The sequence below is a fragment of the Notolepis coatsorum genome (genome assembly GCF_963971535.1).
Source record: "Notolepis coatsorum genome assembly, chromosome: 5".
NCBI classification, from domain to species: domain Eukaryota; kingdom Metazoa; phylum Chordata; class Actinopteri; order Aulopiformes; family Paralepididae; genus Notolepis; species Notolepis coatsorum.
The window spans coordinates 113,665,335-113,809,513 of NC_140169.1; the positions used below are offsets into that span (position 1 = coordinate 113,665,335).

A 144,179-nucleotide genomic window follows, 5' to 3' on the forward strand; every position below is an offset into this window, starting at 1 on the left:
ATCTGTAAGGGGAGGGGGAAGGGGGGGGGGGTAGACATTAAACATTATCACTTTCACTGTCACTTTTTCCATGGAAAGATATGGCTTCTAAATCTAATTCACAGAGTTGGACTGAACGAGCGAAACCCCCTCACACCAGCAAAGTATGGAACACAGAGGCGTAGGCGTCGCTAGAGGTTGTTTGGGGCGTGCCACCCTCTGAGACACCTTTCAACAATACAGCCTCAAAATGCTTCTCTCCCATGAGTTTTGAGATAAGAATATAGACACATTTTGGAGGAGAAAACCTTTTCACAGGAGGTGGTTGTAGGGGTAGGGAGGGATCCTTTGGGGGGGTCTACTGTAGATTTAGGTCAAGAGTAGATGCAACATATAAGTTCTAAAGCGGTTTAGAACACTTCAATGTTGTCAAATCAAATCATCAAATCATATGTGTCAATCATTTTTTTTTTTTTGTATTGATATTTTCCCCCCTCCATTTTCCTCCGATTTTCTCTCATCCCAATGTTAGTCGTATGCCAATTCCCAGTCCCCTTCCTGGTCGCTGCGCACTTACCCCCCACAGTCAGATCATCTGGGAGAGTGGAGGCTATCACGTGCTTCCTCCGACACACGTAGAGCCAATCAACCGCTTCTTTTCACCTGGCAGCGCGGATCCTCCCTGAGAGGGCGTAGCGTGTGGAAGGATCACACTATCCCACTCAGGTCCTATCCGCGCTTAGCAGGCGCCCCGACCGAACAGTAGGAGTCGCTGTTTACAACGACCCAGACCCACCCCTCCAGCTTCTCCCACCCTCTAATACAGCCAATTGTATTAGTGTGAACGGCCAGCCAAGCTGGTGACAACCCCGGAGCTGTGAGCTGGATTCGAACAGGCGAATCCAGCCCACAGCTCCGGGGTTGGTGACGAACGCAATCTCCGCTACGCCACCTAACCGCTGTGTCAATCATTTCTATTCATATATATATATGTAACGGTTGTCATATCGTCACCTTAAACTTCGATGCCCCGAGGGAGTTTCGAACCTGTGGTCTGCCGCACCGCGGGCTACAGCACAGACCTCTATGTCAAGATGTGAACCCACTGCTGTGTAACGTGTCTATGTGTCTTTTAAGGGTGAGAGTGAGTTTAACCCATAGCACCGCTACTCGCCACAGTCACTTCACAACATATGAAGTCCATCGTGACTGCACCTCACGGTACCATCCATTACACTCGCCCCCCTTAAACTCACTCCACCTAAGGCATCCGGGTCACGGCACCAATGTAACGGTTGTCATATCGTCACCTTAAACTTCGATGCCCCGAGGGAGTTTCGACCAAATTATACCAAAATATTGAGTTTTAGAGTTTGTTGTATGTTCCACGTGTCAGGAGCACAGAAGCTAAGAGCAGACTTCCCAAGATCAGTACAGACTCCAGATGCTTTGCGCGTAAGCCAATCATTGGATCGCATATATATTGACCAATCAAGAACCATTTTTGACCAAGAAACAAATGTCAAATGTCACGTCCCAAAGACCACCTCAAGATCTTGAAGACAACCTGGGGAAAGTCCATACTGTTATTTCCTATCAATAGCGTTTGACATCTGGAGATTCCAGCAAGAATAGGCTATTTTGACGATTGGATGGTGAGAATAAACTTTTTGGGAGAATTTTGTAAAGTTTCAGGCTGTCTATCCTAGAGGTCACTAGAAGTCAATATCTCATTTTACATAGTGAGGTTACGTTTTAAAACATGTCAAATCACCAAATTGAAAGGGCTACTATAACAACTCACATCGACACACCTGAATGCTCTTTGGCTCTTTGAATCCACAAGATTCTCAGCTTTATAGATATACCTAATCATTGCAACAACAATACTATTTAGGGACAATAGCATACAGAAATAGACTATTATAAAAATATAATACAAAATAAATAAATGTGGAACTCTTTTAGTTCCAATGAGCCCAAATACATGTAGACATGTTGAAGTGAGACCCCATTGTAAATGGCCACACTAGCTTTGCTTTCATCAAAATTATCCTTGAATTTGCAACAGTTTTCCATCTTGAACTAGCCTGAAATGACTGGAATCAACAGATTTCCCAGAATATTTAGTTTCGGATGATATCTTGTTCTTCGTTCTAGCATCAGAATTGAGCGAGAATTACATTTTCTTATCCTCCATGTGTAACTCCATTACCTCTTACAGCCACAAGGTGCCAATCTTACATGGTGCAAGTTAGGTTCATTGTTACTGTACACATCAAAAAGACAATCCTGTCTTTAGACTGGGAGAGAATTCTTCATGCTTTTGTTCCTTCACGCCTGGTCTACTTCAATGTCTTGCTCACCCGCTTTAACAATTCAGCAGCAGTGGCCCGGGTCCAGCTGGTTCAGAACACTGCTATGAGGATTCTTACTAAGTCCAGTCACAGGACCCACACCGCACCCATTCTGGACTCCTTGCATTGGCTACTGGTCAAGGTTAAGATTGATTTTAAAGTTCCTTTGAATATACACGGTCAAGTGCAACTGTATATTATTGAGCTGCTGTGTCCTTATGGTCCTGAAAGGTCGATTTGTCAATTATTTGTGAATATCCCTATTTATTTGAAAACCTTTTGAGGGACAAAAATAATTCTGTAAATGGCCACATTTGGTCCACAGGCCCTACTTTGGGCAGCCCTGGACATTACATCCTGGTTAGATCCTGTTTTTTTCTAATTATGGCTCAGGACTTCCACTGGGTCTTGCTGGTGGTGAGTACCTCATGATAGAGCATGTAATATGTTTTTAATGACCTTGGGTGTCCAGGGAGAAGAAATTACATTTCTAATTTGGTTTTAGGTAAAACATTTTATGAATCCTTTTATGTTACAGTTGAGTTGATCAACTAGCCTCCAAAGCCCTCTAACTCACCTCTCTTATTAGGAAATGGTGGTGGTAATAACCTTACCACTGAGCAAGAGGCAATCAAGACCATGTCTGGGACACCGACTAGATTTATTGTAGGGAAAAATAACTGAGAGGGCATACATACCCTCATCTCGCACCTTGTTGCCCATATGCGCATGTCCAGAGTTAATTATATTGTATATTGTTTACACTGCCTTTTTATTCTATTTAAAATTTGACTTCTCCACTGTACTAAAATTCCGTGACACCTGTCTTCTACTACCTGTACCTCCCCCTCCCCCATGCTGCTATGATACCGAATTTCCCCAAGGGGATCAATAAAGGAATATCTTATCTTTTTTTTATCCACTTTTTCTCCCATTTTCTATTTTTCTCCCATCCCAATTTTCATATCGTCCAATTCAACCCTTCCCTGTCTTCGAACGTTGTTTCTTGCCTCCCACAAGCCGGCTGCAATGTGGACTAAGTCATACATAGCACGAGTCCCCTCCGATACTCGAGGTAACAGCCGTCGCATCTTTTCACCTGCGCGGCTCGATCTTTCAGCGTCGGGGGTCTGGGCTGGGCTTTTTCCAGTGCGCAGGCGCACCAACCGACCTGTAGGAGTCGCTGTCCACAACGCCCGATCCCCACCCTTCAGTTTCCCTCCCCGTAATACGGCCAATGTGTATTACAGTGGACGACCAGCTAAACTGAAAGCAATGTGGAGAGCGGGGCTTGAACAGGAGGCATCTATGGAACAAACTACCCCAAAACATCAGGGAAGCCAACTCGCTAGACATCTTTAAAAGACAGCTTAAAACCTATCTCTTTGCTCAGGCATTTCACTGATAGATATCTGCTACCACCTAGTGGCAAGAGGAAACATCAGGGATATCCTGACACAACTTGTATTTACCTGCACTATTCTTACCCTGCCTACTCTTATACACTGCCTATCAAATTCATGTGTCGGTTAATGCACTTTTTACTTCTTACTGATGACTATTTTTAAACTGAATAATTTTAAACTATTTTTATTATTTGCTAGATCCAAATGTGAAACACTGATTATTTGTTCATGCAATAGGTCCCACTATTTAGTATGGGTTCGAGTCCCTGTGATCTAATATCACTAAAGTTACAGTGTGGGTTCGAGTCCCTGTGATCTAGTATCACTAAAGTTACAGTGTGGGTTCGAGTCCCTGTGATCTAGTATCACTAAAGTTACAGTGTTACAGTGTGGGTTCGAGTCCTTGTGATCTAGTATCACTAAAGTTACAGTGTGGTTTCGTGTCCCTGTGATCTAATATCACTAAAGTTACAGTGTGGGTTCGAGTCCCTGTGATCTAGTATCACTAAAGTTACAGTGTGGGTTCGTGTCCCTGTGATCTAATATCACTAAAGTTACAGCAATATGTACTGGGAAGTATGTTGGGAATAACAGGAGTATTACTGAATAGAGAGCCTATTAGGATGCTAGATCCTAATGTGAAACACTGTGATTTGCCATATCTTGCTATGCTCGCTCATGCCTGTATTTTTTATGTCCGTTCTATTTTATAATTTTTTTTTACTATTTTTAAACTGAATAATTTTAAACTATTTATACTATTTGTGTTACTGAAAACTGTAAGCGGAGAGCCTATTGGGATGCTAGATCCTAATATGAAACACTGTGATTCTACCTGTCTATCTTTTTATGCTCGCTTATGCCTGTATTTTTTACTGTTGTGAAGCACTTTGAACTGCAACCTCTGTATGAAAAAGTGCTATACAAATAAAGTTATTATTATTATTATTATCCTGTTCGTGCCTAGTCTCCAGCATTCGTTGCGAGCGCCTTGCCCACTGCGCCACGTAGCCGCCCAGGAATATCTTATCTTAGATGACTGTACTAAACTTATTGCTGAACCAAAGCCTATCCACCTGAGTCCAACTTGTCGACTAGCTATTCTTATCAAACATAACAACACAAATAACATTATCAGTGATGGAATTATAAATGAGGGGTGCTACGTAATCTAGCAAAATCTAAGCAATCACTGTTGACTTCATATCCTCTCAGCCATGATGCCTTTTGTTGCCAGAATTGAACAGATAAGAGATTTCTGTGGTCATGCAGCATAGACTCCAAGATCCTGCTGATTCAATCAAGACCCTCAAAGGGTGAGAGTGATGCAGGCAGACACACACGCTAAACCTCAGACACGCAGAGCCAAACATGAAACTATGGTGACCAGTTGACTCAAACAGAAACCGTAGAGCCCTAGTGAGACAGTTTGAGTCAAACATGCAGACAACTCATTGCAGTCAAAGAGAAAGAAAGCTCTCCTCAGTTGGCCTTCCGATATACATGACAGGAACTGATGAAGGACTTAATGGGCACAGTATTTCCCACAGCAGGGCTTGGTGGGGAAAAGCACAGATGCAACATTCTAATCAGAGTTGAAAGCACTCCTCACACGTTCGGAACGATAGCCCATCGTGAAAAGAGAACCCAGTTTGACATTTCACCTCTGTGGGCACAAGGTGCCAAAATCAATAAATCGCGAGCCAATCACAGGCGTGTCGTTTCGACGGGAATTAAGTGATATTAGAATTGAGTGAGAGGAATGATTTGTAAGCCCCGGCATGTTTTTCCAATCAATGTTATTGAGGTCATTCAACAGCTGGTGCTACTGTCCCCCGCAGATCAACCACAGTGGGCTGTCAGAAGGCTTCAGCGGGGCGTCAACAAACACAGACAAAGACAAGACGCTGTACGTGGCGCTGAATAATACCATGAGAGACCCTCATGGGGGCGACGAGGTGTTGGGGAGGCTCCTCAGACCGTGTGGCCCTTCCTCCGTCACACCGCACTTCCTCCTCATCCTCTCTGGAGCACATTACTCACTCGCACCTCCCCCCTCATCCTCCTCCTCCCTCCTCCTCCTCCTCCTCCTGTCAGATAGAGCCATGTTCTCCCTCCTTGTGAGCGGTGGGTGAGTCTGATCCACTGGCTGGTGCCGTTAAGATTCCATCTCCTCTGTTCCAGTTATGTCACACGCAGACACGGGGAAGAACCACACACACACACAACCTCTTGCTTCTCTCTCTCTGTCTCTCTCCGTCTCTGTCTCTCTCTCTCTCTCTGTCTCCCTCTCTCTTCAGCCTCCAGAACACACACACAACCTCTCCTCTTGTGCTTCTCTCTCTCTCTCTCTCTCTGTCTCTCTCCGTCTCTGTCTCTCTCTGTCTCCCTCTCTCTTCAGCCTCCAGAACACACACACAACCTCTCCTCTTGTGCTTCTCTCTCTCTCTCTCTCTCTCTCTCTCTCTGTCTCTCTTCAGCCTCCAGAACACACACAACCTCTCCTCTTGTGCTTCTCTCTCTCTCTCTCTCTGTCTCTCTCTCTCTTCAGCCTCCAGAGTAGGTTAATAGTGTGTGTAGCGTGGTTAATGTTTGGAGGATGTTTTGTTCTGGTCTTCGTTCCTCGGTCCTTGATCCTGTCACGTTCTCTCGGTGGTCGCCTGACAACACAAGGCTGGGTGATATTCATGACAGCACTTAAAGCCTCCTTCAGGTCAGATTGTGTGTGTGTGTGTGTTAGTGTGGGGGTGGGGTGGAGGTTGTTAGTGCTTAAAAACTCAGTAGCAGTCCCCCCATTCAGCCTAAATTATGTGTGTGTGTGTGTGTGTGTTCACATGCACATTCATGTGTGTGGAGTACAATGATAATCCCTCAGACTGAGCCTCTTTGGCACGAGCGACCCCACCCCCACACAGATAAGCCCTGTGTGTGTGTGTGTGTGCGTGAAGGGGGGGGGGGGGGGGGGGGGGGTGAAAGAGAGAAATAATAATAATTGGAGAAATATGATTGAAACCCAAAGTGGTAACGTCTGCGTGTGACGAGGTGGACTTCTCCTCGCCTTGTTCTCCAGTAAGCAGTTTGTACAGAACAGATCACAGATCAGTAGAGCTGACAGTACAGAGCTGTTAAGGGACACCGGTGGCTTCACAAGCTGAATGCCGAGACATACCTTATTGTCACACTGGATGCTAAACTCGCCCTGATTACAGCCCGGGACCCATTATTCTTTATTATTATTACTGCCTGTAATACACACAAGACACATTCAGAGTTCCATGGAGACCTAAATCAAACTATTACAGTCTAATCAGTTGAAATGACAATATAAAATAATTTGTGGTGGAAGGGTAAAGCATATTTCCCCCACAATTTCCCCATGAGGAGATATTAGAGTAATGGAATGGATATTTTATTATGTCCATTCCGTCTCGTCTGCCCAGACTGACCCCCTGCCTGTATGCTGTGGACGACTAGTTCCGTCATGTGCGGCCAAGCGTGTAGCCAGGAGCGGCATAATCTGCTCTGTGGGGGACGTTTTGAGATCTACACCGTCTCACCTCCTGTCTCGGGCCGTGATGACATCATCCCTGGGATTAGAATAGCTCATAATCCCATGTGCTGTAAAAGGGAATTATCAGACACCCAAAGCTCAAAACTAACTCAACCTTTCAAAGAACACAGGATCCACTGACACGTAAACACACACCCACACAGCGCAAGCGGCATACACTCTCACCCACACACTCTCACCCACACACACACACTCTCACCCACACACACACACACACACGCACGCACACACACACAGGCACGTGCACACATTCACATACTGACATACACACACTCAGATATATATTATACTTTTTCGTCTTTTAAGTTAAAACTGCAGCACCGCAAGGAGAATGTTCTAATCCTCCATCCTCTGATGGCACAGATGGCGTTTCCTGAACGTTGGGACAGCATCTGTCCGGTCATATCAGCACCCTGCAACACTGGCACACGCAGCCCACGTGCACACAGGCAATCCCACTGATTGTTTGAGTTAAAAGTATAAAATTAAAATAATTCTAGCATATTTCTAGGTGTGCCACAGAAGCAGGCCTAATTTCTTTCACATGTGGGAGCATGAGATTTTTATTTAATTTTAATTATATTTTTCCTACACATAGGCCTACCTGTCTAGCTATTCTTGTCTCATGAGTTTACATGAGTTCACCCTCACTCAACTCTCTTCGTTTAGTCCTTTGTGTCATCAGTCTTTCACTCTGAATCAGTCGTTTACATTATCGTGAAGCTATGTGGTTTTATATGGTGCTTCACTGGTGAAAGTGTTTTATTCCTCTTTAACCTAATTCGATTAGAATGTTCTCTCTTTAATCTGTTGGTACAGAACTGGTGAGATTAATGTTGAAAAACGCCAACACATAGAATTACCAAGGGGTGTGGTAAAAGGTCATGGGCACTGATCCAATTGGCTTGCCCACCTATTCCACGTAAAGTCTATTCTAAATGACACGCAGTCATTCTTTTTCCTCCAGTTTGGTTGTTGGAAACAGGCTGCCTTCCCATGTGTGGAACCAATATGTTAAAAAGGTGTCTTATTTCAACCGCTATTGCCCTCGTAAACAGATACTGACCGATTCCCATAGAGTCAGTGCACACTACACACGTGTGTCTACTTTTTATGTTCTTCACATGCTGATTTGAATCGTACCTGATATTAAAGCCCCAATCTGTAATCCAAACAAATAGGTAGCCGCTCATCAGCAGAAATAAAACGTTTTAATTCTCTCTAGTTGATCGACTGGCTTCTTGACACAAGGACTAACAGTAGATAACAGGTAAATGTGAGTTCTTAATTATATTAAGAATATTTCAGATGTTTCATATATATCAATAGAAATGATTGACACATAGAAGTTGCATCTGAAATGAATCTTCAGGGTCCCAGGTGAGGGGTCCTAGAAGTCAACATTGAAGTGGTCTAAACCACTTTAGAACTTATATGTTGCATCTACTCTTGACCTAAATCTACACCCCCCAAAAGATCCCCACCCCCTACAACAACCTCCTGTGAAAAGGGTTTCTCCTCCTATTTTGTGACATTTATATTCTGATTTACAACAGGTTAAGAAAGTTTCAAAAAAGTACAAATCAAATTCTTCAGGGACAATAAACTACAACTACAGTGATTTGTTAGAATTTTTTACAAGTAGGATGGTGACTTTTCTTTTGATAACTTTGAATGCTTTTACTTAAATTCTATAGTTAATAAACTTGACATGATTTGCACAAAATAAACCATACACTGTGTTGTCTAAACTCAATAGATAATACAGGTAAACCACAGGCACCACACCCTATCTCCACATGTACACTCCACATTATCTGGAAAAAGGTGTTGTCATCAAGTAGTGAAACAGGTACACCCGCAGTGACGAAAGGTAAAATGCTGCACCTCTTTGTAACAGAGAGGTCAGGTCTGTACTGACCTGTCATGAAGTCAGTGTCGGGGGCCAGCAGGGCGTCACTGTGGTACCCCTCCCTGGGAGAGGGCCCTCTCATCAGTAGGCCGCGCACAGTCTCGTCCATCCCCAGACCGTGGTCCTCCATCTCCTCCATCTGGGAGTCCCCCTCCGCCCTCACCCCGGCTGCCATGCCCTGGGCGTTGGTCCCGGGTGTGTGCGTGTGTGATCCTACGTAAGTCTGCTTCGCTCCTCCTCCTCCCTCTGACTGCCAGGCTGAATGACCTCTTCCCTAAACCACCACCGGTTTCTATCTTCTCCCCCCTCCCTCCCTCTATCACTCACTATTTCATCCCCCGTCCCATAGAGGAGGGGTAGTGTGCAGGGGAGCGGTGCAGGACGGGACAGGGAGCGGATGATGTCATTAAGGATAGATTAAGGCCCTGGTAAGCCTTCTGAAGACTTTAGCCAAGAGGGCAAGACGGGGGGAAGGGGGTAAAGGAGTTTAGGATTGTGTGTTTGTTTGTGTTAAAATAAATAAAACTGTCCCCACAAGAATCGAAATGCCATAAATCTAGTCACTTATGACAACACAAATTACACTTACAAATTGTGTATAATAAAGCCAGCAAGGGGTACACTTCTGGTGGTCAAGGTTAAGTGGTGTTCAGTGCCAAGCCTGAGTGCTTCACTTGGAGCATAGTAGTGGCATATCCAATAGGAACTTTTTATTGATTGATTTATTTTTCCAGATAATTGAATAAGCGTGTTTTCAGTCAGCGGCAGAACATTGAGCGGGTGTCAGCTGTTAAGTTTACACATGCTGATGTGAGGTTAAGGGAATTTAATGCGAGTCAACAGAATGTCATAAAAGGATGCGTGTGTATATGTACCTGTGTGTCTGCAGACCAGGGTCCCGGTGGTCTGCAACATGCCAGCACCACATCTTTCACTCTAAACGCCTACAATAGATTCCTGAAAGGTAAGTTGCTTAACTACTCTCTCTCTCTCTCTCTCCCTGAGCACACTGCCTCCACCAGCAGCACTATCAAACAACCTCAGGGGAGGACGCCTGTGTGAGGTACAATTACTCAACTATGTGCTGAGAAAACACTCACTCCCCTTGGTCCAAACTCTGTGAGTAAAAACTCAACTGCTGATGTATGCAAAGCTAAGACACACACACACACACACCAAAAGAGCTTGCATCAGAGCCATCCGGTGTGCCCATGCAGGCCTGAGTGTACATTCAGGTTGATGAGATCCAGAGATTAGGAGAGGAGAGAGGAGGGGTGGGGGGGGCGCAAGACGTTGATTAATTACAGCCATCAAGGGGACAGTAAGCTTGGCTGGTAATTAGCCCAACAGAGAGGACAATAAGGAGAGCAGATGAAAAGCCAGTTATTCCATTGTGTCACTGGGTCCTTCCCTTCCTTTCCGTAAGCTGTTTTTATGTCCATCTCGCACCGGCCGGATTGGTCATCTGCCAGACGCTTCTGGTCTTATGTTCCAAGACGTCTAAGTTTCTTGTTTCAAGCTCCCAGTCTTGTCGGGACAGCTCCCAGTCCTGTCGGGACAGCTCCCAGGCCTGTTGGGACAGCTCCCAGTCCAGCTCCCAGTCCTGTCGGGACAGCTCCCAGTCCTGTCGGGACAGCTCCCAGTCCAGCTCCCAGTCCTGTTGGGACAGCTCCCAGTCCTGTTGGGACAGCTCCCAGTCTTGTCGGGACAGCTCCCAGTCCAGCTCCCAGTCCTGTTGGGACAGCTCCCAGTCCTGTCGGGACAGCTCCCAGTCTTGTTGGGACAGCTCCCAGTCCAGCTCCCAGTCTCATTGGGACAGCTCCCAGTCCTGTCGGGACAGCTCCCAGTCCAGCTCCCAGTCTCATTGGGACAGCTCCCAGTCCTGTCGGGACAGCTCCCAGTCTTGTTGGGACAGCTCCCAGTCCTGTTGGGACAGCTCCCAGTCCTGTCGGAACAGCTCCCAGTCCAGCTCCCAGTCCTGTTGGGACAGCTCCCAGTCCTGTTGGGACAGCTCCCAGTCTTGTCGGGACAGCTCCCAGTCCAGCTCCCAGTCCTGTTGGGACAGCTCCCAGTCCTGTCGGGACAGCTCCCAGTCCTGTTGGGACAGCTCCCAGTCCTGTTGGGACAGCTCCCAGTCCTGTTGGGACAGCTCCCAGTCTTGTCGGGACAGCTCCCAGTCCTGTTGGGACAGCTCCCAGTCCTGTTGGGACAGCTCCCAGTCCTGTCGGGACAGCTCCCAGTCCTGTTGGGACAGCTCCCAGTCCTGTTGGGACAGCTCCCAGTCCTGTCGGGACAGCTCCCAGTCCTGTCGGAACAGCTCCCAGTCTCATTGGGACAGCTCCCAGTCTCATTGGGACAGCTCCCAGTCTTGTCGGAACAGCTCCCAGTCTCATTGGGACAGCTCCCAGTCTTGTCGGAACAGCTCCCAGTCTTGTCGGAACAGCTCCCAGTCTCATTGGGACAGCTCCCAGTCTTGGGAAGTGTGCCTTTTGGTGTCGCTGTCAATTTGTATATATATTTTAATGCCTGAAGCCAAAGAACTCTCTCTCTTTCTCGAATGAGGTCTCAATGCAATTTATTTCCAATTACTGACCACTAAATGTTCCCTAATGTCCTGCTGAGTGAGTCCTTGAGGGGACTTACAATGTCGAAGACAGAGAGGCTACTCAGCCCATGGTGATCCTCCAGCAAGTCTCTGCGATGGACACTGGAAACCGCGTTGGCGTCTGTCCCTGTGGCCCATGTCTCATGTCTCCGTGTGGACTGGATAGTCATAATGCTCCGAGGCCAGAGGGGAGAAAGGTCAAAAAGAGACTGTCTGGAGAGGACAGAGGGACCATGACCACAGAGGAGGCCGGAGAAGATGCCATGAGAACAGAGGAATTACACTTTATTTGCCCTGTTCTACTGGCATTAACACCTGGCCATGTAGGGCTTGTTGCGGGGCTGTTGCAGAGAGGTCAAAGAGTCTCTGTGCCCAACCTGTACTTGCTGTCTCACTACTGACCACCTGTGGACGCCGAGCGCTACTGCAGGATGAAACTTCAGTGAACTTGTCTGGATGTAGACTGAGCCAGCGCTTTCTCTGCAGGAGCACATTGTCTCGCAAGACTTGGCAGATATGTCAACACAAGATTATGCCGGCTGGGGCCTCCAGAGAGACACTTATTACACATCTATTTATATCAAACAGGCATCTTAGGAAAGACTAAGGAGTGAATCGTGATGTTATGTCTACAGTCGAGCGGTGGAGTGATCTTTTCCAAACAGTATAGCGTAACAATCAAAACTGACAATAACTCTCTCCGGCTCTTCCAGTCAAGTACCACACACACACACCACCACCACCACTGTGCTATACTTTCATACTCATTCTACCCGAAGAAATCATATTAATATGGTTTCAAAATAAAAACGAGCACACAGGACTTTCACAAAGGACTTAAACTTTATAAATATTCTTTCAATGGAACATTAAAATCAGCAGGGATGTTGTAGAAGAGCTTTTCAGAGAGCATGACAAGGTGACGATAATCTGATACACACATTGTTTCTCTACTCCAAAAATATCTAGACTTTTTTTTTCCTTTTTCTTATCCCCCCGTTTTTCCAAATATATCAAAATATATGTCAACATTAAGCATCAATACAGAACACAGAAAGCAGAATTGCATGGATTGGTTGGTTCGGTGCTTTTGTTTTGATTCGTGGAGTGAAAACACTTCCTGGGTAGCATCAGTTAAGGTCAGAGTTCACCAAGCGTTCATCACCGTGGAAACCGCGTGTACACAGAAACAGTCTACTCCCGAGGGGTAGTCTGTCCAAGCCTTTTGGTAATGAAGAATACAACTCTGTTCATGCAAAGCTGCTAGGAAATTAGGTCATGTATACAATATTTAAAAAAGAAATCCCCTCAGTACTTGAATCAGGCCTGGGCAGCCCTCGAGAACAAGACTCATGGCCACTTCCCAATCGCTCTCTACAATACTTCTCATCTCCACACTGCATTCTCTCCAACTCAGAAGGAATATAAGTTTGACATATGTATCCTACACCTCTCTCAGTAGCCATGCGGTTAAGGAGATGGGGTGAGTGGCGATGGAGGGGAAGCTGTGAAAGAGCCTTGGGACGGGGCCACTGACAGTTCTGCGAACATGGGTTTCCTGCTTCTAATAGTGCCCTCTAGGGGCCCAGTACTGTAAATGCACATCTGGGAGAAAGCAATGGTGGTCAACTGATTTGGATGCCATTCAGCAAATCCTCAAATGTATTAAACTTATAAATCATAATAAAAAAAAACATGGTTTGATATTCCATTTAAATATAGGCAACATTTTTAATAGTGAAATTATTTGAATAATAAGTGACGATTGGAGTCACAGAGAGGACACTACACCTCTGGCTCGTGGAAGACAATGCCTGATCTAAGGTCAATTTTGAGTACTCCCTCTATGAATTTCTAGAGGGTGAACCTGGTCTTAGATCAGCGCCTGGGGGCAGCATCTACCTGGAGCCGAGAAGACGTCCTGTCTCAGGTGTAGAGTGTCTCTCTCCTCGATTGGACAGATCAATGAAGGCTCAGGTGACCCTGTTCCCATAGCAATCTCCCAGACGTCAAACCTAAGGTCAGTCAGGATGGCAGGCGAACTAAAAGTCCTCTCTTACCACAGGTCTAGGATCAGATTAGTCAGTATCTGATTCTGGCTTAACAACATGAGGGAAATGGATCAGATCTGATCCTGGGTCTGTGGTTAAGTGGCAGTGCCAGGGTGTACTTTGGTCTGGTCTTCACCCCTGATACCGTGTCACATCGCTTAATTATACAAACTACTAACATCACATTTCGGTCAACCGCCACTCGCATCATTTCATTTCATTTCATCTCAAAACTCATAAGTTACAAATAAAAAACAGAACTTGGTTGTAATTCTCGACCACAAAAGTCTAAAACAATGATTTTCTTTTTTAAATCAATTAAAAACACAATAATTCCAAATAAGTTAAATTGAAATCTTACTTAATATATTGTATCGTTTACTCCATTTAAATAGTTATTTTTTTCATCTTTAAATATAATCATCATTACAGATCTTGCAAAAATACTACACTGTGCATTGGCTGTCTGCTTGAGTGCCCGGTGCTTCCTGGGATTAGATTCAGATATGTACACTTCATTAGAGAGCTGGGAGGAGGTTCTAGGATGTTCTAGATCCTAAATCCACAATCTTTTATTGGTCGTGAGGCGATTGTGGAGCTCTCACCAAAATATCTTCTCTTTCTCTTATTTGGTCAAATCTCAATTTCATGTCTCATGACCCCCCCCCCCCACCCCTCCCAAAAAAGGAAATCTTAAAATAAAATAAAAAAATGAATACATATATTTTTTTCTTTCAATTCGTTTTAAGTTCACTTTTCAAAAATAGTTAACTCTAAAAATATATTGCATATGCCATCTTAGGAAATTGACATAATAAAATATTTTTAATAAAGGAGAAATTGGTAAAGTAGGAGAATATATATTAGTTTTCTGAAGGACCTGGGCATTAGAAATAAATTACCCAACGATCAATTTTGATTTGAAACCATAAAGATTTCTCAGATACAAGCCTGTTTAGCTATTTTTTGGGGGTTTGTGATTCACACTGTTTAGAATGGAGAGAAGGTTAAAGATGGCTTTAGACTCTTCAAAACTTTACAGATTAGGCCGTGTCCCGGGAATAGGACGTTTGTGCCGCATGATAAAGCAATCGGGTACTCTTTCTGCTTTTTAAAAATGTACACACACACGCACGCACGCACACACACACACACACACATACGCACACACACACATGCACACACACTCCAGCACTACTGGTTTTTCTGACTGAATGTGACAGTAAAACACTTGCAGGTTAAAAGGCAATGCTGAATGATTGTGGCTAGAAATCCACATCTCAGAAACGTATCAAAAGAACCCCCCCACCCCACTGTAACATGGTGGTAACGTTCGTAGTGAGTCAGGCCTACACCCAGAAGCCTATTCAAACCTGGATCAGGTTACCAGTGAGGATATATCTATATATACACACATATATATATATATTAGGGATGTTCGATATTGGCTTTTTTACCGATATACCGATATTGTCCAACTCTTAATTTCCGATACCAATATCAACCGATACCGATATATGCGGGGTTTCCCCCCAACATTTTTTATAATTTCAGGTAATTAACATTACATATCGCTTGTCGTGGAATTAACACAACATTATGCATACTTTTGACAATAAATAAAATAAGAATTTGTTCTTAAACCCGTTACCGATCATTTCTGATATTACATTTTAATGCCAATATCGGCCGATAATATCGGACATCCCTAATATATATATATAACAGTTGATCCTAAGTCAAAAGGAATGATTCTCTTTGTACATATTCCATGGGATAGACAGATACATCAGGTTATGCATAAGGTAACACTACTAATACGATGGCCAACTCTCTTCTACCAGTGAAATAATAATAATAATAATAATAATAATAATAATAATAATAATAATAATAATAATAATAATAATAATAATAATAATAATAATAATAATATAAATGTATGCACTGACAGAGTCGCCATGACAGCCTCACTGTTTCCATTTTCTACTAAGCACACAGACATGAATAATACACAGTATTGTCCCCCATTAGTTATTAGTAGCTGGAAAGAAGAAGAGAAAAAACAAAAAAACAGTCTGAACACAATCATTGACGTTGTAATTAAGGAATGGATTAGTGCAATCTAACAAGGGAAGAGGGGAGCGGGGGAGAGGGAGGGGAGCGGAGGAGAGGGAGGGGAGCGGAGGAGACAGGAGCTCTGGTGCGATATCCTTTGGTTTCTCTTGGGGAGGGAGGATGGAGCTTCAAAGGGGGTGGGGCGAGGGCGGGTGGGGGTTGGTGGCATAGATTTGTAATGGGTAAAAAGGACATTCCCATACCACATGCCAGGAGACAGAGTAGGTGAGGCTAGCAGCTAGAGCTAACGGTTTAGCAACATTACAGTATAGCATCTAAGGAAGCGTGTGATACAGAGAAAGAGCGGTGAGGGGGAAAAAATTGTTTGGCATTTTTATGAATGGTCTGTGTGTGGTCAAATGTGTCTCTCCAGTGATCACATGATTAGCTTCATCAGTCGGTCAGTCTGTCCGGCAGCGATGAGTTGATCTTTTTCTCTCTCTTTTTTTTTAAACAACAACATGCCCGTTCTACCGCGTCCTAGTTCTATGTGTTGGGATTAGCTGCCTAAAGCTTCTACCTGCAGGTCATAAGGCGAGTCATAGGGAACAGCAGAGGAGGGCCATGGAAGAGCCCCTTGACAAGCCCAAAGCAGGGCCTCTTAGCCCCCTCGGTAACGGGACTCCCCACAACGGGGATGACTGGGGAAGCTCTCTCTCTACGAGTTATGGAAAATAAGGAGAGACAGAGAGAGAGAGAGAGAGAGAGAGAGAGAGAGAGAGAGAGAGAGAGAGAGAGAGAGAGAGAGAGAGAGAGAGAGAGAGAGAGAGAGAGAGAGAGAGAGAGAGAGAGAGAGAGAGAGGGGGAGAAGATCTTTCTGATGAGTCACAGTGTGGGGGCTGAGCAGGAGCGTCGCTGTGAGAAGGAGCCCATGGCTGTGATGTGACACACAGGAGAGAGAGGGGGTAGAAGGTGACACTTCCACTTCCCCTGAACCTGCCCGTGTGGTTTGTGTGCCCGACAGCCGTCCTGAATACCTACCCATCATGCACACACACACTACACTGACCCACGTTTATCCCACATGCTCACACACACACACACACACACACACACACACACACACACACACACACACACACACACACACACACACACACACACACACACACACACACACACACACACACACACACACACACACACACACACACACACGCACACACACACACACACCATACACTGACCCATGTTTATCCCACATGGTCACACACACACACACACACACACACAGGCCCACGTTTATACCACATTCTCTCTCACACACACACACACACACACACACACACACACACACACACACACACACACACACACACGCACACACACACACACACACACACGCACACCATACACTGACCCACATTTAGCCCACAAACTCTCTCGCTCTTTCCCACACAAAGCAAACACACAGACATACACCACAAATGTGGGGTCAAAGCCCCCCACTACGATTGGCCGTATTTAGGTTTGTTACACGTACCGTCACTTCTACCAAACGTTTGTCTTGAGAGATGAACTCAAACTCAGAAAATGACCTGTTATTACCTCCCTGGTTAGTTCTACTAGTGCTACTAGTGTTACTAGTTACTGGTGCTCCATCAACAGGGTGGGGCTACCAGCACAGTGCCTCATTTCCTCAGAACCATCACTGTGTCGCTGGGTTCACAAATGGAACAAACAAAATTGTTGCACTAAGATGATCTTGGGGGAGGCAGGAGGGGGCATGCCCAGAATCATTAAGCCCAGTTCAGCCCCTGTGGCCTGCATATTTTGGCTGGTAGTGGCGGGACACGCGCTTAGTAACGTAACAATTAGAGCCCTAAGTGCTGTGAGCTGACAAATCCACAAGTTGAGCTCATCTCTGGTGAAGACAGATGAGGAAGAAGGAAAAAAAACACCCCTCTTCCCATCCTCCCTCCTCCCTCCTCCTCGGAACCGGGGCATAAGTTGCTGCTCCAACTTGAGACATGGATAATTTTTGTAATCCCCCTTTTCCGTCTCTGCCTCTTGGGATCTGTGCTTTATGACACGAGTCAAGCAGACGCCCCCTTTTCCACTTCGTGGGGTCATTGCCAAACCCTCAGTCAGCCCCCATCACCCCCCTCTCACCCTCCCTTCCGTCATGTGAAGTCCCGCAGCAGGAAAAGACACCCTCAGAGAGAGAGAGGGGGGGGGGGTAGTCTGTGTCCTTCTGTGCCCCCCCCCCTCCCAGGTGTGAGGGGCAGCTATAGGGTGCTTTTACGGGGACGTAGCGCCTGCCTACTGCAGGTTCTTGAGGACGCGTCCGAAGCGGAAGTCGTAGACGTGTCGGCAGAGGTACACCAGCTCGGGGTCGACGTCTGTGGGCACACAGCGGTGGGCGGGGGGGGCGAAGTCAGAGCGGCATGGCACCACACTGGCACTGCCAGCGGGAGCGCCTTCCACGCGCCGCTTCACCAAGGCACAAAATCTATCAGGTGAGAGAAAGAGATAATTTCAATGATTTAGTTTGAGTCCAGTCCACATGCACGCACGCACCCTGCCCCCCCCCCCTTTTTTTTATCCAATCACAACTGTTAGGCAAGCAAGTGTCGTGATCATAGGAATGAGGCCGCACAGACACACATGTACATGTACACAGACACACAGATACAAGACACGTATCAGGAATGATCAGACATGATACTGGTGATCTCTGCTTTCAGGTCTGTGGTGTTTTGTTTTTTAATCTTCTATCGATTGATTGATATTTAAAACAAGACACATAAAAAATAAGTATATAGTATAGTTAACAATAAGTATATAAAACTAAATATACATAACATAACAAGCTGTAAACAATGTACTTCAAAGAAACAAGATGAATTCATATACAATTATATAGGATATAATGTGTTTTGTCTCAAGTGCCATGCTTTATCCAAAAATCCTGCAAAACTGAAAATCTCCTCCACAAAAAATCACTCTCTTTTCACTTTGACCTACTGACTTTCTGATTACATAGTTAAAAGACGTCAGTCCCTAGATGCCACACAGTGAGGTTTGTGAGAGTCTAGGAGGACCAGTGGCGAAAAGTGATTTTTTTTTCTTCTTTTTTTTACTTTATTTTTTAGCGTTTATCGCTTTTCTGGTCAAGCATGACCGACAGATGTAGGGTGAAACGGGAGAGAGAGCAGGGGAAGACATTCGGCAAATGACGGCGAGTCCGGGAATCGAACTCGGAGTCAACCAGGTCCGTGACGCAGCACAGTATTCCGCGACGCAGCGCGGTACATGGTGTGCTACTGGAGCACCCGATTTTTTTTTTTTATCCACTTTTTCTCCTCGTTTTCTATTTTTCTACCAACCCAATTTCGTGTTTCCAATTCTTCCCTCCCCTGTCTTGAACGTTGCTAGACTATGCCTCCCACTGATCGGCTGTAGTGAGGATAGAAGCCTTGCATCACGTGTCCCCTCTGGTACATGAGGAGGCAGCCTGTCGCATCTTTTCACCGCAGCAGCTCGAACTCTCAGTGGCGAGGAGTAACGCTCACGCTGCCCCCGATACTTCCTGTTTCCGCCGCACCGGCGTCACCCAACCGACCTGTAGGAGTCGCTGTCCACAACGTCCAATCCCCACCCACCGGCTTTCCCACCCTCTAACACTGCCAATTGTGTTATTATGACGGCCGGCCAAGCTGGTAGCAACGCCGAGAGCTGGGCTCGATACCAGCATCTCCTGCGTTAGTGGCGAGCGCCTTGCCCACTGCGCCCGAAAAGTGATATTCAAAAACACTTAAATGGCAGACATGGGTGGTTCTGTTGGGAACATTGTAGACCAAGGATAGCTGTATAAACATAAACACCTGAATAAAGTCTTGTGTCAAACAGACTTGTGGTGTACAAGTTATGGCTTTTCAAAATGTGACTTTTGATTATCGCGCCACCATATGGCCGATTTGTGTGACATTTGTTGTGATGCAATGGCACACCAATACCTCTCACTGTGGCAGATTTCATGTCTCTATCATGTACTATGTCATGGCAAACCATTTTCTTTGGAACTGACCTGACTGCTTGATCGCACCGGACTCTTTTTTTTCCCCTTTTTTTACTACACTCTCATGGAGGCGTGTGTGCCGATGCTACCGCGTGCCCGCTGTCCTCAGCGACAGCTTTAGTGTCCTGCGACGTCATACCCCAACAAGACCCTAACCCTTCCACGCGCCTCCACGGGCTTCCGAGGTGCTAATTGAGAGTAAAGAGGATCGCCATTTCTCCCTCCACTGAAGTAGAGAGCAGCCGGCAGCCGATAAACGAGGTGTGTGAACTCACCTACAGTACTGTGCTAATGGGAGGACATAGCATCGGTCTTCTATGCAGGCCACACTGTTCTCGTCCTGGTGCCGCGAGGCGAAGATCTCGTTCTGAAAGGAATGGGAGGAGGGGGGGGTGGGGTGGACACAGAGTCAATACAGAGGAGCTCACGGTGATCAGCACCCCGGCCTGGTCCCTCCGCGTCTGCTTCCAGCTCTTAACCCTTTCATTACCACACTAGAGACTGGTGGTAGTGAAAGGGTTAACCTTCTGTAGTGTGGTTGTGAAAGGGTTAACCTTCTGTAGTGTGGTTGTGAAAGGGTTAACCTTCTGTAGAGTGGTAGTGAAAGGGTTAACAGAAAGCAACAGGAAATGACTCAGCGGCATGTTTCAAAGACTATTCTGGAGGGTAGACGAGAAGGTCCACACTCACAATTCATCTGGCACATCTGGGTATTTTCCCGCAGCCACACCTACTTTCGGGGGGAAAACACAAGACGCCGGTCCCATTGAACGCCATTGTATTTGGCCTGTATAAAAAGGCAGAGTGCTTACATTGTTTGAAAGGTTTGTTTTGTTAGTGCATCATGTTAAGTCAAGCAATTACTTTCCAACACTGGCCACCGTTGAGCGTTCACGCCCATTGTGAAAAGTTACCTTTGATCTGTTTTCAGGAAAGCTCCTTCAGTCTTCCCTACGGTATTTCCCCAATGTTCAGCTGCAGGAAATCTCCTCATTTCCCTGGTGACCTAAAACCTTGATAGTCTTCGGCGTGATTTATTCCCTGTGTTTTGTCCTAAAGTTGTAGTTTATGAACAAACGCCATCTGATACCTGTTTATTCCTCCGAGTTCTTTTCCCTCCAAAAGACGCGTGGCGTGACTAGAATTCAGCGCGGAAGACATATTGCCAGTCTGATGGATGATGTCCAAAGACTCTAGTGTCATGTTGTCATGTGTCACAAATTAAACTACCATTTTGACCAAGGACTTCCTCCGAAGCCTGCATATTGAAATGTATGTGAAATCTCTTCCAGTGTCTTGAATAGATAGATATGGACACTATTTAGCTTTGGACTTAATTGTGAATACGGACCTTTTTTCATCTATTCTCCAAGGTTATGGTTTGGTTCAATACACCACACAGTATTCACAGTCGGTTGAGCGTGATGCTATCCTAGAAGCTTACCAAAAAAACCCTGAGAGCAGCCACCACTGGAAGCACACATGACATTCTAGCATTCTATTGGGCTCACCTTCAAATGATCAAAACTGCATTATTCACATTACCGTGGGATTCATAGGCGGCAATTAAATAATCAGCTCTGCGAATGTGATAACATTGCAATGCTAAGCAAATGGTTTACTTCGTATACCCTTGAGGTCCCAAATGACACTGGGGAATTGAGATAATCTCCCGACAATGATGAATGTCGTCGCTGATGAGGGGTTGCACTCCATCAAAGTTACATGTTTTTTGGGGGCAGATTGCCTCACGTTGGCCTCACCTCACAGTGTGCACTGGGATCTCTTCCCCCCTGGGTGTGCTCTGGTCGGTAGTACCAGAAAAGACTCATCATCAGCTCTCCTAAGGTGACAGAAACACACACAGTCAACAATAGCAGCCACAAACCTGTAGTCGTAACATTTTGCCCTACGTCTGTCTATCCAACCTCAAACCCAACAATCTGTTCCTAAAATCCATCCACCCACTCATCCAACCATCCATCCATCCATCTATCCACTCATCCATCCATCCACCCATCCATCCACTCATCCATCTATCCACTCATCCATCCATCTATCCACTCACTCATCCATCCATCTATCCACTCATCCATCCATCTATCCACTCACTCATCCATCCATCTATCCACTCATCCATCCATCTATCCACTCACTCATCCATCCATCTATCCATCCATCCACTCATCCATCTACCTATCCATCCATCCATCCACTCATCCATCTACCCATCCCTCCCTCCCTCACCTGTTTTGGGGTCCTCCCAGAGAGCAGATATCTTAGCAACATAGGGTAGGGACTTCTTCCTGGGACCGGATCGCAGCAGCACAGTGTCTCTGACACGTATCACTTCACCGTCTCTCTCCACTCCTTCATAACACCGCCTCAGAGACGTCTCATCCTCTCCCTGAGACAGCAAGTCACACAAACACGGAGACAGAGAGACACACAAACACGGAGACAGAGAGAGACACACAAACACGGAGACAGAGAGAGACACACAAACACGGAGACAGAGAGACACACAAACACGGAGACAGAGAGACACACAAACACGGAGACAGAGAGACACACAAACATGGAGACAGAGAGACACACAAACACGGAGACAGAGAGACACACAAACACGGAGACAGAGAGACACACAAACACGGAGACAGAGAGACACACAAACATGGAGACAGAGAGACACACAAACACGGAGACAGAGAGACACACAAACATGGAGACAGAGAGACACACAAACACGGAGACAGAGAGACACACAAACACAAGAGGTGAGAGAGAATTCTCATTATGAGGACAGAATAAATTCCAAACAGAGACGTGAAGTGATAACACTCTTTTTCCCCAAGAACAGAGTAGTAGACCGTTTGTTTTTACTAAAGAAATGGAGCGTATGGTGAGAGGCAGCAGGGTATTATCAGGTGGCTATGGTAATGACTGAAACACAACAACCCGCAGAGCAGAGCGAGACACTGGAGAGAAGAGCTGTGTAAGGTCTGCCGTACCTGCATCTAGGGATGCACCGACACCTTTTTTTCATTGCCGATAACGATTCCGAGTCCTGGGCCCTCATTTATCAATAGTTCTTAGAAAGTCTTCTACTTTCATTCGTAAGCACAGAATTTAGAATGTGTGCACGCACAAAAAAAAAACTGGATTTATCACACGTGTGTACACAGGTTCTACGCACACCTGTCTTGATAAATAACACTTTGATCCTACGCTTGAGCTCGTGCATGGTTTTAAGTATTTGCATACCAGAACCGCCCCGATTAACCATATATGGTCATGAAACACCCCCATGGGATGTGAAATAATGGTCTAACCCGAGCGAACTCTGAGAGACTTCACTGAGAGCGAGATTGATCACCGAGGTGACGTCCAACCAACAAATTGAACGTATACAGCATTTCCCGTTGTGAACAATCTTATTTGGAAACATGACACACAGAATAATAGTATTTAGCGTTTTATTTTAAACAATATTTAATCGTATGATTATAGATATCTTTAGAGAATAAATAAATCCAATGAAGTTGCCAAGTTCACAGACAACTCCGCTGAGGAGGAGGGAGCGTGTAGAGCCAAGGATGTTGACTGACCCAGTCCTGCTACAGAACCAGCACATTGACAGAAATAAATGACAAGCTGACCCGACATTAAGCACTGTAATGACTGAAATTAAATCAATTTTTAGCAGGCCAACTCTGCGCTCTACAATGCCTATTATGTGCGCTCGTCATGAGCCAGTGGTTCTGGTCAGAGTCATTATGGCTTCAGTGGATAACCCTGATCTGCATTTAAGTGATGTTTTAGATACCACAGTAATAACATTACAATTGAATTAAATACAATTAGGCCTGAATGAGACTCCGGCCACCGGCACATTATCAGCCAAAATGCGCATCGCAGAGTGGAATCCCATTCACATTACTGGATTTGTTTATTGATGGAGCATTGAAAGCTATATGGGTACAGTCTATATATTGCTCCGATGATGTTGGGTAACCTGGCGTAAAATCCTCTCTTGGCCTCCTGTTATTGATATATGGATATTGTATATAGTTGGTGGGGTTGGGGAAATTAGACATCCAACACTGCGTTTTGCTCCACGCTCCAATGTGGGTCTCAAATTGCGGTACAAATCAAGGAGAATGTGTCTCGGGTAGCGAACTCTACTTAATATTATTATGTTCTCTCTCTCTGCAAATAGACATGCCCTATATCTCTGAAAACATCTGAGCGCACACCGGAGAAGTATTCCTATAATAACGCTATGAACCAGGCTGAATTCATTCGGAAATACCTATTCCACATGCTATTTAGGGTTCGACAATAATTACACTACTATCGCTATTTCACAATGAACTATAATGAATTACGGTTCATACAGAACACGCACCAGTGTCGGGAGTAATGCACGAAAGCTTATTTCCGCGTTGAAACTAATGCATGAACTGAGGAGCGCATATGCCGTCCGTCTGCAGTAACGATCTTCTACCACGGGGCGTCAGCTACGCATGCTCCGAGCTGTGCGTAAATATAAGCACAAAGTCAAGTTCACGTTCAAATTGATAAATCCCACACTTTGCTTAGAAATGGTCGTACGCACGGGTTAAGCACATATCTGTGCGTACGCAACGTTGATAAATGAGGGCCCTGGACTTTCAGTATCAGCCGATAACGAGTACCGTTATGATCCATCGGTATAGACTTAGACCATCATTTTGGGGTTGTTGGACAAACATTATTGAGATGTAATAAATGTTTCTCCATTAGAGAGATTTCATGTTTCTTGGTATCGGATTTTAGAATTGAGGATATTTTCAGATACCGATATTCCATTTTAACTTGGTATCGGACCAATATCCGATATCAGTATCGGCATAATAATAATAATAATAATAATAATAATAATAATAATAATAATAATAATAATAATAATAATAATAATAATAATAAATTGGATTCAGAGAGAGAAGCGCCTTTCTCAGACTCAAGGACACTTTACAAAGAGAAGCTATATAAAAAAAAGGGTAAAAATATGAATATGTATATAATATAGTAAAAAATAAATTAAAAAAATTAGATTTTTTTAAAGGAAGCAAGGTATCGGTCCGATATCAGATGACGGTATCGGTGCATTCCTACCGTCATCCCACACAAGCACATAACTTACAGCGATGAAGACCTCCTTCTCCGCGGGCACTCCGACAGGCCGCCAGCCGTTGGTGGCTCGTCTGCGGCTGACCCTTCTCTGCTTGGCGGCGCCGAGGCTCGGCGTGGGCGACAGCTGCTTCTGGGAGAGCCGGGTTCGGCCCATGGAGCCCAGAGAGCCGTTGGAAGGTTTGGTGCTCTGGGGGCACTCCCTGGCCAGCTTCAACCTGGGCTGCGGCTGGTCCCGCCCCGACAGGGGGGTGAGCAGCCGTGGTTTGGCCTGGGTGGAAGAGGGCGTGCTGGGCAGAGGGCAGCTGGAGATGGGCAGGGTGGGGGGAACCATGGGGGAGGGGCTGTGCTCACCCTGGGCGGAGGAGTAACTCTCTGAAAGACACGGTGAGCAGAAAGTATGGCATTAAAAATACTGCAGGAAAGCATCGCAGACGCAAGCTGCTGCCAAATCAGTGAAAGATGGATCATTTCTCCAAATGAGATAATTATTTCTATGAATAAGTAAATTACTTCTCTAAAGGAGTGAATTAAGCAATTCCCCTGCAAATCTAATTTCCTAGATTTATATGTATACATGCTCACACACAAAAGCTTTTGCCTTGTCTTCTGTTATACACCCAAACATTTTATAAAACGATTAGTGATAGTACACAGGTAAACCATAGCCTCTGTCCTACCGTCACCCACCCCTGTTCTGCACTCACCTGTCTTGATGCTGTGTGTGCAACCAGTGCATGCTGTACTGAAAGAGCACGTCCTGTTGGCAACAGGTGGCATAGCTCTGTAGGCGTAGCCACTGACCCTGCAGGCCTCTCCGAAGCAGGGCGAGCCCACCGACCCGCAGAAGGCCGGGTGGGCCAGTCCCGAGGCGTGGGACACCGGGGGCCCCAGCAGCTTGGAGCCAGACATCCGATTAGGGCACAACGTGGAGGGGGGAAAGTTCAAAGGTTGCGAGGCCAGAGTCGCCGACGGCGGTCCAGTGTGTGTCGGGTGGGCGATGTGGACGTAGTAGCTGGAGAAGCAGTGGTCAGCGGTGCACAGACAGGGGTGGGGGCTGAGGGTCAGTGCTGTGTGGGGGTGGGAGTGGGTCAGCGACGGCGAGGTCATCAGGCACTCGCGCTTCACGGGGGTCATGGTCGAGGCGAGAGACTTGTCGTCTGGGTTCCCGTAGGCCTGCTGCCCCAGGAAGAACGCCAGGCGGTGGCAGTACTCGACCGAGCCCTCTGGAGGACAACAATAATACGGGCTCAGCTCAGCCTCCACCTGCTCCTCCTTTACTGGCTTGAGTGGGTACGCTAGCATGCTGCGCGACTGGTAGCCCGGCTTGGTTAGACGGTGAGCACAGCTGCTCGTCTCCCACTCCACGCTGGGCTCGAAGTCGGCCTTCTTCTTGCACGTTGCACAGTCGCTGTGTTGGGAGGCCAACTTCTGCCCTTTCTGTTTGTGCGGACGGCCCTTTTGTTTGAGTTTGACTCTGGGCTGCTGCTTTGGAGGAGAGGGTGCGGCCGGAGCCTTGCAGTCAGGTGTGGTAGTTGCTGCCACTGTTGGCTTGACTCGCTGCTTGCTGCTAGCAGAGGAGCTGGTGAGCTTCAACAGGGCAGCGGCGTTGAGGCCGGCCAGTCGTCTTGGGGCAGGGGCATCCAGATTCTCCAGACTCATCCCCCCTCCCACGTCTCCTCTGGCAGCTTTGGCCTTCCTGACCTGCTTGGAGCTTTGGCACGGTTCAAGCTTGTGTGTAGCCGAGGCTTTACTGCCACTGCCCCGCGAAGCCTTCGGACCTCCAGGAAGCCCACAGATCCTGGCTGGATCTGTACCCGAGGAACTCTCGCCGCTAGCCGGCTCTTCTAGTTGCCTCCTGGCCCGTTTGGCTGCTGGCTGGGAGTCATGGCCTCTCTCAAGCAGTAGACTGTTCACCGCCTCAGCATTGAGAGAGGCCAGCCTGCGCTTGCGTGGTTCTGGGGCTTGAATGCATTCACTATGACTGGGGTTATTTGATTTTGATTTGGTTTTTGGTAGAATCTTTTTTAGTCGCTGTCCACTGTCTTTTAGTCGTTGTCCACTGCCTTTGCCTTTGCCCTTCCCTTTGTTGGATTTGGGTTTGAGCTTTCGTCGGCCATCTCTAGTTTCCCTGTCTCCAGTACCGTCCTGTTCATTGGTGTCCTCCTCCAATCGGGTGAGGATAACATGGCAGCTAAGCCCTTCCTCCTCTGAGCCCCCACCCCTTCCTCGCAGAGGGTATGACTTCCTGTCCCGTTTCCTGTCCCGCCTCCGGTCCAGCTTTCTGTTCTGGCCGGAAGTTCTCCGCCTCTTGCCAGTCATCTCCTTTGCCAAGCCTTTTCCTTGTTTAACGATCTCACTTCTCTTCCTGGTCCTGCCGAATCGCAGCGAGCGCTCAGGCCAGGCCCCTCCCATGGTCTCCCCATGTGGCCACTGAGGGCAGTTGCCCCGCCTCCCTGCACTGCGGGTCTGGCTGAGGGAACCCTTCTGCCTTGCGTGGGTCATCACATGCTTCCCCAAGGGACCTGGAGAGAGGAAGCAGTGATTAGTGACTGTAGTACATCTCGAAAAGGTTTTCCTACTTTCGCTATATTTCAAGTATATAAAAACCCTCAAATCTGGACCCACAAACATCTTTTATTGGCCTAGAATAGAATTGTGCCAGAACCCCTTCTCTTGTGTCTGCCTATTCAACACTCCATATGATAACAGGTTTCAACCAAGACAGCTGGGAAGGATTCTTGGAACCATATTGAACTAGCTAGCTTATAAGCTAAATACATAAATGGTCTAAAGTTAAAGTAGTGTAGTAGTGCATTGTTACAATACATTCTGCACTCAAATAAGAAGGTGAACTGAAATTCCCACCATGGTATCAAACCGGCCCACCAGAAACTGATACAATAACATATTAATAATGTCTCATCCTTTCCAACAACAACTGTGTATCATACTGCCTGTCCCAACCTGCCACCGCCACAAATAAATAACCTGAGAACAGGAAATAAGGAAATAACTGAAAAATACATAAATAAATGTCCCAAATGAGTGGTAGAGTGGTAGAATGGTAGAGTGGTAGAGGTGGGCACGTGGGTGGCGAGGCTCGAGAGACGACTCCTCTTCAATTAGGCTCTCTCCGAATATTATTTCTTTATCTAAAAACCGAACTATTCAGTCAGGTAGCGATTTATTATGAAAGTATACAGTGCAATTACAATTTCAATAACTAGTTTCCAGCACTTTATACACAATTGAAGCACTTTTCAAACCTTGAAAACACCACATTGAAATACAAGCATTTTCAAGGACTTCCAGCACCCGTACGAACCCTGTGTATTCCTGACTGATCAAATGCTCAGACATGTGATGATATTTAAACGGCAAGACAAGCCGCAGGTGAACCATCGTAAGCTGCACATGACCTTCTAAGCACGACTCACCAGATAAACTAAACAAATCCACACGGATCTCCCGCCTATCTTGCCTATAATCCTGCCAGTAGTAGACTACAAGTGCAACGATGACCGGCTGAAGTAGTAGACAAGGTGTGTCTCTAAGGCTGTAGCCAGTAATTCAAGTCCTCACTCATAACCTTGGTATTTGGAAATGTAATCCATTACTCGAATGTGGTGCACATGTTGCCGTTTTTATTATGCATGTGTGCAGAGTTCCTTCTGTGTCTTCTGTACAGCCGACAAAAGGATAGGTTAGGCTGCCCAAACATATACATTTCAACAACAAAAAAAACACGATTCAAGAATCAAGAAGAATCAAGAGGTTTATTTGTCACATACATACCAGGGCATACAGTGCAATGCGGGTGGTCTTGCCTGCATTGATTGTGCAAAATACAATAATAAAATAGGCATAGAAAAAGAAAAAAAATAGATAAGACATTTACATGGTAAAAAAAAAAAACATGCTAGGTTCCTGAGAAACTGGTTCTTATATACACTACTATGTATGCAATATACAATTTACAATGTTGACTCTTACTGTATCTAAACTATACAGTACCTCCTTCTTTTAAAGTGTTTCTAAAGATTAAATTTTTTAAAGTGACATTTTGTTTAACGTGATTTATTTTTCCATTCATATAAACAGAAGACAGTTCCTCATCAAGACCAGCAGCACCAGCAGATCAGCCTCTCGCTCCTCCGATGACAGAGGGGGGGGGCATAGGTCAAACCCGATGGATCCTCTGTCCGAAAGATCCCATTCAGCGGCATTTCAAGTGAAGTGACGACCACGAGGCCCAGGCAACGGCACGTTTTAAGTTCAACGGAGACTAAATATGGTGGTGACGTGATATAAAACACTGCAAATATTCAAAGGCTTGATTAAATGGTAAAAGGAGGACATTCTGCGCAGACACAACTCCTGCCTCTTTCCCTGGGATGCCGACACACACAGGTTATACAAGAATAATGAAGGCAGTCGTGAGCCGAGACAGGAGCTTATGTTACTTGCATTGGTTGTCAAACTAAAGCCCCAAAGAAGAGAGCGCTACGTAACGCAGGCTTCCAACAGATCAACAAAACAGAGATAATGACATTGTTGGCTGCCTATTAGCATGTTTGAGTGACTGACTCATGTTCATTTGGATTCCTACTCGGACTGTGTTATTATCCAATTGTGTCGGCTGCGTTTGTGTTCGCTGCCGTTTTGTAACTGACCTTGGAGCCAGCAGTTTGTTGTATCATTACAGTATGCAATTCTGCTAACTGGCAGTGACATAATCTATGCTGCGATTATTCGAAAAAATTTGAACATGAGTTCATGTCAGCGTTTTACTGGGAAGGTAGCCTTTTTAAGTTCTACATTGATCCGACAGCAGTGTCAAAATAATGGGACCTGAGTGATTCATTGTGTCACAAGTTAACACCCAATCATTACCCGTCCTGTTCCCGTGAGGATAAAAGGACTGCAATTTGACTCCTAATATCTGAGAACAAAAAGGCTAGTCCTACTGGGCTGTCTGTCTGTAATCAACTAGTCCTAGTGGGCTGTCTGTCTGTAATCAACTAGTCCTACTGGGCTGTCTGTCTGTAATCAACTAGTCCTACTGGGCTGTCTGTAATCAACTAGTCCCACTGGGCTGTCTGTAATCAACTAGTCCTACTGGGCTGTCTGTCTGTAATCAACTAGTCCTACTGGGCTGTCTGTCTGTAATCAACTAGTCCTACTGGGCTGTCTGTCTGTAATCAACTAGTCCTACTGGGCTGTCTGTCTGTAATCAACCAGTCCTACTGGGCTGTCTGTCTGTAATCAACTAGTCCCACTGGGCTGTCTGTCTGTAATCAACTAGTCCCACTGGGCTGTCTGTCTGTAATCAACTAGTCCTACTGGGCTGTCTGTCTGTAATCAACTAGTCCTACTGGGCTGTCTGTCTGTAATCAACTAGTCCCACTGGGCTGTCTGTCTGTAATCAACTAGTCCTACTGGGCTGTCTGTCTGTAATCAACTAGTCCTACTGGGCTGTCTGTCTGTAATCAACTAGTCCTACTGGGCTGTCTGTCTGTAATCAACTAGTCCCACTGGGCTGTCTGTCTGTAATCAACTAGTCCTACTGGGCTGTCTGTCTGTAATCAACTAGTCCTACTGGGCTGTCTGTCTGTAATCAACTAGTCCTACTGGGCTGTCTGTCTGTAATCAACTAGTCCTACTGGGCTGTCTGTCTGTAATCAACTAGTCCTACTGGGCTGTCTGTCTGTAATCAACTAGTCCTACTGGGCTGTCTGTCTGTAATCAACTAGTCCTACTGGGCTGTCTGTCTGTAATCAACTAGTCCTACTGGGCTGTCTGTCTGTAATCAACTAGTCCCACTGGGCTGTCTGTCTGTAATCAACTAGTCCTACTGGGCTGTCTGTCTGTAATCAACTAGTCCTACTGGGCTGTCTGTCTGTAATCAACTAGTCCTACTGGGCTGTCTGTCTGTACTCAACTAGTCCTACTGGGCTGTCTGTCTGTAATCAACTAGTCCCACTGGGCTGTCTGTCTGTAATCAACTAGTCCTACTGGGCTGTCTGTAATCAACTAGTCCTACTGGGCTGTCTGTCTGTAAACAACAGGTCATACTGGGCTGTCTGTCTGTAATCAACTAGTCCTACTGGGCTGTCTGTCTGTAATCAACAGGTCATACTGGGCTGTCTGTCTGTAATCAACTAGTCCTACTGGGCTGTCTGTCTGTAATCAACAGGTCATACTGGGCTGTCTGTCTGTAATCAACTAGTCCCACTGGGCTGTCTGTCTGTAATCAACTAGTCCTACTGGGCTGTCTGTCTGTACTCAACTAGTCCTACTGGGCTGTCTGTCTGTAATCAACTAGTCCTACTGGGCTGTCTGTCTGTAATCAACTAGTCCTACTGGGCTGTCTGTCTGTAATCAACTAGTCCTACTGGGCTGTCTGTCTGTAATCAACTAGTCCTACTGGGCTGTCTGTCTGTACTCAACTAGTCCTACTGGGCTGTCTGTCTGTAATCAACTAGTCCTACTGGGCTGTCTGTCTGTAATCAACTAGTCCCACTGGGCTGTCTGTCTGTAATCAACTAGTCCTACTGGGCTGTCTGTCTGTAATCAACTAGTCCTACTGGGCTGTCTGTCTGTAATCAACTAGTCCTACTGGGCTGTCTGTCTGTAATCAACTAGTCCTACTGGGCTGTCTGTCTGTAATCAACTAGTCCTACTGGGCTGTCTGTCTGTAATCAACCAGTCCCACTGGGCTGTCTGTAAACTACTGATTGCTACACTGCTGCCGTACTCTTGACAAAAGCTCTGTCAAGTGAAAAGGTCAGTAAGAAATCTCGGAAATTCGCATTGATCTTAGTTCTTAGATCATAGTCTGCTTTTTCTATAGCTTTCCAGCACTTTAAAAAAGGAGCTGTAAGTGGTATTTTATTGTTAAAATAAGTGGTCCGCAGTACATATTAAAATAATGGCTCTCCGTTCGGACAGCCATCACTGATATCGAGTGTTTGGTCAGTAACATGGGTCTCCCAGTCCCTCCGCTCTGCAGTAAACAGAAAATGCAGTGTGGTATCCCCTCACACCATCCAATCAGGTAAGAGAACTCCACACTGCAAAAAATGGTCTGACAAAACTAATAGATAAAACCTAGTGTATACTGTGATATGTGTGTGGGCGTGCGTGCATGTGTGTGTGTGTGTGTGTGTGTTACGGTCACCGGAAGTCCATTCATTTTCAATAGAGCAGAGTGAAACGCTACGACGGTCGACCGGTTTGACGCCCACTGCTGAACTCTGGCCGATCCACCATCAATGTGACAACAGTTACATAAATACACATCCCACCTGCCGTGACTAGAATGGCCAGAATGGTAGAGTGGTACAGTGGTAGAATGGTTGAATGGTAGAGTGGTAGAGTGGTAGAGTGGTAGTCAGGGCTCTACGCTAACCTTTTTCACTAGGGGCACAGGTGCTCCTAAATGAAAAAATTTAGGAGCACACAAAGAAATTTAGGAGCACCCAAAAATATTTAGGAGCACAGTGAAAATATTTCAAGTAACAGAGTTTATTTTTTTTTCAAAAATAAATGTATATTTGTACTGTGCGTGCATGTGTGTAAATTAGCTCTTGCTACAACCCTGCATGTTTACATTTTGTATTTTGTACTTGATGTTCATTAACATGTGCTGTCCCTATCAAATAAACTATCAAATCAAACTACTGCTACAAAAGGTTCAGTCACTTAACTTTAGCCCCTTTTATGCATACAATGCTTATGTTTTGGCTGTGTTGCTCTTCTAGAAAAATAATCCTTTCAGGGTTGCCTATTGAAATACTGTACACTTTCCTACTGTACACTTTCCTGATTAATTGAAAATGGGGGACCCTGATGTAAACAAGACGAAAGTCTTTCTCTGGTCTGCATCCCCTTAACAATTGTGTGTATTGAGCTGTACTGTATTGTACCCATTCTGCAATCTGTTAATAAAGTTTTCAATCAATCAATCAATCAATCAATCAATCAATCAATCAATCAATCACACCTCCAGTACAGAAACATTGTTTGAGTTTGCGTGTCAGGTAGACCATTGATTGACAGTCGAGTCTGCCAATTACATCACATCGCTTGCACTCCGGCGCTGCAGCTGGACCCATTGCCCACCTCTGCTGTTGATAACGCTAGCCAAGTTATTATACACACAGATACACAGTGGGCCAGTGACTTTGGTGTAGGGGTGTAACAATGCATCGATCCTAAGGGGGAAATTCAACTGCATCGATTTGAAAATGTTAGAATAGATTATCGCAATTTTAATGTGTACACGTTATAGGCTTGGGCGGTATAATTTTTTTCATACCGTCATACTCTGCTGACATAATACCCCGGTATACGGTATATGACGGTATGACTTTCATTTTCATCAGCGGGGGGGGTGGGGCGACGGAGCTAACAATATACTCGTTATCACCATACATAACGCTCGCTTATATTGAAACACGTTGAGATTAGGGCCGTTCTTTCAACCTGAAAGTGCACTTTCTTCAACCTCGAAGTAAACAAATCACAGAACGGTAGCCACTGCCGGCACCATCCAGGTATCAACGTGAGCTAACGGTAGCTAGTTAGCCGGCACCATCCAGGTATCAACGTGAGCTAACGGTAGCTAGTTACTAGGGGTGGACGGTATAAACGGTATACGGTATAAACGGTATGAATTTGCTCTACGGTATGGATTTTGACTATACCGTGTAACCGGTAGTGCAGCTCTAAAATAGCAATGACGTCATGTAACCACAGCGCGACTATTTCACTCGCATTTGCCCCTAAAAATAGATAGAATTAGTCATAGATAATAGATATGTGCGAACTGGAAAAAGTTATTTAGGAGGCTTCGCGCAGTGGGCGTGCCAGCCCCTACCGCACGCATGTAAACACGGGTCTAGTAGTCTAGTGGGACGGGACACGGGAGGACGGCGGCGCCTCCCTGAGCTAACGTTAGCTTAGCTACCGTTACAAAATGACCCAGTCAACTATTCACTTTTAGTTTAATACATGATGAGGCATTGTCTAACCGAACGGTATCTAGTCGGCCAGCTACCGATAGCTCCTGACATCAACAAACGCTCCACAAAGTCTAGTAGAGACGCGTGTGCTACCTGTTAGCTGTTAGCTCACGTTAACGCAAGTTAGTTCACCGTTCAAAACGAAATGTCTCATTGAACTAAATAATTCACTGAGGCATTGTATTAACGTTATATATCCGGCTAGCAGTAGCTACAGATAGCTCCTGATATCAATGTCTTATAACACTGATTCGATGCGTATTCGAGCTGAGGGCTTGCTGAGCACAGTTAAGTAACGTTATACCAATACAATAGGGTCCAGGTGCAGCGCCGGAGAATCCTGGCCGTAGCTCTGCTCGAGGCTACTCGAGTATAGGTCCAGGTGCAGCTCCGGAGAATCCTGGCCGTAGCTGGAGGCTACTAGAGTACACACAGACAGTGGAGCTTGTTGCGTGGTGGCGATGTCTCGCAGATAATACAAGTACAAGTCTAATTATATAATATATATATTTTATTATAAAAAAAAATTATATAAAATAATTTTTTTTTATCAAAAACGATGATACCGTGATATATACCGTTACCGTCTATGCTTCAAATTATACCGTGATATAAATTTTAGACCATACCGTCCACCCCTACTAGTTACTGTTAGCCGGCACCATCCAGGTATCAACGTGAGCTAACGGTAGCTAGTTAGCCGGCACCATCCAGGTATCAACGTGAGCTAACGGTAGCTAGTTAGCCGGCACCATCCAGGTATCAACGTGAGCCAGTTGCATTAGGATTAAAAAATGTCAACACTCACTCACCCCGTTTTATATTACATTCCCAAAGAAGTGCCTCTGTCTCTCGTTGTGCTGGATGAAGTCACTGGCGAGTCGACTCGTGGCGAGGGTTTTGCTTAAATCCAAACAGAGTTCTTTAATTGTCCAAATGCGACAGTGTGTGCAGAAAAGTTTAGCTCTTGTTTGACATGCTGCCGCCATCTTGCTCAGCTCAGCTCTGTGCGGGAAAGACGGACTGCCTCCCCTGCCCTCTGCTGGCGCGTGCCGTGTGTGTGCACTACAACCAATGCCGTCCCTGTCGAAACTCCGTTTCAGTGTAATAGAAACCGAAACCCAATGCCGTACCTGTCGAAACTCTGTTTCAGTGTAATAGAAACTGAAACCCAACTGTGATTTTGACGGTATTGATTTTCAATACCGTCGGTATTTCTAAATACCGTGGTATACCGTAATACCGTCATACCGCCCAAGCCTAACACGTTATGTTATTGTCATGTCCGTTACAGCCAACACACCGACATACGCTACTGCATCAACGTTATGATTAACAAAGCAAGGCATTCGTTTTGTTGCATTAACGTTATATTACTATTGCTATCGATAAATCTAGGTGTTCTAAAATCTATTGCTATTGGTAAGAGAGAGACTATAATAAGTTGGTGTCTCGGAAAACGAGAGCCCTGATCACGGAGTTTCAGGAAGTAAACAAGCAAAATGAGAGCTTCCGATTGGTCATTTGCTTTATTTCCCATGAAACCAGTCACTTCACTCTACTGTGATTGGACCGTTGGCTTGAGTGCAATGTGGGACTTGTAGTTTTTTAACGATCTCGCAGCGGAGGAAAAAAAAGACGAGAGAGGCTATAATCTGTATTCGCACAGCGTGCGCGTAATTGATTTTTACGGTTCGCATACAAATATTTTTAGGGGCATATGTGAGCAATTTGGTCGCACTGTAGAGCCCTGAGAGTGGTAGAATGGTAGAGTGGTAGAATGGTAGAATGGTAGAGTGGTAGAATGGTAGAGTGGTAGAATGGTAGAGTGGTAGAGTGGTAGAGTGGTAGAATGGTAGAGTGGTAGAATGGTAGAGTGGTAGAATGGTTGAATGGTAGAGTGGTAGAGTGGTAGAATGGTAGAATGGTAGAGTGGTAGAGTGGTAGAATGGTAGAATGGTAGAGTGGTAGAATGGTAGAGTGGTAGAATGGTAGAATGGTAGAGTGGTAGAGTGGTAGAGTGGTAGAATGGTAGAGTGGTAGAATGTAGAGCCATATGAAATCCGCGTTCACGGAATGTCGGACGGAATCGCGGAATTAACCAATAAAAATGGAATCAACTGCAAAACGTGGAATATTGCAGAATTTGGCCTAATCTGGACTGAAATTCAGTTTTTGGGTGGAACGCTTGGTGCACACGCGACTGGGGAGGCGGACGCTAGAGCGGGTTACACACAACACAGCAGTCTCCGAGCGTCTCGCTGCTTCGGTGTTAACATCGTCAAGAAGCTAAAAAATTCCCCAATAAGCCCTCAATTCAGAGCAGAGCAGTATCCTAATGACTTTTATGCCTCCGGCGATAAGGTGTTTTGCAAATTCTGTCAACGTTCCGTGGACTGGAGCCACAAAAACACTTGCGACACTATTGTGATTAAATAGCTATAACGTTAGGACATGATAGCTTCTTGCTAAATCTAGTGCACCCATCCATTTGTTTAATGCAAACGATTGTCATTATACACTGCCCTTTATAATCTAAATAAACTTAAATAGCTATGAAACGTTACAGTACATAGGACTATAGCTGGAAATGATAGCTTCTTGCTAAATCTGGTGCACTCATCCATTTGTTTAATGCAAACGATTGTCATTATACACTGCCCTTTATAATCTAAATAAACTTAAATAGCTATGAAACGTTACAGTACATAGGACTATAGATGGAAATGATAGCTTCTTGCTAAATCTGGTGCACTCATCCATTTGTTTAATGCAAACGATTGTCATTATACACTGTCCTTTATAAACGAAATAAACTAAACTAAAGGTGCCTAATTATGCATTACTATATTTCATCACAATATAATAGATATAGCTAGGCTACTGACATTGTCATTGTGATAATGTCAGTAGTAGCTAGCTGTATCTATTGTTTACACTTGAAATGTGTATTTTTATTTTGTCACAATATTATTTGAAAAGTATTGTGTAAAATGTAACTGTATTTCTGAGTTGTAGCACTTAAAAACATTAAATGGACTGTTATATCATATTCAATTGTGGACATTTATTCATTCCCACTTATTAGACACTATTTCTGATGGTAAAATGAGCATAAAAAGCTAAATACAGAATTCTGAAATATTAAAACGGAATTTGGGAAAAAATAAAATGGAATTTGGAAAATAATAAAACGGATTTCATATGGCTCTAGTAGAATGGTAGAGTGGTAGATTGGTAGAGTGGTAGAGTGGTAGAGTGGTAGAATGGTAAGGCATGGCTCATCATTCTCATCTAAACGGAAGATAAGTTGATGACTACTCAAAGTTACCCGGTGCTCCAAGACCTTTGTTTGAAAGACAACAGAAATAAACTTCCTCTGTCCAAACTGTGTAGCTCCATGACACCAGTCTCCGCCCACAACAACATATCAGAATAGAGCAACCAATCAATCAAAGCGCTCACTGTGTGTTGGCTAGGGCTGACCTTTGAATTTTTTTTTGGCAATCGACGCTTCGGGGCCGAGCTTCGGTTTTAATTCGAAGCTTCGAATTAAAAAAAATTTAATTCATTTATTTTCTTTTTATAATTTTTTTTCTTTTTTTTATCTTATGTTGTGGGACTTGTACAGCACTTTAGTAAACTTTGTTGTTTTTAAATGTGCTCTATAAATAAAGTGGATTGGATTAATGAATTAAGTAGCCCCTTTCGTGACTGTGACGCAGCCAACACGGCTGTGTGATTTAATTCAAGGTGGATCGCTGTTGTCATTTGAACAACTTCAGATTTCATGGGAACTACCAATCCCCCAAATCAAGAATGTTTAAGATGAATGAAGTAAGATTTTGATTATTTGAAATATGGCCTGTGTAGACTAAACTACTATGCACAGAATTATGTCAGTCTACAAGGTCCGGATTCTACATGGTCCGGCAATGTAGACCTTGTAGACTCCACTACAGACCAATTATCAGTGAATGTTCATGCATTTTGAAGAAGGGCTACTTCCACAAAAAAACAAAGAACTCACCAAAACATCTCAGTAGCACCTTATCTAAATGTTCTATTTCATATATGGAGATTCATATTTATTTATGTATTGCATGCATTTCTACATTTTATTTCCTATTTTGTTTATTCATCCCAGTATCTTTCTTTCTTATGTGTGGAATTCTACAAGGCATTTACATTCACATTTACATTTAGTCATTTAGCTGACGCTTTTATCCAAAGCGACTTACAAGTTCTGTACAACAGGTCATCAGGAAGGATACAACTCTATCAGCTGAGTAACAATATTCATCAAAGTGTTGCGTGTTACAGTGTAGGTTAGTTTATTAGGACAAGTGCATGACAGTAAGGTTAGTTAGGGTTAGATTTTTATTTATTTTTTAATTTAATTTTATTTCAGATAATGGTTGAAGAAGTGCGTCTTTAGTCGACGGCGAAAGATTGGACGGGATTCGGCTGTCCTAACTGGGGTGGGTGGGTGGGTGGGTGGGTGGGTGGGTGGGTGGGTGGGTGGGTGGGTTAGTGGGTGGGTGGGTGGGTGAGTGGGTGGGTGGGTGGGTGGGTGGGTGGGTGGGTGGGTGGGTGGGTGAGTGAGTGGGTGAGTGAGTGAGTGAGTGAGTGAGTGAGTGAGTGAGTGAGTGAGTGAGTGAGTGAGTGAGTGAGTGAGTGAGTGAGTGAGTGAGTGAGTGAGTGAGTGAGTGAGTGAGTGAGTGAGTGAGTGAGTGAGTGAGTGAGTGAGTGAGTGAGTGAGTGAGTGAGTGAGTGAGTGAGTGAGTGAGTGAGTGAGTGAGTGAGTGAGTGAGTGTGTGTGTGTGTGTGTGTGTGTGTGTGTGTGTGTGTGTGTGTGTGTGTGGAGAGTATTGGTCCGATACCAGGCTAAAATAGAATATTGGTATCAGAGAATTTCCATGATACTAAAATCCGATACCATGTAACATGTCTAACATGCCAGTTTAACAAAGCTTAGCGACTTGATTTATATACACAACAACTTTCAGCAATACTGCTGCTTTTTATATACACACAACTTTCAGCAATGCTGCTGCTTTGTATATACACACAGAACAAAAATGTCCTCGCCATTTAGATTAGGTTCAAATGTATTGTCATTACAGTACAGTACAAAGAAATTAAGTTTTGCATCCAACCAGAGTGCAAATGTAACAGTAAAGTGCAATAGCAATATACAATGTACAGGTGATTAAACTGGAGTATATAAACGTTCATTCAGAACGCAGCGGCCCGCCTGATCTCAAACCTACCGAAGTCGTCCCATGTCACCCCACTTCTTAGGGACCTGCACTGGCTCCCCATTGCTGCACGAATCAGCTTCAAGGCCCTCGACCTGGCATACCGTGCGGCAAAGGGAACCGCTCCCGCCTACCTCCGGTCAATGGTCTCTAACTACACACCCGCAAGACCCCTACGCTCTGCATCTTCTGGCCGCCTCAGACCTACTCCTATCCAAGCTCCGGGAGGGTCATCAAAGAGAAGTTGCCTATTCTCAGTCCTTGCCCCACAATGGTGGAATGAACTACCCACCCCAGTTAGGACAGCCGAAACCCATCCAATCTTTCGCCGTCGACTAAAGACGCACTTCTTCAACCATTATCTGAATTTAAAAAAAAACTTAAAAAAATCTAACCCTAACTAACTTTACTGTCATGCACTTGTCCTAATAAACTAACCTACACTGTAGCACTCAACACTTTATGAACATTGTTACTCAGCTGATAGAGTTGTGCCCTTCCTGATGACTTGTCGTACAGAACTTGTAAGTCGCTTTGGATAAAAGCGTCAGCTAAATGACTAAATGTAAATGTAAATGTAATAATGCTAATCAGATGTACAGTGTTCGGTCTAAGTAGTAAGAGTAGGTAAGGAATATGTACAGATATAGTATCTACAGTAGTAGTGAGTGACCAACCTACTACTACTAGTAGTGGTTACCTATACTCTATCAATATCACACATGTTACTTTAAACATGAATTGTGCAGTTTTGAATTTAACCAAATCTTAAAATTTCAGAGTTTGACTTTTAACAAATAAACAATTGGTATGATCTCTATAACCAGCATGATGTGCAATCCGTATAGCAATTTTTTGCAGTGTGCATATCTTTTGTAGGTTGGTTTTATATGTATTTCCCCAAACGTCAACACAATAAGACAGGTAGGGTACAATGAGTGTGCAATACAGAGTGTACAGTGATTTCTGATTTAAGATGTATTTAGTTTTACCCAGGACACTCCAGCCAGTAGCTGTGAACTCTCCCCTTTAACCTCAAAACTAGAGACACCAAACTCTAAGTCGCAGTGACACACTTCAGAGATGTCCAGTAAAAAGGTTAAGAAACTTGGGGTAGGCTATTTGATTGAATGGGAATTGTATATTGTAGAGCAAAGTAGGCTTGGGCGGTATCATTTTTTTCACACCGTCATACCGTGATGACATAATACCCCGGTATACGGTATATGACGGTATGACTTTCATTTTCATCAGCGGGGGGGGGGGGGGAGCAACCTGTGTTACCAAGTAAACAAATCATTGTTAGCTCTCAGAATGGTAGTCAGAAGCCCGCGCCGTTAGCGTTAGCATGTAGCCTAGCCATGGCAGACTATTTGATTCCTTAAGGGCTCGAAATTGCCTGGGTTTTGGTCATATGCTCCCGAAATGCTCCCGCTGTTTGGCTACTTCTATGTGCAGTGAAAACTACTCGAATGCTTTATAACCTAGTCATTGATTTAGTTCAGGGTAATCTAAGATTAGCCGCAGAGCTAACGCTAGTTAACGTGAGCTAACGCTAGTTAATTAAGCTCACAGAGAGAGATAAACAGCTGACAGCGGATAGTACAGGACGGTACAAATACAATAAAAAAGCGGGTGGGGGCTGTTGTGTAAACCTTGTACTCTTTAGTTCACATATAATAAGAGACAGATTATTTGCTTGCTCCACCAGTGCACCACAACAACACACACCAACTCTCGTCACAACGCTTTACGGTATTTTCACAGCACTGTCGCAACATTACTAGGGATGGGAATTGATAGGATTTTATCGATATGATTCCATTATCGATTCTGCTTATCGATTCGATTCTTTATCGATACCCTTATCGATACCTGATCAATTTATAATTTACATAAATAAATTGGAAATGCAACAGAACTACATTTACATTTACATTTAGTCATTTAGCTGACGCTTTTATCCAAAGCGACTTACAAGTTCTGTACGACAAGCCATCAGGAAGGGCACAACTCTATCAGCTGAGCAACAATGTTCATCAAAGTGTTGAGTGCTACAGTGTAGGTTAGTTTATTAGGACAAGTGCATGACAGTACGGTTAGTTAGGGTTAGATTTTTTTTTTTATTATTCAGATAATGGTTGAAGAAGTGCGTCTTTAGTCGACGGCGAAAGATTGGACGTGATTCGGCTGTCCTAACTGGGGTGGGTAGTTCATTCCACCATTGTGGGGCAAGGACTGAGAATAGGCGACTTCTCTTTGATGACCCTCCCGGAGCTTGGATAGGAGTAGGTCTGAGGCGGCCAGAAGATGCAGAGCGTAGGGGTCTAAGCTGGTTAGAATAACAACATGCAACTTGACATTTCTGATTGTCATTTATTGTTGAGCCCCCATGTCAGAAAAATACAAAAAATGTAAAAAATAAAACATTAACTATAGCCTACACTTAAATAAAATAATGTATTTGAGATTCTCTTAAAATGTATTTATTTTTTTATTCTTAAACTAATTTAATCTATTGAATAACAGGTCGTTATTCCTCTGACTTCTGTCTCACACACACACACACACACACACACACACACACACACACACAGAGCTCCCTCCCCGGGCCCCTGTCCTATAAGGTATTGGCTTGTGTTGCTACACGGACACATTTGTATGTTGCACCACCTCGGTACTTCCTGGCTTACAGTGTACAGACTTGTAAACAAACACTCCGCCTCTTATTATATGTGAACTAAAGAGTACAAGGTTTACACAACAGCCCCCACCTGCTGTTTTATTGTATTTGTACCTGTACTATCCGCTGTCAGCTGTTTATCTCTCTTTGTGAGCTTGATTAAATAGCGTTAGCTCACGTTACCTAGCGTTAGCTCCGCGGCTAATTTGAGCTCACCCTGAACTAAATCAATGACTAGGTTCTAAAGCATTCAAGTAGTTTTCACTGCACATAGAAGTAGCCAAACAGCGGGAGCATTTCGGGAGCATATTATCAAAACCCAGGCAATTTCGAGCCCTTAAGGAATCAAATAGAGTCTGCCATGGCTACATGCTAACGTTATTGCGCAACTGTAGGAAAAACCTGGCAGCGATAAGGGAATTGAAAGTCACGGGAGCCACACGGTTCCAGGCATCGGCCAATTAGGAACCGGAACCGGTTTTCGATTCCCATCCCTAAACATTACCGTAAAACGTGAACACCGTTGTGACTAGGGCTGGGCGATATGGCCTAAATATGATATCACGATATTTTCTGACCTTTTGGCGATACACGATACGCATCACGATGTTTTTCTTTTTTTCCCCAAACAATTCATTATGAGGCTTACCAAGACAGTATTTGAGTTTGCAAGCTAACATTAAAGACAAAATAAAATACCCATGCATTTAGCATTTTTATATTATATATTAGATTTAGATTATTGGATTATTAGATTATATATTGCATATATTTAGCAATGAGATATTATATGATTTAGATATGAAATATTATGAATTGAAAATGGGGGACCCTGATGTAAACAAGACGAAAGTCTTTCTCTGGTCTGCATCCTCCAGTCCACTGTTGACTGTTGTTGTATTGAGCTGTACTGTATTGTACCCATGCTGCAATCTGTTAATAACGTTTTCATTCATTCAGACGGCAAACAGAATAATTTTGATTGACAGTCGCGTCTGCCAATTACGTCACATCGCTTGCACCCGCCCTGCTGTTCTTAGCACCAATCGGCAAGCGCATATTCATTTTTTACTTCCGCCATTGGAGAGCTCAATGACAACAACAATGGCAGCGGTAGCTCGCCGTGGCCGACGTTTAGCTTTTAGCTCCGCAGAATGACTAAACGACTGGAGGCATAATGATTTTACTGCAACGGATGTTATAATAAAAGCCTTTCCATACATCTGTCTGATTGAAAACGTTATTAACAGACCGCAGAATGGGCACAACGGAGTCAGCACGGGCTGAGATATGAACGGCTAATGCTTGCTATATCTAGGTCGACCTCGGTCGTTGCTATGTAAATACGCTGATGTTATTGAAAGTGTAACTATATAACGTTAATGCCACAAAACGAATGCCTTTGTTATCATAAGTAGTAACTTTTGATGCAGTAGTGTGTGTGTGGGGCGGCGCTGTTCAAAAGTGTCAACGTGTGGACCAGATTGACGCGACACAAGCCTCTTGGGCAAAACATCACGATATCCACGATACGTTTAAAAAGTGTATCGTTAATGAACTGTACCCGATATTTATATAATATCGTCATATCGCCCAGCCCTAGTTGTGACCCACTCGCTCCACTAGTGAGCACTGGTCTCGCCCTCTGCTGGCGCGTGTGTGCACTACACTCAAAACTCTGTTTCACTATAATAGAAACTGAAGCGCATCTGTGATTTTGACGGTTTTGACGGTATTGATTTTCAATACCGTCGGGATTTCTAAATACCCTGGTATACCGTAATACCGTCATACCGCCCAAGCCTAGAGCAAAGATTATATTGTAATAGTGTTCCATCCTTTCTAGTGATGCACGATATATCAGCCGAGTGGAAATAAAATGTCTTCTCAAATCAAAATCAAAACAATAAGAGTCCCTCCCTTCTTCTTCTCGTTGGTTCCTCTCGTCGGTTCCTCTCCTTCACGTTCTATGGCCGTTTTTTTTTTTACACATCGGTATCGGTCCGATATCAAGATAGGGCCGATATGGACAGCTATTTAAAAAAAAAATGTATTGTAAGGCGGCATGCGTTAGGCGGCCGCCAACTCTGAGGACGCCTTGGTCATCCAGGAATGGACCTAACCGGTGCAGCTTAGTGGCTCTGCCCTTGGCTGGTGTCTCCTGGTGACTCTGGAGTACCTGTATGTCTTGTGAAAAGGTGGCTTCTTGCACCATCTTGATTATGGTTAGCTCCGCTTCTCTCCTTTCCTCTAGACTGGTGGCTTCACAGGACTTTGGCTGGTGACCTTTCCTTTCTTTCACATGGCGCTGGAGTCGGGCGATAGCTTTCACCAGTCTGGACCAGTCTGAGAACTTGTGTACGCGCTCTAGCAGCGGCCAGACTTCTTTCACCCGTGTGGTGAGCACCTGGGCCTTCCTAAGTTCAGGGTTGTCGCTTGCGATCTCTCCCACCTTGCCTTCTCCACTTGGTAACCCTTTATGCCAAAGCAAGTCTGGGCCGGTGACCCAGTTAGAGGCTATCAGTGGCTCTGCTGTGAGACCTCTTGAGGCATGGTCGGCTGGATTCTCTTCCGACGCCACATACCTCCATTGTGTAGACTCTGTGCTTTGCTTGATGCGTTCCATTTTCGACTGGAACCTTAGATCCTCTTGGGGGATGGGGGTGGCCTCTGACGCTCTTTCAGCAACGTCAGGCTCCAGCATCTTTATGTCATCTGCAGGTAACGCAACTTCCTTGATCGGTGTTCTACCGACATCGTGCCCTTCACTTATTGTCGAGATCTTTAGCTGACCTGGTTCACCCTTTGTGTTGAGAGCCTTTGCTGTCATTTCGCGGATCAAGGTTGTGTCACTTTGTGTATCAAGGAGTGCGATACATCTGTCTTCTTGCCTTGGTTCTGCTACAGCTAGCAGTGGCGACCGCTGCTGGTTTTGCCTTGGTTGTGCTGCCGCTGGCAGTGGCGCCTGGTACCGGTCTTGCCTTGCTTGTGGTGCAGCTTGCAGTTGGGGTTGCCGTGGTGGTGCTGCAGCTGGCCGTGAAAAATGGTGCTGCCCTACGCTTGCCTGAGACGTGACTTCCTCTTTCACAGCGACGCCTCGCTCTTGCGACACCTTTATTTCTCCAGCTGGGTAGCCACTTTGGCTGGCTGCTTGAGCTGCACCTTTGGGCTGATCGTATACTTGCGGTCGTGCCGTGGCAGCCCTTAGCGTCTTCCTAGTTTCCAATCGCTTTACTTCTTCTTCTTCTTCTTCTTCTTCTACTACTTCTGCGGTTTCAGCATCCTGCTGAACCTTTCTCTGTGCAGCTTCTAGCACTCTTTGTCTTTCCGCGGCTTCAGCATCCTGCTGAACCTTTCTCTGTGCAGCTTCTAGCACTCTTTGTCTGTCCGCGGCTTCAGCATCCTGCTGAACCTTTCTTTCCGCGGTTTCAGCCTCTTCGTTGGCTTTTCTTTGTGCAGCTTCAGCGTCTAGTGTCTGAAGTGCTTCCTGCCTTTGACCCTCTTGCTCTCGTGGAGCCCTCTGAGGTGCCTGCCTTGGGGTTGAGTGGGCTTGCAGTGGCGCCGGTCTGTCTCCAGCTGGGTAGTCACGTTGGCTGGCTGCTCGAGCTGCCCGTAGCTCCAGCTCGGCTACCACTAGCGCTCCTTCTCTGCGTTTAGCCTCTAGCGCTCCTTGTCTTTCCACGCTTTCGGCCTCTTGTTTGACCTTTCTTTCCGCGTTTTCGGCCTCTTGTCTGGCCTTTCTTTCCGCGTTGTCAGCATCCACTTGTGCCTTTAACTGTGCCTCTTCGGCTACCAGTTTCCGGATTGCTTCACTGTGCTCCTCTTGCACTCGCAAGCCGTCTACGATGGCTTGTCTAGCCGCCACGTCAGCGGCGGAGATTCTTCTGCTTGATGCGGAGGAGTTACTGTGGCGAGAACTGATGCCTGTCCTGCCTGAGGCTACCGACCCGCTCTCGATCCCGTCTGCTTCTTTCAGCCCGTAATCTCTAGGCTTTGTTGCCTCGAACAGTCTCTTTGCAAGTATCTCTGTCTCGGGTGCAGCGGTCGATGGTGCGCCGTGCGTTACTTTCAGGCGCTCCAAGCATCATAGGCCGCCTCCAGCTTATTAAGGGCATTGCCTACTGTAGTGATGTGTGTAAGTACGCCCGGGGTACCCAGCACCCAGTTCTCAGCTTCCCGCAGCACCTTCTGCCATCTTTCCTTGCACTTATCGAACCGCTGTGCAACCTTTGTCCTTTGCTCATCCTTCAGTTCTTGAGCCGCGGCCGTCAACTTGCGCTCTCTGGGCCTGTCTTGGCCCTCTGCCGCGGGTGTTGGCTCCTCCTCCACCATCGTCTTGGAATGGCTGCCACTAGAGCTGCCGCGGTATTGATATTTTCCTTACCGCACGAATTTGCGCAATATTTCCTACCGCCGCGGTAATTACCGCACAGTGCGCACAAAAAAAATAAAAAAGTTTGAATGCATTTTTTTTTTTTTAGTAGTCTACTCTTATAGCCTGCCTCTAGTCTAATGGCGCTTTTCCACTGCATATTACCTACTCGACTCGACCCGCTTTAGGCACCTGGTACTTCGTTCCTTTTCCACTGCAGCCAGGTACTACTCCGTTTGGGGAATGGGGATGCAGGCGGGGCCGCCGCTGCTCGCTTGTGTACACTGAAAGCTCCGTGGGCATAGATGTCCGAGGGCTTGCAGCAAGCCAGAGTTTAACACAGTTTCAATCAATCAATCAATAACAACATTAACCAGACTCTCGTTGCGTCTATTCTGCCAAAGCTAACGTTACCTCTCATTGTGTATTCTACCAAGCAAACCCGGGTTTAACGTTACCTCTCGTGTATATCGGATAACAACAACAAACTTAACACATCAGCGATCTTGTTGTGACACTAAACTCTCCGCTCGGTGGTAAATTGGGTTGATGTCGGTTTTGTTTCATCAATAAATAAGGCAGAATACACAGTGAATCCATTCTTTTTTGTTTATTGCACTTGGTTCTGTCGCAAACAAATCCTGAATGAAATGCATCCTTAGCGAGGCAGTAAAGATGGCGGCGTTCTGTTTTCGTTCAGAGGCGTCGAGTAGGGGGTATCTGCAGAGCCGCAGAGCCAGGCTGGACCAATAGGGTCGCTTGCAACCGAGTAGGGTATATCTGCAGAGCCGCAAGCCGCAAGCCAACTTTATTATTATGATAAAAAACAGCGGTGACGCGGTATTCAGCCTAACTCTGCGGTGAGCGTGATGCAACAGCGATACCGCGGTAATGCGGTTATCGCGGCAGCTCTAGCTGCCACTATCAGACATCTTGATGTAATGCCAGGATGTTCGATGTTCTAGAATGTTCCGCTATGACTTCATCCAGAACTAGGGCTGTCTTAAATGCTTCGAAGCTTCGAACGTTCGATTCGATGGCACAAGCTTCGAACATTAAAAAAAAAATCGAAGTTAAAAAAAAAAAAAAAAAAAAAAAATTACTTCGATTTGTGTGTGTGTGTAGGTGTGTGTGTGTGTGTGTGTGTGTGTGTGTGTGTGTGTGTGTGTGTGTGTGTGTGTGTGTGAACTACCCATCCCAGTTAGGACAGCCGAATCCCGTCCAATCTTTCGCCGTCGACTAAAGACTCACTTCTTCAACCATTATCTGAAATGATAAAAAAGAAAAAAAAAAAAATCTAACCGTGACTAACCTTACTGTCATGCACTTGTCCTAATAAACTAACCTACACTGTAACACGCAACACTTTGATGAACATTGTTACTCAGCTGATAGAGTTGTACCCTTCTTGCTGTCTTGTCGTACAGAACTTGTAAGTCGCTTTGGATAAAAGCGTCAGCTAAATGACTAAATGTAAGTGTGTGTGTGTGTGTGTGTGTGTGTGTGTGTGTGTGTGTGTGTAGGTGTGTGTGTGTGTGTGTGTGTGTGTGTGTGTGCGCGCACCTTGTAGAATTCCACACATAAGAAAGAAAGATACTGGGATGAATAAACAAAATAGGAAATAAAATGTAGAAATGCATGCAATACATAAATAAATATGAATCTCCATATATGAAATATAACATTTAGATAAGGTGCTACTGAGATGTTTTGGTGAGTTCTTTGTTTTTTTGTGGAAGTTGCCCTTCTTAAAAATGCATGAACATTCACTGATAATTGGTCTGTAGTGGAGTCTACAAGGTCTACATTGCCGGACCATGTAGAATCCGGACCTTGTAGACTGACATAATTCTGTGCATAGTTTAGTCTACACAGGCCATATTTAAAATAATCAAAATCTTACTTCATTCATCTTAAACATTCTTGATTTGGGGGATTGGTAGTTCCCATGAAATCTGAAGTTGTTAAAACGACAACAGCGATCCACCTTGAATTAAATCACACAGCCGAGTGAAACCTTGTTGGATGCGTCAGTCACGAAAGGGGCTACTTAATTAATTAATCCAACCCACTTTATTTATAGAGCACATTTAAAAACAACAACGTTTACGAAAGTGCTGTACAAGTCCCACAACATAAGATAAAAAAAAAGAAAAAAAAAAAAAATCCGAAGCTTCGAATTAAAATCGAAGCTCGGCCCCGAAGCTTTGATTGCCAAAAAAAGCTTCGAAGGTCAGCCCTATCCAGAACATTCCAGAATGTTGTGGCAGCGGTAATGTTCTAGCATCCCTGTGCCGCTATGACTTCATCCAGAACATTCCAGAATGTTGTGGAAGCGATAATGTTCTAGACTTACTGTAGTGCTGCTACTGAAGAGCCATCGTGGTGCATCCAAGTTTTACTTTTATATTTTCTTTTTTTTTTTAATATTATTATTATTTTTTTTATATATACATGTTTTGGCCTTAACACTTTGGCTGCCTAAGGTTAAATTCATGATATACCATAGATTGCCAGCGCTATTTGTCTATGGAGAAAGTCCCCTTCTTTGCAGGGCTATAACTTTTTAAATTCTATTGCTACATTGCCATTATTAGGGCCCATTCAAAGTCCTATATGTATTGTTCATTGTGTAGCAACGTTAAACTTTTTCATTCACATATTCATAGTAAAGTATGGTCTAATGTATAAGTATGTTTTCATCTCTTTCTGCAGCTTTCTCCAGAACGTGATATATAGCCCCAAATGCATTATATTGATGATGAAATACAGTTTGATGGCAATCAGCGCGATATAAAAAATTCCAACTAGACGTACTTCTAGAAGTTACTACACGTCATCTGATGTTGACCGGATGGGCGAGGGGGCGTTTATAATTCCGTGGGCAGCGTTATACCAATCATCTAATGTGGGTCAAATGTTGATAATAGCAGTTAGTATCGAAGACGGTAACGTTACACGCTCAAACTCACCCCAGTCTCCGCACGCCGTTGGGCGATCATCGTAGAGTAGAAATTCTATCATTATGGGATGGCGATTTACCCGGTCCATCTCCAGCTTGTATAATGGTATATATGTCCAAATCATGTTGTTTATCGAGTTATTGGCAATCGATCGCTATGTAGCGTGACGAGCCAGAGTCACGGGACATGTACCGAGTGGCCGGAAGCAATACGGACGTCTAGCACAACCTCTATGGCACATGCTGTTTAAGCGATTGCGCCGATCGGCCACCAGATGGCGCTCCTGAACCGCCAGAGAGCTCAGTGGGTCCTGCTGGTGGATCTCAGGCCAGCGGAGGGGACATATGAATCCGATCGCAGATTTTTGAAATATTGATATAAGGACGACGTAAAGCGTCCTCCGGCAACTTGAGCATGGCCGGGAATGACGTCTAAAGACGGTTCCCGGCACCCAAAGTGTTAAATAGTTTCAAAATATCTGTCATTTCTGAAAATAAGTTACAAAAGTTAAAAAAAAAAAAAAAAAAAAAAAAAAAAATGCGTTTTGGAAAATAGCTCTTTATTTGATTATCATAAAAAAGTGTTTTCTATACAGAGATATCGACATCGGTAAATATCGGTATCGGCCAGAACAGCAATATTAATATCGGTTATCGGTATCGGCCACAATTTTCACATCGGTGCATCACTAATCCTTTCCTTGCTAGCGCCACACAGTAGCCATCTTCTCTTGACTCGTGCACATATTATGGGGTACGTTTATCTTTTTTTTGGAGGGGGGGGGGGATTTTAGTGCGGGGTGGAGAGGTTGAGGCAGTGCTGTGCGCTAATACTGAACTATCCTAGAGGAAAGGAAATTACATTGGCTGTTTCAAACTCGACATTCAGAGTTTCCCTGCTTTAAAAATACCCCCTAAAGCAGAAGGGGAATCAAAATTATTCTTTAGACAGTTCAATCAAATATTTGCAAAACATAAACAACTCTCTCCCAACAGCTAGAAACCAGAACCAACACTCTGATCTGTGGTTCTGTCAGAAGACAAAAGCCCCAGGCGCTCCTCCATCGGCGATCAATTGAAAACTCGACTTGAAGACTTGAATCAAACCTTGAGCTTTTACATCAAAAGGAGATCTAGGCGATGTTGTTGTACTCATGAACCAGAAAATGTGCTTGTATCCCCATAAAATCACCCTATGGATGCTGTTAAGAGTGTCTACAAAGTTGTCATTAATCAAAAACCACAACGTCAAGCTCACAATATTAGGCTGAGCGGTTGAAAAAGACAATAATATGACTTAAGTGTATTTTTTACCTTTAAGTCGAATATGAGAAATGGGAGCTAAATGAGTCCTAACGCCATAAAAGAAACGTGCAAATCCACATTTGCACACAAGCTCACTGTTACAGTCAGTCTATAAAAACTAGCCCTGTATATAGCCATATTGAATGTGTTGTAGCAGTGTGTGTGTGGATTATTGCTGCTGATGATATCTGTAGATCACCAATCATACAGTATTGGTGATGCCTGAAGTAATAAGCCTTGCATGGTACCGATCATATAGGCTATACATGCAGACATGGATCTGCATACACACACACACAATATTTACTGTATATAGCACACACAACTGCAATAATCCATGACATCTGGGTACAGCTAAGGTTTGGTCTCAGTCCCCATCTAATTATCAGTTCCAATATATTTTGCATTCATATGGGGCTCTTCTTTGAACAGTCCTACTTTAATTGCCCTATTTGTTTGTTTTGGGGGAACAATAAGGCCCCTATTAATTGTCATGCATGCTCTTTAACTTTTCAATGGTGGAGATATTTTTCAGATGGGGGGAGATCTGCGGGAACGCTGAAAGGCCTATCCTTACATCTCAGGGCAGTCTCTCTCTAAGCACATTAGCCTAGAAATTCTCTGAATTAATTTCACGTTTCACGGGACATCAATCACCTTATATCGAATGTGCTCTCCTTCTCTAATTGGTGAAAACACGTGATCAATTTACTTTATGTTCATGATCCGATCAATTAACACCCGAGCGTCCCATGATAACTTCCCCCAAAAAGTCCAATCTATGTTATATGCGGTGCTATTGTCTGATGAGCCTAAATAACCTGAAACGGACTTTTAAACACTACAGTCTGAAACAGTTGCACGTGAAAGAAAGAGAAACGGGACACACAATCCCGCCAGATGAAAGTCGACAATAATGTAGAAAGCATATTTCATCCCTTATTGATCATGAGTCAGTTCAGACATTTTCGGTTACATTTCCAGGTCTACCGTCTTCAGAATCTCGTCCCACCAGACATACAGACAAGACCGTGTTCTCAATGAAAACACGTCCCATCAACACAACATATCAATATTTATAGCAAACTGCCGAGCCCGACAATAAAAGTTTCACCCCAATCCAAACCCTTTTTTTCAACAGGAAGACCAAACGCTATAGGCCTAGTATTGGAAATGAAATGACAAACATCGCAGTAAAGGCTAAACACCAATTATGCAGCCGATCAAACAGATAATTAAAAGCCTAATAATGCAATCACACGTCGGTCGTCCCTCGCGTGTAATTAATGTCTTATTACAGAGTCGCTTTTACACACCTTTATAGAAACTTTCATGTTGGCTCTTCCACGGAGATGGTGCTGGTAAAAAAAATTAAATAGAAAGAAGACCAACAAACAGGGCAAGGTAGGCCTATATATTGAGCAGATGGAGAATATTATTTGACATTATGTTCCCTGATGTCCCAGCTGACTGGCAGGCTGCTGAAGCAACACGAGGCGTTGGCTTGTTGTTGGTGTTTATCAAGAAGACAGAGATAGCCGACAGAAGAATCCCAAACATTCAATCGCCAGCAGGTCCAGAGACTAAACTAGTCCAGAGACTAAACTCCACTTTAATGTCCCCTGCTGTTTGTAGCTTCGCCTGCTCGATCAACCACACGTCCGATGAGCCGGACAGTCATCTCTTGCCGGGGACATGGGGCCGACACACCCGGTACAGTGGAGACAGTAGCCCTGCCATCTGAAGTAGCCAGCCAGGCTCCAAACACGGGCTGGAGGCGACCCGAATACACACACACAAGCCGTGTCCCGGATCTACGGGATCCCGAAACACTATCCCGAGCAGTGGATCTATTTAGATCTAGTGATATATACATCATCCATGAGGAGGATATGGCACAACACAGCGAGCTACCAGGATCTAGTGCAGCACGGGTGAAGGTTTCGCCGAAGCGAAAATCGGTTCTGCACTCCTCCTCGCTCGCTCTCTCGCTCTCTCTCGCGCGCTCTCTCTCTCTCTCGCTCTCTCTCTCTCTCTCTCGCGCTCTCTCTCTCTCTCGCTCTCTCTCTCTCTCGCTCTCTCTCTCTGGACGCGGGTCGGAACAACACGCCAACTTCAACGCACGGCACTACACGGAAATCATCAGAGGAAATAAATAATTTCAAGGTTATAACTCACGCTTCTTCTCCGACGGCGCGCCGTGTCTCGGGAATCGTCGAAACGAGCTGCGCCGGACTGGTGATGGTGGAGAGATGTGGGGAGAGAGAGAGAGAGAGAGAGAGAGAGAGAGAGAGAGAGAGAGAGAGAGAGAGAGAGAGAGAGAGAGAGAGAGAGAGGACGCTGCTGGCTGCGCGCTGTGCTCGCTCTCTCCCTCCCTCCCTCCCTATCCCTCTCTCTCTCTGTCTCTTTCTCTCTCTCCCCCTCTCTCTCCCTCTCTCTCTCTCTGTCTCTTTCTCTCTCTCCCTCTCCCTCTCTCTCTCTCTCCCTCTCTCTATGTCTCTCTCTCTCCCTCCCTCTCTCTCTCTCTCTCTCTCTCTCTCTCTCTCTCTCTCTCTCCCTCTCTCTCTTCCTGGTTCCTCCACCGATCTGCAGAAAACTTCATCTGAACCAATTGCTATACAGACCAGCCTCGCTTGACACGGCTGTCCTCCAATGACGAAAAAGACCAGCTGTTTATTTCTCCGAGTCAAACTAAATATTTGTAGAATCCGCGAAGAAGCCCCCCCCCCCCATGGAGTCGCACCAATTAACTTGGTTCAACTGACGTGAATAGGGCGACACGGTGCCCACTGCCCCCCCCCCCCCCCCCGCGCAGCAGCCTCACCCTGTCTGTCATCCCTGTCGTGACCGAACCACATCCAGGCAAACACCGGGCAGTTTAACGCGTCTGATTAGGCGCTGCGTGTGTGCGACCTGGAGACATACACGACACCAGTGAGGGGAGGAGGGGGAAACAGCAGCGTCCCATGTGCTGGGGCCTCGGGGAGCCTAGACACGACAGCCCGTTTAAATGTTTCCTATTGAAAAAAAGTTCTTCCGATGCCGTCTGAAATTCAATTGTGAATAAGGTAATCCCATTACAAAGCATGTTCTACCATATGGGGTCGCCGGGTCGGTCGCTCGCTAATATGGGTGACGATGACGACCATGTGCCCTCCAACCATGCAGGCCAAATGGTCCGTGGGGAAAGTCAAACAGAACCCCGGTAGGTTATACTTCTGGCAGGGTCTCTTTCCCCGTGTCCTGCGTGCGGCTTTGACAGTAGCCTATGAGGGAGATGTAGCTTCTCTGCTGAAGGCTTAAGCAAAGCAATTGGGTGTCCCAGTAATGACTAATAGACCCACATTACTAGATGCAAGCCATTAAATGCCAGGGCCTGCAGAGACCCCTTGCCCCTGCCTTCTCCTTCGTGTTTGAGGGAATAATATTATAGGCTTATAGGGACCACAATCACATATACTTACCCCCCCCCCCCCCCCCCCTTTGAAGCAGCAACATCAGTAGGATAGGATAAAAAATAAAATAAAAAAATGAATCAAATATAAATGGCATAGAATAGCAGCAGGGGACAGCAATAAAGTGACCTGGACTCATGCTACAGTGGGCTCTCATTACAATACAATAGTCACAGTGTGGATGTCTTGTGTGTAAAATAGCTCTAAATTGTAATACAGCGATCACAGTACGGAGGCAGTGTGTGCAAAGTGCAGTGTGCGTGTAGGCCTTGCCACAATGTGCATGTGTGCATGCAGATTGCTTGCATGTTTGTGTGTGTTGTTGTGTGCGCAGTTATGTCTATGTGGGTGTGTGTGTGGGTCACGCCAGACAGGTAGCAGGCTGTTAATGTTCATGAGTCTGATTGCCTGTGGGGGGGGGGGGGGGGGGGCTCCCGGAGTCTAGTCTAGTATAGGCTGGATTATCTAACCTAAGGAAAACATCTTGCCGCAATACATTTAGACTAGAGTAGTAATATACTCGAAAATGGAAAATAAAATATTCTCAGTCTCAAAATAGGTTTATTTCCTTTTATTAATGTTTACAAACAAATGCACAGGAAACAAATGTGCCAGCGTTTTATATGGGTTCAAAACAGGGCTAAAATGGTCACGCAAGGTCTATGGTAAAATGTGAAAATCCAACGTTTCAGAGTTGAGCTTCAAGATCAAACACTTGGTTTTACTGTTCTTCGCTTGACACACAGAGCACAGACTGTGCGTTTCTAGTCCTTCCCTTTACATTATTTCCATTGATGTCTAGGTTCTAGTTGTGTTGCAAATATAAGACACTGGTCCTGTTGGAAAGCTAAGCATATCAGCCACTAAATATGTTGTATTTATTAATTTAACCTTTAACCATTTACCTCGTTGAGATTAAGAATCTCTTTTGCGAGAGAGACCTGGCCAAGACAGCAGCATTTAAAACATATTAGGTTACAGATGCTACAACATAAAACAAATGCAGATTATGTGTTGGATGTACCCACTGTGTTGGATGTACCCACAGTGTTGGATGTATCCACATGGGACAAGCAGCATTTGTTTGTTCTTGTTTTGGACAGCCTATTGTAGTGGATTTTCTCATTCTTTGAGCTGAGCAAAAGCAGAGATTTCCTGAATTTACCCAAGGGGATCAATAAAGGAATATCTTATCTTAGCTTATCTTATCTTAGAGGGCCAGACATAAAGGCAACACAAGAAGTAACACAAGGAGGAGCAGGATATTCAGTTATCAGACCAGAGCTTACTGGGGTGGTGCCAGCATTTTGTTTACTTTTGGAATGAACACTTTCAGTGCCCAGCAGGGGGCGCACATTTAGTGCTTGAATGCCCACCATCCGCTTCAATGTTAACGTTAATATCGCCTAATCTATGTTTTAAATGTGTCTAATCTGCCCGTCGCTTATCAATGTCTCATTTCCAGTCAACATTGTCGAAGCGGATTGTTTTTTTATCGATTCAATTCCGTTTTATAGCATTTTGAAAAGCCCTCGTTTTCAAAAAAAAATAAAAGGATTCTCTGATAAACGCCCTGTGCTGTAATATTCTAGAACGTTGTCATTTTTCGGCCTATTTATGAATCGTTTTCAAATAAACGCTAGACCATCGATAGTATATGTGTACGCATGCACGCTGGTGCCGCGCGCTGAAAATCGATTCTCCTAGTTCCTGACCGCTCGCACAGTCAAACAGCCTGGGGGACACATAGGGGGAAAGCTTATATCTCCGTGAAAATAGGTCTGATCATCCCAAGACTGGTAAAATAGATTCCTTACCTGAGATCATATGGTATACAAATGGATTATTCCAATTCCTGATCGCCATTCCAAAAATCGATCCTTTTATTGATCCACCGCTACATACTGTACAACACATATTACACGCTGTGCTGAGGGTCCAGCATGAATCTGATCGGCTCCGGTTACATGCGTGAGAAGTAAAATGTGGATTCCAGAGTTTTTTTTTCTCATCCATTTTCATGGAGTCCAATCCAAAAGGGTGCATTACCATCTGGGAGACGATAGGGGGCGCTTTTTTCACATCTGCGCGCCTGGCGGGGCAGGCTTACCAACGGTAGACTCGATTGATGAAATATGAATTCAGATCGCTAATAAAAAAAAATAAACCGAGAATTCTCGTGATGGGCATTCAACCCACGGGCTGATAACCCGATAATTCTCGTTATGGGCATTCAATGTGTTAAGGGGAGACCACCCACCTAAAATAAAATTTTCCTGATTTTGGGGCAATTTTGAGATTTTTGTATAATGTTGCCCCCTTACATGTCTTCTTTCAAACTAGTGACAAGAAAACTTAAAAAAAAAAACATTTAGTTGCTTATTATTTTGCTTCATTTTGCATGATTGCATCCATAATGTGCACATATCGAATGGAGAAGTGCCTCATTTGCATATATAAACATAAAATTCAGAAAACTTGCAATATATTTTTTCTTAGTTTATATGTACATAACAAACTGGGAAATTTTCATAGTGATATCTATTCAAATATTTCTTTTGCCTATTAGGGGGTACAGTAATCGGCTGTGTTGTTTGTTACTAAACTGTTACTACTACTACATCATTATTATTATTATGGTATTATGTTATTCAGTTATCAGGCATGTGTTTAGGTTGTCTATTACTAATGGTTTGATTGGGTGTTGTGTTTGTAAATAGCGGTTTCAAATAAAAATGTATGGCATTTTACAATACAGAACTTTGAAGGCGTTTTCCCAAAGGGTGGACATGTACCATTTCCCTAGCATCTACACACATCAAACTTTCCACCTTTATTCATATCTATATCCTGCTTCTTTGTGCCAAATGGTGTGTTGATATGTCATACATAGCCTGATTTACAGACAATACAAAACTTTAAAGGCGTTTTTCTCAAAATGAGATTTTATGAGTTTGTATTACATATAAAACAAAATATCTCAATTTCTCTAGTACCTCCACACACCAAACTGGCCATGTTTCCTCCTATCCATATATACCACAACTTTCTGTTAGAGGATTTTTTGATATATCACTCATCCAGATTTTTAGAACATTTTATACAAAATAATTAATGCGGAAAATAGATTTTTTTATGACTAGGGGGTCATAAAAGGTCATAAATCCCTGATCGGGTGGCATATAAAAAAATCCTCTAACAAAAAGTCAGTTTTTTAATGTAGTAACATGAAAAACCATGAGGAAATATCTATATATCATCCATTTTTGCAAAACTTTGCTTGGGGTAACATGCAAAAAGGGGCCATTTTGAATAGACCACGCCCCTTGGGTAATAAAATGATGCAACCAAAAAAATGGAAATACATTTTTTTCTTTTTTTGACTATTCTAAACAATTAAGATGTTTGCAAATGATTTCATCCTTTACTATTTTTTTCCCTATCTAGGGGGGTGGTCTCCCCTTAAGAACTGGGGGGGGGGGGGGGGGGTATTCACCATACTAAGCACTATAGGAAACAAGTTACTAACTTGAAAACTATATTTTACAAATATTACCCCTCATGCTACATAATTTTGTTGTTGTTGTCTTCTACTCAGTGGCGGCTGGTGAATTCTTCTCCAGGGGGGGGCGCTATACCAAACATTTTGCAAACATGTACCGAGGTATCACAATGTCACACACACACAAACACGCGCGTGCACGCATTGGGGAAACCACACACTGAGTATAGCCTACTGTGCACGTCCGAGCTTCGGCGAAACCACAAGGTACGAATATTTAAGTAGGTACAGTACAACTATCACCATTCAATCAATATATGATCAGTCAATGCAGCCACGTTTCCAATAGCGCCTAGCCACCTACACAAACACGCACGCATGCTCTCTCTCTCTCTCTCTCTCTCTCTCTCTCTCTCTCTCTCTCTCTCTCTCAGGCAGTCGGGAGCAGCATATCACTGTAATATCTTTGTGCATGCTCCCACACGCACGCCCGTATTCCAATCCGTACAATAATAATCACAGCGGTATATACTGTCATTTGAAACAAGTTACTAGGGATGCCCCGATCACGTTTTTTGCCACCGATACCGATCACCGATCGTTTATGAGCCATATCGACCGATACCGATAGTTTTTGGTTTTATAAAAAAAATATATATATATATACTTTTTTTACATTTCTTTTATAAAATATATATATTATATAATTATACTTGTAGTTGTATTATCTGCGAGACATCGCCACCACGCAACAAGTCAAAATGCTCGCTATCTCCACTGTCTGTGTGTATACTCTGCTTTGGTCAAATCACATGCAGCATTAGGGATGCCCCGATCGATCGGCCACCGATCGTTATCGGCCGATAATCAGTATAAATATGCGATCGGTGATCGGTGATAATGCTTTATTTTCGCCGAGCGTCAAAACCGATCTCACTCGCTCGTCTCGCTGAGTTCTGTCTCAGACACCGGGAGCTGTGCGGCGTCTGCTCCTCCCTCCAGCCCCTCCCGCGCGCATGTAAACACGGGTCTTGTAGTCTAGTGGGACGGGAGCCGGGAGGACGGCGTCTCCCTTAGCTAACGTTAGCTACCATTACAAAATGACCCAGTCAGCCATTCACTTCCAGTCCAATACATGATGAGGCATTGTCTAACCGAACGGTATCTAGCCGGCCAGCTACCGATAGCTCCTGACATCAACAAACGCTCCAGCAAACTCTAGTAGAGACGTGTATGACTGATACCTCAGCTAGCTCATGTTAGCTGACGCCAGCTCACTGTTCAAAACGAAATGTCCCACTGAACTAAATAGTTCACAGAGGCGCTGTATCAACGTTATATAGCCGGCCAGCAGTAGCCACAGATAGCTCCTGATATCAATGTTTTATAACACTCATTCGATGCGTATTTGAGCTGAGGGCATGTTGTTGAATATGATCAATAGGGTCCAGCTGCACCTCCGGAGAATCCTGGCCGTAGCTGCAGGCTACTCGAGTATAGGGACTAGCTGCAGCTCCGGAGAATCCTGACCGTAGCTGGAGGCTACTAGAGTACACACAGACAGTGGAGCTTGTTGTGTGGTGGCGATGTCTCGCAGATAATACAAGTACAAGTCTAATTATATAATATATATATTTTATAAAAAAAAAATAAAAAAAAAATTATATAAAATAATTTTTTATTTCTTTTTTAATCAAAAACGATCGGTATCGGATCGGTATCGGCCGATATGGCTCACGACGATCGGTGGCAAAAAACGTGATCAGGGCATCCCTATTCAGCATGCCCTCAGCAGGGTATATCTGCGGCTGCGGCTCTGCAGATATACCCTACTCCCTCACTGCGATGCAAGCCAGGGGCTCGAATACGCATCGAATCAATGTTATAAGACATTGATATCAGGAGCTATCTGTAGCTACTGCTAGCCGGCTAGATAACATTAAGACAACGCCTCAGTGAACTATTTAGTTTAATGGGACATTTCGTTTTGAACAGTGAGCTAACGTGAGCTAACGTGAGCTAACGGAGGTATCATGCACTACTAGACTATTGCTGGAGCATTTGTTGATATCAGGAGCTATCAGTAGCTAGCCGGCTAGATACCGTTAGACAATGCCTCATGTATTAAACTAAAAGTGAATAGTTGACTCACTGGGTAATTTTGTTTAAACAGTAACGATAGCTAGGTAGCTAACGTTAGCTCACAGAGGTCCATGCACTAGAGCAGACTATTGCCGGAGCATTTGTTGACACGGCTGCGGGAGGGGCAGGAGGAGGAGGAGGGGCAGTGCGCTGCAGCTCTGTGTGTCTGAGAGAGAAGTCAGCGAGTGAGATCTCCGCTAAGAATTGGATCATGTTTTTCGATCGGTTTTCACGATCTGCGAAAATAAAGCATTATCGGAATTCACCGATCTCATATTTATACTGAATATCGGCCGATACCGATCACTGGCCGATCGATCGGGGCATCCCTACAAGTTACCAATGCATTGTCCCGTGGGATTATGCCCCCCCACGGCAACATTAATTAGTATCCCCCTCCTCTATCTCTCTCTTTCTCTCTCTCTCACACACACAGCATTAAGTACCTCACATGGAATCCCAAGCAGTACACAAATTAGAAGAAATTGCAAAGGATCAGACCTAGTATACAGTATATACCAAGAATTACTTCAGTATGAGTACAGCATATTTTGCATATTGTTAAAAGAGCCAAGGCTGGCTTGCGTAAATTAAACATAGACTTACCATCAGAAGAGTTGAAGGGGGCGAGATATTCAGCTGTCCACAAGCCTTAATCCACTTTAAAAAAAATTAAATAAAGTGTTTCATATCCTTTACTCCAGTAACAGTCCATGGGCATGTTGTATCTGTCCCCGTCGTTTTTAAAAAGCAGGAATGGAAAGCAAAATACGGCATTTACATGACTGCATCCAGCTAGCCATATAGCTTCTTGTTAGCCAACACTTCTTACCAAACCAGCTAGAAAACGACAGAGTATTATTGTCTTCCTCTGTCTGTTGATTGTTTCTGAATTGAGATATCAGGCTGATAAGGTCGAAACTCTTTCACTCTTGAGTTTTTCTTGCAGTGTTCATCTCTCAAAAGGTATTTTGAGGGATTTACCTGAATTTTCGAGGTTGGAATTTTCTGCCTCCATCATCCATGGTAGCTAGTAAGCTAATTCTCCGTTCTGTGTGACGAGGGAGTGACGAACACACCAGTGACCCTGCTTGCTTGGAGCGCCAGAAAGCCGTGCCCCCACAGATCACATTTATGACCCTTGATAGGCTAAATTTATTTGCTTGATTCATTTACATTGGCCGCTTGCGCGCAGTGACACCGAGTCAGTGTGCGTTAAGACAAGCGCCCAAGTTTGGAGTTAGGTAGATTTATATGAGAGTGACGTCAATCACAAACGAGGGGGAGAATAGCATGCACAAAACAATGATTTATATTTAGCTATATTAACGTTATTGTGCATTTAATAGTAATTATTATTCATTTGAAACATGTTTAGTTTATTTTTAGGTCTTCAAAAAATCTAAAATAAAAAACACAAGTTCTTCTTCTCCTTCTCTCTCAACCAGGGGGGGGGCAGCGCCCCAGCACCCCCTATCGGCCGGCCGCCACTGCTTCTACTTTAACTCTTTCCATGCTGGGAACGGGATATGGCTATGTGCTGCCACGCATTAAACCAATCACCGGTCACCTTGTTTGCAGGACTATAACTATATTCTATATTATAGCTATGGATGCAATACTGACATTGAGTATCTATCGTTCAAGATGTGAAAAAGAAATAATGTTTCCATCCATACATTCCCATTTTATACCGTGGTGAATTAGGTTTTAGAGCAGTTTAGGGTAATTCCTGGGAGGCTAGTAATAGCCTGCGTCATATATTATACTTAATCCATTGGCATTTCGTCTCTATACATGCTACAATAAAAAATTAAAATGCATGATCGGTATATAATGTTCCATCATGAATGCATGAAGGGGGGGGGGGGGGGGCGTTTCTGATTAATTGATTGTCAATAACGGCATTCGTTAGTACAACAACATACGCTGATCAGGGTGATGGCTATGAAAACAAGGCACAATCAAGCTGAAATTGATGTTAAATTGCTCTTACCTGTGGCCGGTGGGATTCCAAAAAGAATATTCCAATTATTTGATTGCCATCTGGTAGATCGTATGTCCATTTGGCCCACAACATAACCCACCACAGCATACTGAATCGGGGGTCCCGAAAACGATTCAATGCGATCGGGTGAAGCCCTTGGTTCAGGTTACTAGAAAAGTCTGCCCGGACCAATATAATCGACACACAGCCCCATACACAGTCTCAAAGGAAGTGCAACACCGGCCGCATATCACCAGGCGGCAGTATTGGACTTTTGCGATCTCAGACTCATTCCCTATGGTAACACAGGCTCCCTGGATGGATAATGAATGGAAATAGCTAATAAAAGAAATAACGATCAAATAACGAGTATACTCGTTGTTGGCGTCCAACGATTGGCGGCCAATAACGAGTATACTCGTCGTTGGCAGTAAATTAGTTAACACATTGACTGCCACGCTATTTTCCCATCTTTGTACTTAGTGTGCCAGCGCTGTAAAGTATAGGGAATTTCACTGTGCGTTGCGGCTTTTTCAGGGCTATATCTACTGTATATTCTATATTATAGCTATATAATAGACAATACTATGGCTCATTTGACATTAACAATCCATCGTTCAACATGTGAAAAATAATAAATGTTTTCATGTATACGTTCGCGTGTTATACCGTGGTCGTGGTGAATATTGTATAGTTTCAGAGTGATCCTGGCTAATTCCTGAAAACGGTGCTATGGAGCAATATAATTTTGCTACTATTTCCAATTCAAAGGTATATAATAGGTAGGACTGACCCCTATTAGTCGATTAGTCGACTAATCGGTCGAAAGGAGCCGTAGTCGACTGCCAACCTCTTAGTCGAATACAAAAAAAAATAAAGAATTATATATTTTTTATTTGTATCATTCTTTCTAGGGCTGTCTTAAATACTTCGAAGCTTCGAAGCTTCGTTCGATGGCACAAGCTTCGAACATAAAAAAAAAAATCGAAGTTAAAAAAAGAAAAAATATATATAAAAAAAATTTCAAACAAAACTTTTTCAATTTTTTTTTACTTCGATTTTGTGTGTGTGTGTGTGTGTGTGTGTGTGTGCGCGCGCATGGGGCCATTGGGTGGGGCCGGGGGACAAATACACTGGAGGAAAGTAACCCAGCTCAGCACTGCCCAAATTATATCATCACTATTGCCTGTTTGAAGGATATCATCCTCAAACACATATACACCTACATGCCTTGTAGAATTCCACACATAAGAAAGAAAGATACTGGGATGAATAAACAAAATAGGAAATAAAATGTAGAAATGCATGCAATACATAAATAAATATGAATCTCCATATATGAAATAGAACATTTAGATAAGGTGCTACTGAGATGTTTTGGTGAGTTCTTTGTTTTTTTGTGGAAGTAGCCCTTCTTCAAAATGCATGAACATTCACTGATAATTGGTCTGTAGTGGAGTCTACAAGGTCTACATGTACATTGCCGGACCATGTAGAATCCGGACCTTGTAGACTGACATAATTCTGTGCATAGTTTAGTCTACACAGGCCATATTTCAAATAATCAAAATATTACTTCATTCATCTTAAACATTCTTGATTTGGGGGATTGGTAGTTCCCATGAAATCTGAAGTTGTTCAAACGACAACAGCGATCCACCTTGAATTAAATCACACAGCCGAGTGAAACCTTGTTGGCTGCGTCACAGTCACGAAAGGGGCTACTTAATTCATTAATCCAATCCACTTTATTTATAGAGCACATTTAAAAACAACAAAGTTTACCAAAGTGCTATACAAGTCCCACAACATATGAAAAAAATAAAAAATAAAAAATAATATAAATGTTCTTTCTTTTTTTTTAATTTTTTTTCGAAGCTTCGAATTAAAATCGAAGCTCGGCCCCGAAGCTTCGATTGCCAAAAAAAGCTTAGAAGGTCAGCCCTAATTCTTTCCCAAAGAAAAGAGGCCTAGAAGCGTGACTAACGCTAATGGCACGCATACCAGAGGCTAACTGCCTACGAAAACAGGCACAGAGGCACTGAAAGAGGATTTCACCCATCTAATGAACACACTAGACTAGACAAATATCAAGATGTATCCATCAGTGGACCAATTGCATGCTTTTGCAGAGGACAAGAAGCCTTCAGTCGACTCCTTCAGACATTAAGCACCCCCCACAGCCCAAATGGAATGATAACAAATATATATATATATATTATATATATATTCATGCATTCATGATGAAACATAATACCTATTATTAGGGCTGTCCCCGACTAAGGATTTGGATAGTCGACTATGATTGGCCAAAATGTGCCTATTAGTCGACTAAAAAGATTTTTTTTTATAATATATATATATATATATATATAAAAATCTTTTTAGTCGACTAATAGGCACATTTTGGCCAATCATAGTCGACTATCCAAATCCTTAGTCGGGGACAGCCCTAATAATAGGTATTATGTTTCATCATGAATGCATGAAAGGGGGGTCGTTTCTTTATGCTTTGATCGCCAGTAACGGCATTCGTTTTGAATACTACATACGTTGTTCGGCCGGATCGATATGAAATCATTGTAGGATCAAGGTGGAATTGATGTCATATAGTCCTTACCTTTACTAGGAGGTATCCAGGGACCGAAACTAGAGAGCGCCACCCGCCATTTGCGCTCAGTTTTTACGTTTGGCGCCTCCCACTGAGAGGTCTGACCGCCGTGCGGCGGGCAATCAAATAGTCATGTGAAAACCGAAGATCATGATCCAATTCTTTAGCGGAGTTCTCACTCGCTGTCTCAGCACAGACATGCTGATGCAGCGCACCGCGCACTGCTGCTGCTGCTCCTATACTCCCCACCTGTTTCTGTATGCCTGCATGTAAACAGAGGCTATTGCCTCAGACAGTCACCGTGACATTAGTCTAGTCAGAGGGACCTCCGTGAGATAACGTTAGCTACCGTTACAAAATGACCCAGTCAACTATTCACTTAGTTTAATACATGAGGCATTGTGTAACGTTATCCAGCCGGCTAGCTACGGATAGCTCCCGACATCAACAAATGCAATAGTCCAGTGCATAGTACCTCCGTTGGCTAGGTAGCTCACTAGTCACTACGAAATGTCTCGGTAAACTAAATAGTTCACTGAGGCGTTGTCCCAACGCCATCCAGCAGTAGCTACAGAAAGCTCCTGACATCAATGTCCTACAGCAACAACATGCGTATTCGAGTCCCTGGCTTACATCGCTGCTGAGGGTCCAGCTGTAGCTCAGGAGAATCCTTTTGCATGCTGAATGTAGCGTTTAGGGTCCAGCTGCAGCACCGGAGAATCCTTGCTGGAGCTGGAGGCCACTCGAGTATACACACAGACAGTGTAAAAAAAATGTTTTATATAAAATAATAATTATTTTTTTTTATCAAAAAAAAGTTGGCAGGCAAGAAATATGCTTGGCGGGTAGATTCTTCACATCTACCCGCCACTGGCCGGTGAGTCAAAAAGTTAATTTCGCTCCCTGGAGGTATCCCAAAAAGAATATTCCAATTGTCTGATCGCGATTTCCAGTATTGGTGTCTATTGGGTCCCCGACATAATCCGGCACAACACATGCATCGAGGGGCATTGGACGCGTTTCAATGTGATCGGGTGAACCGCTAGACTTAAAAAGCAAAATACTGCACCCGGCAGCGTTTCCGTTAGCCGGTAATTACCGGTATTTGACCGGCAAAATCTGTTGAAGTCCGACATATTTAATCTCTCCGGTCATAATGTCCGGTGAAAATAATTCCCTCTAAACACAATTAGATTATTTGAATTGTATTAAAATAGACTAAAATTAAATAGCCTATGCGATGAACGAAACAATCATTACATTTGTTTCATCGTTGCTTCACCAAGCAGCCGGTCTAATAATGACACCGCTGTGTCAGCGCGAGCTTGCTGCTCCTAGATTTGTGAGAAGCATCCATCTGCAGCCCCACAGAATGCAGTACTCCAATCCAGCCATTGGCAATTCAGCTGTTGGGTGGGCGGCGCTGCTGAGCCCAGACCGGACCGGACCTAAAAACACCGCTGCTCTGTCGGTCTGCAGCTCCATGCTTCACGTAAATCTAACAACAGCCAGCTCGCGCTGACACAGCGGTGTCATTATTAGACCGGCTGCTTGGTGAAGCAACGATGAAACAAATGTAATGATTGTTTCGTTCATCACATAGGCCATTTAATTTTAGTCTATTTTAATACAATTCAAATAATCAAATTGTGCTTAGAGGGAATTATTTTCACAGGACATTATGACCAGCACCAAGTCGTTGGGAGGTGGAGTCATCACGCAAACCCACGATAATGTTGCCGTCTCTCTCTGCCAAATTTCTCAGTTCTTCGCTTGATATAATTAATACAAATGTCCAATATAACGGAATTCGTTAGCTCATAAAAATGTGATTATAACAGACTGCTGTTTAATGTCGGGCAGACTGCCCACCGACACCTCATGTCGGCAGCAGCACGAAGTCTCGAGGGACTTATTTTATTTGGAATATATTAATGACTGTATACGCAAAAGTAGCCTAGTTTTAAGTTAAAATATTATAAATGCCTTGATGATGTCATTCTTTATATAGGCCTATCAATTGTTTTTAAGCTCAATAAACTCTGACCGGAATTTATCCCATTTGTCCGGTAGATTGAAATCTACCGGACACTCAGACCTGCAAAAAAAAATTCTAACGGAAACCCTGGCACCCGGAGAGAATTAGATGTAACACCCAGTGTGGAAAAAGGTTTCAAAGGGTGGGTGATACTGCCACCTAGCAGGATGCGGCCGGTATTGCGCTTCTGGGATTTCAGAATGATTTCCTATGGTAACACCGAGGTCTGTGAAGATATAATGAATAAAAAAATCGAATAAAAGAAAAAACGACCAAAACCAGAGAAATCTCGGGTCTGGCACTCAACACATGGCGAGTTAACACTTTGATTGCCCAAGCTTAAATTCATGATATACCATCCCCTGCCAGCTATATTTAACATGGAGAAGTTCCCCTTCTTTGCAGGGCTATAACTTTTTAAATTCTATTGCTAGATTGCCATTATTAGGGCCCATTCAAGGTCCTATATGTATTGTTCATGGTGTAGCAACGTTAAACTTTTTCATTCACATATTCATACTAAAATATGGTCTAAAGTATAAGTATGTTTTCATCTCTTTCTGCAGCTTTCTCCAGAACGTGATTTATAGCCCCAAATGCATTATATTGATGATGAAATACAGTTTGGTAGGAATCTGTGCGAGATCAAAAATGTCAAATGGACGTACTTCTAGAATTTACTACACGTCATCTGATGTTGACCGGATGGGCGAGGGGGCGTTTATAATTCCGTGGGCAACGTTATACCATTCATCTAATGTGGGTCATATGTTCATCATAGCAGTTAGTATCGAACACGGTAATACTACACGCTAAAACTCACCCCAGTCTCCTCGGGCCGTTGGGCGATCAGCGTGGAGTAGACAGTTTTCAATTATGGGATGTTGAAATGCCGGTTCTATTTCCAGGTTGTATAATAGTATATACGTCCAAATCATGTTGTTTTTTCGAGTTATTTCCACCGATCGATGTTCACTGTGTGAAGACAGATTCTCTCTAACATTAGCGAGTGCCCGGACCCCATATGGAGTGAGTCCTGCCGGTTCAAAGGTTGAATATCCGGTTTCGATCTGCCGATCGGCCACCAGATGGCGCTCTTGAACCGCTAGAGGGTTGAGAGGAGATCAGCACTGTATGTCAAGGCTGCGGAGGGGAAATATGATTTCGATCACAGATTTTTGAAATATTGATATCAAAGACGAGTTACGGCGTCCTAGGCAACTTGAGCATGGCTAGGAAGGACGCCTAAACACGTTTCCGGCAGTTAAAGTGTTAACCTGAGAAATCTCGGGTCTGGCAGTCAATGTGTTAAGAATTCACTCTTATGGTCTTGGATAATTCAATAAAAATGTGCAAACATGAACAAGAAGTCCTAATTCTTCCAAAGCTAAGAAGTCAAGGAACCAGGACTGCAATAATTATGTGAACTCACAACAAACATGTAAATCATGGAGTTGACAAATGGAAAACCGACACAGAATTTTTGGTAGAATCCCCCCCCCCACACAGCGGAGCTTTATTTCATAGTAAATATAGGGTTACCATGTGTGAACCAGAAAGTGTAGGCCATTACCTCATACAGCTGTGTAACCACAGATTATAAGGCAGAACCAATTCAGTTCTCTCCTTACAGCTCAGGGCCTGCTTGCTGAGCTGTCCAGTGGTACAGGGCCTGGCCTGTGATGACATGCAGCGGCGTTGCCTGGGTGGTGTATCAGTGGTACAGGGCCTGTGATGACATGCAGCGGTGTTCCCTGGGTGGTGTATCAGTGGTACAGGGCCTGTGATGACATGCAGAAGTGTTCCCTGGGTGGTGTATCAGTGGTACAGGGCATGTGATGACATGCAGCAGTGTTGCCTGGGTGGTGTATCAGTGGTACAGGGCCTGGCCTGTGATGACATGCAGCAGTGTTCCCTGGGGCAAAGTAAAATATATTGTTGGTTTCCTGTTGGTTGTCAGTTTGGCCATGGGTAGGTAGGGAATCTTTTTTATTTTCTTTTTTATTTTATTCTTTCCCACGGCGACTATGGATAGGGAATTTCTTTATTTAATTAAAATGTTCACAACAACATGGATGCATGTACTCTGCCAGCATGTTTAATATCCATAATACTAAATGTTTGACTAAGATTTCTATGAAACTTTATTCTAAAAAAAAAAAAAAAAAAAAAATGTTAAACTCATAAAATATATTGGGTCGCACCTAAATCGGCAGGGTCGGTCGGCAACCGGAAACCAACTATTAATTTTGTTAGGCCTGGGTGGTGTATCAATGGTACAGGTGTTCCCTGGGTGGTGTATCTGTGGTACAGGTGTTCCCTGGGTGGTGTATCAGTGGTACAGGGCCTGTGATGACATGCAGAAGTGTTCCCTGGGTGGTGTATCAGTGGTACAGGGCATGTGATGACATGCAGCAGTGTTGCCTGGGTGGTGTATCAGTGGTACAGGGCCTGGCCTGTGATGACATGCAGCAGTGTTCCCTGGGTGGTGTATCAGTGGTACAGGGCCTGTGATGACATGCAGCGGTGTTCCCTGGGTGGTGTATCAGTGGTACAGGTGTTCCCTGGGTGGTGTATCAGTGGTACAGGTGTTCCCTGGGTGGTGTGGTACACCGAGGCTATATTAGCCTCAGGGAGGGACATGGTACTTTGTGGCATCTTTGCCTGTTATCGTTATCTCTGCTGTCATAAGCCTAGTGATAAGTAAACAACATGATGTGTAGGCTGGAGCTTGCTTATTTGTTGATAATAAGTGACATTCACAGTAGTCGATAATTATATTATCATTATCAACAAGGGGCCTGCTGGGTAATATCTTAGAAAGAAACAATTTGATTAACACCTGTATGATCAGCACTTTAATAAAGTAATAACTGTTAATTGTCACTCCATGTCAATAAATTGTTATTACTGCATTTAGCCCAACAGTAATTTTTTATGACTGGATGTTTGGGGGGGGGAGTGTTTTCTAGCTACAAGCTAAACTAGTGAACAAACCCAGAAAGATTAATGTTCAACTACAATAAACCAAAGAGTGTGTCAAAGAGTAGCCTAACACTTTTTCATTTAGGCTACAAGGTGAGTCACCGGCGTGTACCTTGCTGAAGGAGCCTAGCAGCGACAGTAACCAGTAATTTAATGCTGATGTTAGGGCCCAGAGATAGGAGAAGCGTACTCACACACAACAGCGTTGGTGAGGTGAGTCTGGGAAGAACTGCGTAGGCTACTCCTTCATCCAGCTAGGCTAACTTTAACGAAGCCTTACAACCCTTACACCATTCTTTCAGTAATGTCAGGCTAGCATTTTGTAATCCACCTTGCTATTTGATTGAATAGAAACGAATAGTCTTTGATCAATATGTATTATGATGAACGTTAGACCCATCACAACACAGAGGCGTTAGTCAATAGTGACTGCAATCAGTAGCCTAGAGTAGTCAACAGTATTGAGATGAAAGTGAGAACTAATAAAAACCACCCACTGTTGTCCAACGACATAAGAGGTTAAGAGGTTTGGCGTCTTACCGTCATGCGGTTTAACAGCTGTAGCTAATGTGATGTTTGGAATGAAAGTGTCTTCCAAAACCACTCAAGATAACATACGGTTATCCTATAACCATAGTTATATGAGTATAGCGAGCGCTCTGCACTCTAGTGGAACCACATCCCTTATCAATCTAATACTGAATAATTTTCTTCACATGTACACACCCATCCGCCTGGCCACACCCACATCCGCTCCTCTACATAAGCGGGGTTGTGGCCATACTAACAGCTCCTTCCCAAGTCTTTCACCACCAAAGGCGAAGACCACGGGGTCCTCAGTGAGTCAGTGCAGAGCGCTCGCTATACTCATATAACTATGGTTATAGGATAACCGTATGTTATATTATCGTATAGCTTACGCTCTGCACTCTAGTGGAACACAGGAGCTGAGCAGAGCGGAAGCTCGACAAATGTACCCGCTGAGGCCCCCCACAACCATCAGAACCGGGGAGGACCAGAGCCCCCGGACCCCCCTAGAGGGGGACGGGAGGGAATCGGATCCGACTGTGCGAAGAGGGTTTAGCATCTCAACGCACAGGATGAGCAGATCATGGGACTTACCTTCACACAGAAGGACCCGCGACCACTCAGGCGCGCATCCCACATGCCACTAGGGAACGAACAAGGGGGGGGGGGGAAACGTTACAGCCCCTAACATCACGGGGTCAAATGTCAAGAACCCAACCCTGTGGCAAGGCCATAGCAGCGGAGCACGGAGGAGGACCCAGCCCCAGGAACAGCCTGAGGGCCAGGACCCCCCGGGAAGGGGGCCTGGTGAGGCCAACGATGCCGTAGCATCGAGACCCCACCAGACGGTCACTAGTGACACCGCCCTGAAGCACTCCACAGAGGCTACACCCCCACAACACTGTGGGGCCAGTCGGCACACCGGGGAGACAACCCCAAGAGGTTGATCCCTCAATCCTGGCAACAGGCCAAGAGCATAACTTGACCTGTGCCCGGAGCACTGCGGACTAGACAGGCGCCTAAGGGGTCTACTGTGAACAGCAAAGGGGCGTTCGGTATGCTGTGCACCATGTCACAGCCTCCACAAAACCCGACCCCCTAGAGAGGTCGAGGTAGAGAAGGCTGACACGATTGGCAGGCGTCATGAAAAGTGCGGGGGCACACTCGCAGGCAGACGGGGTCAAGCCCGGCCTAAACCCGAGAGTCGACTCTGCTACCAACACACTGGGGAATCAACCACCCCCCTATGTTTAGTTTAACAGGAGGCGGTTGTTCCCTTAACCCCCCCAAGAAAAAAACTCCGAAACACAACTGCGCGTATACACCGGCTATACAGGCAGTACAAGTGTTTCAGTTTTCAAGAAGGGGTTAACCCAGGCCAACAGGTCGACAAGAACGAGTCCGGACCTGGGCCCGGCGGACCGGGACGTACACAGGGATGCCAGAGGGGTACAATAGAACCCCCTCGACAGCCCCCTCCCCTGCCGAGCAGGGGAAGGGAGGGGCGAAAAAGAATGGAGAAGGACCAGGCCCCTTAGCACAGCGCAAGGTACAACACAATATGGACCAAGCAACTGCGAAGGATAACTCATAGTGACGTACCCACGACACACACATCCATAACAGCAATCCCCGCGACACCCGGGCCAACCCGGCATTTCCCCCCCGAAAAAGCACAAAGTCCTTCAGGGCACCAGAACAACAGATCCGCGCCTCGGCGGACAACGGGTTAACTGACCTGGTCCGGCGCGACCAGAACCAGTCCCGTGTCCTAGTCACGCCGCCATCCCCAGTCCTAAGAGGGGGGTAGGTACGTGCGTCGATCTAAAACATCACAGAGGGCGCCACCAAGACTGTCAGAACATGAACGCACCGTGTCCGGTGGCCAACCCCATGGGCGTGAGACCCCTCCGCCAATGCTTTGATCTACTCCGTCATCTCCCCCCAGAGATGAGCGAGAGTTCGTCGAGACTAACCTAGTACACTGGCGCTCGGAAGAGATAAAATCTCCATCCCAGTCGCTCTACAAAAAACGCCGTTTTTATAATGAGCAACCAAGGCGCGCCAGCCCATGCGTGGTTCCACACTGAAAGCACCCAGGGCCAGCGCCATGTACACGTCGACAGGCGGCGAAACTAGAGAGCGCCACCCGCCATTTGCGCTCAGTTTATACGTTTGGCGCCTCCCACTATGACGTCTGCCCGCTGTGTGGCGGCCAATCAAATGGTCATGTGAAAACCGAAAATCATGATCCAATTCTGAGCGGAGTTCTCACTCGCTGTCTGAGCACAGCGAGCCCACTGCTGCTGCTGCTGCTCCTATACTCCCCACCTGTTTCTGCACTTAAAAATGCTTGATTTAACCCTTTGATGCATACAGTCATGCCAATATGATGATTATAATAAGTCCCCGCAACATATGTTTGCTGAGGCTATTAGCACATCGACAAGCTGCTGGAGCTCCCGATGCTGGTTGAAGTGGAGCTAGGTAGCCAGCAGGCTAAATGCTCTGCGACGCTGAACTGCATGCGCCGGTCTGTCTGTCGAAGACCGAGGGAACCGCAGAAGGGCTCAAGCCGCTAGCTTTTAAGCAGTCCTTGGTGGTGCAAATTAACCTGGCTATTACGGAGAAATAAGTGACTGCGTATTCAACCAAGGGTTGCATCACAGCCACGAAAGGGGCTAGCTTTGCTTAGCTCCTTGCGTCGTCATGGGCTTCTAAGTTAACACAATAACACACCGTCGTGGCGGTGGTGATGCCGCAGATGACCCGTCGGGCTGGATGTATTGCAAGTTGTTGCCATTTTCCCTCCTTGTGGAACGTCTGCATTGCATTTATTACAAATAGCAAGCGATCTTTTTTCTCTGAAACTCCGAGTACCGACGCGGCCATCTTTGTTGTTAACGTTAACTTGCGTGGCTACGTCACAGCCAAGAAAGGGAGCGCTGGATTTGTGTAAAACGCCCTGTTCCTAAACCACACGCTGTCAGTCGTAGCACAGTACTGACAAAACGGGAGGAGACTTTAGTCAAAACAAACGCACTTCATTCCAATTCACCCACACCGCATTTTTTACAAAAAAATATATTATATTATCGGAGCTATTAATAACGTTATCGAGTTTATCGGGATGACGTCATAATTGCTGATATCGGCCCGATAATTATCGTGCATCCCTAATTATTACTATGAGTTTTCTTTCGAGGAATTTAAACGTTGCGAACTATCTCTCCTCTCTCTGTCTCAGCACGAGAAGCGAGCCGCAGCGAGCCATTATTACTCACACTCACACATACACACACGGGTACTTAAGGGAGGTGCCAGTCAGTGGCTCCGTGCTGCTGAAGCGCAGCACACACAGACCGAGCTCTGTGCTCGTCATGGTGGAGAGAGCAAAGCGCTCGAAAGTCTGGGTACACTTTACGAAAGTCGATGCCGACGACGCACGTTGCCACAAGTGCAATAAAACATTTGCAAGTATGGGTGGCAATACAAGCAATTTGTCAAAACATCTGTTGTCAAAACATAACATTAGTCTGCAGAAATGCGCCGTTTTCGACTGCTTTGCTCGCAGTGTTCCATCTCCATCCACGTCCACTGCAGGTAAGCCAAGATACAGAGTTAGCTAGGCTAATAATGAATTATTATGAATAGGCTAATAAATAAAATATAATTGCTTAGCTAATTGTTTAGCTACAAATATATTAGAAAGATGAAAGATCTTCAGGCTGAGGCTGCAGCCACCATGTCCCAGCCCACCCCTCCTCCCTCTACCACCACCGGTCCCAGCAAAGCCTAAAGTCCCTTCACCCTAGCAGCTAGAGGAAGGATGACAGAGTGTCACAGCCTCTACTAATAACATGGAGTAGGGGTGGACGGTATGGTCTAAAATGTATATCACGGTATAATTTGAAGCATAGACGGTAACGGTATATATCACGGTATCAGTGTTTCCGTTAGAATAATTTTTTTTGTCTGATAGGCAGGCTATATAAAGAATGACATCCTCAAGGCATGTAGATTTATAATATTTTAACTTAAAACTAGGCTACTTTTGCGTATAAAGTCATTATATTCCAAATAAAATAAGTCCCGAGTCGAGACTCCGTGCTGCTCCCATTGCAAACAGCGGGGCTGGATTTTGCTAGAAGCATATGTAGCTGCAGAGCCGCAGAGCCAGTGGCTCTTTCAGGTCGTTCAGCCGTTTGGTGGGGGGGCGCTGTTGAGCGGGCCTGTGACCAGACCTGAAAGAGCCACTGGCTCTGCGGCTCTGCAGCTGCATGCTATTTCGCAAATCCACTGCTGCAGCCGTCCTCCCGTCGTTATCATAACACTACACACATATCATAATGTTTACAGCAAACTGTAGTTGATCACCAGGTATGTTTTATTACATTTACATTTACATTTAGTCATTTAGCTGACGCTTTTATCCAAAGCGACTTACAAGTTCTGTACGACAAGCCATCAGGAAGAGCACAACTCTATCAGCTGAGTAACAATGTTCATCAAAGTGTTGAGTGCTACAGTGTAGGTTAGTTTATTAGGACAAGTGCATGACAGTATGGTTAGTTAGGGTTAGATTTTTTTTTTTTTTTTTTTTTTTTATTCAGATAATGGTTGAAGAAGTGCGTCTTTAGTCGACGGCGAAAGATTGGACGTGTTTCGGCTGTGCTAACTGGGGTGGGTAGTTCATTCCACCATTGTGGGGCAAGGACTGAGAATAGGCGACTTCTCTTTGATGACCCTCCCGGAGCTTGGATAGGAGTAGGTCTGAGGCGGCCAGAAGATGCAGAGCGTAGGGGTCTTGAGGGTGTGTAGTTAGAGACCATTGACCGGAGGTAGGCGGGAGCAGTTCCCTTTGCCGCACGGTATGCTAGGTCGAGGGCCTTGAAGCGGATTCGTGCAGCAATGGGGAGCCAGTGCAGGTCCCTAAGAAGTGGGGTGACATGGGCCGACTTCGGTAGGTTTGAGATCAGGCGGGCCGCTGCGTTCTGAATGAGTTGAAGAGGCTTAGTGGCAGTGGCCGGGAGGCCAGCGAGCAGTGCGTTGCAGTAGTCGAGGCGGGAGATGACTGTTGATTGGACGAGGAGTTGGGTGGCTTCTTTTGTCAGGAAGGGGCGTATCCTTCTGACGTTGCTCAGGAGGAATCGGCAGGTTCTGGTTGTCGCTGCGATGTGAGCAGAGAAGTTCAACTGGTCGTCGAGGACAACACCAAGGTTCTTGGCGGTCGGGGACGCGGTCACAGCTGCATTCTCGACTGTGATGGAAAGGTCGGTCAGGGGGGAGGATTTGGCCGGCAGGTGGAGCAATTCTGTTTTGCTTAGATTCAGTTTGAGGTGGTTGGTCGTCATCCAGGCGGAGATGTCGGACAGACAGGCCGAGATCCGCTCAGAGACGTGGATATCTGAGGGAGGGAAGGAGAGGAAGAGTTGAGTATCGTCGGCATAACAGTGGTAGGAGAAGCCATGAGACGTGATAATGTTACCCAGTGATTTAGTGTAGAGGGAGAAGAGAAGGGGTCCTAAAACCGAGCCCTGGGGGACACCCGTCCGCAGGGGGCGGGTGGCCGACAGGGTCCCTCTCCATGACACTTGGTAGGAGCGGTCATTGAGGTATGATGACAACCATGTCAGCGCAGAGCCAGCCACTCCCATTCCTGCGAGGGCCGCGAGGAGGATCTGGTGGTTGACTGTGTCGAAGGCTGCAGATAGATCTAGGAGAATCAGGACAGAGGAGAGGCCTTTCGCTTTTGCTAAGTGAAGTGCCTCTGTGACCGCAATGAGGGCTGTCTCTGTGGAGTGACCAGTCCTGAAGCCTGACTGATTAGGGTCTAGGAGGTCATTCTGTAAGAGATAAGCAGTAAGTTGGTTGGATACAGCACGTTCAAGTGTTTTAGAAAGGAAGGAGAGAAGAGAGACAGGACGGTAGTTGCCTATGACGGTAGGGTTCAGGGATGGTTTTTTTATGAGGGGCGTGACTCTGGCTTGTTTTAGGGAGGTGGGGACCACCCCCGAGTTGAGTGAGGAGTTGATGGTTGCAGTTAGGAATGGGAGGATGTCTGGTGCTATGGACTGGAGGAGTGGGGAAGGTAGCCGGTCCAGCTGGCATGTAGTCGGACGGTTCGACGTTACCAGTGTCAGGGTCTCGGCTTCTGTAATGGGAGAGAAAGATGACAGAGTGAAGGATGAGGTTCTCGATTCAGCATTTGGAATGGGTGGGGGTTGGGAGAAGGAGCTGCGGATGTTCTCCACTTTTTCCTCAAAGAAGATCGCAAAGTCTTCGGCAGAGAAAGATGAGGGAGGGGGGGGTGGGGGGGGAGTGAGGAGGGAGGACATGGTAGCATGCAGTTTGCGAAGATTCTTGGCAGAGGCCTCGATCCTATGGTGAAAGAAAGAAGCTTTGGCATTAGTAATGGTTTTGGAGAATGTTAACAAGAGGTTGTGATATGTGTCGATGTCAGCAGTGAGGCTATTAACGTAGAATAATTCATATAAGAAAAACGATAGGTAAGATCTCTTACCTTTCTCCACTGGTTAAAAATGCCAGGAACTGAAATTGAAACTTGCTGTGCGCCGCGGTGATATGTGTTTATTATGAAATGACAATTGCGTGTTGACATGCCCAGTGCGCCCACTGCGCGAAGCCTCCTAAATAACTTTTTCCAGTTTGCACATATCTATTATCTATGACTAATTCGATCTATTTTTAGGGGCAAATGCGATTGAAATAGTCGCGCTGTGGTTACATGACGTCATTGCTATTTTAGAGCTGCCCTACCGGTTACATGGTATAGTCAAAATCCATACCGTAGAGCAAATTCATACCGTTTATACCGTATACCGTTTATACCGTCCACCCCTAACATGGAGTATTGAACCGTTTTTAACAGCTGCGTATTGGGTGGGACATTCTGATTTAAGAACTTTCTAAATAAAATAGAAAGTCCCAAAATAGTTAATTTATCTGACTGCTTGTATTAATTGATAAAAAAGTAGCCATGTACAGTAATATAGTTATATAAAAGAATAATAAAGCAATGTCGATTCTGTTCTTAATATTTTTTTAATTTTTTTTGCTAAATAACAAAGAACCGATAAGAGTATCGATAAAGTACTGAACCGTTAAGCAGTATCGATAAGAGTAGTAGTATCGATAAAATCCTAACGATACCCATCCCTAATGTTCACGATATAGTAATTTACTACATCTCATGTAGAACAAGCCGCGATACATCGAGTATACTCGATTTATCGCCCAGCCCTACTCCCTGCCACTCCCAGAGGGGGAGAGTGATACGTCTCTACTGGGGCTTCGAACAAGAGAGCTCTCGCCCCCTCCATATAATCCTCATAGTCTCCATCGGAAATGGAGACGCAGACGAGGCAAGAGAACTCTCGTCCGGTTCCAGCACAACATCAAAGCCAGGCCGTTCGCCCCTGCTGCTCGCGCCTTATGACGAGAGCAAGCTGAGGCGAAGAGTCTGCGTCGCAAATCCCCTGCCACCAGAGGAGCTGTCCACTGGTGGGGGAACCAGCGCCGGAACCAGGCCATCTCACGGGAGATGGAGGCTCAACGGCCCCTCGGCGAGGCAAACTCACCACCGGGCGCCGCCCAGGCGTATCTGGCTGCCACGACCGCGGAGCCAGAGACGCCCCACGACGCACGGAGGACGCGGTGATGGTGAAGCGCTGGTGAAGGGTGACGTTGCGAGCGTCCAAACCCTCCGAAGGTGCAAACATTATTTCTTAGCTTTTCTCGTAAAATTGCGAGAGAGAGAAAAATAAGATACAATGTCCACGTAGCTCCTTTCCAACAACTATTTTCGGCACTAAACTCAAAGTGGTGTATACAGTCACTTCTACGGTGGTGAAAATAGGGAAGGAGCTGTTAGTATGGCCACGACCCCGCTTATGTAGAGGAGCGGATGTGGGTGTGGTCAGGCGGATGGGCGTGTACATGTGAAGAAAATAATTCAGTATTAGATTGATAAAGGGATGTGGTTCCACTAGAGTGCAGAGCGTAAGCTATACGATAATATAACCTACCGATATGACTGAAACAATTAGACTAATGTACATTCCCATAACATCTTCCGGGGGGTTAGTGTTTGCACTGAAGACTAATGACGTCAGATGGTATCAGAAGAATCCCAAACACATTACTCGCCAAATACAGAAAATGTACAGGAACTCTGTTGGCGGTCGATTTGGAGCAGAAACGGTTAACAACTCACAACTTTCACATGCTTGACAGACAGTCACACACACACACACACACACACACACACACACACACACACACACACACACGGTGGAGTGAGAACAGGACAACTCACAACCTTCACAGCTTGACAGACACACACACACACACACACATGGTGGAGTGAGGACAGGACAACTCACATACTGTATAGTAGCCTATCAACCAGACAGTGTACACATCAGGGTTCCCATGCTTAATTTTCCTTTACATTCCAAAGGTTTTCCATGACTTTTCAATGACTTCATACCAAATTTCCATGACTATATTTCTGTGGTGTAATGAATGAACAGTCTTTAATTGAACTGCTACTACAACATTGTTCACACGAATGGCTAGAGTTCGGAATCGTGCAAAAGAAATAGCAACCGATAACAGTCTCTCTGACCTGTTTTCACCTCTGACTCCTGTAATTCATAATTTCAAATGTAAGTACATTATTATTATTATTGACCATTTTCAATTTCCATGCCCAATACTTTATGGGCATTTCAGGCCTGGAAAATATATTTTCCACAACTTTGGATTCCAAGATTTTCATGACCGTGGGAACCCTGCATACATTCAGCACTAAAACGTCAAATTAAAAGAAAATGCAACTTTTAGGAGAATATACATGTAGGCTACTATGAAAGACCATAAGACCAGAATACTTTTCTGAACACATTTGCTTATTGGGAAATACTAGTTCAAGTTTTGTTTTATTTGTCACATATAAGGTATATTATAGTGAAAATGTCTGTCATTTGATGTCTTGTCTGCATCATGTTAGTAAAAGAAAATATGAAAGTGTACTGTTAAGGATGTGACATCCTAGTGTTATGGATGTAAACGATTGTTTATAAATTACTAACTGATTTACCAACATTTTCCAACAAATCACACTTAGCCAACTCATGGACGTCTCCTATGGTTTTTCATTCAGAATCATTATTGTTTTAACCATTTCTTGGTGTGGCTACTTTAATCACATGTCAATTAAATTAAATTACATTAAATTACGCACGCACGCAGGCACGCAGGCACACACACACACACACACACACACACACACACACACACACGCACACACACACACACACACACACACACACACACACACACACACACACACACACACACACAATTATGCATGCACACCTTTTCCAATATGGCCACTAGGGGTGGGAATCACCAGTTTCATCATGATACGATACGATATCGATTCTTTGGACAACGATACGATATTTGCCGATATCACAAAGTCTCTCACGATACAATACGATACGATTAGATTCAGGTGCCTGCGATCGATATGAGATGATATCATATGCCCATTTAACACAATCAGTAACATTTAGATCAACAAAAAAAAGGTAATGAAAATATCATTTGACATTTGTATTTTTGAGCTCTTCCAGACATTTAAAGGAAAATCAATCTATTGTTTTTAATACAAATAGACCTCCTGTTCACTGTAAAGTGCCACGTTTTTATATATTGAGCTTTAAACTTTAAGCTACATTTTTTGGAACTCAAAACTCACAACCTCCCTCTCCCAAACCGTTCCTACAACAATTTGTTGATGTTGCATGATCATGTATAGGCCTACATTTATTATGTATTATATTGTTTATGTTTAAATAACATTTAAACATCAAACTCCTCTGACCTCATCTGGTCTTTCCAAAGACGCGCGCACACACACACACACAGAAAGGGAGAATGCTATGCTGTAACATCTACACACACGGAGCTACTGCTGTTGTTCTTGGGCGGATATGAGACTCGCCACAGGATTTTAAAAATAAGTATCGATATGAATCGATCTTATTACATCGCATCGATCCGATTCGATTGTTGATAATTACATCGATGTATCGATCTGGATCGATGTATCGTCCCACCCCTAATGGCCACAGGATGGCATCAAACCATTATCACAGATCTAAAAAAGAGACTTTACAATAATGGGCCATGATGAATTAAGCCCTGAAAACAAGTCTATAAACACACTCCAGTCCAACACATTAACACCTTGGCTAGACGATGTGCAGAAATGCAGACATAATAACACACTCCTACGCAAAGCTGCCTCTACGATTGTACGTCACACAGCCTGCAAAACTGCCACCAAGTTAGAAGAAGTGTACCAAATCCAGACAACCGCCACCAAATTAGTTTGAAATAAATGCGGCACTAACTTTGAATTGCATACATAGCATCACAAATAACCAAATATTAAGCTTATCTCAACATTTATGAGTTATGCAGTGACGTAGTTATCAGAAAAGTAAACAGACTATATTATCTGCCTAAGGAAACCATATACCTTTATGGCTGCGTTCATCATTGTTTCCATGGACACAGTGGATAAACAAGACGCAGCACAGACGCCATGGAAATTGAATTATTTAACTTTTTTCAACTCATTTTCAGTTCCTATTTATAAAAGAGACTATAAAATATGGGGGGGACTCCAGCTGTGGTGCTTCCGGGTTGGCCGACCGTCCATACTAACACAATTGGCAGTGTTAGAGGTAGGGCTGGGCGATATGGCCTCTAAATTATATCGCGATATTTTTTGGCCATATCACGATACACGATATATATCGCAATATTTTGACATTTCCTCTAAAGCACTTAAAAATGCTTGATTTAACCCTTTGATGCATACAGTCACGCCAATATGATGATTATAATAAGTCCCTGCAAAATATGTTTGCATTATTAAACCATGAAGATGCTTTAAAAAATTATTAAATGAAAATGTACTAAGAGTAGTCTACTGACACACTAATAAAAAAAATTATTTACATCTAAGACAATTTTATATAAAAACTATTGAGTGCCTAAGACTTTTGCACAGTACTGTGAAATGAAATGTTTATATCATCAACTATCCATTTAGTATTTATACTGTAAAGTTTGGCTACTTTAAATCATTGAATGTAGAGAGAGAGAGAGAGAGAGAGAGAGAGAGAGAGAGAGAGAGAGAGAGAGAGAGCGCGTTTGCGTTTTGAGCGTATAAGCTGCCGTAGGCGATGATGTCACACTCGAATGTAAACACAGGAAGTTGAACACACGGAGATTGAAACTGGATGCAAGAAACGAATAACCAATAAATATGAAGTTATCTTTAAACCTCTGTTGTTAAGCGTCGTCAATATAACCCACCCCCTTTTCTCACGAATGGAACTAGTGTAGTGGAGTCCGCTTTGAATGCTTCCAGGGTTAGCAGCTAAGAGCTAACGCTAGTTAGCTTAGCCTATTTATTAGGGATGCCCCGATCACGTTTTTTGCCACCGATACCGATCACTGATCGTCGTGAGCCATATCGGCCGATACCGATCGTTTTTGATTAAAAGAAATTAAAATGTATTTTGTATAAAAAGTTTTTTTTTTAAATATATATATTATATAATTAGACTTGTACTTGTATTATCTGCGAGACATCGCCACCACGCAACAAGCTCCACTGTCTGTGTGTACTCTAGTAGCCTCCAGCTACGGCCAGGATTCTCCGGAGCTGCAGCTGGACCTATACTCGAGTAGCCTCGAGCTACGGCCAGGATTCTCCGGCGCTGCACCTGGACCCTATTGGTATAACGTTACTTAACTGTGCTCAGCAAGCCCTCAGCTCGAATACGCATCGAATCAGTGTTATAAGACATTGATATCAGGAGCTATCTGTAGCTACTGCTAGCCGGATATATAACGTTAATACAACGCCTCAGTGAATTATTTAGTTCAATGGGACATTTCGTTTTTAACAGTGAACTAACTTGCGCTAACGTGAGCTAACAGCTAACAGCTAACAGGTATCATACATACCTACTATACTTGCTGGAGCGTTTGTTGATGTCAGGAGCTATCGGTAGCTGGCCGGCTGGATACCGTTCGGTTAGACAATGCCTCATCATGTATTAAACTAAAAGTGAATAGTTGACTGGGTCATTTTGTAACGGTAGCTAAGCTAACGTTAGCTCAAGGAGACGCCGTCCTCCCGTGTCCCGTGTCTCACTAGACTAGACCCGTGTTTACATGCGTACGGGAGGGGCTGGAGGAATGAGCAGACGCCGCACCACCGGTGTCTGAGACAGAACTCAGCGACAGCGAGTGAGATCGGGTTTGAAGATCGGTGAAAATAAAGCATTATCACCGATCACCGATCGCATATTTATACTGATTATCGGCCGATAACGATCGTGGCCGATCGATCGGGGCATCCCTACTATTTATGGTTTAACTTAGCAGCTAACGTTAGCCCATTGCTCGCGTCGACAATTATATTGCATGTCATTGAAGGTCCGCACTGGTCTGTGTAATGAAATTACAATTGCATGTCATTTAAGGTCCGCGCTGGTCTGTCTATAATGAAATGAGAAGAACGCTCTGCACTAAAGCAAGTCTCATATCAACCGCGACGTGACAACATATACTCGATGTTCACGATATAGTAATTTACTACATCTCACGTAGAACAAGCCACGATACATCGAGTATACTCGATATATCGCCCAGCCCTAGTTAGAGGGTGGTAAACCCGGCGAGGGTGGGTCCTGGTCGTTGTAAACAGCGACTCCTACAGTTCGGTCGGGGCGCCTGCACAGCAAGGCAAGGATCTAAGAGAGGTAGTGTGACCTTCCACATGTTACACTCTCCCAGTGAGAGTCCACGCTGCCAGGTGAAAATAAGCGGTGGGCTGGGTACACATATGTCGGAGGAAGCATGTGATAGCCTCCGCCCTCCCGGACCGACGGTAGGGGGTAGAGTGCGCAACGACCAGGAAGGGGATTGGGAATTGGCATAACGACTAACATTGGGATGGGAGAAAAACGGAAAAAATAAGGAGGAAAAAGATAATAAAAAAATAAAAAATAAATATGGGGCGGACAATAATATAATATTATTTATTCAATATGTTAGAAGAAAATAATATAGGTATAGGGTACCTAATAGGTATTTTAATTTGTATAGTATAGTTAGCACCGGTTAGTTTACTTCCTCTTTGGGCATACAGTATAGATGTTTGACAGTGGAACGTCTCTGCATACATGTAGGAGTGTGGACATAATGATTCCAATAACATATTGTGTTGATATTTAAGATACAATCTGCATCAATGCCCGGACTGTATTTTCACCTAATACACGTGAAACAGCACACTAAAATAGCCTGGCCTCTCTTTGATACCTAATTGCTAAACATTGACACATTCAAAGTATATATTCATCAGTTTGATGGTGTTCTTGCTTTAACTCGGGAGGACACAGCAGTGTAAATTCTAGGGCTGACCTTCGAAGCTTTTTTTAACCTTCGAAGCTTCGGGGCCGAGATTAGATTTTAATTCGAAGCTTCGAGATTAAAATTTTTTATAAAAAAATATATATATTATAATATTTTTTTTCTTTTCTTATGTTGTGGGACTTGTACAGCACTTTGGTCAACTTTGTTGTTTTTAAATGTGCTCTATAAATAAAGTGGATTGGATTAATTACACAGCCAACAACATTACATTACATAATTATGTTGCAATCTTCGTCTATAAAGCAAACAATTATATAAATATTATAGAGACAAAGGCAGAATTAGACATAATTTTTTATTAAGACATGTTTTTATATGGGCCGGGACACTATAAAAATACTATAGAGAATTGTCAGTGCTGTAAAGTTTAAACCTTTTTAAATCTTAGACAAACGAAACACTTTGCTTTCATGAAATATTGTAAGCCGTCATTTGAGGCTTTATAAAAGCAGCACAATGAACACAAATCTGTCAGTGCCGAGTCCGACCTCATCTTAAATAACAAACGGCATTGCTTGTTGTAGTTAACAAAGAGAGGCAGAGTTAATGAGGTGTATGACTTTCGTTGCATTGGAGGTGCAAGATTTTGCAGGAAAAAAAATTAAAAAAAAATGATTTATTTTTTATATATTCCAATTTTATTTTCCCATTCGAATCCCATGCCCATCGAACGAAGCTTCGAAGCTTCGAAGTATTTAAGACAGCCCTAGTAAGTTCCTATTCATTTTCAAAAGCCACATTTCATAACAGCTCGGCTGTTACATCCATAATGGTGGAAAACAAAGAGTTAAACTTGAAAATAGCCTTGGCTAGTACTCATAATAATTAAATGTAAACCCTTCGTAGCCCGGCTAGTGCATGATGACCAGTTACCTAACACTGCATACAAAGCTTTGTGAAACTAGTGCTTATGGTTAGGCCCGGTGCTGCTCCTAGAAGCAGTGACATAAACACCAAAGCCTCCGGTCTTTGGTTGGCTGTGTGGACTTCAAACAGAAAACCACCCCCCTCTCTCTTGAAGTTTTAAAATCTACGATATGCAACACGTAGTAATTGGAAAATAAACCATGTGTGCAATTTATGTATGTACCTTATGTATACTGCTGCTGCACCTGTGCATACCGTATACTTGAATTACTCATAGTAGCCTATATATTCAGATTCTGTAATTGACCATATTTATTGTAATGTATAATATAACTGATAGGGCACACAGACCCTAATCTGCACCTTTGATTACACTGCCTATACTTGCTCAGATATTTGTATATTCAGAGTTATATATATAGGTGTATGACAAATGTATTATTACTTTTCTACTGTACTATAATTGTATTGCCTGTATTTATGTCTTCTACTAGTACCCTGCCCATACATGTACCTCCCCTCCCCTCCCCCATGCTGCTATAATGCCTGAATTTCCCCAAGGGGATCAATAAAGGAATATCTTAACTTCAGAAGATCTACAGAAATGGCTTGTCTCCTATGCCCAACGTATACACGTTTTGTACATTAGGTTGTCCGGGATGCACCGATACTTATATTTGTATCAAACATAGGTCCAATACCGGGCTAAAATAAGGTCGGATTCAGATGTGTACTCGGATTCAGATCTGTACTTAATATTGCACCCGATACTGAAATTTTAGGACTTGGTATCGGCATTGAAAAAGTGATATTGATGCATCCCTAATAGAATCCCATTAAAGCCTAGTAGCTACATTTAAAAAGTGTTAATTTTCAGGTTGGCGTTGCCCTTTTACCAAAGTGTCATTCCAGGGTTACAGATCACACATGGGGATCTTCCACTCATCCAACAAGCCAGTGAGCAGACCAGTCTGGATGGATGGTTTCCACTCATCCAACAAGCCAGCAGACCAGTCTGGATGGTTTCCACTCATCCAACAAGCCAGCAGACCAGTCTGGATGGTTTCCACTCATCCAACAAGCCAGCAGACCAGTCTGGATGGTTTCCACTCATCCAACAAGCCAGCAGACCAGTCTGGATGGTTTCCGATGGTTTCCACTCATCCAACAAGCCAGCAGACCAGTCTGGATGGTTTCCGATGGTTTCCACTCATCCAACAAGCCAGCAGACCAGTCTAGCAGACCAGTCAGGAGACCAGTCTAGATGGATGGTTTCAAAGTGACAACAATAACATCCTAAAATGTTATGGTTTGTAACCGACCCCAATCGCACAACACAAGACAGGTATGATGGTTTGCCAAGAAACAGATATTTATTGAACAACAGGGAAAAAGGCACTGTCCCTTTAAGGGAGAATCACAAATACAGGAATATAATATGAGGGGAAGGAAAGGTGCCTTAAAGAGGCGGGCAGGAAAAGGGGAACACTAAGGGAAGGTTAAAGGAACGCTAGGGGAACATTAAAGGAACGCTAGGGGAAGGCTTAAGGAAACAGAGGAACTAGAGACTAGGAGATGTCGGGACAAGGAGAGCTAGGGAACAGGAGAACTGGGGACTAGGAGAACTAGGGACAAGGAACTAGGTGGAACTAGAAGGGGAGAACTTGGGACCAGGAACTAGGTGGAACTAGAAGGGGAGAACTAGGGACAGAGGGGACTGAGGCCCGCGGAGGCGGGCTGGGGAACGGGGAGGAACTGGGGACAGAGAACCGCGGAGGCGGGCTGGGGACAGGGAGGAACTGGGGACTGGTGGGAAAACATCTGGGCCGCTCTGCAGAACAGAGGAGAGGGTTAATATTCAAAGGGAACAAACAGAGCAGATGCAGAACAGTCCAAATAACAAAGTAACAAAGTAAATACTATCTTCGTGTGAACAAACACACAGTGGGAGATGAAATGTCCAAAATAATATCCACGAGAGAACAAAACAGAGTGGGAGATGAAATGTCCAAACTAATAACTAAGTGAGAACTAAAGGAGGCAATACGCTGGGTGAGTGACATCACAATCAAAACTCACCCAGGCGTATGCGTAATGGTACAGGAACAGCAGCGGGAACGGGGGCAAGAAGCATTACGCTGGGAGAGTGACATCACAATCAAAACTCACCCAGGCGTATGCGTAATGGTACAGGAAACGCAGCGGGAAGGGGGCAAGGGGCATTACGCTGAGTGAGTGACATCACAATCAAAACTCACCCAGGCGTATGCGTAAAGGTACAGGGACAGCAGCGGGAACGGGGGCAAAAAGCATTACGCTGAGTGAGTGACATCACAATCAAAACTCACCCAGGCGTATGCGTAAAGGTACAGGGACAGCAGCGGGAACGGGGGGCAAGGGCACTACGCTGGGTGAGTGACATCACAATCAAAACTCACCCAGGCGTATGCGTAAAGGTACAGGGACAGCAGCGGGGCGAGGGCATCGCCACCGGGTGGCTGGCTGTCCGAGCCGAGGAATAGAGTGCTGGAACAGTGGCGGTGGCGAGGGTGTCGTCCACCGGGTAGCCGACTGTCGGAGCCGAGGAACAGAGTGCCGGAACAGTGGCGGTGGCGAGGGTGTCGTCCACCGGGTAGCCGCTGTCGGAGCCGAGGAACAGAGTGCGCGCCACACCTTGGTGTGCGCGTCGGAACAGTGGCGGTGGCGAGGGTGTTGTCCACCGGGTAGCCGCTGTCGGAGCCGAGGAACAAAGTGCGCGCCACACCTTGGTGTGCGCGTCGGAACAGTGGCGGTGGCGAGGGTGTCGTCCACCGGGTAGCCGCTGTCGGAGCCGAGGAACAGAGTGCGCGCCACACCTTGGTGTGCGCGTCGGAACAGTGGCGGTGGCGAGGGTGTCGTCCACCGGGTAGCCGCTGTCGGAGCCGAGGAACAGAGTGCGCGCCACACCTTGGTGTGCGCGTCGGAACCGAGAGACGCCTCGGGGTGCGTCTGCGAGGAGGAGTGTGCCAAGCACGAGGATCCTTGGAAGATGCGCGTTGCGTGCTGGAGACTGGAGAGCGTGCCAAGCCCTTGAAGATGCGCGTTGCGCGCTGGAGACTGGAGAGCGTGCCAAGCCCTTGAAGATGCGCGTTGCGCGCTGGAGACTGGAGAGCGTGCCAAGCCCTTGAAGATGCGCGTTGCGCGCTGGAGACTGGAGAGCGTGCCAAGCCCTTGAAGATGCGCGTTGCGCGCTGGTGACTGGAGAGCGTGCCAAGCCCTTGCAGATGCGCGTTGCGCGCTGGTGACTGGAGAGCGTGCCAAGCCCGAGGGTCCGGAAGATGCGCGTTGGTCTAGATGTGCGTCAGGACGAACAGCTGCGCTGGGGTCTGCAGTGGAACGCTGGGGTGCCTCCCGTGGAAGTTACAGGGAGCGCAGAACAGTCTCCTCCACAGGCTACGGCGACAGCAGACGAAGGCTTGAGCGCATCTGGCGCGCTGGTCTGGAGTGGAACACTGGAATACCTCCCGTAGAGGATTAGAGAGCGCAGTACAATGTCTCCCTCCAGGCAAACGGCGACAGGTGGCCAAAGCTTGCACCTCGTCTCACGCCGGAGATAAAACAGCATAGGCAGACAGAGGATCTCCCGAAAGAGTCTAGATGTTTAGAGAATATGACTCGGCAAGTATACAACACGACCCCACGCCAAAACGAGGGGAAGCGCCCTGGTATTTAAAGCCCACAGGGGGACTAATTAGCCTGCCACCACAGGTGCGAGAGATAATAGAATATCAAACAGGTGTGGCCACTAAGGGTAAGGAACGAGAGGGTGGGGGCTAGAGAGAGTGAGTAGGGAATTCCTAACAGTAGGCTTAAAGAAGACAGAGAAAAGGTAGTGAGCAGCGGGCAAACCTCACAGTATCCCCCCCTCCAACGGGAGCCACCCGGCGACCCAAAACAAATACAGACAGAGTGGCAGGGGGCAAAACAAGACAAAAACAAAGGCACTGGCCAAGCCAGCAGGGGAAGAACCACAAGAGTGGGGCTAGCAAAAAAAACAGGGCCGCCGAGGGGTAACTAGGGTAGTAGAGGGGCAACAGGAGGAACTGGCCTAGAGGAACCGGGTCTGGGGAACTGGGTCTAGAGAAACTGGCCTAGAGGAAACCGGGCCTAGAGGAACCGGGTCAGGAGGAACTGGGTCCAGAGAACTAGTCTAGAGGAACTGGTCTAGAGAACTGGCCTAGAGAACTGGCCAAGAGAAACTGAGGGGCAAGCAGGGTAGCTAAGGGGTAACCATGGTAGCACCGGGAAAGGGCTAGCAGAGGGAAAGTTAGCTGCCAGGGCACTGATAGCTACAGGGCCTATGCTAGCTGTACTGCTACATCAACATAGAGGCTGTGCAAGCTGCCGAGCTAGGCTAGCAGAGGGAAAGGGTAGCTGCCAGGGCACTGATAGCTACAGGGCCTATGCTAGCTGTACTGCTACATCAACATAGAGGCTGCGCTAGCTGCCGAGCTAGGCTAGCAGGGGGAAGGGGTAGCTGCCAAGGCACTGATAGCTACAGGGCCTATGCCAGCTGTACTGCTACATTAACATAGAGGCTGCGCTAGCTGCCGGAGCTAGGCTGGCAGACAGGGCTGGACCAGCATGAGAGAACAAGCTAGCTGGAAGGACAGTCCTAGCTGTGTGAGATAAACTGACCTTGCTAGCTGAAAGGGCAGTCCTAGCAGTGGGGATAAAACACAAAAAGTGGAGGCCATGCAGAGGGACCGGGTTAGCTGCTTGGGCCTGGCTAGCTACAGGGCCTATGCCAGCTGCAAGGCTGCAATAACATAGAGGCTGTGCTAACAGCCGGGGCCAAGCTAGCAGACCGGGGCCATGCAGATAGTAGAGGCCTAACAAGCTGCAGGGGGGTCAAACAGGGCTAACAGGGAAGCCAACAGGGCTAACAGGGGAGCTAACAGGCTAACAGGGGAGCTAAACTGGGCTAACAGGGAAGCCAACAGGGCTAACAGGGGAGCTAACAGGGGAGCTAGAGGGGAACTAGAGGGAACAAGAAAAAAAAAGGCAAACTCAACATACACCATCTGTGCTGGCTGGGGTCGTCGATTTGGTGGGGTCGTACTGTTATGGTTTGTAACCGACCCCAATCGCACAACACAAGACAGGTATGATGGTTTGCCAAGAAACAGATATTTATTGAACAACAGGGAAAAACAGGGAAAAGGGCACTGTCCCTTTAAGGGAGAATCACAAATACAGGAATATAATATGAGGGGAAGGAAAGGTGCCTTAAAGAGGCGGGCAGGAAAAGGGGAACACTAAGGGAAGGTTAAAGGAACGCTAGGGGAACATTAAAGGAACGCTAGGGGAAGGCTTAAGGAAACAGAGGAACTAGAGACTAGGAGATGTCGGGACAAGGAGAGCTAGGGAACAGGAGAACTGGGGACTAGGAGAACTAGGGACAAGGAACTAGGTGGAACTAGAAGGGGAGAACTTGGGACCAGGAACTAGGTGGAACTAGAAGGGGAGAACTAGGGACAGAGGGGACTGAGGCCCGCGGAGGCGGGCTGGGGAACGGGGAGGAACTGGGGACAGAGAACCGCGGAGGCGGGCTGGGGACAGGGAGGAACTGGGGACTGGTGGGAAAACATCTGGGCCGCTCTGCAGAACAGAGGAGAGGGTTAATATTCAAAGGGAACAAACAGAGCAGATGCAGAACAGTCCAAATAACAAAGTAACAAAGTAAATACTATCTTCGTGTGAACAAACACACAGTGGGAGATGAAATGTCCAAAATAATATCCACGAGAGAACAAAACAGAGTGGGAGATGAAATGTCCAAACTAATAACTAAGTGAGAACTAAAGGAGGCAATACGCTGGGTGAGTGACATCACAATCAAAACTCACCCAGGCGTATGCGTAATGGTACAGGAACAGCAGCGGGAACGGGGGCAAGAAGCATTACGCTGGGAGAGTGACATCACAATCAAAACTCACCCAGGCGTATGCGTAATGGTACAGGAAACGCAGCGGGAAGGGGGCAAGGGGCATTACGCTGAGTGAGTGACATCACAATCAAAACTCACCCAGGCGTATGCGTAAAGGTACAGGGACAGCAGCGGGAACGGGGGCAAAAAGCATTACGCTGAGTGAGTGACATCACAATCAAAACTCACCCAGGCGTATGCGTAAAGGTACAGGGACAGCAGCGGGAACGGGGGGCAAGGGCACTACGCTGGGTGAGTGACATCACAATCAAAACTCACCCAGGCGTATGCGTAAAGGTACAGGGACAGCAGCGGGGCGAGGGCATCGCCACCGGGTGGCTGGCTGTCCGAGCCGAGGAATAGAGTGCTGGAACAGTGGCGGTGGCGAGGGTGTCGTCCACCGGGTAGCCGACTGTCGGAGCCGAGGAACAGAGTGCCGGAACAGTGGCGGTGGCGAGGGTGTCGTCCACCGGGTAGCCGATGTCGGAGCCGAGGAACAGAGTGCGCGCCACACCTTGGTGTGCGCGTCGGAACAGTGGCGGTGGCGAGGGTGTCGTCCACCGGGTAGCCGCTGTCGGAGCCGAGGAACAAAGTGCGCGCCACACCTTGGTGTGCGCGTCGGAACAGTGGCGGTGGCGAGGGTGTCGTCCACCGGGTAGCCGCTGTCGGAGCCGAGGAACAGAGTGCGCGCCACACCTTGGTGTGCGCGTCGGAACAGTGGCGGTGGCGAGGGTGTCGTCCACCGGGTAGCCGCTGTCGGAGCCGAGGAACAGAGTGCGCGCCACACCTTGGTGTGCGCGTCGGAACCGAGAGACGCCTCGGGGTGCGTCTGCGAGGAGGAGTGTGCCAAGCACGAGGATCCTTGGAAGATGCGCGTTGCGCGCTGGAGACTGGAGAGCGTGCCAAGCCCTTGAAGATGCGCGTTGCGCGCTGGAGACTGGAGAGCGTGCCAAGCCCTTGAAGATGCGCGTTGCGCGCTGGAGACTGGAGAGCGTGCCAAGCCCTTGAAGATGCGCGTTGCGCGCTGGAGACTGGAGAGCGTGCCAAGCCCTTGAAGATGCGCGTTGCGCGCTGGTGACTGGAGAGCGTGCCAAGCCCTTGCAGATGCGCGTTGCGCGCTGGTGACTGGAGAGCGTGCCAAGCCCGAGGGTCCGGAAGATGCGCGTTGGTCTAGATGTGCGTCAGGACGAACAGCTGCGCTGGGGTCTGCAGTGGAACGCTGGGGTGCCTCCCGTGGAAGTTACAGGGAGCGCAGAACAGTCTCCTCCACAGGCTACGGCGACAGCAGACGAAGGCTTGAGCGCATCTGGCGCGCTGGTCTGGAGTGGAACACTGGAATACCTCCCGTAGAGGATTAGAGAGCGCAGTACAATGTCTCCCTCCAGGCAAACGGCGACAGGTGGCCAAAGCTTGCACCTCGTCTCACGCCGGAGATAAAACAGCATAGGCAGACAGAGGATCTCCCGAAAGAGTCTAGATGTTTAGAGAATATGACTCGGCAAGTATACAACACGACCCCACGCCAAAACGAGGGGAAGCGCCCTGGTATTTAAAGCCCACAGGGGGACTAATTAGCCTGCCACCACAGGTGCGAGAGATAATAGAATATCAAACAGGTGTGGCCACTAAGGGTAAGGAACGAGAGGGTGGGGGCTAGAGAGAGTGAGTAGGGAATTCCTAACAGTAGGCTTAAAGAAGACAGAGAAAAGGTAGTGAGCAGCGGGCAAACCTCACATAAAAGGACCCAAGTGTATTTCCTGTTGCAATGCAAGGAAACTATAAAAGAAGGAAGGGCCATCCCGTCACTGTGTTGCACGCAAACGCACATTGGTGCCAAGTGTGGAAAGGTTCAGTTCGTCCGACATTGAGTTGAATGGGTCGGATCACCATGTCGGATGTCCGTCATTTTAACAAGTCATTACCTTAAATGTCAGAATCATCTGCAATTTGTTGCATTGTTAACAACGTTTGATATATCGGTTGATATATATCCTCAGATAGCTTGAATAGCACAGTTTTGCAGGATACCAATTAATGCTCCAGCTAGAGAAGTGCCCCAGAGACAGCAATTAATCACTGACTTTATTATCAAATGGGTTGAAGTTGAGTTGATCTTCTTGTCATCACAGACAGTGTGAGGTTAGGCTTTATTCCTCATCATTAAACATGGTCCCATCCCTTGGGTGAACTCACTGATGCTCTTTGAAGCTTGTGAGTATAGGGCTGGGAGGTACCCGTTATGGATCCATGCATGCAAGGTATGGATATTTAGTTTATTTACTATACTGTAATTTTATATAAATATAAAAAAGTGGGAAATATAGTTTTTTTTTCCAAATAGTTTATTTCAAACCACAGCAGCAGATATATATATATATATACACACACACACACACACACACACACACACACACACACACACAGACACACACACACACACACACACACACACACACACACACACACATCGCCAAGCACTACTTGTGGGGTATTTTGAAACAAATGTAAAAAAAAATATATATATAAATTATATGTGCAAACATTCAATTTAGTTGTTTGTTACAAGTGGCACAGTGGTCCATTTGTGCTCATAATCATTTTCTCACAATTCAAGTTCTGTGGATCAATTCAGAGACTTTATTACCAGGTAATAAATGCCCTGGGTCAATCTATCGTGTAATCGCCGCGTTATTATGAGCTGGCACTGGCAGTGGTTCTCAACGAGGGGTCCGGGACCCCATGGGGTCCTAGAGGAGGTTCCAGTCGGTCCGCCAGAAAAAGAAATTAATTCTTTAATGTCACTCTTTCATTCACTAGAAGCTAAGCCCCACCATGAGACAATATGATTGACTCCGATCAGAGGTTTCAGAGCTGCGATACCTACAGTATATAGACAGCTATGGAATTCTGGACGAGATCAGATATCAATATCTTTATGTACCCTAATAGGTAAACTAGCTGTTACTTGCACATTTGTATCGATCACTGCACCTGCGAGTCACAATAAAAGTATTTTGAGCGCGTACGCGTGTGCGTGCGTGTGTGTTTGTGTGTGTGTGTGGGTGGGGTGGGCTTAGAATTGAAAAAAGATTAGGCCTAGCTAGCTGTATTTATCCTCTTTATGACAAGTCTGAAATTGGCAAATGTATTATTTCCAAAACGTGGTGGCCCATCGTGTCGACAGGAACGTGCGAGGCGCAATATGATCAAAGTTTCCCCGTGCACGCTCTTCAACACCTCTGTCACTGCCATGATTATTGTAAGTGATGATGATATCGTAAGTTTGTACTGTAATCCACCCCCGCCCCTTATTATAGACACACAATTAGCGAGACCGATCTGCTATTCTACTGCACAACAAGTCATCCCGTCAATTCACAAGATTTGGCAAGAGATAAACGTGTCAGTGTCACAATATTGACCATGACTAAATGTATTCCATTCACAAAAGCCCACATCGCATTAGCTTTGCACTTAGTTCTGGAGGAGGAAGAGGAGGAGGAGGAGGGAGGGAGGTGATCACACATCACACACGCTGCTGCTAGCTAGCTGCACGGCCAAGTACCACTCCCTGCTGCCTGGGCTCTTCTTCCTACATCATCATCATCATCATGGCAATCTGCCTTGTAATGTCGAACCAACACCGCAAACACCGTTCAGGGGGGGGGGGCTCCTAACCAGGCAACCTCGATTTGACCAAAGCAATGGAGAGGAGAGGAGAGAGAGACAGGCTAGAGAGCTACTCACCGATCTCTGTGGTGTTACTATCTTCACGCAGGGTGCGAGGGGCTGGAATGACCGAGTCAGCAGGGCGCCTTGTTTTCCAAACGGTTAGGGTGCTGCTGCTGCACCGCGAGTATAAACCAACCCCGTCCGGGTGCGTTATTCCCCGGTGGTGCGTGTGGCCGAGACTAGAGAGGAACGGAACACTTCGCTAGTAGCTTCCAGTCTCTGCACTTGAACCAGAGCTTCGCCTCCTCTTCGTCAGCCTTCCGCTGCTGAAAGGCAATAATGTCGCCTATCCTGGCTGCTTCCTCACTCACTCACTCCACACGAGGGATCCCCCCTGGTCGACGAGAGAGAGGCGAACAACTCTCCTTCTTCTCGCAATAGCTTTTCTCTTCTCTTCTCCGAAACGAACGGAGCTTTGGCCCGAGGAGCCGTTTCCTGTCCCGTCCCGTCCGCTGAAACGCGGGGCTATCGCTGCACACCGAGAGCAGGGCTGCGAGGGAGGCGGTTGGAAGTGGTGACTACTGGTGGAGATACAGTGGCATATATTATTATACACACGTCGCTTATCCGTTACACTGCGCGCAGCTTTCAGTTTGCGCACCAGTCACTAGTGTGGAGGCTACTCAACAACAACTATAGGAATACGCACAACAACCCGACTGCGGTGCCACTGCCTGCCCCTCTGACACCACGTAAAGTGAAGCAATTCTCAACAAAGTGTTCTTCGGCGTGACCACAAAAAAATCGGTAGTAAATGTTTCCAACAGGACGAAATGAATAGCCCTTATTATAGCTGTTATTAACATTGTGTTTTGCATAACAACAGCATCATCCTACTTCTCTGTCTGGGCATGTGATGACAACATGGAGAGCCTTTTAAAGGGGTATCATTCAGCAGCATACGACTCCCATTAATGATCGATCCCATCAACTTTTTAGACTACTCCATTATAGGGTTACAGTCCAGGGAAAACCAGGGAGCACCTGTCTGTTGTGGGTTTAACTGAGGTCTGGTGGTGACCCCCACTGGGTGCCCAACAAAACCCACCCTAAAGCAAATCCATATGACCCTGAACATTTCAGTAAATTAAGAGCTCTCACAGAGCTACACCCCAGAGAGCCAAGGTTGTAATCTGTGATGTTCATCCCCAGACTGGAGCTGATGGATGATGAGTGAGTCATGTATAGCCTACACCACACAGTCACTATAGTACAGTTGGAGTACTTAAGAAGACAGTCAATTCATCTGATTAATTGAAAATGGAGGACCCTTATGTAAACAAGACGAAAGTCTTTTTCTGGTCTTCATCCCCTTAGCAGTTGTTGTATTGAGATGTACTGTATTGTACCCATTCTGCAATCTGTTAATACAGTTCAATCAATTAATCAGTCTCCCACTCAGCTCCAGTTGCCCATGTGTCTCTTGATGACATATAATATAGAAAATAATTTTGTAATGCTGGAGGGAATGTACCCCGAATAACCCCCAATCACAACTCAACACAGCCAAATGTGTGTAGCTCCCTATACAGAAAGTTCACCACCAGCTCCAGAAAGCTCAATTTTGTTTAAGAATCAGCTCATGTCGAAGTGCAACATCCCAATTTGGCTCTGCCAATCAACGCAAGCATGATTGTGCACCTGTATATGTGAGCCGATAACATATTAAGTATTAAAAATACTTATTTCCAATGCCGTCACACACCACACAGGCCGAAGGGACATAAAAAACATAACATTGACATACATTGTCAATATTCTCAATAACAACTATAATATCCTAATTAAATAACACAATACACAAGCCAGCTTGTCCTATACAGACCCTCATCTGCACCTTTGATTACACCGTTTACTTTCTCATATTGTGACTGTCCTTACAATTTAATAGAAAACCATCCCAAACCTTTGCTTTCTGCCTAAAGCAGTGATTAGAAATAACACTTTTTTTTTTAAAACTCACCCAGAAGCTTGTTCCGCTATCACAGCAGTATATAAAATGTGTTGAGAGCAAGTATTAAATCTACTGGGGACCATATCTGTGGCAATTTGCTGGAGTGAAAAGTGTGTGGGTGTTTCTCACAAGTGGGAAATAGTGGTTGAAATAATTTGGAGCTGAACCTTGCAGAATCTTGAGCATTAACACTTTGAATGCCACCCATGAGTTTTTCTCATGTTATTACCCCCCGGGTTGAATGCCCACTCACGAGAATATTCGTTTTATTCGTTTTTTTCTTTTATTAGCGATCTGAAATCATATTGCATCAAGCACCAACCACCTCCAATGTACAGTCCCCCCCCACCCCCACCTACCCAATACAATGTACAGTTTCTACGCCTAATGTATATACTCTTTTCTTTCTGGACTCTTTTTGTATCACAAACAGTACTGTAATTGCAAATCTGGTATGTCATAAATGTATAGATGTAGCAGTACTGTCTATCTGTATGTCATGTATGTCATATATGTTACGATGAATTGAAAATGGGGGACCCTGATGTAAACAAGACGAAAGTCTTTCTCTGGTCTGCATCCCCTTAACAATTGTATGTATTGAGCTGTACTGTACTGTACCCATTCTGCAATCTGTTAATAAAGTTTTCATTCATTCATTCATTCATTCATTCATTCATTCATTCAAGCGAGCCTACCGTTGGAGATCCAGTCACCCCAGGCGCTCAGATGTGAAAAAAGCGCCCCCTATCGTCTCCCAGATGGTAAATCACCCTTTTGGATTGGACTCAATGAAAGTGAATGGGAGAAAGGATTTCTGACTCCACATTTTACGTCTCACTCACGCAGCCGGCATCGACCGGCATCACTCTGGAGCCTGAAGAGCAGCGGGGATTATGTGTTCTACTGTATACACGGTTGATCAATACAATGATCGATTTTTTTGAATGGTGATCAGGAATTGGAATAATCCATTTGGATACCATCTGATCTCAGGTAAGGAATCTATGTTATCAGTCTTAGGATAATCAGACTCGTTTTCACGGATATATAAGCGTTTCCCCTATATGTGATATGGCTGTTTTGACTGTAAAAGCCATCAGGAAATAAGAGCAGCAATTATCAGCGCGCGGCACGAGCGTGCGTGCGCACATATATACTATCGATTATCTAGCGTTTATTTGAAAACGATTCATAAATAGGCAGACAAATGACAACGTTCTAGAATATTCCAGTAAAAGGCGATTATCATAGAATGGGTTGTTTTTTCCGCGAAAACAAGTGATTTTCAAAATGCTATCAAACGGAAATGAAGCGATAAAAAAACAATCTGCTTTGACAATGTTGACTGGAAAATTTGTCTTTGATAAGCGACGGGCAGATTAGACACAGGGTGCCCACCTGAAGACCCCAGTGAAGCTTTTACCACTACCCCATTCAAAAAAGTGCTGATTATCTAAGGGATTGTAATATCTAGTCCTATAAGCTCAACCAATTAAAACATAGATTAGGCGATATTAACGTTAACATTGGAGTGGATTTGGGCATTCAAGGGGGTAAAAAGGAAAACACGGACTGGCTCTCAAAGTGTTAAAAGGGCACTTCACCCAAAAAACAAGACTGATTTATTTAGCTAATAATCTCATACACATCCAAAAACTCAAAGCAGTTTTGCACACATTCATTTAGTTTGACAGTTATTGAGAGTAAATTAATTTGAATATGGTCACCAGTGATGTCATCGGGGACATTGAATCCTGACAGGAAACAGCATGTGAGACTGGGAAAACACACCTCAGACTCCCAGACCATCAGCACAGGTTCCCCCCAAGGCTCTGTTCTTTCCCCTCTTCTCTTCTCCCTTTATACCGACAGCTGCACCTCCAGTCACCAGTCCGTCAAGCTCCTGAAGTTCGTGGACGACACCACCCTCATTGGGCTCATCTCTGGTGGGGATGAGTCCGCCTACAGGTCGGAGATTGACCATCTGGTGACCTGGTGCAGCCAGAACAATCTGGAGCTCAACGCTCTCAAGACACTGGAGATGGTTGTGGATTACAGAAGGACCCCAGCCCCACTCAACCCCATCACCCTGTGTGACTCCCAGTGGACACTGTGGAGTCCTTCCACTTCTTGGGAACCATCATCTCCCATGACCTCAAGTGGGAGCTGAACATCAGCTCCCTCATCAAGAAAGCAAGGCAGAGGATGTAGCTACTTCCTGCGGCAGCTGAAGAAATTCAACCTGCCAAAGACGATGATGGTGCACTTTTACACAGCCATCATTGAGTCCATCCTCACCTCCTCCATCACAGTATGGTATGCTGCAGCCACGGCCAAGGACAAAGGCAGGCTGCAGCGTGTGGCCGACCCCTACCACCCCGGTCACAATCTGTTTGAGACACTCCCCTCTGGCAGGAGGCGGTCCATCAGGGCCAAAACCTCACGCCACAAGAACAGTTTCTTCCCCTCATCAACAAGGCTCGGGACCCTCACTGACCCCCCCCCCCCCCACTGTGTTACATGCACCCCTACTGGACTATATACTTGCCCACTGTATTGTTACTTCATTCTAATTAGTGTATATAATTGACCACATCTGCCCAGTTGTACAGCCCTGGCCTATTCCTATTTGATTTTGACTTATAATTGTACTATATTCTATTGTGCTATATTTAATTTAGTTTATATCCCATATACTTTTATTCAACCTCTTATTTACAGTTGTACAGCCCTGGCCTATATTTTATTTCATAATTATATTATTCTATTGTGCTTAACTTAGCTCATATTTAATAAAATTTTACTCCACCTCTTTATTGTCTGTTAATGTCTGTCCGCTAATGTTGCACCGATAACGTCCAAAGCAAATTCCTTGTATGTGAAAACTTGGCAATAAAGACCTTTCTGATTCTGATTCTGATTCTTCTGATTCTGATTGTGTTGTGTTAATTACAGCTCCAAGAAATGATGTGGATGAAAATGTCCCAGATGACATCACTGCTGGCCATATTATTCAAACTCATTTACTCTCAATAATGGTCAAACTAAATTAATGTTTACAAAACTGTTTAGAGCTTGGATGTGTGTTTTGTTGGTGAAGTGTTCCTCTTAAGCCCAGCAACAGGAGGAGAACAACCTTCTTTATAACAGTTATCCACTGCAATTGTGTAGCACAATTGAAAAGATTAATCTAAGCATTTTGTTTTGTGCCTCCTGATGCCTGTTTTTAATGTGCAGTACGTTTAATTAGCAGCTACTGTAGCAGGCAATGCAAGCATCAATTTACGTGAGGCTGCACTAATGTGGTTTCCAGTGTTTTTAGTGTCCCTCGACCTCGATCAAAAAGAAACTTTGTTTTTCTGGAGAGGAATTTTACATTCTGGTTGCCCTTTGCTATCACTCCGTACTGTATTGTACCCATTCTGCAATCTGTTAATAACGTTTTCAATCAATCAATCAAACTCTCTGCCCCATGATCTTTCCTGACAAAGACTGACCTCACACCCTAGATATCGAACACAATCCTTAGCTACAACGTTCGTGTCCCCTACCATCACTCTGATTCCAGGTGTCCTACTGAGAATAATCGTTGATCAAAACACAGTTGTCTCCGAAAAGACAACAATCAATTATCCGATAGCCATTTACTAATATGCTTTCGCTCAGCACTTCACTGGCTCTCTGGTCTAATTTAGGATTGAAGGGGTTCATTGATTCATTCCCTCCAACATAGCTAAGGAGTACCTCTATGACTGTGTAGTAACATGGCTGACACCCAAATTAGTTTAATTTCATTGTTGTCCTAACGGTTCTGAACAAGAAACAACACGCACACACCACCAGAAATATGTCATATCACGCTTTCCTTTAGTCTTATGGAGCCGCTCTAGAATGAATTGCATGATAACAGAATAAAGTGCTTTTGGTTGTAGTTCTGTCTTTGTGTGTGTGTGTGTGTGTGTGTGTGTGTGTGTGTGTGTGTGTGTGTGTGTGTGTGTGTGTGTGTGTGTGTGTGTGTGTGTGTGTGTGTGTGTGTGTGTGTGTGTGTGTGTGTGTGTGTGTGTGTGTGTATGTGTGTGTGTGTGGGTGTGTGCGTGCGTGTGTGTGTGTGTGTGTGGGGGGGGGGGGGGGGGGGCAGGGGGGTCCCTGATCCAATGCTTATCCATTTGGGAGTCGCAGGCATGACTGCTCATACCATTCAAATCGGTACAAAACACATTAATCATCTGAAATTAGAGGGGCTTTTCTTTTATCTACTCGCTGAATATGTGTGCATCTGGGGGGAACTATATACAAACTGAAGCCTCCTAATATCCCCTGCATCATTCAAGAGGACCTTGATTTCTGCCATTCATACCCACTCACCACATTGGTGGCAGTGGTGGGATTCTCCACTTATCCTCTGTGCCAGTGGGAGGCGATCATAATTCGAATGCCTCCCATAAATTACAAGGCTTGCAAAGGATAGCATTAGTCTTACATTTAATAATGAGTTGTCATAAACTGTATCTTCAGTGGTGCTTACAGAATATTACACACACCACTGGACAATCCAGTTTTCTTAGGAAATGAAGTCAAACTTGTTTGCGGCTTGGTTTTTTATTAAGAAGGTTTAACGAGGGTGCCACGGTGACCACAGACTGAACCCCTAACAAGAGCAGAGGCCCAATCTTCCACCTGCAATTACCGGCCATAGAAATGATTAGCATTCCTTTATGGTACATGATTGGTGTCTTAGGCCTGTCAGGTTCTACATGGACCATAACAAAAGGCTTGGGGACATTTGATGTGAGGGAACACTTCTCCAAATCATCTGGGGGTAAACTTGAGATAATAAGAATCACTACAATTCCTGTTGCTAATTAAACAAATCAGCCAATGAATAGGTTACTCTGTAGTAGTGATGTGCTCTATTTACCATAGGCCCTATTGAAACCACGAACTGAGCATTGTGCTGTGGTTGAATGCCTGCTTGTAGGCGTAGAGCAATCCCCAAGTTTGAGTTCTTCTGAGTACAGACTGAGCTTTGTTGGCTCTATTTGACTCCATAGACTACACCAGCATTAATTCATTCCTTATTTAGAAAACAGGTCCATATATTGTCCAAAAATACTCCATGTAGTGGGGAAAATGTAAGTTAACGTCAGTGTTTAATGACGTTAATGTTTTTTTTTATCCACTTTTTCTCCTTATTGTCTAGTTTTTCTCCCATCCCAATTTCGTGTATCCAATTCTCCCCTCTCCTGTCTTGAACGTTGCTCGACTATGCCCCCCACTGGTCGGTTGTAGAGGATAGAAGCCTTGCATCATGTGTTCCCTCCGGCACACGAGGAGGCAGCCTGTCACATCTTTTCGCCTGCCAGCGCGGACTCTCATTGGCGAGGTGTAATGCATGGGAGGCTCACGCTACCCTCGCCACTTCCTGTCTCTGCTGTGCAGGCGGCTCCCAACCGACCTGTAGGAGTCGCTGTCCACAACGTCCAATCCCCACCCATCGACTTCCACCCGCTGACTCTGCCAAATGAGCCAGTACGACGGCCGGCCCAAGCCGAAGGCAATGCTGAGACTGGGATTCGATACCGGAGTCTCTTGCATTAGTGACAAGCGCAATCTCCGCTACGCCACCCAGCCGCCGTTAAGGGGTTTATTTTATATTTTTTGTCTTTTTTGTATTTCATTGTCGCCTGGCTGCCATTTCTTTCTGTTGTCAGGAGTGGGAAGCTAGCGGAACACATGGTTTGGGACTCGTCAGATCTGGTGTCCAGCCTTAGGGAACAGTGACTATATGTGGCATCCAATGAAGTGCCCATTTATCCTGTTTAGGTCAAAAGAGAAAAGGAGGGTGGAATGGCAGCAGGCCAGTAATAAAGACAATGAGGAGAAACACATGGCTTTAAAAAAACGTTTTACTTCACTCAAGCCAGTTCAATTCACTTCAATGCCTCATTGGTATTAATACTAAGAAATAATATTTTTACACAAGAATAGAATAGAATAGAATAGAAATACTTTATTCATCCCGAGGGAAATTTGGCACTACAAATCGCTCACAGTAAACAGTAAACATCTAGGTAGACAAAAACAAAAAGGCACGAATAAGAATAAAAATAAAAATAAGCCTAAGAATAAAATATGGTCCGGGGTATACATTTCCTATATTGCATTCTAATATAAGATATACTAATATAACATTTCCTATGTTACATTCTACAGAAAAATATACAGAATATACAGTAAGTGTAAAAGTCTAAAAGTAAAAGTAAAAGTGAAGATAGTACTGTCACCCTGTGCTCAGTGATGCATTATAAAGTCTGATGGCTGTTGGAATGAAGGAATTCCTGTGCCGTTCAGTGCTACATCTTGGGAGTCTTATTAGTCTAGCACTGAACGTGCTCCTTCCTCTACCTCCTGTGTGTGTGTATCTATGTGCATGCATATGTGTGTGTGTGTGTGTGCGTGCATGCAGTGAGTGAGTATACTGCTAGACCTGATCTTGCTAAGGCAATGCTGTGCTACCAAGAGATGTATGTATAAACATTCACAAGTGATGCCTAAATGGTTTAATGTTACATGTGATGTTTTCTACAACATGTGAAATACCCAAGACGTCTCGCTCATCAATGAAGATCAGGAAGAAATGCTTTTCCTTGATATCGGTTGTGCATTAGACCTTTATCAGACAGTATCAGCCCTTGGTCACACAAATCAGAGGCCTTGGCTATAATTGCAGACAAACGATTTTGATATCTGGTAGCCTCTGGCATGTTCATAAACTTGCCGTTAGTGACCTGAAGATAGCAGGCCTGTCAAGGGCCAAACAGCATGCCAGATTTAGATCTGTTTCCGCTAGGTAGCCAGACAGTGTGGCGGATAAGATACGTTTTGTGATAGTCGTAAAATCATGTTGAATCTCATGTGCATGTGGTTTAATCTGCGGATTAAGATAAGATACAATTGTTACGTCTCAGGGTATTGAACCCAATATGCAGATACGGAGCAAGGATAGACAGGTCTTGTTCAAACCCAGTTTGGGTATATTTAATAATAATAGAATGGTCAGGTATTCAGGCAGGGGTCGATACACGGGGGGAGCACTCGTACAGTCCAGGGGCGTGCGCAGGACAGGAGAATCAGACAGGCAGGGGTCGATACATGGGTACGGAATAGTCAGCCAGACAGGGTCAAAACAGGTACACAGAGAGAGAGAGAGAGGGAGAGAGAGAGAGAGAGAGAGAGAGAGAGAGAGAGAGAGAGAGAGAGAGAGAGAGAGAGAGAGAGAGAGAGAGAGAGAGAGAGAGAGAGAGAGAGAGAGAGAGAGAGAGAGAGAGGAGAGAGAGAGAGAGAGAGAGAGAGAGAGAGAGAGAGAGAGAAGAGAAGGGAGAAAGGAGTAGCCAGGTAGGAACTGATCAAACGACAGCCAGCAACAACCAGGCTTGTCCCACAGTGGTCTGAAGATGTCGTGGAGGACATAAATGGACTCACAGACTGCATAACGGACTATATCAGGTTCTGTGAGGAGAGCATCGTACCCACCAAGAAGGTACGCTGCTTTCCCAAAAACAAACCCTGGATCAACAGGGACATCAAAAACCTCCTGACAGAGAAGAAGAGAGCCTTCATGGCAGGGGACACTGAGGGGACCAAGGCTGTCCAAAAGGAGCTAAAAAAATAACTCAGAGCAGCCAAGGACAGCTATAAGGACAAGCTGGAGGACCAATTACAGGCAAACAACAACAACAAAGCATGGCCGTGGAGGGCCCCCTAGAACGTGCACCCCACCACAGACAGCAGCAGTCTGCCCCCCAACCCCCACCACCACCAGTAACGACAGACCCACCACTCCACCCCCGCCCAGCTGTCCATCACTAATGACCAGGTCTGAAGGCAGTTCTCCAGAATCAGCGTGAACAAAGCCAGAGAACCTGACAACACCAACCCCAGGGTGTTCAAGGCGTGCACTGGACAACTGGCGGCACCATTCCAGCACCTTTTCAACCTCTCCCTGAGGCTGGAGAGGGTGCCCCAGCTATGGAAAGCCTCCTGCATTGTCCCGGTGCCCAAAAATGAGCGCCCAAGTGCCCTCAATGACTACAGGCCGGTCGCTCTGACGTCACACGTCATGAAGACCTTTGAGGGGCTGGTCCTGCAGCACCTCAAGCCCCTGGTGGTGAGTGACTCCCTGGACCCCCTGCAGTTTGCTTACCAGGCAAACATTGGTGTGGAGGACGCCATCACCTACATGCTCCACAGGGCCTACACACACCTCGAGAGGCCATGCAGCTCAGTGAGGATCATGTTCTTCGACTTCTCCAGCGCATTTAATACCATCCAGCCGCTGCGGCTAGAGGAGAAGCTCACTGGGATGCAGCTGGATCAGGGAATGGTGGCCTGGATCACCGACTACCTCACCAGCAGACCACAGTATGTGAGACTACAGGGCAGCCAATCAGAGGTGCTGGTGAGCAACACCGGTGCTCCCCAGGGTACCGTGCTGTCACACTTCTTGTTTACCCTCTACACCTCCGACTTCCGCTACAACACAAGAATGTGCGGCCTGCAGAAGTTCTCCGATGACTCCTCCATCGTCAGCTACATCGTGGATGACGATGAGGCTGAGTACAGGGCTCTGGTGGAGGGTGGTCCGACAGTAACCACCTCCAACTCAACGTCAGCAAGACAAGGGAGCTGGTGGTGGACTACCGGAGAGGCAGGAAGGGTCCCCCTTCTCCCATAATCCTCGGAGGGGAGGAGGTAGAGATGGTGGAGTCCTACAAGTTCCTTGGAGTTCACCTGAACAAAAAACTGGACAGGTCGGACAACACTGAGGCCCTCTACAGGAAGGGACAGAGCAGGCTGTTCTTCCTGAGGAGACTCAGGTTGTTCGACGTGTGCAACCGACTGCTGCTATCTTTCTACCAGTCGGTTGTAGCCAGCGTCCTCTATTTCGCTGTGGTGTGCTGGGGGGGCAACATCAGCTCGAAGGACTCCAGCAAGCTAAACAAGCTGGTGAAGAAGGCTAGCTCCATAGTGGGTGGTGAGCTGGATAATCTAGAGGTGGTGGCTGAGAGGAGGATGAGGAAAAAGCTAGAAGCCATCCTGGAGAACCCCTCTCACCCCCTCTGAGGAGCTAGCCAGAATGAAGAGCACGTTCAGCCAAAGACTCCCCCCCCCCCAACACACCACAAACCGCCTGGGCCGGTCCTTTATACCGGCAGCCATCAGGCTCTAGAACAAAGGGCTTGGACGGCTGGCTCTGCTGCCAGAACTATCATTGTCAGAACTCTGGACTTGAGAACTAGAGACTCAAATCACTGGACTATCTTGCATTTTGTACTTTTTTATATTATATTGTATTTGTATTTATATTTTATATTGTATCTATAGTGTATATAGATACTGGACTGTATAGGACTGTGAAGCTCTGTATTCCCCCCCCTGTATCCCCCCCATGCTGCTTTTGTGAGGATGGGATTTGGCGGAGCCCAATAGCAGAACACAGGAGGAGAGAGAATGGAGCGTTTTAGGGTGTTTTAATATAGTTTCCCCAAGCAGACAGTTTGACAATTGGAATGTGCGACAGACAGGTATAGGAATGTTCTTGGGGTTAGTACAGGTGCACTCCTTGTGCAGTACAGGAGAATGTTTTTGAGGTTAGGACAGGTGCACTCCTTGTGCAGTACGGGAGAATGTTCTTGAGGTTAGGACAGGTGCACTCCTTGTGCAGCACGAGGCAGGTAGACACAGGGCTGTGTCGTGGGTGAGAGCAGGAGCACTCCTTGTGCAGCACCAGCACGGGATGTCCAGGTAGGAGGTATACTGGAGCGGGGGTCCTGGGCACATGGAGAACAAAGGTTAGATCAAGGAATATCAACAAGTAGTTTGCAAGGCTTAGGTTCAGTCTTCGTACCTAGGAAGGTAGTTTAACACTCCCACGAAGATGGAACAGGATCTGCCAGTACCATCTGGTTGATGAGGGGATGAGTGACAGCTGTTTTGGGTGAAGAGCTGGCAGCGTGTGAACCCGGGGAACGGATGCTGCCCATATAAGGAAGTGAGGCTTCCGTTGTGAGTGTGGGAGAGGATGAGGAGGAGTGAAGAAGGTGTGTGGAGAATGTGGAGGGAGGATGAGGAGGAGTGAAGAAGGCTCTTGCCGTGATTATGACAGGACCCCCCCCTCTACGGGCACCTCCTGGCGGCCCTTCAGGCTTGTCACGGTTGGCCTGATGGAAGTCCTGTACGAGGTCAGGGTCCAGAACCATCCCGCGGGAGATACAGCTGCGCTCCTCCGGGCCGTAGCCCTCCCAATCGACCAGGTACTGGAAGCCGCGGCGATGCACGTCCAGCAGCTGCCGGACGAGGTAGGCCGGGTGGTCGTCGATGACCAGCGGAGGGGGAGGCTCCGGAGCTGGGGGAGACAGGGGGCTGGAGACCACCGGCTTCAGCTGGGAAATATGAAACAAGGGGTGAATGCACATGATGGAGGGAAGCTGGAGTCTGACGACTGAGGGGTTAATGTGCTGCGGCGAAGGATGAGAACAGGGGTTAGACATGGTCAAAGAACAGAGAGAGAGAGAGAGAGAGAATGAAAACTTTATTTAACAGATTGCAGAATGGGTACAATACAGTACGGCTCAACACACACAATTGTTTAGGGGATGCAGACCAGAGAAAGACGTTTGTCTTGTTTACATCAGGGTCCCCCATTTTCAATTCATAATGACGTTTATGACATACACAACATACATGACATTTATGACATAGGAGAGAGAGAGAGAGAGAGAGAGAGAGAGAGAGAGAGAGAGAGAGAGAGAGAGAGAGAGAGAGAGAGAGAGAGAGAGAGAGAGAGAGAGAGAGAGAGAGAGAGAAAGGGAGTAGCCAGGAAGCTTGAAGCCTTTTACAACGCATCCGCGTTTCCGGGTTCCCGTTTTGTGCTCTGATTGGCCAGGTCATGTGACATGAGCGCCAATTGTGGGATGGCAAGTTTCTACACTGGTTAAGCTTAGGCACTCTTCGAAGTTGGTTAAGGTTAGAGTTTGTCTTAGAGCGTGATGGCAAGTTCTTTCGCCGGTTAAGCTTAGGCACTCTTTCGAAGTTGGTTAAGGTTAGAGTTTATCTTAGAGCATGGCGATAGAACGCCAGGTAGTTTGCAGGCTGTTCGACGCGGAAATGGGCAAACACGCTATTGGGCGCACATGTCACATGACCTGGCCAATCAGAGCGCCGGAAACGCGGATGCGTTGTAAAAAGGCTACACGCAGCCAGGAACCGTGTAAAAGATAGACACTATCATCTAAATATATACTATGAGTAAGTAAGTATACAGTATACACAGGTGCAGTATGCATACGGTACGTATGGCGTGATATGCGTTATACGTTGTACGATCACTACGATTCAAATAAAATATGTGTGTGTGTTCCTTCCAGTCACCCTCACAGTCATCCATCTCCTTTCTCAAAACAAGGCCATAGTTTACATGTCATAAACAAACAGCAATTAGCATTTCCTCATTTAGAAGTTCTTCATAAAGATCACAATTAACTTGCTTAATGGGATAGATAGATAGACAAGATAACATAATAGGATCACTAATTAATTATGGAAGAGTGGATTTAGTGAGAGCTAAATATTCCATTTATACACACACACACACACACACACACACTCTCTCTTGCTCTCTTCCACTCTCACACACACACACACACACACACACACACACACACACACACACACACACACACACACACACACACACACACACACACACACACACACACAACTCTCACACACACACTGAGGGATTCACAATTAAGCTGAATCATGATGCAGGAGTTGGCTATATACCGGAAGAGCCAAAGAGCCACAAGACATGAACTGGAAAGTTTCCCATAAACAGCAGGGTTGAGGATGTTCCACCAAGTTACCCCTTCATTTCTTTCTCTCTCTGTCTCTCTCTCCCTCTTTATATATATATATATATATATATATATATATATATATATATATATATATATATATATATATATATATATATATATATATATATATATATATATATATATATATATATATAGGGCGGCTACGTGGCGTAGTGGGCAAGGCGCTCGCCACGAATGACGGAGACGCTGGGCTTGCCTGTTCGAGCCCAGCGCTCCACATTGCTTTCAGTTTAGCTGGTCGTTCATACTAATACACATTGGCCATATTAGGGGGTGGGAAACTGATAGGTGGGGATCGGGCGTTGTGGACAGCGACTCCTACAGGTCGGTTGGTGCACCTGCGCAGTCGAATCAGGAAGTGTCGGGGGCAGCGTGAGCCTCCCACGCGTTACTCCTGCCACTGAGAGATCGAGCTGCGCAGGTGAAAAGATGCGACTGCTGTTACCTCAAGTACCGGAGGGGACTTGTGCTATGTATGACTTAGTCCACATTGCAGCCGGCTTGTGGGAGGCGAGAAACAGCGTTCGTGACAGGGGAGAGTTGAATTGGATGATACGAAATTGGGATGGGAGAAAATATAGAAAATGGGAGAAAAAGTGGATAAAAAAATATATATATATATATATATATATATATATATATATATATATATATATATATATATATATATATATTTATTTCTCTTTCTCCCTCTCTAAATTTGTCTATCTATCAATCTATCGTTATATATATATATATATATATATATATATATATATATATATATATATATATATATATATACAGTACGTATATGTCACACAAAGTGGGTGCATGCATCTTAAAAATCAATTAAAAAATTCTCAACTGCTCCAGTCCAGGGGAAGGGATGAGTCAGCAGCAGCAAACGTTGTACAGCATTTCCATCTCCATTTCACCTCACCTCAGTAGTGATAGTTGTGTAAAACAGGGATTGGGGTTCAGTATTAAACAGTCCCTCATTTCCTGCACCGTGCTTTGGGGTTCAGTTTTATACAGTCCCTCATTTCCTGCGCTGTGCTCTGGGGTTCAGTTTTATACAGTCCCTCATTTCCTGCACTGTGCTCTGGGGTTCAGTATTAGTCCCTCATTTCCTGCGCTGTGCTCTGGGGTTCAGTTTTATACAGTCCCTCATTTCCTGCGCTGTGTTCTGGGGTTCAGTATTAGTCCCTCATTTCCTGCGCTGTGCTCTGGGGTTCAGTATTAGTCCCTCATTTCCTGCGCTGTGCTCTGGGGTTCAGTATTAGTCCCTCATTTCCTGCGCTGTGCTCTGGGGTTCATTGTCCTTATGGCCATACACCTTGGTCATAACGTACTTAGAGAACCATGTCAACTATCAAATCAAGTCAAAACATAGAAAATTACAGATACAAGGTTTTTCACCCATCATTAGCAATATGTTAAAATAAAATGTAATAAAATTAAATAAAAGATGGCTGTATAATCTGATGTCGGATGCTAGCTAAGTCAGCTGAGAAACTATATCTACACAGCTTTCAAACTGATACCAGATCTAAAAGACAAAATAATAATAAAAGAACATTGTATTCCCCTGACAATGTAGGATAGACACTGAGGTGAGATGGATTCATATGGGCAATTAAATATATAGAGAGAGGGAGTAAAATCAATTCAACAGAGATACGATTGACTGAGAACAAAGCACCATTGAAGAGATTGAAGGTATTAAACTACTGGTGAATATTCACTCTGTTTGTTAAATTGTTTTTCACCTTGTTGTGTGTTCTCTTCCTCTCCTAGATAATGTAATTAACTGTAATGAAACCACTGGAATTCATCATTGTGGTGTAATTCAAACTTCAAAGCATGTCAATTAATTCACAAAGTTATGAAGGAAGTTTAAACTAAGGTATGCTGCATATCGCCTAGAATTAATGAAAGGGCTGTCGGTAGCAGTGACGTAAGGTCATTTAGCTAAACCAGTGGAACAGCTCGCGTGAATTAAGTCAGGTGCTGGTCTCAAGTTGAGGTTGTGAAAAGCTCCAAGGTGCAAATTAAATAAACCCCCAGGCCTCTGCTTTTCCAGCATCCTCTGCTTTCTATTCCTAACGAGCACAGCAAATTACCAATCTAGATTCACACACAACCTTTGTGGACATGACAACAGCGGATGCAGAAAGTGGGGAGGCAGCGTTCTACAACCTCTCACTCACACAAAACAACTTCAAGCTCTCATTCACAGTCAGCTGTGGGGATAGAGAGAGAGACAGCGCTCACTTTAACAACACCTTTAACAAGACACTATATCTTCCATCGCGATAATGACTATGGTCACTCTTGAGGTCCTGGTCTTAAAAATCATATTCTCTATCATAGGAATCATAGGCAATATGGTTCTCATCCTCTTCATCGTTCAGAGTCCAATTTGCCGGCTCAAGTCCTTTGAGTTGTTTCTCCTTGGGCTAGCGATGTCCAACCTGGAGATGATCGTCATCGTGGATGTGTATGATGTGGTCGTGCTCCAGTATCCCCATATGCTCGACGTCTGGTCTTGTCAGACGCTGAAGTTCCTGACTGTGTTCGGTGAAGTAGGCAGTATTCTCTTCACCGTCCTCATCAGCATTTTCCGCTACCAGAAGCTGAGAGACACCGGGAGGAGAGGCAACCTTCCAATCCTCTTGGATAACATCCGATCAGCCTGGCTGGTGAGTGGGCTTTGTGTGGTTCTCTCTATACTACTGGGCATTCCCACTTACTTCATGCACTTTGATCACCATATGGAGAAGTTGAACCATACTCACGGCGGGAGTTCCGGGTGCCCACTGGACTTCTTCCAGTGCAATAAGGAAAACTGCCCGTTTATCAACCGTTTTTACAAATATCTGTTCCTCTTTGTTTGCAACCTGCTGCCACTGTTCATCGTCACAGTGACCGGCTGCCTTGTCATCAAGTTTCTCCGGGCCCAGAAGAGGATAGTAATCCCAGCCTTGAGTGCAAGCGGGTCGGCGCCACCCGGCAAAATGCGCAAGGGCCCCAAGTTCCAGAAGAGTACAGTGGCAATCCTGGTAGCCATGGTTGTGTTCCAGGTAGATTGGACCATCTATCTGATCCTTCATTTGGCCTTCAGTCCAGCTGACCTGCCCATGTGGTCTGAATTTGAGTTCTTCATCGCTGCCTCTTATACCACCATTAGCCCTTATGTGTACGGGATAGGGAACAATTTCTTCTCTTTAAAGAACTTTCGTAAGAACTAAGAAGTAATGTGGGATCTCTAACCAGCATAAAGAAGGGAACCTCTAAGAATTTCTTTTTTTTCTGGAGAAAACGTGATCAAGTTACCAAAATGTGCTTTGAAATGCTATTTATTTCAGTTGCAATGTCCTCTTTAATAAAGTGTAAAAACATTGCATGAATGTAATTTTTTTTATTATGCATTATGTTGTTATTTCAGTTGACACCATGTATTTTGACATGTCCCTCGTGGCATTTCATGAAAATGTATTTGGGATATAACCAAGAACATTTGTAAAAAGTCCATACTTTTTTCCATGAACATACACATCCATCTGTGCTGTTAATGCTGGTAATGATTTATTTCAAAATAAATGAATAATTATTCATTAAAATAACATTATTCAGCCTGTCCCTCAGTAACCCTCAACCCCGTTACACTGAGCATTCTCCCCCCCACAAAAATAATGGTTCAATCCATAGAAGCATGTGAAACAGGAAGTGACAACTTTGAAGTCTTTTGGAAAACACAACACCAGGAACAGGCAAGTAGCTACCTCATGTTTTCAGTCATTTATCATGTAATATTATGGTAAAAAAATATAGCAAACTATTACTTGTGAATATGATCTTTGTTATTAAAAAAATGTAGATGCTTTCTTAATATCATGCATGCCATGTGCTCTCCTGGTATTCACCACATGTGGAGTAGCAACCATTTTGTGCAAAAAATCACAACCCTGTTACACTCAACCCCGTTACGTTTGAATGTAACGTTTGAATGTAACAGGGTTGTGAGATTGTAACGAGGTTGTGATTTTAACACTGATTTTGAAGTTATACAATAATAGTTAAATTAATTATTGAGCTTTTTCAACATGCTTATGCCACATACATATTAATTGTAATGTGCATGTTGCTGTGTGTGTGTGCTCACACGTTACCCTAGACTCAACCCTGTTACAGCTACATGTTTATTAATTATTTCTTTAAGTTTATGAAAAACAAATTCAACTTTTGAATAATTTTGTCTGAAACGTTTAGAGCAAACATAAGAATATCGAGGTCAAATCACATTTCTGATGAAAAAGCTTGCGGCCGCTGAAAAAAAAGGCAAATTTCAGGGTTCAGAATAGCAAAAGTGTAGGATTTTACGTAATTTTTAGACAAGCAATTATAGAAATGGTGTGACGGACATCTAATTATTATAGAAATGTTGACTTCTTTAGCACAAATACATGGTTTAATCTTATTCAGAGAGCTTCCAGAGTGTCCATAACGGGGTTGAAGAATAATGGTGTCCATATCATACAATAATGACCAAAAATAATAGAGATTTCATGCCTGAGATGGGAAAATATATTTTTCTGGAAGTTAAATATGTCATTCATCTTGAGGGGTGTTCAGAAAAGTAATACCTCTTGGTAAAAAAAAATGCCAAAGTCCAAATCGGACTGGATTGGTGGAATGACTTTGTGTAATTATGTCTGTGGTGAAGTTTGATTTGACATTTTGAGTCATGGCTCAGTACCATGCCCCCCCTCCTCCAAACCACCCTTACACCAATATAGACATACACAAAAGAGCTTTAATTCTGCTCTGAACAACTCAATTACTCTATACTATAATTACTAATATAATAATAACCTCAGCTCTGAAATTGATAGAAAGTCATTATAAAAGATAACGGTAAAATTACAGGTTAATACACACCACAGCAAGCAGGTAATGTGGGAGTTAGACAGCTAGCAAAGAGCTACAGAGGGCCGTGTTAACATCTGACAACACCAGAACATCTGTGAGCTCTCCTCTGTCCAGGATATCAACATGGTCTCACCAGAAAACGTAAATAAAGTACTAATCGACCATAGAAGAAAAGGTACATAATGTACGTTGTTATATCATCGCTACACACATGAATGCATGCTTACCAACTGTTCGCCTGTTTTTACTGCAACACTAGTATCACCGACATCTAAGGCCCTTGTTACACACACTGTTTTGTGCTCGTTTGAATACGTTTTTGAATACGTTTGCTGTCCCTATTAGATAGAAATGCCGTTTTGGCAGGAAAAACGTGGCCCTACTGAAAACGCTAAATTGTGTTTCCGTTTTGGAATAACGCCAAAATCTCGCCGACAACGTGTCGTGTAATCTGCGCGGAGCCGTTGTTGATCAACGCCCATGCGCAGTAGATACCCACATCTGCGTGCTCTCACCAATGTCCGGTGACAACAGAGCTATAGCTGCAGCTGAATGAATGAATGAATGAATGAATGAAAACTTTATTTAACAGATTGCAGAATGGGTACAATACAGTACGGCTCAATACATACAATTGTTAAGGGGATGCAGACCTGAGAAAGACGTTTGTCTTGTTTCCATCAGGGTCCCCCATTTTCAATTCATATAGACATTTATGACATACACACCATACATGACATTTATGGCATAGGGACATTATTATTATTATAGGTATTTAGTACTGATACATTTGTGACATAAACGGTATTCAAATATACAGTACTGTTACCCCTAGATCCTGACAGAGTATATACATATGATGGGGAGGGGACTGTACATTAGGAGGGGGTGGGTGGGTGGGAGAGAAATATACATACGGCGGGGAGGGAATATATACATGCGGTGGGGAGGAGACTGTCTATTAGGAGGTGGTGGGGGTTTTGGGCATTTACGGTGGCCAGTTTCGAATTGCAGCCTCCCGTAGGTGCTCTTTAAGAGCGGTTTTGAATGTGGGCAGGGATTCACATTCCTTTACAGCTTTGGGTAGGGCATTCCACATTGTTGTGGCATAATTGCGAAACGTGTTTAGTCCCTTGTTTGAGCCGAATCTGGGTTTAACATGATTTGTTGAGCTTCCTCTGGTGTAGTGGTTGTGGTATTCACTGACCTTTGGGAAGTATTTTGACATGTACATGGGCTACCATGTGTTGTCAAGTTATTGTTACAAGGACCCCAGTCCAAGCTACAACAGTCTGCATTCCCTTAACAATTGTTTGTATTGAGCCGTATTGTATTGTACCCATTCTGCGATATGTTAAATAAAGTTTACATCCATTCATTCTGCTAGCATTAACGATTGCATGAGCAGCTGGCTAACGTGAGCTAGCGTTAGCTATCAGACCCTGTTAGCTCAAGCTCCTCTTTCAATCTTAACAAGCATTAAACAAAATGGCCCAGTCATCTATTCACTTTTGTTTAATACACGAGGCGTTGTCTCTAATGTTATCTAGCTACTGATAGCTCCCGATATCATCAGTTTGGTGCTAGCTGGTTAACGTGAGCTAATGTTAGCTGCTAGCCACAATGCTATACTGTTATACTGGCATATTCCATTCACGTTAGCATGTAGCTAACAATGTAGCTAACAACATCGCCGATCTTTTTTGAGACTAAACTATCCGCTCTTGGTGGTCACTTGTGTTGATGTTAGTTTTGTTTCATCAACAAATGAGAGGCAGAACACACAGTGAATGTATCCGTTTTGTTTATTGCACTTTTATTACACTTTTGCTGAAAAATAAGTGCTGCATTGGGTAAATAGGCATTTAAAGATGGCGGCTTGTTGACATTTTCTTTGCAGGAAGTGTATTGGCACATTCAAGTTCTGATTGGTTGAAAATTGCCTTCATGTTCGCCACCTACTGCCACCTACTGCTTTGGCAGTGTACTACATCACTGTGCTCAGGTGACAAAACGAAAGTGTGACTCGCCTACCGCTACGTTGCGACCTGGAAAAGCGAAATTCATCTGAAAACGAAACGAAAACATCAGTCTAACCGCAGCCTAAGAAGGGAGATCCCCCCTTGAATGGCCCTTCTAAGGTTTCTCTCCTCCACATTGTCTGTGGTGCATTTTTTCCTATTGCTAGGTTTTAGTGAGTTTTTCCTTACCTTCGCGTGGGGTATGTCTGGGAGTGTTGCATTTATTTATGCCCGGACAGGCAGACTCTAGGCCCGGACCGGCAGACTCCAGACCTGGACCGGCAGACTCAAGGCCCGGACCGGCAGACTCTAGGCCCGGACCGGCAGACTCAAGGCCCCGGACCGGCAGACTCAAGGCCCCGGACTGGCAGACTCCAGGCCCGGACCGGCAGAATCCGGGACAGTTTTTCCCCCAGGTAGTCAGACCTGTGACCGAGGACAAAACAGTGCTACCTTATAGCTGCCACTGCTACTGATTTGCACTCCTTACTGACCTGCACATACCACTGATTTACACACAGTACACATATAATTTATTTTATATTTACTTTATTTCTTATTTGTTTTGTTTTGTTATTATGCTGCTATTTTAAATTGTTATGCTGCTATTTTACATCATTTTTATTGTTCACACTGTTCTTATTCTGTACTACTGTGATGATGTTGCTGCTAGTGCCGAGGAGCCAGGAAACAAGACTTTCACTCCTCTGCTGTAAAGGGACAGAGATGTGACTAACAAACATGAACGTTGAAACTTGGTATTGCGATTAAAAGGATGTCATAGTAGAATGTTGCTTTAACCTAAATAATTATGTCCCGCCAGCACCAATCAAATGTTTTTAATCTGTGACATCATAAAGACAAAAACCCTGGAGCATGTATCTGAATTTTTTCAGACACCGAATTTATAGCATTGAAAATAATTACTTTGAAAATCATGTATCTGATTTTTTTTGCTTACTGTACAAAAATACTGTACATTAGGAGGGGGTGGGTGGGAGAGAAATATACATACGGTGGGGAGAGAATATATACATACGGTGGGGAGGAGACTGTACATTAGGAGGGGGTGGGAGAGAAATATACATACAGTGGGGAAAGAATATATACATACGGTGGGGAGGAGACTGTACATTAGGAGGGGGTGGGAGAGAAATATACATATGGTGGGGAGAGAATATATACATATGGTGGGGAGAGAATATATACATACGGTGGGGAGGAGACTGTACATTAGGAGGGGGTGGGTGGGAGAGAAATATACATATGGTGGGGAGAGAATATATATACGGTGGGGAGGAGACTGTCTATTATGTATATTTCTCTCCCACCCACCCCCTCCTAATGTACAGTTTCCTCCCCACCGTATGTATATATTCTCTCCCCATCATATGTATATATTCTCTCCCCACCGTATGTATATTTCTCTCCCACCCACCCCCTCCTAATGTACAGTCTCCTCCCCACCGTATGTATATATTCTCTCCCCACCATATGTATATTTCTCTCCCACCCACCCCCTCCTAATGTACAGTCTCCTCCCCACCGTATGTATATTCTCCCCACCGTATGTATATTTCTCTCCCACCCCCTCCTAATGTACAGTCTCCTCCCCACCGTATGTATATATTCTCTCCCCACCGTATGTATATATTTCTCTCCCCACCGTATGTATACCGCCATCTTTCTCCCGGGTTGGTGTGATCACATGACTGACAAAGCCGTGCAGTGATAGGCCAGAAGTCAGTTCGATTGCATCTAGGCTCGATTGCTTATCCTGTCTGGGTAGCCCGGATGATGGTTTTTTCATCGAATTTTATACACCGCAATTATGCATCGAATTTTTTACATCGAATTTTATACACCGCAATTATGCATCGAATTTTTTACATTGAATTTTATTATGCATTCGAATTTTTTACATTGAATTTTAAACACTGAATTTGTATTTCACATAGGTAAATTCGGACCAAAAAAAATCAGATACATGATTTTTAAAGTAATTCTTTTCAATGCTATAAATTCGGTGTCTGAAAAAAAAATCAGATACATGTTTTCAAAGTAATTATTTTCAATGCTATAAATTCGGTGTCTGAAAAAATTCAGATACATGTTTTCAAAGTAATTATTTTCAATGCTATAAATTCGGTGTCTGATCAAATTCAAATACTTCTGTCACTCATTTGCTTCCATAAGACAGACTACTGCTTGACCTTACTCCTAGAACCCACCTCACCCCTGCCCACTTTGACAACCTAGGATGGCTTAGAGTAGACGACAGAGTACAGCAACTTGCAATGGGCCCAGTCTACAAGATACACTACACGACCAAGGTACCCATGTACATGTCAAAATACTTCCCAAAGGTCAGTGAATACCACGATCACAACACCAGAGGGAGCTCCACAAATCATGTTAAACCCAGATTCGGCTCAAACAAGGGACTAAACACGTTTCGCAATTATGCCACATCAATGTGGAATGCCCTACCCAAAGCTGTAAAGGAATGTGAATCACTACCCACTTTCAAAAACACTCTCAAAGAACACCTACGGGAGACTGCAATTCGAAACTGGCCCCTGTAAATGTCCTAACCCAACCCCCTCCAATGTACAGTAAATGACCAAGTATGGTTTTGTCAATATTCCAATGTACAGTTTTGCTTGTACAGTTGTACAGTGTCCCCCCCCCAACCCCTCCTACCCAACCCCCCCCCCCCCCCCCCCCCCCCCCCACCCACCCACCCAACCACCTCCAATGTACAGTCCCCCCCACCCCCACCCCACCTACCCAACCTCCTCCAATGTACAGTTTCTATGTCAAATGTATATACTCTCTTTTCTGGACTCTTTGTATCACAAACAGTACTGTATTTGCAAATCTGGTATGTCATAAATGTATAGATGTAGCAGTACTGTCTATCTGTATGTCATGTATGTCATATATGTTATGATGAATTGAAAATGGGGGACCCTGATGTAAACAAGATGAAAGTCTTTATCTGGTCTGCATCCCCTTAACAATTGTATGTATTGAGCTGTACTGTACTGTACCCATTCTGCAATCTGTTAATAAAGTTTTCAATCAATCAATCAAACAGAATGTATGGCCTGGACTCTTTCACATGAAACCTTTCTTAATTGTATTATATGGCTAATAGTTATTGTGAACAAAAGTGTTTGCTCAAAAACATTTATTTCCAAAAGGGTAGACCTTTCAATAACTGAAAAAGCAACCTTATTTCCAGATTGACACCAAACATGAAACCTGCTCAGAACCTAAAGGAGACAAATATACTTGTGATATGTGAATTATTTTATGATGCATTTTCCTTTTTAGGATAAACAAATAATTTGAGATCTATGCATGAGTGGTCAGTGGTGTCATATTCATCTGTCTTCACTTGCTGAATACTCATGATGCAAACTTTGTAAATAATCAAACAAATGTGACAGACATTTTGTGCTTCCTATCAATTTGAGAAGATTGATATTTGATATTTGACAGATGAATTTAACACACAGCAAACATTTCTTAAAAAATTTAACATGGAAAGGAAAGCTTCCTTGGTCAATCAAAACTCAAAATATAGAATACAAAATACCTTTTCATATTTAGCCCACAAACAATACAGTATAAGCAAGTCTGAGTACTATTTAAAACCCACTTTGTCAATCAATATGTCACACAATGGCTCCTTTACTACCTTTTTGTTGTGGTTTACATGCAAAAAGGTTTACACAGAAGACAAGCACGTTGTTTGCTTGTTTGTGTTTGTGTTGTTTGCTTGTTTTCTTGTATCTCAAAAAGTAATGGTTGGATTTCCATAAAATGTGCTGTGAACATTATGGCCACTAGGAAAGAAGAAATGTATTGATTTTGACCTTTCCTCTAGCGCAGCAAACTACGGGTCGCGACCCAAAGTGGGGTCGTGGGTAGGTGACAGTGTGCATTGGCAAGACAAATCAATAATTTAGTGCTAAATATGCCTCGTTTTATAAATGTGCATTGATAACATAGTGCTGTAATACAATTTTCTAATAAATATGCATGATCAAGTTCAACAACGTGTGCTTTTATTTCGATATTCCTTAATTCCACATTGAAATTATGCAATACATTAAGTGTGGGGCAAAAATAATTCCTAAATAATTCCTAAAAAAGTTCTAATCAAAATGTCAGCCCCCAGTAAACAGACAGATTCTGCTTTGACATTTTGAGAAGTTGGACCATTTCAACAACTTCGGGGTAAGTGGAGAAATAAGTGGCCCAGATTGTATGTTTAGGTAATATAAAATGCTTCCGAGTTAGTAAAATAAAGTTACATGACATACCGTCGCCCAAGAGATCTAAAGTAAATTTCAGTCTATGTTAATTTGCCCGGCTGTGATATGAAGCAAGCAAAGCATAGCGGTACGTATACTTACAGCTGGGAACCAGCTATCTTGGGCAGAGCGGTTTAGCAGGCTGTGGCATAATTAAGCATTACATCACGCGCAGGAGTGGTTTGTGAACAATAAACCATGCCTAGGGGTGGTCGTTAGGCCCGAGGAGCAGCCGAGGGTCGTTAGACCCCCCTAGGCATGGTTTATTGTTCACAAATCACGACTGCAAGTGGTGTAATGCTTTTATACAACTGCCACATTCATCCAACCTTATTGCTATACAATAAACACACATTAATCGAAGATTTATTGAAAAAACCATCCGCCAGAAAAAGTTGTTCCCACAACTACAAAAAAGACAAGTTGCCTCCATGTGGAAGCAGCTCGGAAGTGCATCCAACCAACTAACACAACCAACTGTGTGTTATTGGAAGCAGCTTGAAGTGCATCCAACCAACTAACACATCCAACTGTGTGTTATTGGAACTAACACATCCAACTGCCTTTCAACTAAGGCATCCAACCAACTAACACATCCAACTGCCTTTTAACTAAGACATCGAACCAACTAACACATCCAACTGCCTTACAAATAAGACATCCAACCAATTAACACATCCAACTTTTCTTTAGTTTTTAATTATGAAGTTAGTGGTTATTGGAATGATTGATTGATTGATTGAAAATTGTATTACCAGATGCAGAATGGGTACAATACAGTACGGCTCAATACACACAATTGTTAAGGGGATGCAGACCTACTTTCTATAGAACTTCATTCTTAAATGCTTCTATAGAAAGTAGGTAAAACAAATTAAAACGTTTTCTTTGCCCTATAAGAAAAAAAAAGTTTTCTTCGCCCTATTTTTTTATTTATTTTTTTTAGCCTAAACTTAACCAGTTGGAAACCAGGCGTACAGTAATAAAATTAGCAATCAACCAATCAATCAATTCTATAGACCATGCTCACTTAAAACAGCGCTGCTTCTCTCTCAGTCTGACTCCCCCGCTGTTGCAGACAGGAGTGTGTGTGTGTGTGTGTGTGTGTGTGTGTGTGTGTGTGTGTGTGTGTGTGTGTGTGTTTGTGGGTACGCCAGCGTCGGACAGTGTGAGAGTGAAAGCTGCAGTCAGTGGGAAGGAAGTAGAAATTTAAAATAAAATTGCAAATAATCAATCAATCAATCCGCGATTTTTCTTTTGTTCTAAAATGACTCATGACCCATCAATTACATCATCCAACATTGTTTAAAGGACTAAGACATTCGCCTTGACAGAATCGCTTTATATTTAGTCGTTATGACGCTATCAACATATCCATTTTAAAGATTATTGTCCGCCATCTTGTGATCTGGCGGAGTGATGTGATGTGATTCGGTTGTGGGCGGGTCCTGGGCCAGCAGCGTGGAATTGTGAAGAATAAACACGTGTAAAATGACTGTTTCAGCCAATCAGAATCAAGAAATTTGCATGCCGTTGTATAAACAAACATATAGCATAGAGACAGCTCTGCATAGGAGTCTGCAAGGCCACTGGCCATGACAATATCCCCTCCAAATTCCTCAGAGACTCAGCAGCAGCCATCACCCCAGTCATCACCCACATAATAAACCTCTCCATAAAACAGGGACACGTCCCCAAAGACTTCAAAATTGCGAGAGTGACCCCCCTGCACAAAAAAGGCAGCATATTAGACCCAGGCAACTATATCGCCCTGTTTCTATTCTTACCTCCATCTCGAAAGTCATAGAAAAAATTGTCTACGAACAGGTCGAAAAGTACATCGTGGAAAAAAAGCGAATCTACGAATTCCAATCTGGCTTCAGAACATCCCACTCCACTGACACATGCCTTCTCTATTTGAATGACCACATCAAACAAGAGGTGGACGCGGGCAAATACTGCGGCACTGCGGCATGGTCATGCTGGAAAAGGCTTTCGACACTGTCAATCACTCCATTCCTGTTGACAAGCTAAAAGCAATTGGTTTTGATAGTTCATCAGTGAGCTGGATGCAATCCTATCTGGAGGGGAGAGAACAGATGCTGGAGGTAAACGGTACACTATCCCCCCCCCCCCCCCCAGTGAGCTGTGGTGTTCCACAAGGAAGCATACTAGGACCATGACATGTCATCAGCTTGTGACTGCAACTTGTTCCTGTTCGCGGACGACTCAGCCCTGCTGGTCTCTGACAGGGACAAGTAGCAAGTTGAAAAAGCCCTCAGCTCTGAACTTGGCAGAATCTGCACCTGGCTCGCTGATAACAAACTATCATTACACCTGGGTAAAACAGAGTCCATTCTCTTTGGATCAAATAACAAACTCAGCAAGGCCAACTTCTCTGCTACGTGGGTGACAATATTGTCACAAGGAAAGATGAAATTACATACCTGGGTTCCATCCTAGAGGCAAATCTTTCCTGTGACAAAATGGCAATCAATGTAATAGAAAAGTCAACCAACGAACAAGATTCTTGTACCGGACCTCCTCTCTGGTAAACAAGAATACCGTGAAGACTCTAACAGGAGCACTCATTCAAGGGTACTACGACTATGCTTGCACCTCATGGTACCAAATAACCTCAAAGGCACTAAAAACAAGATTACAAACATCACAAAACAAACTGGTCAGACTACCTTACTCCTAAAACCCACCTCACCCTTGCCCATTTTGACAACCTATGATGGCTTAAAGTAGACGACAGGGTACAGCAACTTGCAATGGGCCTGGTCTACAAGATACACCACACCACTAAGATACCCTAAGATGTACATGTCGAAATACTTCCCAAAGGTCAGTGAATACCACGACCACAACACCAGAGGGAGTTCAACAAATCATGTTCAACCCAGATTTGGCTCAAACAAGGGACTAAACATGTTTCGCACAGCAATGTGGAACGCCCTACCCACAGCCGTAAAATAATGAGAATCCCTACCCACCTTCAAAACCGCTCTCAAAGAGCACGTACGGGAGGCTGCAATTAGAAACTGGCCCCAGTAAATGTCCAAACCCTTCCCCCCACCCAACCCCCTCCAATGTACAGTTTCCTCCCCCTCAAATGTATTCTCTTTTAGAAACTCTCTCTTAAACAGTACTGTATATTTGTATATCTTGTATGTCATAAATGTTATGATGAATTGAAAATGGGGGACCCTGATTATAAACAAGACAAAAGTCTTTCTCTGGTCTGCATCCCCTTAACAATTGTGTGTATTGAGCCGTACTGTATTGTACCCATTTTGCAATCTGTTAATAAAGTTTTCAATCAATTAATCAGACTGTAGCCTCCGATGTCGCGCTGTGATTGGCTGAGCTGCTCTCCACTCTGGTCTTCCTCTCTCTGGGGCTAGGGGTTAATGTTTTTTTTTTATCCACTTTTTCTCCCATTTTCTATATTTTCTCCCATCCCAATTTCGTATCATCCAATTCAACCCTCCCCTGTCACGAACCCTGTTTCTTGCCTCCCACAAGCCGGCTGCAATGTGGACTAAGTCATACATAGCACGAGTCCCCTCCGGTACTTGAGGTAACAGCAGTCGCATCTTTTCACCTGTGCAGCTCGATCTCTCAGTGGCGAGGAGTAACGCGTGGGAGGCTCACGCTGCCCCCGACACTTCCTGATTCTACTGCGCAGGCGCACCAACCGGCCTGTAGGAGTCGCTGTCCACAACGCCCGATCCCCACCCATCAGTTTCCCACCCCCTAATACGGTCAATGTGTATTAGTATGAACGACCAGCTAAACTGAAAGCAATGTGGAGCGCTGGGCTCGAAGAGGCAAGCCCAGCGTCTCCGTCATTCGTGGCGAGCGCCTTGCCCACTACGCCACGTAGCCGCCCGGGGCTAGGGGTTAATGTTATGCTAGCCAGCCTTATTGTCGCTTAAGTCTTCAACGATGGGAAATCAATTAATATAATCTGACAGAATAGTTAACTACCTAACTACCCACTTAATTGTCAGAGCAATTTTCACCAATAGATACACTGTAAGAATTATTAAGAAGTATTACAACCTTTATTTAATGGTTAATATTTTGATAAAAGGTAATTTACTGTATTTTTATGGCATTGACAGTTAAAATAGAAAAACAAAAGTAATCTGTAAAATAATACAGTGAATTTCCGGTGAAAAAACATTTATTTTTTACAGTGTAGGTGCCTAAGCAATTTAGTACTGCTGGGCTCCTCTGCCTAGCTTACACTGCAGATTAGTCTTGTTGAAGAGAGCATGTCATGTGTAATGAAAAGTTCTCTGAATATCTGGCTGATTTTCCTATGTTTTTGTCTATTGCTTGCCTTTTTGTAGTGTATTTGGACAGACATATTTCAAGTGTGTGTGTGTTTATTATTACATATTTATTTTCCTATTTACTCTGAATTACACATGCATTTTGTGCATGTCCATTCTTAATTAAAGACAATTCAGTGTAATAACACTACAGTTTATTACTAAAGTGTTTGTTCACTAGTAATAGCAGACGGTGGGTTGGTTCATGTGCCACTTTCGTCCAACTATATATAATTAAGAGCAGGGAGTATGAAAATGGAGGGAGAGGGAGATGTTTACTTTCTACAGTGTCTGGTGGATGAGAGAAACCTAGAGATGAGCTTGCCTGGAGCAGACTTCTAAGTCATTGCAGTCTCATTCATTCATTATTCATGTTCTTGTGCACAAATTTCATCCAAACACCAAATGTAATCTAAAGTTGGGATTCATTTAAAACAATCTTAGGCATTAATAGTGTTTGTATCCATATTTATATGTATCACAATCTTTTAAATGATTGTAAGATTGGAATTTGTATTAGTATTTTACAAAAGTAATAGAATATAATGAAATATACTTTCTCATGTATTTCTACCAAAGAGTACTCTACAGAGAAGAACATAAATCCCAAATAAATGCATTTTTATAAGAACTATTTATTATACTCATTATTATGAGTGACTGTTTGTGCACTAAACCAATAGTTTAGGTCCCGTCCTGCAGGGCCTGGAACCCTTTGCCACACACAGGACAAACATAAGGCATGGCAAATATTGACTAAATTAGGCAGAACAATAATACAGATGCTTCAAGAACACTAACCTGCCGTGTAAACTAGACAGAGGAACCCAGCAGTAGATTAGATTAGAGACATTGAAGTGGCTAACTATTTTAACAAACATTCTGGCAGATTATATTAATTGATTTCCCAGCGTAGAAGACTAGCAACAATACGGCAGGGTAGCATAATTTTAGCATCTAGCTCCAGTACAGAGAGGGAGACCAGAGTGGAGTGCGTCTCAGCCAATCACATTGCAACATTGGAGGCCAGTTTGTCACGCTAGGGGGCGGCGTCTTGCCCAGAAGGGCAGTGGGATTCATGATAACGCACCACCATCCCCTCCAAATAATCTTCTTGTTTAGTGGAGCAATCTCTCTCAGTGCAGTCAGTGTGTGTTGTATGTGTGTAGATGATAAGGCCTCTGTCCACCACCTTTGCAGACCTGACGTGACCTGTGATTGGTAGCTTCTCTGACCACATGAGGTTCAAACTGATATTTCTGTTATCAAAACTTTATATGATCAGGCATATCTTGGCAGTAGAAGTCTGCTCAGCTATACTCCTCGTTTTGGGAAAACAAGAAGCCCCTCTATCACTCTCCCAACGTATCAGAGGTCAACAGTCTCTTATCAAACCACCAGAGTACACAAACCAACCTCCATAACTGTGCCTCTGCTATAGGGATGTCCTTGACTAAAGAGATTCTTAATCCACTTACAGTCGTATAGAGCTTTGTCGACTAACCAATGAGTAGATTTGTGTTTTCTACATGCAATCATTCAGAAGAACCACTTTAAATCTAGCGCATAACCGGAAATGATTTTGCATGGAATTTTGCATTTTGCAGCATGCCTGAAAAGAATGAGAGCCATATAGATTCACACGCCACTAAATTACGTGCCTATTTCATGTTTTGAACTGGCTCAGAATATCAGTGAGGATGGTTATTTTGTGCCCTTTTGGAAATCCAAAGCACTAGGGGTTAGAATCACGAGGCCACACGATACGATATTATCACAATACTAGTCATGATATTGTAATATCACAATATTGCAATATATTACCTTTTTCAACTGCAAATGATATCCCCAACAGAAAACATCTACAATCAAAAGCATCAACGGCCTGCTGCCTGTCTGCCCACTAACTCACTGAGTCACAACGCTGTGATTATTGTATTGCAGTTTAGAACTATTTATCATCTTTCTGATGCAACTTTGCACACACTACACCCAGACTGTCATACATAAGAATCTATATATTATCATCTTATTATACAATATTATAATCTTATATGGTATTATAGCTATTTTTACGCCATTGATATTGCTTCTGTTTTGTCCTATTTCACTGACGTCGCTGCTGCAGGGCCGAGGAGCCAGGACAAAAGAATCTCGGTCTTTTGTGGTGCAACATGTATAAATGATGTGATAATAAAGATCTGAATCTGAATCTGGAGCATTCACGGCTCCTGGCAGGTGCGCTCAGTCAGAGGGAGACAAAGGGGGAGGCGGAAGATGGGGAGGGGAACAGAACCTTCCGTTAGGCGCTGACCTCCAACCCAGTGGAGTGGCCCTCTGGAAGGGGAAAAGGTGGTGCCATTAGCACACTGGAGCCTCCAACAAGGTAGAGGTGTGCATCATGCGGCCAATACTGCCATATTAATAATAATAATATATTTGATTTTTAGGGTGCTTTATAGTTGTGGAGCAAATCTCAAAGCGCCATATTGTCAAATAACATAAAAGCTAGCAAGAGACAAAACAAATGAAAGAATATAACTGGGACTGGGAGCGGATGAGCAGAAAGCCAGATCTCTCATGGTGCAGAGTTTGGTCCTTGGGCGCTGGAGGAGGTTTGCCTGGCCGGAGCGGAGATGTCATGAGGAGTGAGGGGTGATGAGTTCTTTAAGGTAGAGGGGGGCGTTTCCGTGGAGGCACTGGTGAGTGAGCAGGGAGACTTTGTACTCGGAGCAATCAGTGGTGAAGGGACAGTTGTGCTTGGCAAAGGTGGAGGGGGTTAGGAACGGATGTATTCATTATATGCATTCGATGACCTGCGACTGATTGTTGTTATCGTGTAGGCCATCGTGAGCAGCTGTGGTGGCAGCGCCTGAGAGTGGTGAGAGGAGTGATTAGTCATAAGGCCCATGCAAGCAATGACAGTTTTAAGGTGGGGCTGGAACCAGCATCGGGTAGCAGGCTGTGAGGAGATGAAGAGGGGGGGGAAAGAGGAGGGGAGTGCGATCAATATGGGGTGTGAGAGGGAAGGGAGTGAACGTGGTGGAGGTGAGACAGAATGTTGAAAATATAGCTGGGGCGAGAGCAGCCTGAAACTAATGGAACAGGCAAGCCAACTGTTTTGCACCGCTCCACAGGTCCGGAGTGTCAGGCCAGGGTGAGAGTGACCGCATTGATTCAATTGCTGTATCTAATGTATTTGATGGAGGTTGATGGAAGGAGGTGGTTGTAGGTGCAAGGGTGACGTGAGGAGTCGTAGTGATCGAAACTTGAAATAGGCCGGGCTAAACATAGCTTGTAAAATTGGTATGGGGGAAGAGAGGCCGATGAGGGAAGAAAATACATGCAGTGAGGATGTTGAGGGTGATGGGATGGTGAAGAGGAGAGGGACAGGGCTGATTTGTGCCAATTGTAAGAATTTCTGAAATTTAAAATGGGAAAGAACATTAGCAATATTGTTGGAATGGCCAGGGGTGTGAGCTGCTTGGAGGATGAATTGGTGGGTGAGAGATAACCTGGTGAGGTAGCGGATGAAAGGGGAGATGACTGGTTGTGTTGATAATGTCTAAGACTGCAGTATTGTCTGAATGGATGAGGATGGATGAATGAATGAATGAATGAATGAATGAAAACTTTATTTAACAGATTGCAGAATGGGTACAATACAGTACGGCTCAATACACACAATTGTTAAGGGGATGCAGACCAGAGAAAGACGTTTGTCTTGTTTACATCAGGGTCCCCCATTTTCAATTCATAGTGACATTTATGACATACACAACATATATGACATCATGACATTTATGGCATAGGGACATACATGACATACAGGTATATAGTACTGTTACATTTGTGACATATACGATATGCAAATATACAGTACTGTTACCCATAGATCCTGACAGAGTATATACATATGATGGGCATGGCTCAAAAGGGACTATAATTAACCTAGACACTCAGCAAAAAGGCACCCTTGCATGTTTATGAGTCTGTTATGTATAAATAGTAAATGGTATATGTGATGTGTTGTGATGTGATGTCATGTCTGTATGATGCATGTCTAAGCATGTCATTCCTATCTATATATTTTTTTTATCTATTCTATTCTACAATTTTATTGCACTGCACTATTGCACTATTTTACTCTATTTTATATTGCTCCTTTTATAAAATAATTAAATAACATAACCCTAACCTAACCCTAAAACCGAAATAAAGTAAAAAAAAGAAAATAGTTACAAAATCCACCCATTTTCGCCCAAAAACCGGCCAAAACCGGCAACATTTTTTTTGTATCCTTCTGTGCCCTGTGCCCCAGTAGAGTGCTGGGTCTAGATACGCCCCTGCTACTCACGAGTAAGCACCTTTAACCAGTAGAGTGGAACGTCTGCCCTCATAGGGTGGATTTCTCTTTTTTTTTTATTTCTTTATTGCAGGAAAAGTAGTACATATATTTACAATCGCCAATATTATACATTTTCCATCTTTTCTTCTTTTCTTCCCCTTTCATTTCCCCTTCCCCTCCCTCATACCCACCCCATCCCCCCCACACCGAGGTTTTTGAAGACACATCTGCAAAACATCCAAACATACAGCATAGATGCTACTGGGAAAGAAAAACAAAAAAAACTAAAACTAAAAACAATAATAGTATCAATCAGACCTATCTGTATCATGCACAAATATTTAGATACAAAGAAGTAAAGAAAGAACTAAAAACACAGAAAGAAAACTTCTCCAACACGGCTGTGGCTGTGGAAGAACGTCATCAATTAGGTTATTTCACTCCTTTCCCCACCCCTGCCCATAATATTGTGGTAATTCTTGAGTAGTCTGACCTTCCGCAGCTGCGTCTCCCGTTCCCCTCTCCCTCCCCCAGTTACCCACCCAGCCCCCAGGGGTCTCATTCACACCCATACATACCAGGACGGGGGGGGGGATTAGAAAATAGGAATAAAATAACGATAAAAAATAAGGAAGTGCAGTTAGAGGTGTAAAGCTCTATCCTTTCTAAGTCTCTTCATTGATAGTCAGGGTATCGATGTGTTGCAGAAATGGTTGCCAGGTCACTTGGAATGTTTCAAGGGAGCCCTTTAGGGAGAATCTGATTCGCTCAAGCTTAACGCAATGTAGTATCTCATGTATCCATCTGTTGTGAGTAGGTGGGGAAGGGTGTATCCACTTAAAGAGAATAAGTCTCCTAGCGAGGAGGGTAGTAAACGCCACAACTCGTTTTGCAGCCCTAGATATTATCGTAGGGGTATTCGGGATTCCGAAAAAGGCAGTGAGTGGATCTGGGTCTAACGCCACTCCCAGGACCCTACTCAGTGTATCAAATATTGTAGTCCAAAACTCTGTGAGTTTGGGGCACGTCCAAAACATGTGCATATAATCGGCTGGAGATTGTTTACATCTATTACACGCATCCGTTCTATCCGGGTATATCTTTGCTAACCTCGCATTGGTGTAGTGAACTCTATGCAGTATCCTACACTGCAGCAAACTGTGTCTTGCACATATAGAGGAAGTGTGTACCAGGTCTAGTATATGATCCCATTGTTCATCTGTAATGATAATTCCCAGATCCTCGTCCCATTTGGCTTTCAGGGAGTTCATCCAAAATATTTTATCATATAAAATTGAGACGAGCCCTTTCCGCCCGGTACCGAGCGATAGGAGAGGGTCAGTCCTAGAGTCTGGAGGACGGCCAGGGAATTGTGGGAATTGGTTCTGAACAAAATGTCTGATCTGAAAAAAACGGAAAAGGTGGGAATTTGGGAGACAATTTTTTTTTGACAATTCTGCAAACGACGAGAACACACCTCCGGAGTAGAGGTCATTAATGGTTAGCAAACCTTTGTTTGCCCAGCTTCTGAATACAGGATCAGAACAGGATGGTAAGAATAGGTGATTACGAGAGATTGGAGCTAGCCCTGACGGAGCGTGTAGGCCAAATTGTTTCCTAAACTGACTCCAGATTTTCAAAGTTTCCGTCACAATTTGGTTCTGAGCCACCTGTTTAATAGGGATCGAAATGGGTAATTGGGATGTTGCCACAGACCAGAGTGAGTACTTTGAAGAGGAGACTTCCATCCGAGCCCATTGGGGTTGGTCTTCTTCCTCCCTCCTGGTCCTCCAGTAAAGGAGTTTGTTTATATTACATGCCCAGTAGTAATAGCGAAGATTAGGCAAAGCCAAACCCCCTTCCGATTTGGGAAGTTGCATAATCGTCCTCTTAATACGTGCTCTTTTGTTACCCCACAGGAATGAACCTATAAGTTGATCAATCGAAGTGAAAAAGGCTTTATTCAGGGCTGTACGTTAACTTTTTTTGCACATAGCACTGGTGCTACAGAGGTTGATCGTTTTGTAGCACAGGCCAAAATCTTGTAGCACAAGTATAAAATGTGTTATATTTGTAACAGTCACAAATGTGCCTATTGTATTTGTGTTATTTAGTTGCAGTGCCATGTTTGGCTGTCATTTTATGCTGACAAGTTGACGTCACACAGCCAGACATGCTACGTGTAAGGAATTATGGGATTTGGTGTTGGGTGTATGGACTCTACTAGGGGTGGGAATCACCAGTTTCATCACGATACGATACGATATAGATTCTTTGGACAACAATACGATATTTGCTGATATATGCCACGATATGATACGATGCAGGTGCCTGCAATCGATATGAGACGATATCATAACATAAGCCCATTTAACACAATCAGTAACATTTAGATCAACTCAAAAAAGGCAACGGAAATATCATTTGACATTTTTATTTTTTGACCTCTTCCAGACTTTTAAAGGAAAAACAATCTATTGTTTTTAATACACATAGACCTCCTGTTCACTGTAAAGTGCCACGTTTTGATATATTGAGCTTTAAACTTTAAGTTAAATGTTTTGGAACTCGCAACACGCAACCGTTTTATGTTGCATGATCATGAATACATTTATTTTGTATTGTATTTTTTATGTTTAAATATCAACATTATCTAGACTGTCCACCCTCAGTACATTTACTATCAATATAATATACTCGTCTGACTTCATGTGATCTTTCCAAACGCACACACACACACAGAGAAGGGAGAATGTCTGCCCTCCTCCTCACTCTGCCCGTCTGCTGTTCTCTCTATATAAATATGGCTATGAACAGCTTGTTGTTAGCTCATGCTAACGTAACGTTCATTTCGGACTTTATGACGCGAGGATTGCAAAGCATGTTATATGCATTTGACCCGTTGCCGAATAAAACAGCAGGGATTTGTTTTGGGTCGCGACAACACTATCTACTAGCTCTGTTTCAATGTCCGCGTTCCAAACGTTGCTGAGACGAGTCCTGCAGTCACCTGCTGTGTTGTGAGCTGAGCCGAGCGGATATGAGTCACTGCTCGCAACTCGCAGGGATATTGTTCGCTAGGGATTATGGGATTTGGTGTTTGATATATGGAGTTTTACGCAGAAGGGACATTGTATTTAATCGCACAAGACTACAAGTACCAAGCCATCGCGGGCCATCGCACCAGTGCTATTGAAGTCAATCCTTTCATCGCACAGACTGACGTCAGTGTCGCACGTGCAACATATATATCGCACTGTACTGCCCTGCTTTATTAATAAATATCGGTATATGCTGAAAAGCGTATAGAAATCGGGGTAGGACCACCATCTTTATCAGGTTAACCCTTCCCAGAAGCGAGAGGGGGAGAGAGGACCATCTCGTCAGATCTAGCTTAAAGCGCTCCAGCAGAGGACGGAAATTCTTTGCGAAGAGCTCCGTCTGTGATTTGGCCATAAAAATCCCTAGATATGTGAATCCTTCCGTGGCCCTTGAAGCGATTGAGGAAGACGTTCCGCAGACGCATTAACCGGTAAATATTCACGTTTTTTTTTTTTTTTTATCTTTCTTCCCCTCCTTTTTCCCGATTTTTCTCCCATCCCACCCTTCCTGGTTGTTGCGTACTTTCCCCTACTGTTGGTCCGGGAGACCGGAGACTGTCACATGCTTTCCTCCGACGCATGTGCAGCCTGGGGCAGGCCAACCTGGCCGCGCAGGTTCTCACCGGGGAGAGTGTAGCGTGTGGGAGGCCACACTATCTCTCCTCAGTTCCAACCCTCGCTGAGCAGGCACCCCGACCGAACTGTAGGGGTCGCTGTCCACAACGCCCAGGACCCACCCTTCAGCTTTCCCACCCCCTGATACAGCCAATTGTATCAGTGTGAGAGGCCAGCCAAGCTGATAGCAACGCCGGGAGCTGGATTCGAAGAGGCGAATCCTAGTGTCTCCCGGTGTTGGTGACAAACGTAATCTCTGTGCGCCACCTGCCCCCCCAAATATTCACTTTTCTGGAGATTGAGTTTGTATCCAGAGAGCTGCCTATGTTGTTCTAGAATATCAAGGATAACAGGGATGGACGATGACGGATTGGAGACATAAAGTAGGAGATCGTCGGCATACAATGAGAGTTTATGAACCAGGCCGAACCTCTCAATCCCCTCAAATCTAACCTCACTGCGAAGCCAAATGGCTAAGGGTTCTGCTGCGAGCACGTAGAGCAAGGGAGAAAGCGGGCACCCTTGACGAGTACCGCGATAGAGCGCAAACTGGCCCGACTTGGTACCATTCACGTTGACCGAGGCCACCGGGGACAAGTATAGGAGTCTTATCCATGAAATAAAACCCGGTCCCAAACCGAATTTCTCAAGTGTATGGAACAGGTACCTCCATTCCACTCTGTCAAACGCTTTCTCAGCATCTAGGGAGAGTACCATTTCTGGCGCGCCAGTCGTGGTTGTGAAAAGGATATTTAGCAGCCTTCTGGTGTTAAAGAAGGATTGCCTATCCATGATGAAACCCGTCTGATCCGGGTCTATCAGGAACGGGATCACCTTCTGAAGACGGCATGAAAGGACCTTAGCCAATATTTTACAATCCACATTAAGGAGGGAGATTGGTCTGTAACTGCTACAAAGGAGAGGGTCTTTACCTTTTCTGAGCAGTAGGGATAATGACGCCTCTGATAGCGTGGGGGGCATTTGGCCCTTTAGAAGGGAGTCGTTATATACTCTGAGTAGGAAAGGAGCAACCAACACAGAGTAAGTTTTATAAAATTCTGTAGTATAGCCATCTGGACCGGGTGATTTACCACTTTGTAAAGATTTGATTGCCTCAGTCACTTCAGAGATGGTTATAGGCGTGCCTAACTCTTCAGCCTCCGCTCTATTCGCTTGAGGGTACTTGAGAGACTTGTGGGGGTTTGGGCGATCCCAGTCCTGCTATGAAGATTCCGAAAGGTCTGTTGTAGTGACACTTAATTGGGATTTTATCCTGGGAATCAGTCTAGAGGCACTCACCACTCGTGCTTGGTACGCAAGTAATTTTCCTGCCTTATCCCCCTGTTCGAAAAAACGTTGCTTGGTGTGTAAGAGTAGTCTCTCGATCTTACTAGTTGAGAGCAAATCATATTGTGATTGGAGCTGGAGTCGTTTCTTGTATCGAGCAGGAGTTGGTTTAGATGAATACTGGATGTCCAATCGTTTAATCTCATCTGATATATCCGTTAATTTGGATTGTTCCTGCTTCCCAAAATGAAAGGTAAAGGAGATGGCCTGTCCGCGGAGATATGCCTTAAAGGCCTCCCAGAGCATGTCACTGCCAACTTCAGGTGTGTCGTTTATCTCAAAGAAGACTTTTATTTGTGCATGAATAAAATCCTTAAATTCAGGTTCAGATAATAAGTGGGAATTGAATCTCCAAAATTTAGAGGGTGTTCTACCCTGGGGGAAGTAAATTTCAACGGATGTTGGGGCATGATCGGAAATGACTATACTATGGTACTTAGTAGAGACTACATTATGTAGTAGTTTTTCATCTAGCAAAAAGAAGTCTATCCTCGAATACGTGTGGTGGACATGGGAGAAGAAGGAGAAAAGTTTATCGGTAGGAAATTTTGCTCTCCAAGGGTCTATAAGGCCAAGTTGTTCCATATGAAATTTCAGGATGTTCGCTGCTTTGGAGATGGTAGTTCGTCTATCCGAGGATCTATCCAATTCTATGTTTTGGACCTGGTTAAAGTCTCCTCCGATAATTACGTGATGATCATTAAGGTTAGGTATCGAGGAAAATAAATTAGACACAAATTTATCATTGTCCCAATTTGGCGCATATATTGAGGCCAAAACCACTGGAATGTTTTGCAGCCTGCCCGACACTATAACATATCGTCCGTCAAGATCAGTTAGAATGGTGGCAGGCTCGAAGGGTACATCCCCCCCCTTTTTTTTATCCACTTTTTCTCCCATTTTCTATATTTTCCTCCCATCCCAATTTCGTATCATCCAATTCAACCCTCCCCTGTCACGAACGCTGTTTCTTGCATCCCACAAGCCGGCTGCAATGTGGACTAAGTCATACATAGCACAAGTCCCCTCCGGTACTTGAGGTAACAGCAGTCGCATCTTTTCACCTGCGCAGCTCGATCTCTCAGTGGCGAGTAACGCGTGGGAGGCTCACGCTGCGCCCGACACTTCCTGATTCTACTGCGCAGGCGCACCAACCGACCTGTGGGAGTCGCTGTCCACAACGCCCGATCCCCACCCATCAGTTTCCCACCCCCTAATACGGCCAATGTGTATTAGTACGGACGACCAGCTAAACTGAAAGCAAATGTGGAGCGCTGGGCTCGAACAGGCGAGCCCAGCGTCTCCAGATTCCGTGGCGAGCGCCTTGCCCACTACGCCACGTAGCCGCCCCGAAGGGTACATCCCTATGTATAATGATTGCAGTTCCCCTGGCTTTTGCTGAGAATTTAGAATGAAAAACGTGTCCCATCCATGCTCTCTTAATGCGGGGGATATCTGAGGTGCAGATGTGTGTCTCCTGTAAAAAACAACGGTCACCCTTGAGGTGTCGTAGATGGTTAAGTACCTTATTAGCCTTGATAGAGCTATTCATCCCTTTGACATTCCATGAGACGAAACGGATGTTCCTGCCCGTCACTGCCATGTTCTGTTAAGTATATACATACCTGAGTTGAGAAGATAAAACATTAGAAGAGAGGAAAAAGGTAGAGGGGGATCGAGAAAAGGGGGGGGGGGGGGGTTGACGCACACACATACACCCACAACTCACCTGGGGGTACATCCCTTGGTCCCTAAGGGAACAGCAACAGCCTCTGTATCTCTCAGGATATTTTCCTTCCGGTGGAGACTCCATCCTCACTCCCCTTTTCCCCCCTCTCTCCCGTCAATTTCGAAAAGCCTCCAATATGGTTACGTATAAACCTTTAAATTGTGTTAAAAGAACATTCGAACTGCCAGAGAAATAAGAAATAAAAGCCAAAACAACAAAAGGGATGCTTAAATTCAAAAATCAAAGACTGGGATAAAAATGAAAGATATTTGCAACACAACTCGGGGCTTATCCATTAGAGATTAGACATAAAAGCGCTACCAATGACTCCCAATAAGGAGTGTGACCCATAGAAAGTTAAGAGTGGACAAGTAAACCGAGGCGTTACAGTGTGTGTAGGTCAGCCTATAATTCAGTGGACCTAGGCAAAGCCCGCCTCCAACCTACAGCAGCTCGGGGAGAGCGTCTTTAGCCCCTGCTACCAAGCCCACTAGGGATATAAAGATTGCAAAACCAAAACAGAGTTGAAAAAGAGGTGCCACTCTCCTCTTTTCTCTTCCCCCCTTTCTCCTTCTGCCTATTTAAAAAACAAAAAATTATATACATACATTTAAAGAGTAAAATATTAATAAACATGAGGTATATGCAGCTACAGGGGTTACACAATTCAGGGATCTCACAATGTACCTAAAATATGTATAGGGAGGTAATATGGTTAGTCACATTCGGCAGTGTCAGAGACCTATACCTTAAGACAGTAAAAAGAAGCGTGTGCAAATTGAATTGGTTCAGTCAGTACCTTGGGTGCTTCTTGAAACATGCTTACACAACCCCCACTACCCAATAGATACTATCCGGTTTATGTGTATTGAGACACTCAAATATTAAGAGGAGCATGTGCACCCTGAATATGCTCATATATATATATATATATGTCATATGTATATAAATAAATCCATACAAAAGAAAAGACAAATTAAGTTAAGAAAAAAAGGAAAAGATTATATACATATATAAAAATAGAAATAAAAAAGAAGGGGGGGGGGCAAAAACAAAAAATACAAAATAGGGAGCAGAAGAAAGTGGCATACAATCATTCACAAGGTCATGGCTATAGCAACCTGGTTGGCATAGGGTTCCTTTTGAAGGAGTCCCTCTGATTGAAATAACAATATTCCCCTTCTGAGGCATAGGCGGACAATCTATAGTGACTGAGCACTATAATAATATAGCCAAGGTCCACAAGTTCAGCCAAACACTCAGTACGTCGTAATCATGTCTAATGCTGCTGGCGTTGGTTTCAGCTGTCCCCGAGTGTCCGTTGGGCCTAGGTAAATGGCCTAGTAAATTCAGGCCCAGTCTCTGCGCATTGAGTACTCCTAACGCGTACATATAGAACCTTCATTATCCTATCAAACCGATCCATTCTGTTTACTTAGCAGCCCCTAAACAGAGGGAACGTCTACAGTTTGAATGAGAGAGAGACATATGTAAGATAAGGGCTACCAAAGAATAATAAAAAAAAGCAAAAAGGCGTTAGAAATACGGGAAAAATATAATCCGCATCGGCTGTTTGGGAAGCATAGAGTTCAGTTTCAGAAGCCAGTCCGCTTAATGTCAATAGCATCCCCCCATGAGGTCTAATTATAAGGTCTAACGCAGTCGACCAATGTAGCCCAACCAATGTCTATAAATTCAGTCTCGCATTCTACATTCATTGTTCATTGTTCATTGCTCCCGGCGTCAGATTAGCTTACCACTGGGTATACGTTGGGTAGCCGTCCACGCTAGGCTAACTTGGCCTTGAGGTACGCTTCGGCATCCCCAACAGACGTGAAGCGTATTCTGTCCCCGCTCTCCTCCGTAACCGTAATCATCAGTTTAGCAGGGTAGTGGAGACTAGGCCTCAGCCCCCGCTTGTAAAGTAGTGCCATCACATCGCGGTACGGTGCTCGCTGTTCCAACACAGCCGGGGTATAATCCTCATAGAAAGCAATTTGTTGACCGTCGTATTGCATCTCCGCTCTTCTCTTTCTGGCCTCCCGAATCACCCGTTCTTTAGTTTGATAGTTATGAAACCTGATGATAACGGGCCTAGGCTTTTCACCCTGCTTCGGTTTAGCTGCCAGAGACCTGTGTGCGCAATCCAACTCTGGAGGGTTAGGGAGGGTCTCTGCCCCAAGAATTTGGGGTAAAAGGGTGGCGAAGAAGGATGTTGGTCTCGGGCCCTCAATCTGTTCTGGTAGTCCAATGATCCGAAGGTTGTTACGTCGCCCTCGAGCCTCGAGGTCCTCCACCTTAGCCTTTAGCACCGCATGGCTAGCCCTCAGATCCGCACATGTAGCCTCCAGCGACGTAATTCTTTCGCTTACAGATTCTGCATTCTCCTCCAGGGAATCGACCCGCTGTTCATTGTCGGCCACGTCCGTTTTCATTTGGTCAAGTTTATTTTCCAAAGCGGTAATGGCTTTTCTGAACTCAGTGGTCATAGCCTCTTTGTGGCTTTCAAGCAGGGTGGCCAGCCAGGCCTTGCTAAAAGTATCGCCAGCCTCTTCCTCATTCGGAACATCGCCCCGTTTTGGTCTTGGAGTCTTGGATGTCATCTTTGCGACGATAAATACTTAGTTAGCTATATCGATATTAGCATATAAACAAGAATTGTGAGGTTTTGGAGTCTTAAAACGTAGAAATTAAAAAAACATGCAGGAGAGAGGGAAAAACGCGTCTTACTCCCTGCTCACCATACCGGAAGTCTCTCATAGGGTGGATTGTTGAGACTATGAGCTCCCCCAAAGGCGAGCAGTTACCACTATACTGGGTGGATTTTGTGGACTGCAGATGATGACACTCTGGGGGAAGAGTTTGAGGACCCACTTGGTTGCAGACCACTTGCCTGCGTAGTACCCCCAAACACCATGGAGGGACCTGCCAGGTATAGACGCATTTGTGAACTATGGGTGGGGTTCTGCAGTGCAGGTGAGAGAGAAAAAAACAACACAGAGGATAAGAAGGGATGCATAATAGTGCAAGGCCCTCCTCCCAAGGTGTCCTAAAATACTCCAATTCTAGTTTCATATACCACTGCTTTTGTGCTAGCTTAAAACCTCTTAACAATCGCCCAGTAAGAAGCATTTTGTATGAAAGTATTCTGTACTTCTGTATGACAATTTGTGTTTGTTTGTACAGTGTCTCCCCCCCCCCCCCCCTCAATGTACAGTGTTACTTGTTTATACAGTGTGCCCCCCGGCCCCCCCCCCCCCCCAACCACCTCCAATGTAAATTACCCAGTATGGTTGTCAATATCCCAATGTACCCAACCCCCCCCACCCAACCTCCTCCAATGTACAGTTTCTACGTCAAATGTATATACTCCCTTTTCTTGACTCCTTCTGTATCACAAACAGTACTGTATTTGCAAATATGGTATGTCATAAATGTATAGATGTAGCAGTACTGACTATCTGTATGTCATGTATGTCATATATGTCTATATGAATTGAAAATGGGGGACCCTGATGGAAACAAGACAAACGTCTTTCTCAGGTCTGCATCCCCTTAACAATTGTATGTATTGAGCCGTACTGTATTGTACCCATTCTGCAATCTGTTAAATAAAGTTTTCATTCATTCATTCATTCACAACTATTAAAGAAACTTGAAACTTGAAACCCCCAAAAATGGTCATTTTAGGTTTCGTTTTTGAGGACTGCATACTTTTTTTGCAAACCAAGATACCATACTTTATACTTATAGCACATGCATGAGCCTGGTCTCTTTTGAAAGATGACATGCTGAAGTTTCTGATACAATAAAGAAAATTCACTTTTAGTGCTAATGAAATAGAGTAACATACTGTAGGTCTGAACTTGAGTTGTAGAAAAACTCACGTTACTCACGTTTTTCTGTAGTAGTTAGTAGTCTAGTATTTACCCAAAAATTGGTATGGCTGAAAAGACACCCTGGGTCCATAGCCTGAAGTGTTGTGTATAGTACATGTCCAGATTTCATAAAAATCCATTCATAAATGAGTGATTAGGAGTAGGGATGTTCGATATTGGCTTTTTTACCGATACCGATATTCCGATATCGATATATGCAGGGTTTCCCCGTCCAAAAAACTGAATAATTTCAGGTAACTAATAATTTCACTGGATATTTATATAACAAATATTGTTATTGTTTGTTTTTAAACCGATACCGATATTTTCCGATATCACATTTTACTGCCGATATCGGCCGATAATATCGGTCGGCCGATAATATCGGACATCCCTAATTAGGAGCGATTTTGGTAAACTGTGTAGCGTTCCTGGTTTCCTTTTCCTCATAGACCTCAATTCATTCTGCGTTTTTTCTCTTCCTGTTTTCGCTCATGACTTTTCACCTAGATCCCTGATTCCTACATCCCCACGTCAGGGATCATTGGAAAGCCACACTCATTGGCTACTCAACCCTGTCCAATATTGTTCGAGATTGCCAAAAGATTGACAGAGCTAGAGCCCCGGGAGTCGGGGGTGGTAATCTGACTCTGCCGTGTACTTTTGCGCACGCCTCACATATCGGTATGTAACTCGAGAACCGCTGAACGGATTTTGTCGCCCGAAACGGCTATAGACAGGCAACAAATAGGGAAATATATTGGGAAATATGCACACCCGAGCCGCTAGAGGTCGCCAAAGTGCCGGTGGGCAAATCGTCCTCAAGAGGGCCCACATGTGGGCCGTTGCATGCTAAGATTAAACTGAGCCCACTATGGCCTTCAAAAGACATTAATGGCTCATCATTGGGTTTTCGAGGGGTGAAAGTAGGCCAAGTTAACCAGGATCAGGACTGAGTCGCAATTCCAATTTTAAGATCACTGTGATCAGTGAGGCAGTCTAATTAAAATATAAACTATGGTTTTATTCTTTACCTTGATATATATTGATACCAGTAGGCTTCTGGCAAATTTAAGTTTTATTTAATTTGAATAACTTATTTTTAAGTTTCACAATTTAATTTAAAGTCTGGGTAAAGCAAATGCAGAGATGTTTCTAAATACAGTATTCGTGTTAGAAAATTGTTGCTGAAAACATGTGAAAAGACAACTACAGTATGTAGTACTGAATTGTGGAGTTAGATTAAACAGTTTTTCACCATTCAGGATTTTTTTGGGTGTGGCCTGAAAGGCTTGAAGGAAAAACATTTTTCATTTCATTGGATCTTTAATTGACAGTGGAAATTATACCCTAGGTCTACTGTCTAGTTTAAAGGAAAACTCCAAATTTTTTGGAAATTAGCTTATTTAACATCTTCCCTGGAGTTAGACAAGAAGATACATACCTTTTTTGTCTCTGTGCATGCATTAGGCTTAGGGAACGCCTGCACCGTTAGCGTAGCTTCATCACTGGAAGTGGGTCAGACTTTTTCCCTGAAGTTCCCTACAGTCACGAAATACACTCCAAAACGTTCCTGTAAACATGTTGTGACCTGTGTATTTACCACGTGGAGAAATAAAAAATAATTGAATTAGACATTTACGTTTTCTAAGCAAATATACTCGGAACAATTTTTTTGCCTAACCACTCCTGTCGGGGCGCAGTGATTTCACACAACGCAGTGCTACTTTTTTTTTCTTTTTATCTTTTTCTCCCTCCTTTTTCCTCCGATTTTCTCCCATCCCAATGTTAGTCGTTATGCCAATTCCCAATCCCCTTCCTGGTCGCTGTGCACTTACCCCCCACAGTCGGTCTGGGAGAGTGGAGGCTACCACGTGCTTCCTCCGACACACGTCCAGCCAATCAACCGCTTCTTTTCACCTGGATTCTCACTGAGAGGGCGTAGCGTGTGGAAGGATCACACTATCCCACTTAGATCCTATCCGCGCTTAGCAAGCGCCCCGACCGAACTGTAGGAGTCGCTGTTTACAACGACCCGGACCCACCCGCCAGCTTCTCCCACCCTCTAATACTGCCAATTGTATTAGTGTGAACGGCCAGCCAAGCTGGTGACAACCCCGGAGCTGTGAGCTGGATTCGAACAGGCGAATCCGGGGTTGGTGACGAACGCAATCTCCGTTACGCCACCTGAACGCCCCACGCAGTGCTACTTTCTAACGTGACGCCAGTGTTTGTTTACATTTTCATTTGATTCAAAGGATCCGAACCGATTGAAGTTTATGGATACCATGACTGTGGTAAGTTTTAAGGGGCTTGCAGAAACAAAAAATAATTGAATTAGACATTTACGTTTTCTAAGCAAATACTCTGAAATTTTTTTTTGCCTAACCACTCCTGTCGGGGCGCAGTGATTTCACACAACGCAGTGGTACTTTCTAACGTGACGCCAGTGTTTGTTTACATTTTCATTTGATTCAAAGGATCCGAACCGATTGAAGTTTATGGATACCATGACTGTGGTAAGTTTTAAGGGGCTAGCGTTACACAATAAATGAGTTATAATAATACCATGAGTGTGGATTCACTCGCCCAAACCCTGTAGCCGTGCATCGCAGTCATGAAAGGGGCTAACTAGGTCGATAGTCCAGCAACGTTATGTCCTATTCATCAATCTCACAATATTCGCTAACGTTAGACAGATGGAATACAGCCTTCCATCTAAAAACATAAATTAAAACTTACCACAGTCATGGTATCCATAAACTTCAATCGGTTCGGATCCTTTGAATGAAATGAAAATGTAAACAAACACTGGCGTTAGCGTTAGAAAGTATCACTGCGTTGCGTGAAATCACTGCGTCCCGACAGGAGTGGTTCGGCAAAAAATAGTTCAGAGTATATTTGCTTAGAAAACGTAAATGTTGAATTCAATTATTTTTTATTTCTCCACGTGGTAAATACACAGGTCACAACATTTTTACAGGAACGTTTTGGAGTTGTATTTGGAGTGTATTTCGTAACTGTAGGGGACTGTAGGGAACTTCAGGGTAAAAGTCTGACCCACTTCCAGTGATGAAGCTAAGCTACGCTAACGGTGCAAGCGTTCCCTAAGCCTAATGCATGCACAGAGACAAAAAAGGTATGTATCTTCTTGTCTAACTCCAGGGAAGATGTTAAATAAGCTAATTTCCCAAAATGTTGGAGTTTTCCTTTAAGTTCAAGTTTGTTTATTATTTGTCATAATAAAATACAGAATATTTTATGATGAAATGCTTGTTTCTGTATGAGCCCCTGTGAGTGTGCTACATACAGTAAAAAGTAAGTAAAGGAATGTTCAGTAAATATACATATATACAATACAGAGTAAAATGAGTAACAGTGAGGTACAATGCAGAAATTAGATGAGGTACAACACTTAGGGAAAGGTGCAAATGAGGTATGAATGTAGTGCAAATCTCTTTAATAGATAAATATTTGTGTTAGTGTCTAACGTGAGTAGAGTGAATGGTAAGGTGAGTGTTTGTTTAAAGTGAGTGTGTACATGTGGATGTGTGTGCAGTAAGTGTAGATCATGGGTTGTTACATAGTGTTATTGAGCATCCTGATGGCCTGGGGATAGAAGCTCCTTCTGAGTCTCTCTGTACTGGCCATGAGACTCCGGTAGAGCATGCCTGACCACAGCAGTTCAAAGAGGCAATACTACAGTATTCCAATCTTTATTCTTAATACCTCGGACCACGGATCTTAATTTACAATTTTACATCAAAACACATCATTACAATAGGCTTTGTAGTTACATTTTCACAGGGTGGCCCTGGGCCATCTAGAATGTTTTGTATCTGTATGATCTGTATCTCTGTCTGTTCCCACAAAAGTAGACAAATCACAGCTCACGCTGCTACTGTACCACAAGGTGACACATTAGCTAGCTAGCTAGCAATGTTAACATTAGCAACATGGTTAGCCAAGCTAACATTATGCAACTTGCTATCCATAGCTAAAGATTGCACAGGGAAGCCATGCTGTTATTAGTCTTGTTTATTCTTCTCAGTGAGTAGATGTAAAAATAACCATTGACTCTGGAGTGGTGCTATGTGATAATGATCCTATGTACACCTTGAAAAAGAGGTTAAGAGTGGCCCCCTTCTGATTGCAAGCTAACAAACATTTTTGGTGGACTACTGCACCTTTCCTTCTTAGAGTGTAACCTGTTCAATAATAAGCTACCGGACATGTTTTACAAGGGAGAATGAATAAAGACAACAAGCATAATGAAAAGATCAATATAGACAAAACAGTAAACGACAGGGCACTTGGACTCTAAAAGCGGTTTGCCTAAACAAAATCGTAGGTTATATGAAACCCCCATACAACGATTTGAAAAGGTACTGATGGCTCCTTGTCCATGGCTTCAAACACAGGCATACATATGCTACAAACATTAGACTAATTGACGACGAGTTAGGCTAAAATGTCGTGCCTTAATTTCTCCCCCCTTATTTATTTGGAATTGTATAAATGTCCGCCCTAAAAAGCCTATCCTACTTATAGACTTTTTTTTTTTATTGTAGCCTAAACATTGTTTTTGAACAGTTGTTGCTTGTCGCGTTGTCACGTGTGGCTTAATGAAAATACGCATTGTGAAAATGTGTATAATGTAAAATCCTTTGGATAGGCAAAAAACAACGAGCTATTTCTGGCTTCTTCTTGGTATTCTTGCTTACATGGCCGAATGTGCGAGTCTACAGCGCGAGGCACCTATGGAGTCCATCCCCCATGCAGCCTCGAGCCTCCGCGCCGGGGAGAGGCTCCACACGACAACTCGACGATAGGGAAGACTGTGCGCGCGCGTGGACACGATAATATTCTAGAGAATTCTATCTCAAAGTAAATTCTCCCTAATTAAGACAAATGTCATGAAGCGCGTCTGGGTAGTGAGTTCTATGAGTTTACTCACAGTGGTTTGTTTGTTTAGGTAAGAACTTGAAGCCTGGACCTGTCTTATATCTCTTCCTCTTTTTCTCCCACTTTCGATAAATTGACCAGGTCAGTACGTATTTTATGCGCAAAAAGCGCTTAGTAGACTTTATATTATTTATACGTTTATTGTGTATGGGGGGGGGGGTCTGAGTTTAGGCTACACACATGCCCATCTAAAGTTAATCAATCCACATCAGTTGATACGTCACTGTCGGCATAGCCTACATAGGGGGCGGTAGTTTTAACTTTTTTCTCATAAAACGTTCAGCTAAGATGGACCAAAAGTATATTTATTTTGTATTTATTTTTATTGGGCTAGACCAGCGTTCAGTGCATATTTATTTATATTTCGTAATATATTTAGTCATCGAGTCCATGCATCTCCTTTATGAGTTGTCCTGTTGTTTCAATATGACTATAACACTGCAACTTGGTTTGTGATCAATGCAATGAGCCTGGACCCGGGCTAAGGCTATCAATAGCTGTTTATTGATAGGCCTCTTCTATCT

General features: G+C 44.5%; 2 protein-coding genes across 3 annotated transcripts; one reads left to right on the forward strand and one right to left on the reverse strand.

Annotated features, from left to right (window-relative positions):
* Nucleotides 1-18,229: 18,229 nt before the first annotated feature.
* On the reverse strand, nt 18,230-94,303 carry LOC311228541 (bromo adjacent homology domain-containing 1 protein). 2 transcript variants are annotated; one of them, XM_084314439.1, is made up of 7 exons: nt 94,186-94,303; nt 25,900-27,717; nt 25,206-25,567; nt 22,268-22,427; nt 21,784-21,863; nt 20,296-20,387; nt 18,230-18,451 (listed from the first exon to the last, which is right to left on the reverse strand). In XM_084314439.1, exons 2-7 carry the CDS (start codon nt 27,695-27,697, stop codon nt 18,262-18,264), a joined length of 2,682 nt encoding a protein of 893 aa, XP_084170565.1. In that variant the 5' UTR covers nt 27,698-27,717; nt 94,186-94,303; the 3' UTR covers nt 18,230-18,261. The 2 variants fall into 2 exon arrangements, with proteins under 2 accessions (XP_084170565.1, XP_084170564.1); XM_084314438.1 differs by lacking the exon at nt 94,186-94,303 and adding an exon at nt 52,983-53,051.
* Nucleotides 94,304-110,435: 16,132 nt separating this feature from the next.
* On the forward strand, nt 110,436-111,299 carry ora6 (olfactory receptor class A related 6; the record flags this gene model as incomplete). Its single annotated transcript, XM_084314220.1, has 1 exon — nt 110,436-111,299. One exon carries the CDS (start codon nt 110,436-110,438, stop codon nt 111,297-111,299), a length of 864 nt encoding a protein of 287 aa, XP_084170346.1.
* Nucleotides 111,300-144,179: the final 32,880 nt, after the last annotated feature.

Excerpts from the sequence above, each read along its gene's own strand:
- LOC311228541 (XM_084314439.1), bottom strand. The coding sequence starts at position 27,697 with ATGACCCACGCAAGGCAGAAGGGTTCCCTCAGCCAGACCCGCAGTGCA. Across the intron at positions 22,428-25,205 it reads AGAAGGAGGTCTTCATCGCT|GGAGAGGATGAGACGTCTCT; the intron begins GTAAGTTATGTG and ends TTGCTGTCTCAG. Across the intron at positions 20,388-21,783 it reads ATCCCAGTGCACACTGTGAG|AACGAGATCTTCGCCTCGCG; the intron begins GTGAGGCCAACG and ends CATTCCTTTCAG.